Source organism: Neoarius graeffei, chromosome 20 (assembly GCF_027579695.1).
Source record: "Neoarius graeffei isolate fNeoGra1 chromosome 20, fNeoGra1.pri, whole genome shotgun sequence".
NCBI lineage: Eukaryota > Metazoa > Chordata > Actinopteri > Siluriformes > Ariidae > Neoarius > Neoarius graeffei.
Window position 1 is genome coordinate 62,035,391 of NC_083588.1, and position 144,179 is coordinate 62,179,569.

Below are 144,179 nucleotides of genomic sequence, written 5' to 3' on the forward strand. Positions count from 1 at the left end.
CACAACATGATGTGCGCTCATCAGCGCTATCCTCCGTAGCCGCCTTGCCCTTTGTCGTCGTCGTTGATAAATTACTTGTACAACAGCATAGTAATCGCACAATTGTGAAAACAGTAAAAACTGGAAAAAACATATAGCTTTGATGACATTAAAAAGAATAACAGCACGGAAAGCCTCCATGACTACTTTTGAACTTAACGCTTTGTGCGCGTGTCGTCTCTGACCAATAGCTGAACGACCTCAGGGCGCGTGGCTTTGTTGACAGATTTTGGTCCGCTTACTAAAACGTACAGTGTGAAAGCGAACCGCACCAAAATGAAAAAATATAAAAAACATTTGGTTCGGACCAAAGCAAGTGAACTATCGAACTATCCTGGTCTGAATACACCCTTAGACACCCACCTTTGTTCAGTGGTGGTCGTTCCAGGTTGACAAAAATGAACGATCCTCTCTGGTTAAGATGTCTGCCAGTTTTCTGGAAGTCCTCTCATAGGGAACTCATCCCAAAGTGCGTAGAAACATATCTGTGACGAATCTCAGTCATCCAGGTACATAGACTGAGATTCGTCACAGATATGTTTCTACGCACTTTGGGATGAGTTCTCTTCGACTGGTGCGGGAGTATGAGAGGACTTCCAGAAAACTGGCAGACATCTTAGCCCATGTTTACATTAGACCGTATCAGCGGATCATCAGATTAACGTTTTTAAAACGATTAGCGTGCACACAGCAACGCCAATACACAATTCGCGTGCACACAGCAACGCCAATACATGGATACGCTCGGCTCCGCAGGCATCCTGCGCTCCAAATCACTTCGCCCTGAACAGCGAGTGCCCTCTGGAGGGTGCGCACTCCGGCCCTGCGCAGCTCACAGAGCGCGCGAGTGAAGCGCACAAGCCACGATTCGGGACTGAGCCGCTGTGTGTGTGATCCCAGCGCATATCACTTACTACTTGCAAGTGGAAGGATGGCAAGCCTAAAGACAATCATAACTACACAATGGGCAGTATTTGCATCAGTATTTGCAGTATTTTCATACTTTTATACTCTTTAATGAAAGGTGATACAAGGCGGAAGTCCGCGCCGTTTTTCAGCAGTCGCGTCACATGACCAACGCCAGCGAATCAGGAAGGTGGATGTCACAGTGATGTTGTCCAACGAGACGCCAGCTAGAGCTCAGCACAGCGTATCTGCGTATTCTGAATGTTTACACAGCACCGGAGCTGACACGATCTGGATTGAATACGTGGACGCTGGCGGATTCCCGTTTCCAGGCGTTTTAATGTAAACGGACAGTGCATCCGCGAAGAAAACGAGACAGATACGGTCTAATGTAAACGTAGCCTTAGCCAGAGAGGATCGTTCATTTTTGTCAACCTGGAACGACCATCATTGAACAGAGGTGGGTGTCTATGACCTCTTTTATCAGCCACCTACAATGCAGCCATCAGCATTCTGATTCGGATTCTATGATGATCCATGAGAGGACAAATACCTGATACTCCCTATTAGTCAGACAGAACTGAGGAAGCCTTTAGGATGAGAGGCGAAACGTTTTCAAGAATCTTCAAGCAAGTCCAGTTGCTCTCTTCAACCAACCACAGATTACTGTGTACCTGGACGACTGAGATTCTTCACAGATGATATGGTTTTACTGATTTCTTTAGCAAATAACAAACTGTTCAAGACAGGATACGGTTCTGAAATAATAACAGGAATATTAGTTCTTAAACACCTGATTCAAAATATTAACAATCAGTGAAAGTTTGTATTTTTTATATTTTTATTATTTATATTTTTATCACCAGCTTGGTGAGCAGTTAGCGCTGCTGGTCCCTGAAAGTGGTGTTGATGTGGTTGAGCTGGAGGATGAAGGCGTGTGTGTTCGCTTTAACCCTCTAATGACTGCTGCAGGTGAGAGTTCTCTCTCTCTCACTCTCTCTCTCTCACACACACACACACACACACAGTGTCTGAGTATCCATTTATAAATACATTCAGTGTTATAGAATGTATGCATATGACATAACTCTGTGTGTGTGTACAGCTTTAGGCACACAGCAGGCAGATGTAGCTGCCTTGGCGGAAAAGTTAGCAGAGATGGTCCCTATTTTGAGCTCCACACTGCGTTTGAGACACAGTTTCCGAGAGGAAGTTCTTCAATGCCCAGCGCTGACGTACATTGAGGATTTGAGCTGGGCCGGACTCGGAGCTGTGAGGTCAGAGAGCACAGAGAGTTCATACCACAACCAACACCGGGGTGTCCCAAATACTACAGCTAATGTCAATCATTTTCTAGAACGGCAGCCATTTTAAGAAAACACTCATGGCGGGACTTAGATATGACATCTTTATACAACCCTAATTCCAAAAAAGTTGGGACGCTGTGTAAATTGCAAATAAAAACAGAATGTGGTGATTTGCAAATCATGGAAGCCCTATATTTCATTGAAAATAGTACAAAGACAACATATCGGATGTTGAAACTGAGGAGATTTTATTGTTTTTTGAAAAATATATGCTCATTTTGAATTTGATGTCAGCAACATGTTTAAAAGAAGTTGGGACGGGGCAACAAAAGACTGAAAAAGTTGTATAATGCTAAAAAACAAACAAACAAAACCCTAATTTGGTTAATTGGCAACGGGTCAGTAACACTACGTTCAGACTGCAACCTGAAACGACCCATATACGATTTGTTGTGAAATCCGATTTTTTGTTAGGCCGTTCACATTACCAATTATATGAGACTCCAATATGAACGGAAAACGACCCAAAAGTGTCCCACATGCGCAAATTGACATGTAATAAGCACATCTACGTAATACGTAAACAAAAAAAAAGCGCACTCTTCAAGTTTAATGATTTTTTTTGTTTGTTTGTTTAATTATCTGGTTAGTGTTAAAGTGTGAGGTCTCGTGTGTGTTTTTGTTTCTGAACTGAAATGAAAACGTGTAGCCTGGTAACGAGGGTTGACTCCTAAATGTCTCTCTAATTTCTATATAAGTGCACTACGTGTTACTAGGAAGTAATGGATTTTTAAACTCTATATAGTGCACTCGAGCTTCAGTAGGCAGTCATTTGGGATACGGCCGCTGTATTACCAAACTCTTAATTCAGGCTTAATAATTTGCACATATTTATTTCGTCATATTAATAAACTTTTTCTACATTTTTATAAATATTTATTTAGATTGTTTATAGCCAGCTGAATTCTGCAACTTCTCTCAGCGCTGGCTCAAGGTGCAGAAACACCAGTGCAGTTTGCGATGGAGATGAGGCGAGACCTGGCGATGTGGTTTTTGTGGCGGCGGCGGAACTCACACAATAATCTGATTAATGTGGGCAACGGACTAATGAGACCGAAGGTGTCAAATTACTGGAAATTTCCAGAACAATCTTATAATCTTGTAATACAGGATGGTTTAAGTTATAAATCAGTTATAGAAACTGTTTTATTTAATCAGGCTAACAGATCAACATCCAGGTCCCTACCAAATCCACCATTAGCTTGATCAATTCTATAAAAGTCTATTTAAATTCTGAAAACTGTACAAATGTTGTTGTTTTCCACCAGAGAGGCGGGATTAGCCAACGCAGAATAGTGACGTTCGTCTCTTGTTGATGACGTGTAGGTCGCATGAATGCGACCTGTCCGGTCAGACTGCAGTCGCATGTGAAAATAACGGATATGCATCGGAATTAGGACCACATATCCAAGCGGCCTGGGTCGCATGTGAAAAAAATCGGATCTGTGTCGTTCAGATTGTCAATAACAAATCGGATACAGGTCGCATATGGGCAAAAAAATCGGATATGGGTCGTTTCAGGGTGCAGTCTGAACGTAGTCTCAGATGATTGGGTATAAAAAGAGCATCCCAGAGAGGCGGAGTCTCTCAGAAGTAAAGATGGGGATGGGTTCAGCGCTCTGTGAAAGACTGTGTGGGCAAACAGTGCAACAATTTAAGAATAACGGAATTCATATTTATTCCAGAAAGGATTTTTCAGATCTGCGCGCACACACACACACACACACACACACACACAATACACAATACACAAGAATACAGCTTGTTAGCACTTCAGTGCAATTTCAGATCAGAAAAGAAACCGTGTGGTGTGCCGCCGCAGGTACGAGCCGAAGAGGACGGATGTGGATGAAGCGAAGCGACAGGTGGAAGTGGAGAAGGTCAATGTTGAGCTGCTGAAGAAACTGAAGGACCTCGATACAGAGCTGGAGTTCTCAGCAGGTCAGTAAATCAATCAATCAGTAAATAAAGTTTTATTCATTTTTATTCTCATACCAGAGCTATAGTTCATGAACACAGTGACTTGTGCAGTTGATCTGCGTAATTTAAGGCCACTAATAAACAGATTTAAAGTGTTCAGTGAAGATTAGTATGCTGAAGTATTCTGTAGAATTTTATTAATAGAAGGAGGAGCCGGTGTAGCTGCTATCCTTGACTTGCAAGTGACGTCAAAGCAAAACAGAAACCCCGATGTCGGCCATGTTGGTGGAGATGCACATGCGGGGTCAAGTGACATTCCATACAAAACACAGTCCCGCGTGCGCAACTCTCTTTGTTTTTCCACTGCTTTAAGCGTTCTTTTAGCTCTGCCATCTCTGTGCTGTATATGGTTGTGGTCACAACAGTACTCGTGACCGTGGCACGTTCCGATTTTTTAGAATTCCGTGCGTGATTCGGAAAGAGGGCGAGGAAACTCTGAGGCTTAGTACGGAGAGGAGACGAAAGGATCAGGACACTTCTTCAAATGACCATTTCATCCAAAGCCTTTTTCATACACACTATCAATTATTTTATATTTCTGGTGTTCGCGAACGAAGCCCCCATGAGGGCGCTGCACTGCGCCTAAAGATTTAACACGATCCAGCCGGCTTTAAAAATTAATAAGTCGGCCAGGGGAGCTCACAGCGAAGCCAAATTTTACAGGCACCTCCCCTTTTGAAAGAGCACGGTATCGGGTCGGTAGGACCGCGCCTCGGCCCGGGATTCGCGAACGAAGCCCCCGCGAGAGCGCTGCTCCGTGCCTGAAGATTTAATATGATCCAGCTGGAAATATAGACATGTAATGACAAGGGACTTAAACTCATCCCAGGGCCAGCAAGTGGCACAGGCCGACATGGTTCAGTGTCGAAGCGCGCGTTCTATGGCACTCATTTGCTTTACAAAAATGTTTTGCTTCAGTCAAATTCCACTGAGAATTCCTCCCTTTTTTTTTTTTTGTTTGAACAAACAGATACGTCTCATCTCATCTCATTATCTCTAGCCGCTTTATCCTTCTACAGGGTCGCAGGCAAGCTGGAGCCTATCCCAGCTGACTACAGGCGAAAGGCGGGGTTCACCCTGGACAAGTCGCCAGGTCATCACAGGGCTGACACATAGACACAGACAACCATTCACACTCACATTCACACCTACGCTCAATTTAGAGTCACCAGTTAACCTAACCTGCATGTGTTTGGACTGTGGGGGAAACCGGAGCACCCGGAGGAAACCCACGCGGACACGGGGAGAACATGCAAACTCCACACAGAAAGGCCCTCGCCGGCCACGGGGCTCGAACCCAGGACCTTCTTGCTGTGAGGCGACAGCGCTAACCACTACACCACCGTGCCGCCCCAAACAGATACGTGAAATATAAAATAATTGATAGTGCATATGAAAAAGGCTTTGGATGAAATGTCTTAACTATTGGACAAAATGACCTGTATTCGAACTCGATGGTCAGTAGAAGTGTCTTATCTTCAGAAGAGTCTTTTTTTTTTAATAATATGGATCAAAACCACACGTGTATCTTTTCTTTGTATCAAATCTTCACTCGATCGTTCAAATCGTGGTAATACTGAGAAAATTCAGCATTGTTTACAGGCACACTTTCAGCGGCTGCCGTCCGAGTTGCTTTGTTTATCCACCATCATGGCGGCCGCTCATGACGTACAACATTTTGATCACGTGGTTGCAAGTCATCTGCAATGTAAGCGATAACGGGGACTAATTCTTTTCACGGTCGTTCCTGAACATCAAATGTAAATATAAATGGATAAAAAGTATAACTTTAAAAAAAATAATAAGTACAATAATGTCAGTTGTTTAAATTAGTGTTGAAAAAAGGAATAAAACAGTTTAGTGGTAACAGCAACTCTGCTTCATTACATAAAGCTGTCATTGATTGATTATTTTAAAATTTAAAAAATTTTATAAAAATTATCGCCGTTAAAATTGAGTCAAGTTAACGCGTTAATAACGCGACATTTTTGACAGCACTATTATTATTATTATTATTATTATTATTATATGTACATTTTTTTTCCTGATTTATGATGATTTACTTCATATTTAATATGACTGATCCGCCTCGATTAGCATGGCTACTTGTGGATCAGTCTAATATTGTAAAAAAATAATAATAATAACAAAATCCGTAATAAAAAGTCTGAAGTCTATCCATTTAGTCCAAACACAGGCTCCAGTAAATGCAGTTAAAGTTAAATTATTTTATTACTTTTGGTGGCTTTGTTAATTTCTGTTCATATTTTTTTTTTTATGTTTTTTTTTTAATACCGGTATATATATTTTGGTTGTTTCAACATCATGTAATGTGACGTGGAACATTGCCTTCTAGACTTAGAATTAATTTTAATCTTTAAAAACAAAGGAAAAATTTAAATGTTTTTATTTTATTCAGATGTGAGTTGTTTTCTAGTTTTTCTTTGAGTTTTAATTTTTCATTTTAATTGTAGTAGAATTTTTAAATATATTTTAACTCTCAACTGCATGAATTATTAACTAGACATTAAAACAATGTATTTTTCTTGCTTATTTTGGCTAAAATAAGGGTAAATTTAAAAAAAAAAAACAGGAAATTTTAAAAGCGTAGTAGTTGGTAAATTGTTGCCGTCTGGCAACAATGCGCAATATTGGAAAGTGTATCAAGCGTCTGCTGAAACAGGAAATGCTACTAGCACTTCCTGGTCATGTAACCTGACAATTATGTCTCATCTCATTATCTGTAGCCGCTTTATCCTGTTCTACAGGGTCGCAGGCAAGCTGGAGCCTATCCCAGCTGACTACGGGCGAAAGGCGGGGTACACCCTGGACAAGTCGCCAGGTCATCACAGGGCTGACACATAGACACAGACAACCATTCACACTCACATTCACACCTACGCTCAATTTAGAGTCACCAGTTAACCTAACCTGCATGTCTTTGGACTGTGGGGGAAACCGGAGCACCCGGAGGAAACCCACGCGGACACGGGGAGAACATGCAAACTCCGCACAGAAAGGCCCTCGCCGGCCACGGGGCTCGAACCCAGGACCTTCTTGCTGTGAGGCGACAGCGCTAACCACTACACCACCGTGCTGCCCTGACAATTATGTTTCATAGCAAATCAAAGTTCTCTCTTTTCACAAATAAATAGTAAAACACAGGTTTTGTTGAGCTGCCTGTGAGAGAAATTAATTGTTGCTGTATGGCAACACCATGCAGTAGGTAGTTCTTCGGCAACAGAATTACATTCACAGCAAAATGTGGTAACTTTTTTTAATTAATGTATTTAAGTTGCAGTACTCAAGATAATGGTATCAAATAAAAATCTCACACTGTATGGAGTATCTTTTGACCCTGAAAAAGCCTAGAAAAATTGACTGTTTTTGCATTCAGAGTTAAAAACACAAGCTTTTATGAGGAAAGAAAAATCAGTAACGGAATCACGTCAGGAAAAAAACCCTGCACTTTCATTTCATAAAATTCAAACCAAGATGACGCGACGCTGCTGTAATTCGGGTTGTGGTGATTTTTAAAGATGGTTTTCAGTCCATTTAACCTTGGAGTCCGTACTTTAGCAAGATCACTGCGCTGACTAGTTAAAGCCATCTTAATCATTTCATAATTTTGGCCTCTCTGCTGAAGAACTGCCCAAGATTTCATGTACGTCTGTGATTAGAGCGCCGGTCTCGATGAGTAGTGCGGTGTTCCATATTTACAGGAACGCCTGTAGTTCAGTGTGTCACAGGTCACTAGTGTGACTGTTTACTGTGAGAAAATGTGTCCCAGTTTATTATTGACATGCTGTACTGCACCAGACCAGGTACAGTGTCATAAAGAATCTGCTACGTGCTAAATGTTTTAAAAAGTGATATTTCTAAATTGTACTGATAAACTGCTGAATGTCGGCGTAATTCCTCTGAACAAATCCCAGCATTCGAACGGTTTCTCTTTTGTTGAAGTCGTCAGTTCAGTAACGGGTTAATACAGTGTTTAATTCCATCCTCATGGAAAACAGGAAGCTATAGAGATCTTGCAGTCACGTGACCGGAAAGTACACAGCCGCCATCTTGTCGGTAAAAAACACCGCTGAATACTGCTGCACTCGTGTACAGAATGGATCAATTTCAACCGACGGACTACACGGCTCATTTTTCTAATGAACGGATAACTAGATATATGTCTAAAATAAACGACCTACGGATTAGTGACCCTTATGGCTTACCGGACGGAGTTTTCACGACTGTGTCAGTGGATGTTGAACTGCCAGAGGTGGAATACCCAGACGTGTATAATTAACTTTCCCTCGCTGTTCAGTGGTGAAGCACTGCGTGCTTATAAATCTCTGGACAGTTATCTTTACAGAAATTCAGGATTTGTCAGCGACTCAGATGTGGCATCTTGTAAACAAGAAAATAATCCTCATTGGAGGGTAAGTCACTTAAGTATTGAGTATAGCACTGACCAGCCGGTTATAGAATAGAATAAGGTAATTCCAGCTGTAATTCCAAATCGTCCGTCTTGTTTACCATGGATCTGGCGTTGGAGAGGTAGAGGCTTAGCAGTGGAGATTTGAGTGGCTGTTTTCTGAGCTTAGTCAACAGGCCGGCTCTGCTTGCAGCCTCGCTTTTGCTTCCGCTCCCGGCGCCGCCTCCTTCGCTTTGCTTCCGATAACAATCCACGGAGACCCCGCTGGTCTCACTATCTCGTCCGGAATGTTGTGCATGCGATGGAAATCGCTACAAACCGTCATTTTCTGCTGGAAACCAATGTCCAGTAAGTCCATATGGTTGTAGTGGATATTGAAGTCCGATACAGACGAACAACACGCAAAAATACACACAAAAAACATAAACATGCACAGGTAGGGAGAGCTTGTAGCTGCAGCCGTTGTAGTAGAATTGTATATAGTAGGGTTTTCCAGAAGAAAAGGTAGAACCAGAAGTAGAAGGCGGAAATATGGCGTTTGACCGACAAGATGGCGTCTGTCACAATCTGGATCGGCTGTGACGTCACATGCAAGTGCTCCATAGATAGTTTTCACTGACGTCACGGCATTCCGGGGAACGCCCCCCAGCCGCCATCTTGGGGGGCAAACAAAACGGACCATCGCCACTACCGGCTACGTTATCTCGGACGAATTTATGAAGTTATATAGTCAGTTTTCTAAAATAAAGATCAATGTCGGCAAAATCAAGCAAACAGAAGTATATAGATACATTAGACGACATCTCACGACAACGGTATGCAGCCAAACTGGCATTGATTGGGGGAATTGACCCCTACGAAGTGGACAAAGATGCATTTTCAAGTGACTATGCAGGGCTGCCAAAGCCTGAAACTGCCAAAGCCTGCTCCAAAGCCTGAAACTGACTTCATCAAACTTTAATAAAGGCTGTGTGATATATACAACTTTATATATTCACAGCGCGCCTTTTGGCGAATGCCGCCTGAATCGCGCAGATCCGATTTTTTTTTTTTAGGGGGGGCGTTGGAGTGTCTGATTATAATTTCAAAGTAAATTCTGTATTAAAATTACTAAATAAGCAAATCCGTTACAGTCCATGAAACAGGAAGTATAAGGATGAGAAAAAAACAGTTTAAATCGGAAAGCTGCGCACATATGCGCAGTCCTGCACACCGCTCGGGCTGCGCAAATGTGCGCAGCTTTCCGATTTAAACTGTTTTTTTTCTCATCCTTGTACTTCCTGTTTCATGGACTGTAACGGATTTGCTTATTTAGTAATTTTAATACAGAATTTACTTTGAAATTATAATCAGACACTCCAACGCCCCCCCTAAAAAAAAATCGGATCTGCGCGATTCAGCCATGAAAAAGGCGGCATCCGCCAAAAGGCGCGCTGTTTGCATCCCTGGTTGATTAAACACAAATCAAATCATACAGAATAGACCTAAAATGTTTTTCAAAAATGACCCTTGCGTGAGTGAAGTGACAAGTGTCAAATAGAAACGTGACAAACGAGCGATATTAAGCGTACATTACAATGTAAACGTACACTCAGCGGTTCCAGTTAGGCATTCTCCAGAGATTGTTCACATGATGTTTTGGTTTCCAAAAACAAACTTAAGCACAATTGATTGTTTATTTAAACAACTTACCACTTATAAAATGATCGGAGCAGACTTTGCTGTGTTTGGAAGGCTGATAATCCTTGCGGTTGATTCTCGCAAGCCATAGATTTCTCCTTTGTATGCTGAGTTTCTTTGTTTGCTCGCCTTCGTGCTCCCGTACAGTGGGAATTCCATAAAAGCTCCGCTTGACGTCATCATCTGACCTATTACGACAGCCGTGAATACAACAGGTGTGCACCATTGCTAGCTTTAAATAGCCTGCTTGGGTTCTTTTGAAGACTTTGTACTCGCGCGTTACAATGTGTGCTCAGTCACCCGTACGGTAAGCTGGACCCCCAAGATGGCCGCCACTAGGGAATCCCCGACTCTGTGACGTCATGTGAAAACTATCTATAAGGAGACACTGGGATGTACTGAAGACGTGTGTGTGCGCACACATCGCTTATGCTATACGAGTACAAATACTAAGATTTCCTCGTCTTGCGTTCAGGGCCTGAATTCGGTGAAGAGAAGAACTGTGTATTTATCGGGATGGTGTCCGAAGACCTGGATGTTTCAGTGTTGGTTGAAACCATCGCATCTACAGGGAGAGAGATCGAGGAGAGCGGGAAGGTATCAACTTCACACTCCACAGTGAAGATTAAAACAAAAAAAAAACCCAGAATTGATTGCTTAATTCTTTAGATCTAAATATTTAGATCTACTTTAGTGATTGTCTTGTTTTTGGATTATGTTCATTATGGGCTGATGGTTTTACTCTTCTTCTGCTCCTCTATAGCTGTTGGAAAACATGACGGAGGTGGTGAGGAAAGGGATCCTGGAGGCCGAGCTGCAGCTTCAGAAAGCTGCTGAGGAGAAACTCTTGGAGGAGGTGTGTGTGTCTCTCTCTCTCTCTCTCTCTGTCTGTGTCTGTCTCTCTCTGTGTCTGTCTCTCTGTGTGTTTGTGTGTGTCTCTCTCTCTCTCTGTGTGTGTCTCTCTCTCTGTGTGTGTGTCTCTCTCTCTCTCTCTGTGTGTCTCTCTCTCTCTCTCTCTCTCTCTCTCTCTCTCTCTCTGTGTGTGTCTCTCTCTCTCTCTCTCTCTCTCTGTGTGTGTCTCTCTCTCTCTCTGTCTCTCTCTCTCTCTGTGTCTCTCTCTCTGTGTCTCTCTCTCTCTCTCTCTCTGTGTGTGTCTCTCTCTCTCTCTCTCTCTCTCTGTGTGTGTCTCTCTCTCTCTCTGTGTGTGTCTCTCTCTCTCTCTGTGTGTGTCTCTCTCTCTCTCTCTCTCTCTCTCTCTCTCTCTCTGTGTGTCTCTCTCTGTGTGTCTCTCTCTGTGTGTCTCTCTCTCTCCCTGTCTGTGTCTCTCTCCCTGTCTGTCTGTATCTGTCTGTGTGTGTTGCTGTTCTAATTTTCTGTATAAAATGGATGCAGTATCTGAGGAGCTGCGTTAGATTTACAGAGTGGGGACACGTTAAACACGAGGACACGTGTTCAGACACTTTGAACATCTGCAGAACACCTGGATGACTGAAACCCCGAATAAACCGTTTGCCTCGTTTCTGCTCTTCTGTCCTGTAGGGGGTGCTGCGGCAGATTCCTCTGGTTGGCTCGGTGCTCAACTGGATCTCTCCGATTCAGAGCTCGGTGAAAGGCAGAATGTTTGATCTGGCAGCAGGTAAACTTCACCAAACTGAGTCACTGTAAATGTTTTTATGTATTTTGAAAATAGAATTCTAGTTTGATACAGATTACATCATTACACAGATTTCCGATGGCCGTCAGTAGTGTTTTGAATTTTGTGTACATTTTATTTAAAAAAAAAAAAACATATATACTGCTGAAACGTCATCCATCTAGTGTCATGAAATTATTTCTTTTCTCTTTTTTATGTCCTGCAGGTAGCTTGGACAGCACTGAGCCCATTTATTCCATGAAGGCTCAGACAAATAAAGAGGCTTCGCCTGAAACACCCACATCTCTGACCAAACAGCTTGCAGGTACATTTTCCACAATGACACTATAAATCTTTATTACACGCAAAAGCATTCGGAGTTTTTCTAAAAACTCGACTACACTCTCTTGGATAAAACGGGTCCATTCGTAATCGCATCTCGTCTAATCACGTGACAAATTTGAAATGTTTCATCGACAGGACAAAAGCTGTTCCGACGCTCCACTGTCGGTTCAGAGTCGTGCAGCGAGACCAGCTCCGTCTGCCACCTCGACGAGTCTCTAAAGGACGCAGAAGTTCCTCACCCTCTCTCGGCCAAGTCAGACACGCCTCTGGAGCTCACGCAGGAAGCGGAGACGTCAGATCAGCGCGTTCCCGAGGACCAGGAGGAGTCCGACTCGATCAGATAGAACCATCGAATCCATCAGCGACGCCAAATCGGCTGTACACTGTGAAGTGCACAACCTCGATGCCTTGACCAAGTCAGACCAGGGCTGCGTTCCAGTACTGTCCGTAACACTTGCTCGTCCTCCCCCCTTCTTACTCTGCCCTGAGCTCGCTTCCTTTATTATATGGAATGAAGTGGGTTAAATGATAAACGTCAAGGAGCACAAGTTACCCAGAATGCATTGTGGTGCGTGTGGAGGATAAAGCGTAAACAGGAGCAATAAAAATCTATCACGATGGTAGTTTCAGCTGCATCGTAGTCATTTTAGATACCTGAAAGAAATCTAGCCCCATACATACACACTCCTCCAACAGGGAAGTTGAAGAGTAGGTGTTAGAACAGTACTGGAACGCAGGACAGGAAGTGAAGGTTTGTTCTAGAAGTGTAACCAATGGAACAACTGGAAAATTTCATCAGTGCGCATCATATCACACATACACTTACTTTACTCTCCGTTCTGTTATTAACTGTCTGTTGGTGAATAATCAACATTCTGTGTGTGTGTGTGTGTACACTGGCATCCAGAATCCTTTTTTTTTTTTTTAATTCGTTAGAGATTTTGTTTACATTACATTGTTGTTTTTCACTGTAGATGGTGGGTTTAGTTTTTAGTTTCTGTATATTTGTTTTCAGCTACCTTTTTTTTTTTAATTTGTATCATTTAAATAAGCATTTCTGTAAAGTTTGGTGTACTTAATATCCCTCGTAACAAACCCCACCCCCATATTTAAGGAAACATTTATGGAAGGAGTCTCCAGCGTCAGAGCTGAGGTTAGTTTTTTTTTTTTTGCAGTTTCTTGGTAACAGGACAAGTTGCCTTTTTTTCTCTTATTAACTTGGAGAGAGGGGAATAAAGAGAGGCTGGTGAGGGAATATAATGTTTATTTGTAGCTGCTATAACGTAACAGAAGTGAGAACAGGAAGTGAAAAGTTGTCTTGACTTTCCAAAATATTAAATGCAACTCTAAACGGTTTAAAAAGCATGTTTATGAATAAATTATGATTTGTAATCGTAGGCAAATTGAATTACTGTGGTATAAAACACTTTGATTAGAGATGGGGTCTAATGGACATTTTGAACGTTTAATTTTTCTCTGAACTACTACTTTAAAGGCTTGTTAGTTTGGTGTTTCTTTGCCAAAAGGCAGGGGGCGCTTGGTTTTGTTTGTTTGTTGGTTGGTTTGTTTATTGGCTTGTTTATTGGTGTAGCCTGACGCTCACAATTACTAAAAGTGAAGTTGAATATAATGCTATTAATCAGCGTAAAGCCTTATTGCACATTTTTGTACAGGTTGTCATAGTGTAATCAGAATAAGCTTTATTTATTCGACACTGATTGAAATCTGGATTAATAACTCCAAATCGGAATATGTAATGTCCAATCCTTTGCAAGGTTCGAGTATCTGCAGTCATTCTTTTCCACTCGTTGTAAAGGAAGAACTCATAGATTTTTTTTTAAAAATGTGTTAATGTTTACTGTAAAATGGCCCAACTGTTTGTGTTATTTACACTGGTGAAATTTTATTTTACTTTTTTTTCGTGCCATCACCACAAAGCCACTGATGAAGTTGTTCCCTTGGCGTTGAGCCTTTAAATATGGTATGAAGTTCACACGAATCTCCTTTCACCAATAGATAGATAAATGATCTACTCTAGATGATGATGATGATCACACCTGTCAATTTTTCACGTAAAACACATTTACACGTTCATTTGTTGATTTAATGTAAATTAGTGTAGTGATTTCTTGAAGGCTAATGTAAATTAAGACTGGATGATCTTTCAAAGCAGCTACACGGTCTTAATTTGGTGCAATAAATACACTGGTAGTTGTTTCTTCCTTCCTTCCTTTCTTTCTTTCTTGTGGCAGAACAAATTCAGTGATGCGAGCAGAGTAGGTTAGTTTTTATAATCACAGAAGCTTTTCCAAAAGGCAAGTCTGTATATTATAATAAAGATTATGATACCAAGCTAAACTTCTCAACTCATTATTTTCCTTTGTCTCAGTATTTGCACTGAACCGAGTATGTGTAAATGGTTTTGGAAAATTTTAGAGAAATTGTGTCTAAAATCCACAGTCAGACAGTTTGTGTACAAACAGAGGAAATTCAAGACCATTATTACCCTCTCCAGGAGCGGTTGACCAACAAAGATCGCTCCAAGGGCAAGGCGTGTAATCGTACACAAAGGGTAACTGGGCAACTAAACAGAACAACAATGGCGTGCATGGCAGAGCTACATTACGTTACATTACAGGCATTTAGCAGACGCTCTTATCCACAGCGACACGCAAGGTACCCAGAGCAGCCTGGAGAGCAGCTTGATGCTTTGCTCAAGGGCACTTCAGCTATTCCTGCTGGTCATGGGAATGGAACCGACAATCTTTTGGTCCCAAAGCTGCTTCTCTAACCATGGCTTCCCCAGTGTTGCAAAGAAAAAGCCACTGCTCTCCAAAAAAGAACATCTACAGTTTCCTAAAGATCAAGTAGACAAACCAGAAGGCTCTTGGAAAAATGTTCTATGGATGGATGAGACCGAAATAGAACTTTTTAGTTTAAATGATGTGTTTTGTTTGGAGAAATGAAAACACTGCATTCCAGCATAAAAACCTTATCCCAACTGTGAAACATGGTGGTGGTAGTATCATGGTTTGGGCCTGTTTTGCTGCATCTGGACCAGGACGGCTTGCCATCATTGATGGAACAATGAATTGTTCTGAATTATACCGGTGAATTTTAAAAGACAACATCTGTCCCTGAACTGAATCTTAAGTGAAAGTTTAGTCGCAGTTATTGCTGCACAAGAGCGTTACAACAGATGCTGAAAGCAAAGGTTTGACTTTTGGAACTTACAGATATGCAGCATTGGATCATTTTCCTCAATAAATAAAGGACCAAGTATAACATTTGTCTCATTCGTTTTAGGTCATACTTATTCAGAAATATAGAAAATTCTAAAGGGTTCGCAAACTTTCAAGCACTGCTCTCTCTCTCTCTGTAGATTTTTTAAAAAGGCCCACTGTGTAATGCCTGTATAACACTATAATTTTGGGGTTGGCATTTGATGCTAAGTGTAATTAGTTCATGCTAAGGGTAACTCGATGCTAAGTTGCTAATTATAGTCATATGCAGTCTTGTTTTCATTATTTACCAACATATCTGAGGAAAATGTTAACATTCCTGACATGTCTGTCTCATTTGTACATTAATTGTGCTTTCACATTGTACTTAGTTTTATAATTAATGGCTACCTAAATTGTTAGCCTCAGGTGTTAGCTAGCTTGTTTTTGATGTGTGTGTTTCCCAGTTGCCTAGTAACAGTGCTCTCAGAACATGAACCACTTTATCACTGAGTACACCACAAGTTCATTAACAACTTAGTTTAAAAAGTACCTCACTTTAACATTAGGATAAATTACATCACTTTGTATGAAGTTTGTGGCTGTTTAATAAACTTCTGTTGTGTTTTGTGGCTATATTATTAACTGTTCATGAAATTAAACCGGGCGGCACGGTGGCGTAGTGGTTAGCGCTGTTGCCTCACAGCAAGAAGGTCCTGGGTTCGAGCCCCGTGGCCGGCGAGGGCCTTTCTGTGCGGAGTTTGCATGTTCTCCCCGTGTCCGCGTGGGTTTCCTCCGGGTGCTCCGGTTTCCCCCACAGTCCAAAGACATGCAGGTTAGGTTAACTGGTGACTCTAAATTGAGCGTAGGTGTGAATGTGAGTGTGAATGGTTGTCTGTGTCTATGTGTCAGCCCTGTGATGACCTGGCGACTTGTCCAGGGTGTACCCCGCCTTTCGCCCGTAGTCAGCTGGGATAGGCTCCAGCTTGCCTGCGACCCTGTAGGACAGGATAAAGCGGCTAGAGATAATGAGATGAGATGAGCACCAGATCACATTGTTTCGAGTGTGTACACACACACACACGGGTGCGCAAATGGTGAACCTCCTTGAAATTGTTACCCATTTGATGAGAATGTGAGTTAAAAGTATTTCCTAAACACTTGACCACTGGAGAATGAAATTTGGATCTTTATTTCCATAAGATAGATGGGTTTTTATCCAGTGCTTCTTTTTAATCTCATTATCTCTAGCCACTTATCCTGTCCTACAGGGTTGCAGGCAAGCTGGAGCCTATCCCAGCTGACTATGGGTCATCACAGGGCTGACACAACCATTCACGCTCACACCTACAGTCAATTTAGAGCCTAACCTGCATGTCTTTGGACTGTGGGGGAAACCGGAGCACCCAGAGGAAACCCACGCGGACACGGGGAGAACATGCAAACTCTGCACAGAAAGGCCCTCGCCGGCCACTGGGTTCAAACCCAGGACCTTCTTGCTGTGAGGCGACAGCGCTAACCACTACACCACCGTGCCGCCTCCTTGTAAATATTTTGCTCATAAATTCATCAGGAACTCTGCTTTTAGGCCGGGACTAAATATCTGTACTATCTGCTGTTTCCAGCCTGTTAATTGTTATGCCTCTGTCCTGTGTTGTATCCCATGGTCCTCTCTAAATTGTCATAACCACATTTTTTAATTGACCAGAAGTGGACAGAGTACCCAACTTCATTACTTACGGTAAGTCAAAGTACAGATCCCACTGGTCAAATGTTACTCCGATACAAGTGAAAGTTGTCCAGTCAAATTTTTTTACTTAAGTTAAAGTACTGAAGTACTTGCTTTTAAAAATACTTAAATATTAAAAGTGCATTTTCTGTCAACACGTTGTATTATTGCAACAACGCTTACAAAACCTAATGCCTCTGAAGCAACCTACTGGATTATTTTGTGAAATCACAAAATGAATGCATGCTGTGCCATCATGGTGGTTTAACTTTAAGCTAGCTCGTCAGTGAAGCTCCACCTGACATGCTAACAAACTCTTTTCAAACTCGAAATCATATTGGGTAGCTAACGCTACTAGAAAAGAAAGATTTCTACATTGTTTAATTGGCAAGATTACGCTAAAACATTTCTGAAAGGACTTCAGATAAGTTAATGTTATTCATGTTAGCGTAACTCTGTTTTTACATGCTAACTAACGGTGCGCATGTTAATTAGCTATGTGTAAACATTAGCCGTGGACAAGGCAATGGCAACTTGGCGAGCAAATCCATAGAAAGTCATTTGACTAATCAGACTGCATAGCTATTACAACGTTATCGCTAGCTCTAAAAGCACAGACAACTTCATTGCAAGCTTTCTCTTGGAATAAAATGTTTACATCCCTCAATATGCTCCCGCAGGTTGGACGGTGAACCGTGATGTGGTTCGTTTTCAGCAAACATTTAAAGCTAAACGAATCATTAATCTTTTCAGAAAACTGAAACATGGGTTCTAGGTATGGCCATGGATGTGTGCATTCTCCAGAAGAACCGCCTCCTTCCATTCTGCCATCAACTGATCATGTTAAATAATGCTACTGAGAAATCATTGAACTTGATTTTATCCAGTCGATAGATGTGACGTGACCCTAGTGATTACCGATAGGACGTCTCAGTGTCATCTGCGAATAAACCAATCACGTTTTAGAAAAGAAAAGAAAAAACATCCACTTTCAAAGCTGCTTCATAGTAACGAGGACCTTGACAGAAATATAGTGGAGTGAAAAGTACGATATTTGTCTTTCAAATGCAGTGAAGTTAAAGTCATAAGTTTCCAAAAAAAAAAAAAACTCAAGTACAGATACTCAGAAAGTGTACTTAAGTACAGTACTCAAGTAAATGTACTTTGTTACTGTCCACCTCTGGAATTGATAAAAGATAGGTTGAATATTGCTCAAATATTTGTAATACACTTATGTCAACTGTATATCTGCAAATCTGTTAATTGATGCAAATTTGTTAATTTCTTATCTCTAAATTTGTAGTTTATTTCTTTTATATATATCCTTTTTTGTATACTTAGTACTTTTGCTCTACTCCTTCACTCCCTTATCTTTTTCTCTTTATATATTTTGCTGCTGTAACAATGTAAATTTCTCCTTGTGGGTTAATAAAAGGCCATCTTATCTTATCTTATCTTATCTTATCACACTCTCAGGTCGCCGACCCCCCACAGGGGACTTTTAGGACTGTTATGCCGCTTTTCCACTACAAACGCGGCTGAGCCGTGCCGTGCCGAGTCGAGCTGAGTCGGGCTGAGCGGGGCTGTTGGAGTTGCATTTCGACTACAACCGCGCTGAACCGTGCTGGCTGGAAGTGGGTGGACACATTGGGTGGAGTTAGCGAAAGTGGGTGGACGTCATGTGATGTCATTAAGCAGCGCAAACAGTGACATCAGTGACAGTGGCGGAACAAGTCAGAGCCGGGCCCTTTATTAAAGCTTATCATAACATCATTTTAGGCTACAAAATGTCCGCAACTGCGGTGTTTACCAATTTCAACACTACCGGGTGCAACTATGTTATTTAGAACATCAAGTCCTTCAAACGAACATGTAACTCAGAAACAAAAAACATTAGGATACTGTACATGGCTCATAATAAAACATCAATAGCCTATACTGCGCACATTATTTGAAGGGCATACGAATGAGCGCTCAGAGTGGTGACAGGAAGAGTCAGAAATAAAAGGAGGGCGGTGCAAACCTCACTGAATGCACTGTGTTTACCAATTTCAACACTACGGGGTGCAACTATGTTATTTTGTACATTAAGTCCTTCAAACGAACATGTAACTCAGAAACAAAAAAACATTAGGCGACATACTGTACATGGCTCATAATAAAACATCAATAGCCTACTGCGCGCATTATTTGAAGGGCATACGGCGAGCCTTGCGCTCCGTGAACTCGTCCACGATGCTCTGACTGATTCAGTGATCTTTTAAGCGGTAGTCTCACGACCCGGATAGTAAACAATAAACATGGAGGACATGGAGTCGTTAGTGTTGCTGGTCTTGGTGCTGTGGCTTGTTGTCACCGACAACGCGGACAGATACTGGCAAGAGCGTATAGATGAGGCGAGGCGCATAAGGCTTCAGAAATTCTCGTAATTCGTAATTATTCTCCTTCCGGGTTTGCGGTGTTTACAGATCCCAGCGCGCTCGCGGGGCGTGTGTGGGCATGTGAGGACACGCCTCCTCACCAATCAGTGCACAGGGGAGTGTCTGCTCACGCCCCCAACCTCAGTCAGCACGGTTTGGCTCGCTTCAGCCCCACTCCAAAACGGTGCGAGTTTTAGGGGCTAAGCAGGGCTGAAACGAGCTGAGTCGTGCCGGTTTTTGGTAGTCGAAACGCGAGCCGTGTCGGGCTGAAGTGAGCTGAAGCGAGCTGAAGTGAGCTGAAAAAGGGTAGTGGAAAAGGGCCATTAGTAAACACACATCTAAAGCTCCGTGAGTTTTTGTGCTAGAAACATTCAAGTAACACCACTAGAAAACCTTGAATCTTCTAATCTGTGGTTGGTAGAAGAGAGCAACTGGACTTGCTTGAAAAGTCTTGAAGACGTTTCGCCTCTCGTCCGAAAGGCATCATCAGTTCTGTCTGTCTAATAGGGAGTATCAAGTATTTATCCTCTCATGGATCATAATAGAATCCAAATCAGAATGCTGATGGCTGCATTGAAGGTGGCTGATAGATGTCATAGACACCCACCTCTGTTCAGTGATGGTCGTTCCAGGCTGACAAAATTGAACGATCCTCTCTGGCTAAGATGTCTGCCAGTTTTCTGGAAGTCCTCTCATACTCCCGCACTAGTCGAAGGGAACTCATCCCAAAGTGTGTAGAAACATATCTGTGAAGATACTCAGTCGTCCAGGTACATAGTAATCTGTGGTTGGTAGAAGAGAGCAACTGGACTTGCTTGAAAAGTCTTGAAGATGTTCATTTTTGTCAACCTGGAACGACCATCACTGAACAGAGGTGGGTGTCTATGACATCTATCAGCCACCTTCAATGCAGCCATCAGCATTCTGATTTGGATTCTATTATGATCCATGAGAGGATAAATACTTGATACTCCCTATTAGACAGACAGAACTGATGATGCCTTTCGGACGAGAGGCGAAACGTCTTCAAGACTTTTCAAGCAAGTCCAGTTGCTCTCTTCTACCAACCACAGATTACTATGTACCTGGACGACTGAGTATCTTCACAGATATCTTGAATCTTCTAGTTTTCAAATATGTATCTTTAAAACAAACTTTATCTTTAGCACTTTGTAAAGAGAATAAAAACAAATCTTACGAATTTCAGTACTTCAGCCATCAGCAGCCTCTTAACGACACACCCTTCAGCTGTTCACATGCTAAGCGCATGGAACATCAGTGTCGTCATTCGCTCATTGTGTAGCAAGGGGAGGTGAGAACACGCCCCATTTCACCAGTAGAAACAAGTGCACATGTTCACTTGTTTCCATACCAACTGAGAAACTTTGAGGAATGGCCAATGCAAGGAAGATGTCACATGCCGAAGCTTCACTGCTGATCCAGGATCAACTCGCCCTGGAGAGTGAGTCAGATGATGCGATGTCAGATGTATCCAGTGAGGACAGCGATGATGAACGAATGCATTTTGAACTTCGTCTTGATCCCGCAGAGGATATTTTTGATGAGTAAGTAGGCTAATATCTGTCTCACTAGTGGTTATTGTCATGCTTTTTCGGTTAGCGAATAGGGAGAACTACATTACATTACATTTAGCAGACGCTTTTATCCAAAGCGACTTAGAGTTGAGAAAAACAATCAAGCTACAGTAAAACATAGGAAATCATAGAGTAAGAAGAAGAGAGTGCATGTTAGATGGTTAGTGGGTTGTTAGGATAGGAGGTGCTCTTTGAAGAGAAAGAACTAATTGATCGAAACGTGCTGTGCTATTTTCGTCAAGTTTTGAAAACTTTTTTCTGTTGCCAAACTATGTTTCACTGATTTACTGATTACTGATTTACAGTAATTAGTTACCTAAGTCAACATGCCCTGCATAGTCATAGTTTATCTTCATTGCAAACTTTAGATTTATTATAGTCCGTGCATAAGTCTATGCATAAGATTGTGAAATGTAGCTTTGGCTTTTATGGCTTCTTTTCTTTGCAGTAACTTTCCAAGCAGAGAGGTGTGGAGGGGATGCAGGGAGGTACAGCGGCCAGGGCCAGGGTCTTTGTCTTTGACAAATGGACTATTGACAGTGACAGGGGGGAGGGGGGATTACAGGTGAATTACACCTACCTCATCAATATTCATTTGAAAGGGCAACTGGCTTTGGAGAAAACAAAGGTAGTCTGAAGTTTCTACAATTAGTATTGAAACTACAGAACATTTCTGAATGCCGTTCTTACTTTTATGTAGCCAACACCTATGTTTACAAGGTTCAGACTTCAAAAGTCTTGTGCAGATATATTTATAGTGTGTTTATCTTTAGCACTTTGTAAAGAGAATAAAAACCAATCTTATAAATTTCAGTACTTCAGCCAGCAGCAGCCTCTTAACTACACACCCCTCACGTTAAGCGCATGGAACATCAGTGCCATTTTTTTTTAAACAAGGTTTGAAGACTCATCTCATCTCATTATCTCTAGCCGCTTTATCCTGTTCTACAGGGTCGCAGGCAAGCTGGAGCCTATCCCAGCTGACTACGGGCGAAAGGCCGGGTACACCCTGGACAAGTCGCCAGGTCATCACAGGGCTGACACTCAGGTGGGGTTTACATTAGACCGTATCAGCGGATCATCAGATTAGGGTTTTTAAAACGATTAGCGTGCACACAGCAACACCAATACACGATTCGCGTGCACACACCAATGCCAATACACGGATACGCTCGGCTCCGCAGGCATCCTGCGCTCCAAATCACTCCGCCCTGAACAGCGAGTGCCCTCTGGAGGGTGCGCACTCCGGCCCTGCGCAGCTCACAGAGCGCGCGAGTGAAGTGCACAAGCTGTGATTCGGGACTGAGCCGCTGTGTGTGTGATCCCAGCGCATATCACTTACCACTTGCAAGTGGAAGGATGGCAAGCCTAAAGACAATCATAACTACACAATGGGCAGTATTTGCATCAGTATTTGCAGTATTTTCATACTTTTATACTCTTTAATGAAAGGTGATACAAGGCGGAAGTCCGCGCCGTTTTTCAGCAGTCGCGTCACATGACCAACGCCAGCGAATCAGGAAGGTGGATGTCACAGTGACGTTGTCCAATGACGACGCCAGCTAGAGCTCAGCACAGCGTATCCGTGTATTCTCAATGTTTACACAGCACCGGACCAGACATGATCTAGATTGAATACGTGGACCCTGGCGGATTCCCGTTTCCCGGCGTTTCCAGGCGTTTTAATGTAAACGGACAGTGCATCCGCGAAGAAAACGAGACAGATACAGTCTAATGTAAACTTGGCCATAGACACAGACAACCATTCACACTCACATTCACACCTACGGTCAATTTAGGGTCATCAGTTAACCTAACCTGCATGTCTTTGGACTGTGGGGGAAACCGGAGCACCCAGAGGAAACCCACGCGGACACGGGGAGAACATGCAAACTCCGCACAGAAAGGCCCTCGCCGGCCACGGGGCTCGAACCCGAACCTTCTTGATGTGAGGCGACAGCGCTAACCACCCGTTTGAAGACTCTGAAAATTTTTTTTGTAAGGTTGTGTTTGCACTTAATTTAAATAAAAACAAATTTCATTACGGGCGGCACGGTGGTGTAGTGGTTAGCACTGTCGCCTCACAGTAAGAAGGTCCAGGTTCGAGCCCCGGGGCCGGCGAGGGCCTTTCTGTGCGGAGTTTGCATGTTCTCCCCGTGTCCGCGTGGGTTTCCTCCGGGTGCTCTGGTTTCCCCCACAGTCCAAAGACATGCAGGTTAGGTTAACTGGTGACTCTAAATTGAGCGTAGATGTGAATGTGAGTGTGAATGGTTGTCTGTGTCTATGTGTCGGCCCTGTGATGACCTGGCGACTTGTCCAGGGTGTACCCCGCCTTTCGCCCGTAGTCAGCTGGGATAGGCTCCAGCTTGCCTACGACCCTGTAGAACAGGATAAAACGGCTAGAGATAATGTGATGTGTGTCACTTTTGCATGGATGTTTTTTAGTTAGATGAAATACTTAAAAATGTCAAGGTTTATCAGACTGCCAGCCACAGAGTGTCTTCGATAACCCAGGTGCAACTCTGGCTTTTGGTATGAAAGAAGCAGATACTCCTTTAAGAAGCTGTTCATATTCATAGCTTCTGGAGCAGCGTTCGAACGAGTTCTCGGCTCGAAATCGGGAAATGTAGTTTTTGTACGCATTCACAGCTACGTATTGGTGGAACCAAACGGACTCGATTTCCCAGAATGCTCTTGCACGTCGGATACGAATGTCGTCACGACACATACACACACGAGGACACGTTCGGAGCGAGTGCTGAGTCGAGTCTCCCTTTTTTCCCTCTCGCGCGTGAAGCGAGACCGGTTTTAGTTCGGAATAACGGGGAGGGGGTGTTTAATCAGGACAAGTTTTAAACCCTGTCGGTTTACTTTATTAACGGAGATTTGAGCCGAACTAAAATACAGCGTCATAAGTATATAAATATCTATAATAAATATATATTTGCGTTAAAGACAAGCAGTTTCAACCCCCCCTCCCCGCGCGCGCGCCGCAATGGAGCCAGCGCGAGACGCTGCCCCGGATTCGTGGGAGCAGGAGGATGAGGGCAGCGAGGCCCCGGTCAGCGTTCACACCGGCCTCAGCGACTCTTTCAGCGGCCTCAACGTCAACGCCAAGCCCTTCATCCCGAACGTCAACGCGGCCGAGTTTGTCCCCGGATATCTCCAGAAAGCGCCCACGGAAACCATCGCTCCTGTAGCCGGTAAACTTTTCCCCACCGGTCCCGGCTAGCTAGCTAGCTAGCTAAGCTACTTGTAACATTTTTTTTTTGTCCCGCCTGTTAGCTCTCTAAGCTAAGCTAAGCTAACATACGCTAAGCTAAGCGGAAGGAGATAACACTTTAAAGTTCTCTCACCTTGTAAGAAGCTAAGCTAATAACCCACTGTTCTTAGCACCAGTGCTAACTATATTTATTTACGTATATTTTTTTTAAACACAGAAACAACACTTGGCTTTATTTTGTTTTTTATTTTATTAAAAGAAACCTCCACAACTGCAACCACACGTGTTGAAGTCGGCTAACTAGCTAACGGTACTTTTACTTCACACACCAGGAAAGATTCTTACAAAAATTCACCATGAGCCAGAATGACAAAATGTTCAGTAATAATAATAATAATAATAATGACACCCGCTACCACCACGACATCTGGTGTGTTGTGTACCTGTCTGGGCAGGTAGTATAATAATTAGTGGTGGTGTTGAGTTAATGAGCCGCTGGTTTATAAAGGTTTATAAAGTAAATGGCTCCCTGTTGGACAGAACAGGCACTACAGAAGACGTGGGTGCCATTACTTTTGCCTCCAGGTATGTGTTGGGTTTAAATCCGGATTAGAGAGCAAGCCGGGGTTGGTTGATTAATCAGTTAATTAATTAGATAATGCTGGGCACGTGATTGATATCTGTAGACTGGTGGTATAGTAAATACAGCAGGTTGTAGGAAAGTCTTAAAGTGGCATTCCACCATTGGATGTATTTTTTTGGCATAAAATACAATATGTTTTGTGACATGACTAGACAGAGAAATCTTTTAGCTTCAAAATGATATATCAAACATAATTTTTTGACAACAAGTATATTAATTTTGCGACCAAAGTCACCTACCCTTTTAATTTCCGTGTGGTAGTGAAACGTGATGTCATCGGCAGGTTCCCCTTCTTGTGTACCACGTCACGTGTGACGTGGCACGGATTATCAGCAATGGCGGATAGAACGCGATTGTCAGCTTCGGAAAAGAAGCGAAGGAAAATAGCAAGTGATGCCCAAAGGAGACGGTCGATGGTGAATATCGGCACAGCAATCGACAAGTGGAAATCGCGTTCTATCCGGCATTGCTGATAATCTGTGCCACGTCACACGTGACGTGGTACACAAGAAGGGGACCCTGCCGATGACATCACGTTTCACTACCGCGCGGAAATTAAAAGGGTAGGTGACTTTGGTCGCAAAATTAATATACTTGTCGTTGTCAAAAAATTATGTTTGATATATCATTTTGAAGCTAAAAGATTTCTCTGTCTAGTCATGTTGTCATAAAATATATTGTATTTTATGCCAAAGAATACATCCAATGGTGGAATGCCACTTTAAGCTCTTTCTCTTCCTTGCTCTGTGTGTGTGTTGGCAGTGTGTTGGTTTTTCTCCACCTTGCTTAACGGTTTTAAAGATACAGTCTGTAAAACTGTCTTTCTCTATTTTCTTTTGGCACTGGATCTCCAAGCTCAACCGAAAATCTTTTCCTTCACCTGGAAGTAGAGGTCTGCGCGGGACAGAATTTTCAGTCGCGCCCGCATTGTGCAGTCCTGCTCCCGCAAAGAATTATGATTTTCAGTCCCGCTCCCGCCTGCCATATTTTGTCCCGCTCCCGCCCACAAATCCCGCATGATGCAGACGTTCGTGTTATTTCTCACGAAAGTTCTTGTCATTGGCTTGGGGAATTAAACATGCTGAGCTTAGCTGAGCTCTCCACTGACCGATCCTTCACCTAGCGCACGTAGCGAGGGTGCGCGTTGCCAGGCGGCATGCGCAGCTGAGGCTTTACAGAGATACCCAACACACCTACCAAAATCTACAGTGGATATTAAGAATATTGTACATTGCACATAGCTTATATGTCACTCCTCACATTTACATTCTAGGAAATACAAGTAGACCTATAAGAAATTAATATAATTTAAAGACACAGCGTGATGGTGCCCCGCCCCCTACTTTGAGTGGATTTGAGCATAAATATCTACAGCTCACGTTCAGGGGTGCGTCGTACACGAGTGAGAACGACTTCCAAATGTCTGATTTCAGGACTCTTGACTTTTTAATGGTAAATGTACCTCTTTTTAAAGCAGCACTTACTTCTGAAGCACTGTGAGCTTCACGAGAGGAGCTCTGCTCTTCTGCCATGATCGGAGATCTCAAACACGGAAGAGCGGAAAGGAAACGTACGCGAGATTAGACCACATCCGCAAATTTAGGCATCTTAAAATGTTTTTATTAATGCCAAATAAAATATCCAGCACAAATTATATATGAGGCGGCACGGTGGTGTAGTGGTTAGCGCTGTCGCCTCACAGCAGGAAGGTCCTGGATTCGAGTCCCATGGCCGGCGAGGGCCTTTCTGTGTGGAGTTTGCATGTTCTCCCCGTGTCCACGTGGGTTTCCTCCGGGTGCTCCGGTTTCCCCCACAGTCCAAAGACATGCAGGTTAGGTTAACTGGTGACTCTAAATTGAGCGTAGGTGTGAATGTGAGTGTGAATGGTTGTCTGTGTGTCAGCCCTGTGATGACCTGGCGACTTGTCCAGGGTGTACCCCGCCTTTCGCCCGTAGTCAGCTGGGATAGGCTCCAGCTTGCCTGCGACCCTGTAGAAGGATAAAGCGGCTAGAGATAATGAGATGAGAAATTATATATGATAGACATAAATTAATAATTTATAAATTTTATTTTAAACATGTTTTTAGTTTGCGGGACTGCAGCTTATCACTTCTCCCACCCGCTCCCGCGTTGTGCACTCCCCCTCCCGCCCGCGCCCGCAATGAGCTTTCAAAATTTGTCCCGCGCCGCACTGCTTTGCGTCAGGTCCCATGGGAGTGCAGGGCTCTACCTGGAAGTTTTTTTTAATGTACTTTTTAAAGTCCTGCCCCTTAATTAATTAATTGATTGACGTAAGCCCTATTCAGATTGGATTAATTTATCAGAAGGATGTCGATGCATCCGGAGAGTAAAGAGTTTTTTTTTTTTTTTTTTTTCCTTACACACCTGGATGCTTGTGTGTGATTTATTAAAGAACAGAGCAGTTTGTACCAGTGATGTCACAAGTTCGGAGCAACTGTTGGTTCGCTTCAGTGTTTGTATTTGTGGTGTGAATACAAACAGAGGAGAAAAAAAAAAGCTCTTGAAGGTGTGTAGGTCTTGGACAGGTAGTAAGAGTTAAATGTGGTTTTGTCCAAGAGGTGGATGTATGCATCAGGATTAATTTTATCAGACGGGTTGAAGTCGGCTAACTCGCTAAAGGTACTTTACTTTTACTTCACGCACCAGGAGAGAGTCTTAAAAAAATTCACCACGAGCCAGAATGATAAAATGTTCAGTAGTAATAATAATAATAATGACACCCGCTACCACGACCACCACCACATCTGGTGTGTTGTGTACCTGTCTGGGCAGGTAGTATAATTAGTGGTGGTGTTGAGTTAATGAGCCACTGGTTGATAAAGGTTTATAAAGTAAATGGCTCCCTGTTGGACAGAACAGGCACTACAGAAGACCAGTGATGTCACGAGTTCAGAGCAACTGTTGGTTCGCTTCAGTGCTTGTATTTGTGGTGCAAATACAAACAGAGGGGGGAAAAAAAAGCTCTTGAAGGTGTGTAGTTCTTGGACAGGTAGTAAGAGTTAAATGTGGTTTTGTCCAAGAGGTGGATGTATGCATCAGGATTAATTAATGGTGAAAAAACACTTTTCTTAGAGGATGATGACAAAAAAACACCAATATGAGCGATCTGGATGGAAATAGAATCACAAAGAAGCCTCTGTAAAATAGTAAAATGGGAAATGTCTGTGATGTAAATATAATCACCTCCAAATAGGGCTCGAGGCTACGTACACTTTACAAGCTTTGTTTGTTTTGTGCCCGTATCTTGAGGGTTAGGAACGTGAGCCTTATTTGTCTTTAATTTTAAAGCGTATTTTCTCATAAATGCTCCACATCAGATTCTTTTCTTCAGTACTCGGTTTCTTCTTGATTTGCTCAAATCTCCGTCCGTCCACTGAATATAGTCACTGCTGTCGCGGTCATCCATTTTTCATCCTGAAAAATCAGATTTGTGTCAGTTGAGGCTCGTCATAAGACTGAAGTTACTGTATCACAAACTATAATCTATAGATAGGCTATTACATGGTGGCGTGAAGATATGAAGTTTATTTTGGAGTGGTGAAGGTATAGATCACGAGTGAGTGAAGCGAATGAGTGAAAATATTTTCAACACGAGAAGATAAACTTCATATCTTTTGTGCCACCATGTAATGTTCTTTATATTATATGGACACATTCTCACACACAAAAAAAATGCAAGTTAATCAAATGAATTTTAATTTTGAACCGGTTCGTCATGTTGACGTGTCCAGTCAACGGGAAAATACTGAGTGACGTCATCGGAGTGAAATATCAGGAATTATACATACATACATACATACAGGACACTTTTTCGATGGAATAAAACATGTGTTCTGTTCCCTTCTAGCGGGTTTCATTCATTTGGTTTGATAGCATGCGATATTGTTAGCATATCGCTTATCCTACATGTATTACATCACTCTACCCAGTGGAGAATGAGCGTTGAATATGGTTTACAAGATTGCACGGTTGTCAAGACATGATGACGTTACACGTCAGAGACACAAAACTTCCGCACTAGCGAGAGACTGTGATGATTTGTAAACAAACATGGCCGCCAGGTTTGCTTTGTTAAGTATGGAAGATTTTGAGAGAATTTGGAAAGAGAAAGACGCGTTGAACACCTGAAAGGAATGTGTATGAAAATAATAATATTGGCTAGCTTTTTTTCGTGGTCTATCCGATATATTCCATTCACCTACTCGTCTTCGACTCATTCAGTATCATGCTAGCTAAATGGAATATATCTGATATACCATGAAAAGCGCCAAAAAATATTATTTAAATGCGTCACTCAGATCCGCAATGTATTTCGTATGAAAAATACAAGCTTTTCAACATGAAGATAAACTTCATATCTTCAAGCTGACGTGTGAAATTAATTTTTTTTTTTTTCCACTTTAATTTTTATTGAAAATTTTCTTTACAAAGGAGGAACAACTCAATAATAAATTACAACAAGTAAGAACACGTTCAGAAATATAACAAATGGGAGTCTCTTTACGTATAATCTGTCCATATTCTTTTTTCTGTGAAATTAATTTTTTTAATCTTGACACATTCACAAACAAAAAGTCCCCAAATTTATCAAAACAATTCATCGATTTCCGCATGAGTAACGTGTAGAGATTTATGTCACGGTTTTGGTTCTCCCAGATGGAACTCGTATGAAAAATGAGTGGAGTATTTCCCAGTAAAACGCTCGTTTCCATATTATATTACAAATAAAAGCACTGACATCTCAGTATCAGTTCAGAATCTGTTGTGAAACTCTAGCTTGTGAAATTTGTCGAAAGTAGCCTTGTATTACGGCATTGAGCCACGTGATGAGCTTTACTTCATGTTTTAGCGATGACTGGAAGAGGCATTGTTTCCTAAACCACATCAGCATGCGTATGTGTGTGACGTCACTGGCATGCACAGGACACACAGGCTACTACATGTCTGAACTTTAACCTTTCCAACATTTCTGACGTTCTGGTTGGGTGAGACAAAATGAACCTGAAGCCCGCTTTCTTTTTCTATGGTCAAAGTTCTTTCGTTTTGGAATTGTAGAGATCACAATCAAAAAGTGTTTTTGAAAAGCTGTTATTTCTCATCCGTGAGATGCTTTTGCTGTTGGATGGAAAATGGGAAGTGGTGGCTTGGCGGTTCAGGCTTTGTGAGTTGGGATTTCAACACTGCCAGGCTGCCACCTTCAAACAAGACCTTTAATCCTGTCTCAGTCGTGAATTGCTTTGAGATAAGGGTCAGTCCATGAAACGATGTTACTTTTCATTGGTCCGGGTTTACATAATCATTTCATCTTTAATTTCCATGATTTAAAGAAATATTTAGCAGATTATCCATAAATATTGTTTGAAGAAATAAAATAAATAAAAAAATGAAGTTTTCTTTTGAAATAAAGAAATGTGAAACATTTTCTTCCCCTGTGACTGGACACGGATGACACGTTTTTTGTGACATGGAATATTTGCTGACTTTGAGCTTAAATAAACCTTCATTACTTTCTGAGAATTTCAATAAAATTAGTTTCATGGTAGGGTTGGGCGGTATCCAAATTTTGATACCTTTAAACTGTCTCTGTGTTTTCCCGGGGTATACGGTATTACCGAGAAAAAAAATATTTTGTTTCGGCCTACTGTGTAACGTGCGCCTATGCCTCAAATGTACTATTTAAAAGCAGCATAGCGAATTGTGTGCATTGTGGTATGGATTAAGCAGCAAAGCGAATTTTGTGCATTGATGAATGGATTAAGAGATATTTCAAAGCATCACGCAACTCTTCCTTCATCTTGAAAATAGCATTCAACTGTCGTTTACACATGTCTGCGTTGAAACGCCATTTGCAGCACTATTTCACCTGCTCCATCAAAAAAAAGTACACGATGAGCAGGATCATACCCTTTCAAGCATGGGAAATAAAAAAAAGAAAAAGAATCAACCAACACCCAAGTCCGTTTAGACTGCGCGATAAACCATATTCTTCAGCGCAAATGAGGCGAACCTAATTCAAATGCGTGATAGCTGCACAAGGCAAAATCATATGGGCCCACGTCATGCCATGGCGGGGAAATTAATAATCAAATGGCCTTACCTTGCTTAAAACGTTGTCTTGATCACATAACTCCTTACAATTATTCCACTTAAATCCATACGGTTTAACACACCCAACAAAGATAGCAAGCGCATTGCTAATTCCCACCAGAAACCGAACAGTTTACGCTACGATGTTTTCTTCCGTTTCTTCAGTAGATGACATTTCAAACGTTTATTACCCACATCCCAAATGTCATACGTTATATTATTTTACCTTGTTGTTACTCATGTAACCTACTCAAAACACAACTCATTGGAGAGATCTCGTGGAAGTGGAGTACCCCAGGCTATGGTGTGCCTTAGGGGACATATTAGATTTTTCGTTTGGTTTGAAACCAAAATACTGCCACACTGCCGATGTTGTATTTTTTTTTTTTGCCACTAACTCGTTATCTTGACTTGCCATCTTTCAACCGCGGTCTCAGTCTCTTTTTTTTTTTTAGATAGGACAGTATAGAGAGACAGGAAATGAGCGGGGGAGAGAGAAACGGGATTGGGAAATAACCTCGGGTCGGAATCGAACCCGGGTCCCCGGATTTATGGTACGGTGCCTTAGCCATCTGAGCCATGACACCCCCAGTCTCAGTCTTTTGCGAAGCTTTCTGTCAGACTCCAAATGTCACGCAGGGTTGCCATGGTAACGACATAAACAACCCTGCACGCGATGAGAACTTCTTTAGGAAATTGATAGAATTAGTGAAAATACGATCACACAGTTATTCGGGATGATCTTCAATTTATTATTTTATATTATGACCTCATGTACTCCATATTTATTTAGATATTATATATTTTTTTAAAATGACGGTAATGAGACCGATACCGTTGGTACTTTTGGATACCTCGGGATACCTTCTTACCGTAATACCGCCCAACCCTATTTCATGGTACTTGCAATTTAGTTTTACACTCGCATAATAAAGTTAAGAAGGTTCTATAAACTATTTAGCTTCGAATTCATCCACTAAAAATAGGTTGTGAACGTAACATTGTGGTGTCCTACCATGTTACGTTAGAAACCAGGCTTATAAAAAATGATAAAACGAGTTGAAATCATGATTGATGTTTTTAATATAAAGAAGAATATACTATAAAACGATGTAGGTAGAAAGAAATTTAAACAAACGGCAATACAAGAAATTATCGATGTTTTTTCTCACATCCTAACTTGGCGTCCACTCACTTCCTGGTTCGTTCACAACCTGCGAGACCTATTTACTCAATCTAGGTCAGCTGAACTGACGCGAGAGAACTTCTCGCGGGATCTCACACACCACAACACGTGCTCTAGAGAAGTGCAGATATAAGTGTGACTAAGTAAAGTAATGAATTCAATAATCTCATTTACCCCATATAGGATGAAACTGTTTCCTGTTAATGACTGTTGTTATTGTCCAAATCTTAGAGATTTTATGAAGTTTGTGAAATACTGGTATTTCATATTTTCAGTGTTTGATGTTGAACTAATATTTCTAATGAATTCTTATTCAGTGTTAATGTTTAAAGTAAGCAAATAAAAGCAAAAAATTGATTTTATCAATATTTTTCCTTTATTTTTAAAAGCTTGTTCGTGTCCTTGTTACATTAGCAACCGGGTAAATATTTATGGATTTTATCATACATTGTAGAGCAGGAGTTATCTTAACAACTAATGTTATATTTTCTTATATGGTCAATGCTTCATGGAAATAAAAGTTGTTTTCAGTTGTAAATTGTTTTAAGTGACTTCCTCTATGTCACATTTTGGTAACCCCATTTCATGGACTGACCCATAAACTAATCAGCCAAATTGGGGCACATTTAAATGGAGATGTGTGTGTTGTAACATGGAGCCTTCGTAGACGGTGAATAGCGTTTGCTCTGTTGGGGCATGTAAAGCTTATAAAAAGCTACTTTATCCCCACTTTTACAGTTACCGGCAGAGTGGCTGCTGGTTCTGATCTATTGTAGTGAACTCCAAGGAGTCCTGCAACATCGTGGACTGAAATTGCAGCACAGCAGCAACAGCGGATAAGAGCGAATAGCCGAGCAGCAAGATAACCAGCTAACGCTCGTTGAATGATAACTCTGATGTTGTTGATTACCTTCTCAAAACGGAGAGTAGTATGGTCTGTGTTATAGATTTAACTATATATTAACTGATCTAAAGCCAAACTAATTTAAAAGTAGAGAAGGAGAACTTGACCTTGGTGGCAATTACAAGATACAACCCTCGTCTCTAGTTCAGCAATTCAAGGCTTTTCATGTGGCGATGGAGAACATCAGGCTTCCACGAATAATACAAAGTAACTGAAGGTTTTTACTCGCCGTATCGTGCACACAGCAGCTGGACGAACTTTTAGCTATGCTTCTGATTTGATCGTTACGAATAATGCGTTCCGACACGGATTATTCCAAGATGGATGACTTTGATGATGGAAGTTTTCATACGCTACATATTTAAATTATTCCACAAAATCGAGGTTGCACACCTCATTGGCTATCAGCTCATGTACGATGAGATTGAGTGGAATAACTGTTTTATTCCATCCACCGTCACTGGATTTTGAGAAACGGCGTGCTGATTTACCTCTGTCCGTCCATCCGTCCGTAACACCCTTTTTCTCAGCAACCACAAATCATAGCCACTTGGTACCAAACTTCAGCTTGGGGTTCTATACCGTGTGTACCGTTTTCAGGTCCGTCGCACATCGACTTCCTGTTTACCAACAATGTATTTACGAAATACACAGCATGGATTACAAAATTTTTATAACGCTTTTCTCAGCGACTACAAATCACAACTGCTTGATGTTTGGTAGCGAGCTTCAGCTTGGGGTTCTATACCGTGTGTACCGTTTTCAGGTCCGTCGCACATCGACTTCCTGTTTACCAACAATGTATTTACGAAATACACAGCATGGATTACAAAATTTTCATAACGCTTTTCTCAGCGACTACAAATCACAACTGCTTGATGTTTGGTACCGAGCTTCAGCTTGGGGTTCTATACCGTGTATACCGTTTTCAGGTCCGTCGCACATCGACTTCCTGTTTACTGACTGAATGTATTTACGAAACACACAGCGTGGATTTTGACACAATTTCAAGAAGCGAAATGCTGTTTCAGAGTGACAGTTTAGCAGGATGCTGTTCGAAATCCCTGGGGAGAGACGCTGCTCTTTACTTACTCGTTTCAGGGTTCTTTGTTTGCTGAAGTCAACATTCATAATAAGTGTCCTGTTCCTTTGATTGCTTGCGTTCTGATATAAAGCCTAGGTCACAACTGGCCGTACGTGCTCCTACGGCCGGTCTACGTGCAAGAAACGCACAGAGGGCGTGCATGTGACGTGCTGATTTTCGAGCCGTAAACCGGCCGCAGAGGTTCTTTGTCATGTCAAACAAACTCTACGGGCGCTTACGTTTTTTTCAGGTTGCAAGATAAGCTTACGGCCAACGTGCGTCTTTCTCCACAAACAAAAAAAACGCAGCGATTTGGGAAAGGCCAAAAATCGCACGGCCAAAAAAATCGTACGTCCGGTTGTGACCTCGGCTTAAGCGAGAGCGTGAGGATACAGACGTGAGCAGTAGCTCATAGTTGATCTTGTTTTTTGTATGTTTTGTGGTTTTGTTTTCGAGTAGAATTTTTTTAATTTCGTCCTCGGTTGGTTCAGTAACGCCGCCATTTTGTTTTTCTCTACTCATGGTATATGAGGTGATATGCTAGTAGTAGTCAATCAGAGCGCATGATTGCTCCATATCCAGTGAATGTGGATAGAATCAATCAGGATATACTGTAGACTGGATGAGCTTGGAAGCTTGTACAGTTTTATTTTTTGATTAAACCTCATCGATATCATCTCCACGTTAAATATCACTAGCCTGGGCCCGCCCATCCTAAGCGTGACGCAACACGAGGGCCTGTTGCGAGCTTAGTCTGGCCAGGCAAGCTATCTACAGCTCTTCCAAGCTCCCGAAAAATCGGGGACCAATCAACTTTGAGCATCTCTAACGGCCCTGGGTAGAGGCGTGTTCAAGGCACTGATGTAGTAGAACTGCGACCGGAAGCCATAGATTGTTTACAGAATCTATGCCGGAAGCGCTTCATTCACACTTCCGCATCTATTACGCACAGATGCTGTATTGAAAGTAGGGGTCGACCGATAATCGGCCTGGCCGATATATCGGGCCGATATTCTGCATTTTTAGGGTTATCGGTATCGGCCATAATTTCCACCGATATGCCGATAACATGCCTTTTTGCAGCCATTTCGTTCCTAACGCGACTGTCACTGCACGTCCTTTCCTGCACTCGCCTCTCTGAGTTCAAGAACACGGTCCCGCCCACCACAACATCTGATTTGTTTGGCACAAGAGATATATAGCCAATCGACACGCGCAGCTAAACACTCTGAACTGTTTCAAGGCGCCCGTATCAAGGTAAGGACACGCTGCTTTTCCCGCAATAAGTCACAAACACACAAGTTGCAAAAGCACAACATCATTATATGTTTACATTCTTCATCTACTACTCGTTAAAATTGTCCATTTGCATCTGTGTAGCCAGGCAAACTTAGCTTACGGAGGAAGCACTTGAATTAACCTACAACCAACTAGTCTCGCTGAAACTACATGTAATGTTGTCCATAGTAAGCAGTCCCCAGCATAACGTAGGCTGCAGTCATTTTTAAATCCCCGTCTGGAAACGTTGTGAATGTGTCAGTAGTTCTACTCGAACAGTAGAATGACAGCCATACAGAGAGGTGGTCAAGGGAAGACGAAATAAAACGTAGTGTTTGTGTTCTGTAGGCTAGCGCAAGCCTACTGGCTATTTGTTATGGTGGTGAGTAAACTTCATGACGTGACTCGTGCTCAGAAAGCGCATTGCATTTGTATGTTAGGTAACTTTATAAAGCGCTATTTGAACATTTAAACAAGCCAGGTGTGACTAGTATTTATAATTCTTGCGCAAGTGATTCTCCTCGCTAGTGCTTCTGATTCGGGAAGCGATATACTCTTAAAGGAGCAGCCGCTCATAATAGGGAGTGATAGCCTACTTTACTGTATGTTTGATTTTACTTTTTAAAAAATGCTGCAGGCAGCTCCCTACACTTGATTTGTTATTTAAAAACTACTTGAAGTCGGTAAGTCTTACTTAGTTCTTAGTGTAAAAGAATCCAGAGTGTATTTTCATTTATTTTCCACTGAAAATGGTGAGCTGTAATATAGTAGGGAGTGATTTATTTTTTTATTGGTGAATATTTTATTATTATTTTATTCTAACTAATGTTTGACTTTATTGTACAAATGCTGCTGGCATCTCCCTGCACAAAATTTCATGTTCAATTTCACAATTAAACATACATTTCATGGATATGAAGGTCTGTGTCAGTATGTGCTATGTTTAATTTCATGTGAATTATAATGTTTACATTTATCGGTTGCACATATCGGTTATCAGCATCCCAATTCCATAATAATCGGTATCGGTATCGGCCCTGAAAAAAAACATATCGGTCGATCCCTAATTGAAAGCATTCAACGGGAAGTTCTCATTGAAAACGGAGCAAAGAGCAGCCCTGGAGGTATTTATTGAAAGGAAGGACGTTTTCGCCTTGCTCCCGACCGGCTTCGGTAAGAGTTTAATCTACCAGTTAGCCCCGTCGCGTCGCATACGTCAGAGGAAAGAGTGATGTGATTGGTTTAAGCTTCGTCACAGCCTTTTCTGGCTTCGACCAGTAGCAAACTGAGGCATTTCAGGGAGGCGGGTCAACCACGGGCTCTGGGAAACGGTTGGGCTTAATATCTTGGCCAGACCAATAGCTCGTAGAGCTTTGTCGCGTTAGCCAGACTAAAATATCTCAGCCTTTAGAGTCACCAATCCACTTACCTGCTTAACGGGGTCGAGAAAACCAGTGTGTGTGTTCAGATTTAAACGTTATAATAATTTTATTCTTGATGAATGTGCGTTTCTTTTTCTCCTCGCAGTTCCGGAGACAGATGGCCGTATTGAGGTCTCGGAACCGGCCGGTAAGTGGATTTTAGTTCATCTCCTGTCTTTTTAAGTAAAGCTTGAGTGAGTTGAAATAATCATTGGTGTGCTTGGCGAATACGGATAATAAAATGACCCGTTCCTTTCGGTTTATGGACAATTCCAGTTATAACGAGTGTTGAAACGTCTCCTCGCAGCTTCTCGTTTTCCGACTGGATCGTGACGTTGATGGTCATGTAACCTTAGATTTCAGCTGGTAAAACTTGTCAGAATTTTCGAGGACTAGAGCCTGATCCTGTACCTCGCCTGTCATGATGTGAGCAGTGTAACTATTCCTGTTTAATCACTGTACACGATGTTTTCAGACGCACGTTGTTCTTAGGAGAGACTGCAAACGACTTCCCCTTGGAGTGCGAACCCACATGGATGTAACGAGTGTCGGATGTGTTGAGCGTGTAAACAGTAAAGTGTGTGTGTGTGTGTGTAGAGCTGACATATGTGGCGTGTGTTTGTTGTGGCAGCAGCTCCACCCATGGAGAACGGCTCTGGAGACGGAGAGACGGCAGTCGAGGAAGAGAGCTGGGAGCAGAAAGGAGGAGAGGAAGACTCGCTCCAGGAGGAGGGAATGGAAGAGGACGAAGAAGCGCCAAAACCAAAGGTGACTCCCACTCAGCCCAACGCGCCCAAGAAGGAGCACGTCAATGTTGTTTTCATCGGCCACGTGGGTGAGTATACCGTGTATACGGGGTGTGCGCGTGTGTGGTTACCATGTTTCCTTGGTTAGAAGAGGCATTCGTGTCTACAAGCTGTCTAATTATTAAGTTATCTTTAAAAATTCACAGTAAGATATTTCTACAATACACCTTCCCCTGATTCCAGAGCAGAAGGAATTAAACTTAACAGGACAGGACGCGCGATTGTAGGAAAATAATCAGCGGCCTGTTGCGTTTTATTCCTTTTATACCACAGCAGTTGACCTTTATTTTTAAAGGCATCACCGAACGGCACAGTTTTGGCCCTTTTCCACTACCCTTTTTCAGCTCACTTCAGCCCGACACGGCTCGCGTTTCGACTACCTTAGAGCAGCACGACTCGGCTCGCTTCAGCCCTGCTCAGCACCCAAAACTCACACGGTTTTGGAGTGGGGCTGAAGCGAGCCAAACCGAGCCGAGTGAGGCTGGGGGCGTGAGCAGACACTCCCCTGTGCACTGATTGGTGAGAAGGAGTGTCCTCACATGCCCACACACGCCCCGCGAGCACGCTGGGATCTGTAAACACCGTAAACCCGGAAGAAGAAGAATTACGAATTACGAGAATTTCTGATGCCTTATGCGCCTCGCCTCATCTATACGCTCTTGCCAGTATCTGTTGGCGTTGTCGGTGACAACAAGCCACAGCACCAAGACCAGCAACACTAACGACTCCATGTCCTCCATGTTTATTGTTTACTATCCGGGTCGTGAGACTACCGCTTAAAAGGTCACTGATGTCACTGTTTGCGCCGCCTAACGACATCACGTGACGTCCACCCACTTTCGCTAACTCCACCCAATGTGTCCACCCACTTCCATCCAGCACGGTTCAGCGCGGTTGTAGTCGAAATGCAGCTCCAACAGCCCCGCTCAGCTCGACTCAGCACGGCTCAGCCGCGTTGGTAGTGGAAAAGCGGCATTTGACACTTTTTAAGGGTTTATGATTAAACTTAACATTGTGGAGTGTTTGGGAGACAAATTACTCCATCCTGAGTTTGTTATTGCAAACAAATCAACACCACCTGACCAAAAGGAATCTAGAGCTCAACAGCGCTGAAGAAAGGAGGAGACGTCAAAAACGAGTAAAAAAAAAAAACATCAAAGCTATATCCAATCAACTGCAATTTCCAACGATCGGGGTGTAATTATGTAATATCAAAGATGTCAGGGTACCTACAGTATTGTTGGACAGTGTATCGTGACATGATTTATCATGATATCAATCTTTTATCATATCGATCACTCCTAAAGACTAAAGTTCTGCCTTTTTTCCAGCAAGTGGTTTTTAATAGTTAATTTTGCTATGTATGAATTAAAAAAAAAAAAGTTAGTGGATTGGAGTGTATTAAAGGTTAACGATGTGTTTCTCACAGGCTTTTAGAAAGAGTTTAATGTGGGACACTTTTAGCGAAAGAAATTAAGGCTGTGGAAGGAGGCGAGTGAGAGAGATTGAGTGTAAAATGAGAATTTTCTGCACTGTTCTTGTGTTGTGGGATTTTTTTGGGGGGGGGGTGAATAATTAGGCATGAGACAGATTTTCATTGTCTTTCGGTCTGAATGTGGCTTAAAACCCACGCCTGTGTGCTGTGTTTGATGCAAGTCACATTCGTGTCCAGACACGATTCAGAAGTTTGTCGTGGGTTGTGCTGGCAGTGGCGTGACCAGAAATAAATTATGGAGGGAAGAGGAAATGTAATACAGTAAGCCCTCAGTATTCGCGGGGGTTAGGGACCGAGCATGGCCGCGAATAAGCCAAAATCGTGAATACTTGTTACCCCCCCCCAATAAAACTGCTCACAAATGCTTATTTTGATGTCTAAAACACTCCCTATACCCTAGGCTATACTGCCGCAAAACTCTTCCCTTCCTTTAGCATATCGAGAAGTCCTACCTTCTCCTGCAGCGTCATTACCTTCTTCTGGCGCTTAGGTTCCTTGGCAGGAGCCTTACAAGATGCAGAGCGTTTAGGAGCCATTGTAGGGCGTAAAAATTATTCAAAAATACCAAGAACGCACAACACGTGAACAAGTCTGAACTACGGGAACCGCGAGACTGTACTGTACAATGCGCTCATTCGTATCGGCCAATGAGCAGCAGCCCGCCATTCAAACTTCAGCCAATAGTGAGCAAGGATTTTGGCTCCAAGAATGTAGCAGTGCGTAAACGTTCGCAGTGCGTAAACATTCGATATGTTCGCCGCGAATCGCTGAGATTTCCGTGAATGTATAGGAGATATGTCCTATATAAAATCCCGCGAATATGTGAATTCGCGAATACTGAACCGCGAATAGGCGGGGGTCTACTGTATATTAAATAAAATCATGATAGTTTTCCTGATCTCTACAGTTAAGTAGGTGCGACCACACTCGTGCATTTTTTTTTAATCGTTTAATGCACAATTTACCATCGAACAATCTTTCCATATTAATAATGTTGCAATGAAACAAGTTTGATACTGGGGGGAAAAAACATTAATTACGGGAGGAAATTTACATCTTGTATAAATCAGTGTTTTCCCCTACCATTATATTTCTCCCTCCCCCCCTTTGCTTTTTAAGGTTCCAAAAAAAAAAAAAATGCAGGCACTAGGACCATGTGGAAAGAGAACCTGCTCAATAACAGGAGGGTGCAGGCACTAGGACCATGCAGACGCATCCCCTGCACAAGCTTTGCTCTCCTCAAAAATGATTTGATTCAAACAATAGTTAGCAATATCAGGGCCCCCCCCCCAAAAAAAGCTGCAAACGATGGACGTACGACTCTCTTAAAAAAAAAAAAAAAAAGTCATATGTCCATCATTTACTGCTTTTTTTTTTTTTTTTTTTTTTTTTTTTTTTTAGTCGTATGTCCATTGTTTGCTGCCTTTTTTTTTTTTTTTTAAAGTGAGGTCTTCAGACACACACTATTAAGTTAGCTAACGTTATGTTCTGAATATTCATAGTAAGACCATGTTGGAATATGATCACTTTGTAAACATCTTGAAGTTAGCTAGCCATAGAAAATTACTTTTTTTTTTAACGTTATTTCAAACAAGCGGTCAGTCTACTACTGTACTTCACTCAACACACAAATCGGAGGTAGTGACAAGCAGTGGAGAGGTGAGTGAAAACAAATTACAGAAAGAAGAAATAAGCTCTCCGACTTTCTAATTGGAATTATAAGTCGGTTAGAACTAAAAACGGTTCATTTGCCATTTTAATCTCCAAATCACTACAGTATACCACTTTCATTCATGAAAGTATTTTTATTTGGAGATAATTTCCTGTCTAAAGGCCTCTGCATGCTCTTGCGACAAGGCTTTCGCAGACAGTTGTAATTTATTGTTGAGCGGGGAGTAATAGGCGTGCGCGATGTTATTCACCGCTACAACGCAAGGCAGCGCGAAATCGCTAGGAGTAGTTGGTGGGTGTGGTTAGTGGAGTGTTTATCCTCTGGTTACTTATAATGACTAGAACTGGAGTCGTATAGATGTACGCACTTCCTCGATCAACCGCTCTTCGTGCTGCTCCATCTTCGCTCGTGTTTTTAAAAATGGCGGTCGTGAAAACAAACCAAACCGGGAAAGCAGGGAAGCGGAAGTGCATGTACAGCGGATGTAGAGTGGACCGATCAGAGCCCTCTTGTCTGCGACGCTGTCTGCGAGGCTTCTGCGGTGGTCACAATTTTTGGGAGGTGCGCGCAGAGCGTCTGCGAAGGTGGGGGGGCTACGCAGACGCTATCTGCGAGACCGTCTGCGAGGACTGTGTTGTCAGCATAAATTGGCCTTAACTCGGCAGAGACAGCTGCCCACGGGTTGGGGGGGGGAGAGATGGGGACAGCATGTAGAAAGTGGCGAGGTGGTGAATTACAAATTACAGAATCGAGCAGGCAGGTATGAGGGGCTGTGGTACAGATGAGTGACGAAACCAGAATGAAGCGTCTTCATCGTGAGGCCACCAGAATCTCTTCAGTGCTCCTTGCCAAGTCTGTGGAACTGTATTGGAGGGATGAGCTTCCCTCCACGATATTCCCTCATTTATATACAACCTTTTATTTAATCAGGTAATTTAATTGAGATCAAGGTTTCTTTTGCACGAGAGACCAGAGTACAGCAGATAGACCTCAGGGAGGTCTCACCACAGGATCAGTGGCTTTCATCCAACGTGGATTAAATAAAAAGGAGTTCTGTTGTAAAAATTATTTGCATTATTGTTCTAAAATAAATGTGAAGATTTAAATATGACTCCTTTAACTGTTTGTTCAGGTCCAAATGCTCTGTAGAAGGAGCTGTGGGGAGGGGGACGGGTCCTGCAGGTGACCTTCCTCGTCCAGCACCTCCAAGCAAGTAAACTTAGGGGAAACACTGTTTTGATATTGAGGTGGTTTGATTCATGTTTAACGTGACGTAACAGTTTGTTTATTGAACTGTGTGAAGGTCTTAAAGGTTTTTAAATGTCTTTTTGTTGTGCAAGCAGCAGTGAGTTTAATGTTGTTGGACCTTCTCTGAAGACTCGGAACAAATTGTAAATGAAAGGATTGTACGTGGAAATTTGTTGTTGGAGTTGGGATTTTAGGAAAACCTTCTGTGCGAGTGACTTGGAGAGAAAATAAAAATAAAATACAGCCTTGGACGCAGATAAGAGGGCGAACATCAGTGCTAAATGAATGCCAGTCGTGTCAGGTTTGTGAGAAAATGCCTGCTTGTGCTGTGCACATTTGGTAAGCGTTGGTTTTATCAGTCACAGATTCGTTTATGTCCGTGCGTGATGTTTGGAGGTCGCGCTCCACCTGCGTGTTTGCGAAACATTGGGAAAGGAGTTCAGATTGGCAGTGTTTTTTTTTTGAGGCCCAGAGTGAGGTGGTTGGAGTTTGTGCTTGCTGTGGAGTGTCTCATAATAAGGGCTGGGCGATGACCAACGAGAGGAAACGTCTCTCTTTGGTGCTTTATGGAAGGAAGGTAGCACAAGAGGACAGTGAGACAGAATGAAGACTTCATTATTGAAATGGAAATATTTGCTGAACCAAACAGTCGAAAGCTGTGACGGAGATCGATGAGTGAGATGGTTAAGATGAAGTAGGTGGATGGATCAGCAAAACAGGAGGAGGGACAGGTGGGCAGCATACAGACCAGACAGGTAAAAAGGCACGATGCAGACAAGTGAGGAAAAATAAGATTTATTTTTTTCACGGTCCCGTTTCCATCAAATCCTGCGCTCTGATTGGCTGGCGAGTGGGTCTGTATCCTACGGTATGGATCCCGGATACGGACCTCTGGTGACCCGCTCGTTCACAACAACAAACGTAGCAATTTTTGTCGACATTTATTTTCGCATTTCTCAGGAGAATAGCATTAATTTTACAGCATGGATAGCGATAACGACAGTGTTCACTGCGAAAGTGAGGTTTACTACCCTGAGGAAGAAGAAATAAAAGAAAACATTTCAGGAGAAAGCTAAAAACCTGTAACTATTGCTAACGCTGAGCAAAAACATGGCTGAATCCTGAATGACTCAATTTTGTATAAATAGGGGACTACATAGGTGGCAAAATGTAGTTTTTTTCCTGCCATGGAAGTGCACTTGTATACCGAGGAGGAAGCCATTTGCATTACAGCCGTGAATGAGGATTCAAAATGGCGGCTCGGCTCAGTTTTCCCTTTCGGGCGCTCTCGTTTTCTGTTAGAATTTGGTAAAGAAAAAACAATTATTTACCAGCTTAAGGTCGGTCCGTATGGTGAAATACCGTGACCGAGGTCTTGAAAGTACTGAGCGAGGCCCTCTGGGCCGAGGTCAGTATTCAAGGCCGAGGTCACGGTATTTCACCATACGGACCGACCTTAAGCTGGTAAATAACATATCATATATATATATATATATATATATATATATATATATATATATATATATATATATATATATACACACACACACACACACACACTGAGAACTGTGCAGAGTTCCTTTAAATATGTAAATTGTAATTATTACAAAGAAATACACTCTCTAGCAATATACTCCAGCGTATCAGAAAACGATACAGTTTTCTGAAATACCTTGATGACTTTATTGATTAAAATAAAAAAAAAATTCAAACTGATTAGAATGAGCTGGTGTTTAAATGTTTTTAAATTTGACTTTTAATCTCAGAAATATTCATAAATACTTAAAGGGATAGTTCGGGATTTTTGACATGAATCTGTATGGCATCCCCATCAATAGTGTCGTGCAAACACGCTGACTTACCCCTGACAGCATCCTGTGAGTCCAGTTTTGGTCCAGGCGAAAGTAGTCCGGCAAGTTTGTTGGGGTCACGAAAGTAAAACGTTTTTCGTCTCAAAATAGTATGTGTTCAAAAGAGTGATATATTTGCATCACAAAACCGTTGTCAAATAAAAAGTCAGACCTCGAAATCGCTTGGCACTATTTTCTCTCCCTCGGTATCGCTGCGCGCTGCCGCCAGGTGACAGCCACGGCTGTTTCATTCATTGTTTACTAGTGATGGGAATTTCGGCTCTTTTTCGGGAGCCGGCTCTTTTGGCTCTTCTTACTATAAGGAGCCGGCTCTTTCGGCTCCTGAGATTTTATTTTTGATTTAAAGGAGTACGCCACCCCCAGATGAAATTGAGTCAGTCCCTGCAGTCCCTAGAGTTGGATGAGTGAGCCAAAGCGTTTTGTAGCCGACCCAGCCATTGTCCTGATCTATAAACGCCCCGGTTAGCTTAGCTTAGTCGCTGTAATCCGGCGTGTCCAGCTAGCATTGTCGTTACAAAAGTGAATTAAATAACTCAAGATTGTTTATAATTATTTCTCATGACTTGTACATTCACATCGAGTACACATATCAATGCAAATTAACACGAAGGGATTTACTAGACCAATTTATATCTGGAACTATTTTCAGCCACAGCACAGGCAAAGCACCGCTGCAGGCGCAAAGACACCGCGCAGCGCCTGAAAACGGGTGCGCAGCGCCTGAAAACCCGTTTTCAGGCGCTGCGCGGTGTCTTTGCGCCTTCCTTTTCCTACCTATTCCTTTAATTGCTGCAATTAACTAGTTAATTCTGATTCTATTTCTCCTCTCAGTTATAATCTGTCCTGCTTTTGAAAAGATCCTCTCTGGGGGGACAGATGCTGCCACTATACACATCCTCCGTGCCATCACGTGTGTAAGCCGTGGATAGAGTGCAGCCTTGGTCTCCCACCAGCTTAGTGAGTCTGTGTTTCGCTGTCACCTGGCGGCAGCGCGCAGTGATAAGAAGGGAGAGAAAATAGTGCCAAGCGATTTCGAGGTCTGACTTTTTATTTGGCAACGGTTTTGTGATGCAAATATATCACTCTTTTGAACACGTACTGTTTTGAGACGAAAAACGTTTTACTTTCGTGACCCCAACAAACTTGCCGGACTACTTTCGTCTGGACCAAAACTGGACAAGAACTGGACTCACAGGATGCTGTCAGGGGTAAGTCAGTGTGTTTGCACGACACTATTGATGGGGATGCCATACAGATTCATGTCAAAAATCCCGAACTATCCCTTTAAAGAAATACTAGTGCAGGTCATCGTTGTATTATTATTATTAGTACCTGTCCATGATATTTTCTAACAAATTTTACTACTTGGTTCGATATCCACACCTCTAGTCTTACTCAGCTGCCCTGTGAACCTTTCTAGCACGCAAAAATAAAAGAACCCTTATCAGTTCTCCTGCGCATGTTTGTATTTATAATGTGTTATAAACGTGTATTCGCCTTCAGTTATATCCCTAATACCTGCGGATGACGTGTCGCAGCTTTACAGCTGTTACAGACCGTGTCGGTGTCTCCATGCTGGTCGTGAGGGTTTTTATTATCGTGTACACACACAAACTCATCAAGGTCTGCAGACATCCTAACAGTCATTAATGTATGATTTGAACAAGCAGCATTAGTGTAATGAGTCATTGTTTTCATCAGTCGTACACGGTTATGGCTTTATCCTCTTCTCACCTTGTTTCTCAATTCCTTTACTTCTAGACGCTGGCAAATCAACCATCGGCGGACAGATCATGTGAGTAGCTGCACGGTTTCTCATGTTGTAGCAACTACTTTTGTTTATTTTGCACCTTTTTTTTGTGTTGTCGTGCCATTTGTGTGGCTGTAGCTTCAGACTTGTTACTAAATAAATTAGAAGGAAGAGAAAATCTCACGCTCCATCCTTCCCTCACTCGTGAACAAGATCCCGAGATACTTAAACTCCTCCACTTGAGGCAGAACTTCTCCACCAACCTGGAGAGGGCAAGCCACCCTTTTCCGGTCGAGAACCATGGCCTCGGACTTGGAGGTGCTGATTCTCATCCCAGCCGCTTCACACTCGACTGCAAACCGCCCCAGTGCATGCTGAAGGTCCTGGTTTGAAGAAGCCAACAGGACAACATCATCCGCAAAAAGCAGAGATGAAATCCTGTGGTTCCCAAACAGGATTCCTTCTGGCCCCTGGCTGCGCCTAGAAATTCTGTCCATAAAAATTATGAACAGAACCGGTGACAAAGGGCAGCCCTGCCGGAGTCCAACATGCACTGGGAACAGGTCTGACTTACTGCCGGCAATGCGAACCAGACTCCTGCTCCGTTCGTACAGGGACCGGACAGCCCTTAGCAAAGAGCCCCGAACCCCATACTCCCGAAGCACCCCCCACAGAATACTACGGGGGACACGGTCGAATGCCTTCTCCAGATCCACAAAGCACATGTGGACTGGTTGGGCAAACTCCCATGAACCCTCGAGCACCCTATGAAGGGTATAGAGCTGGTCCAGTGTTCCGCGACCAGGACGAAAACCGCATTGTTCCTCCTGGATCCGAGGTTCGACTATTGGTCGAATTCTCCTCTCCAGTACCCTGGAGTAAACCTTCCCTGGGAGGCTGAGAAGTGTGATTCCCCTATAATTGGGGCACACTCTCCGGTCCCCTTTCTTAAAAAGAGGGACCACCACCCCAGTCTGCCACTCCAGAGGCACTGTCCCTGACCGCCACGCGATGTTGCAGAGGCGTGTCAACCAAGACAGCCCCACAACATCCAGAGACTTGAGATACTCAGGGCGGATCTCATCCACCCCCGGTGCCTTGCCACCGAGGAGCTTGCAAACCACCTCAGTGACTTCAGCTTGGGTAATGGACGAGTCCACCTCTGAGTCATCAGCCTCAGTCTCCTCAGTGGAAGACATGACGGTGGGATTGAGGAGATCCTCAAAGTATTCCTTCCACCGCCCGACAATGTCCCCAGTCGAGGTCAACAGCTCCCCACCCGCACTGTAAACAGTGTTGGCAGAGTACTGCTTCCCCCTCCTGAGGCGCCGGACGGTTTGCCAGAATTTCTTCGAGGCCGACCGATAGTCCTTCTCCATGGCCTCCCCGAACTCCTCCCAGTTCCGAGTTTTTGCTTCCGCAACTGCCCGAGCTGCAGCACGCCTGGCCTGCCGATACCCGTCAGCTGCCTCGGGAGTCCTGGAGGTTAACATGGCCCGATAGGACTCCTTCTTCAGCTTGACGGCATCCCTTACTTCTGGTGTCCACCATCGGGTTCGGGGATTGCCGCCACGACAGGCACCGGAGACCTTGCGGCCACAGCTCCGAACAGCTGCGTCCACAATGGAGGTAGAGAACATGGTCCACTCAGACTCAATGTCCCCCGCCTCCCTCGGAAGCTGGGAAAAGCTCTCCCGGAGGTGGGAGTTAAAGACCTCCCCGACAGAGTGCTCGGCCAGACGTTCCCAGCAGACCCTCACCATACGTTTGGGCCTGCCAGGTCTGTCCAGCTTCCTCCTCCGCCAGCGGATCCAACTCACCACCAGGTGGTGATCAGTTGACAGCTCAGCCCCTCTCTTCACCCGAGTGTCCAAGACATAGGGCCGGAGATCAGATGAAACGACTACAAAGTCTATCATTGACCTCCGACCTAAGGTGTCCTGGTGCCACGTGCACTTATGGACACCCCTATGCTCGAACATGGTGTTCGTTATGGACAAACCGTGACTAGCACAGAAGTCCAATAACAAAACACCACTCGGGTTCAGATCGGGGAGGCCGTTCCTCCCAACCACGCCCCTCCAGGTGTCACTGTCATCTCCCACGTGAGCATTGAAGTCCCCCAGTAACACAATGGAGTCCCCAGTCTGAGCACTCCTCAGTACCTCTCCCAGGGACTCCAAGAAGGCCGGATACTCTATACTGCTATTTGGGCCATAGGCACAAACAACAGCAAGAGCCCTCTCCCCAATCCGAAGGCGCAGCGAGGCGACCCTCTCGTTCACTGGGGTAAACTCCAACACATGGCGGCTGAGCTGGGGAGCTATAAGCAAGCCCACACCAGCCCGCTGCCGCTCACCACGGGCGACTCCAGAGAAGTGGAGAGTCCAGCCCCTCTCGAGGAGCTGGGTTCCAGAGCCCAAGCTGTGCGTGGAGGTGAGCCCGACTATCTCTAGCCGGTACCTCTCAACCTCCCGCACAAGCTCAGGCTCTTTCCCCCCCAGCGAAGTGACATTCCATGTCCCAACAGCCAGCCGCTGTGTCCGGGGATCAGGTCGTCGAGGCCCCTGCCTTCGACTGCCACCCAATCCACATTGCACCAGTCCCCTACTGCTACCTCTGTGGGTGGTGAACCCACAGGAGGTCGGGCCCACGTCACCTCTTCGGGCTGAGCCCGGCCGGGCCCCATGGGCAAAGGCCCGGCCACCAAGCGCTCGCATACGAGCCCCAACCCCGGGCCTGGCTCCAGGGTGGGGCCCCGGCTGCGTCATCCCGGGCGACGTCACGGTCCTCGGATTTCTCTCCATAGGGGGTTTTGGTGAACTGCTCTTAGTCTGGCCTGTCACCTAGGACCTGTCTGCCTTGGGAAACCCTTACAGGGGCATAATGCCCCCGACAACATAGCTCCTAGGATCATTCAAGCACACAAACCCCTCCACCACAATAAGGTGGCAGTTCAAGGAGGGGATGCGGATCGGTGCAGCCTCCGCAGTGATGCGGTCGCTTTACCGGTCCGTTGTGGTGAAGAAGGAGCTGAGCCAAAAGGCGAAGCTCTCAATTTACCGGTCGATCTACGTTCCGACTCTCACCTATGGTCATGAGCTTTGGGTAATGACCGAAAGGACAAGATCGCGGATACAAGCGGCCGAAATGAGTTTCCTTCGCAGGGTGGCTGGGCGCTCCCTTAGAGATAGGGTGAGAAGCACAGTCACTCGGGAGGAGCTCGGAGTAGAGCCGCTGCTGCTCCACATCGAGAGGAATCAGCTGAGGTGGCTCGGGCATCTTTTTCGGATGCCTCCTGGACGCCTCCCTGGGGAGGTGTTCCAGGCATGTCCCCCCGGGAGGAGGCCCCGGGGAAGACCCAGGACACGCTGGAGGGACTATGTCTCTCGGCTGGCCTGGGAACGCCTCGGTGTTCTTCCCGAGGAGCTGGCCGAGGTGTCTGGGGAAAGGGAAGTTTGGGCTTCCCTGCTTAGACTGCTGCCTCCGCGACCCGGTCCCGGATAAAGCGGAAGAAGACGAGACGAGACGAGAAAATGTGAGATGCGAAGGTCGACCTCACAGAAAATTTTCCAAGTTGTTTAAAACGGTTCTCTCCCTTTTTTTTTTTTTTGATATTAAGATTAATGTTTTTATTCTATGAAACTTGCACCCGACCAGTCAGCAAATTTCAGTGTCACTAGCCTCAGCCATAATAATTCCTGGTCTGCAGAAACGTACTCTAAATATAGATGAAAGCCTTCCGGATTTACCCGGAAATCCGGATATTTGACAAAACTCTTGAAAATCTCCGGTTTTCCGAATGGAGAAATTTATTTTTCTGATTTTTCACGTTCCTAGACGCGGCGTAATACTTCGCATCGTCCTTGCATGGGCGCAGTCCTTAAATAGCCCAAACATAGCTCATTGATTAAAGACAGGTGTTCTTTGTTAACGGTGCACATGCCGGAGCTCGTTAGGCGCACGCGCCTTCAGGTGCACGAGCTAAGGCACGCAGGACTGACACCGTTCTGCGCAAGCGCAACACGATCGCACTAGAAAGCATGTTCAAGCTGCCAGTGTAGCTGCAGTCTCTAGTTGCGAATTACAAGTATTTCCTCGTGTTAATAATTCGCCATGTCAAAACAAGCAAAACTTTCCTCCTCCTTTCGACGTGAAGAGAGGTGAGCAATTTATTATGTTTTTTTTTCCATCAAAGTTGCATTTTGTGGCTTCGAAGCCAAGTTTTAGTGCCGTTTCTAGAACACAACATTAAGAAAGCGTGGAAGAAACCGCAATAATGGAAGCGCTGGTTTCTAAGCTGCCTAAAACCTAGCAGTGGGAATTATTTTTTGTTACATAATGCACTCAGGCTGCCAGTCACAGGGGTGATAGCGTTCCGGCGCGCCGCGCTGGATTTCCGGCGCGCCGTGGCTGGGGGAAAAAAAAAAAAATCTAGTTCGCCCATTGTCCTGTGTCATTCTGAGATGCGCAGATAGACAGTAAAGGGAATTCTCCCTTTACTGTCTATCTGCGCATCTCAGAATGAGACAGGACAATGGGCGAACTAGATTTTTATTTTTTTTTTCCCCCAGCCACAGCACGCCGGAACGCTATCACCCCTGCAGTCAGTGTGTGACCCCCCCGAAAAATCCTCGCTACGCCCTGATTTACATGAGAAATTTGGTATTCATTGGCGTGTTTAAATTTAAGGGTGATTCTCATGAAGACCTTCACATTAACATAGTTTTCACCTCATTTCAGTATTTTCTCAAGTTGAGAGCTTAAAATAGAGTGTGAACTTTACTATGTTGATCTTTTTTTAATGGAAAAATATTTTAATGGAATTTTATTCTTATTTGAGGCTTACATGATCCAGAATAATTCTCATCACCGTTACAGTAAATGATGAAGCTAGATAATGAGTTAAAACATTTTTTGACAATTAATTTCATATTTCCACAAAATATCCCATTAAATGAACAGCACAGTCCATGACAATTACTTTTTTATTTTTTATATATATATATATATATATATATATATATATATATATATATATATAAATAAAACATTTTTATATATATATATATATATATATATATATATATATATATATATAAACAATTTTTTTATTTATTTATATTATATATATATATATATATATATATATATATATATATATATATATATATAAAACATTTATTTATTGCCCTCACAGTGCACGGTAATGAGAATATTGAGTAACGGTAATGAGATACTCTTGGCTAATTTCACAAATAACCTGAAATGCTAGCAACCTATAACTTTGCCACATGTTAAAGCCTTATATTGTGATGATAATCATAAAATATATTTTTTGATTTTTAAAAGTAATGAGTATTAAACCATAACGGTAATGATGAGACAGTGTAACTGAGGACAGATTTAGCAACATGAACACAAATATCACAAAGTAAGAGAAGAGTGAGCAACTGACCTTGTCTCCATTTTGAATCTTGTATCTGAAGTGATGCATCATGGGATAGCTGATCAATTTAAAGGCACGGTGTACTTTTTTATAGGGGGGTGAAATCATGAAACGGTAATGAGAAACATTTGGTGCGGACACAGTTATTTTGTTTAAAATCAAGTACCTTTTTTTGTTCAACACAAAAAATATTAATATTATGCATAAATATAGATGTTTTAAAATAACTTTACACTGTATTTTTTTAAATATAATTAGGAATTTTTATATGATTTAAAGTAAACATTAAAAAAAGGGATGCGGACACATAACGGTAATGAGAATTTCCATAGATTTTTTTTGTTTAATTGATATAAAAATTAGTTTATATGATGATGAAAACCATTTGTCCATACAGCGCTCCCTATTTTCTTTACACAAAATATCAAAGTTTATGTGAATTAAGTATTGATTTTGGAAAATGCGTCCTGGACATGTTCACTGCAGCTTCATGAGAATCACCCTTACAGACAATATGAACTCATGTAAACAATTGGCTCCAACTCGCATAAATATGAATTGGAAATGTTTAGTTCACTTTAGCTTCTGCAAACGCACAGCTCGACTACAAGATTGATAAACGAGGCTCAATGTCCCCAACACTGAAACCTGAAAGCTTTAGAAACTCTAGCAGACCTTTCCTTTTTAACAGGACTGTTTTGGGATTTTGCTGAGTTTACCTTCAACTGTCTGATATTTTTCAAAGTAATGAACTGTGTAGCAGGAAAATCACCACGTTTTCTAAACGCACTCCTGAAAATTACTCATTAACTAGGGGAATTAAATTCGATATTTTTGACATGTTAATCATTAATGTACATGAAAGACAAAGGCTTAAAAGTTATAACTTGTTTTAGTGAAAATAAGTACTAAAACGCACTAGAATGCAGGGTTTTGCATGTTATGTTATTGAAATTTTTTAATCTTAGTTTGACTTTCAAAAGTTCAGGATGTTTTTCTTTGCTCCACTTTCATCTTTATCTAAATCGGCGTCCATCATCTCCAGGTTGAAGTTTTTCCCCACTTCAAACCCACCTGATCCGGCTCACAAGCCTCCTGTTTGTTGGATCAGGTTTGTTCAGAGCAGGGAAACCTTACAGCAAAGCAAGAACTATTGCTTTGGTTCCTGAAAAGGTTCCTGCAATGGAAAATGCTTTGTTTTTTGTTCTAGATGCTCTGTTACCCCTTTTCCACCAAATCAGTTCCAGGGCTGGTTCGGGGCCAGTGCTGCTGCTGGTTCACAACTTGTTCAACTTGCGAGCCAGCTGAGAACCAGTTTGCTTTTCCATAGCTCGCGGTGCTAAGGGAAGCCACATCAGTTACATCGCTGTATACGTCAGTTACGTCACTACGTTTGCATAAACCTTGGTGCGAATATCGAAGCAAAAACAACATGGAAGAAGCAGCAGCAGCAACAACAATAATAATAATAATGGATGACTTCGCGTTTGTACAGCTGCTGCTTCTCGTCGCTTAAAAATGGCGATCTTTCGCGTTCTTGTTATTGTTGTTGGTCTTAACAACTCCCCCCCCCCCCCCCCCCCCCCCCCGCTGACATAAGCGGTTCTTTCCTCTGGCCCAGCAGAGAGTTGGTGCTAGCCTGGAACCGGTTTTTCTGTCCCCGGAGCCAGTTCTTTGTCAGTGGAAACAGGAAACCCGGTTCCAAACTAAGCACTGGCCCCGAACCAGCCCTGGAACTGCTTTGGTGGAAAAGGGGCATGTATGGTGGTTTGATTTTTAGTGGTCAGTAGATGGCATTGTTTGACTGGATGAATTTCATACAGGAGGAGGTTAAGTGGTTAATCTTTAGGGTGGTTTGTGTTTTCATGGCTCCTGTGAGGGACATCAGAAGATCTCAAGCTCTTTTGCTCTTGCTCTGTTTCATTGTCACCTTACAGGTATTTAACAGGCATGGTGGAGAAACGAACTCTGGAGAAATACGAAAGGGAGGCCAAGGAGAAGAACAGGGAAACTTGGTAATTAAAATTATACTTTTGTAACACTCTGGGGTGTCTGGTTATAGGAAAATAATCAACGTCGTGGTGGGTTCATTGAACGTGATGTGAAGCAGAGCCTGCTGTGACCACCATGAAGCTAATTATTTTCTGATATCCTCATGTCATGAAGTATTTTATTCCACTTGTACCACAGCATTTATTTATTAAAGTGTGACAATTCGGGAGTTGTTTCTCCTTCATCCCCCTTTTTTTTTTTTTTTTCCTTGACAGTAATCGGACGGGAAAAAAAAAAACGCAGCTTGTCATGGTACAGAGAAACCAGAAGACGCACTCTGTCCTAAACATGTCGGAAAGCTTAGAGCTTTACCTCTGACTCTTGGAAAGCACGGACACTGGAGACGACTCCTGGAAACGCAAAATAAATGCTAGGTTTTAAAAAACAAAGCCCAGTAGAAGTCAGATTGTGTGGACCATGTTCAATAATGAGTCCCTGTGAATGAGCTGTTACTTTAGAAACCGTAACGTTTTACAGCAAGCACATTCATGTGTAAAATTAACCTCGATCTGACCAATCGGAGACGAGGATTGAACAGTGCTGAGGTGTAACCAGCTTTTGTCGTAGAATTCTATATCTCAAAAGTAGCCAAAAAATATACTTGCACAAAAGACGTTGCCCTAAAACACTTTTATTGCACAGAGCTGATAGAAGTGTGAGTGAGTCCTGGAAAAACCGTGACTTCTGACCTTTTAACAATGTTTAAATTGCATCTCTCTTTGGGAGACCCACCCTAGGACCACCCCAAAACAAAATGTCGGCTCCTATTAACCATTTGATGCACAAGCTAAGCAAACCCAGCTTAAATAAAAACTCAGCCGGGTCACTTTTGACCCAGGTTGTGCATCAAAGGGTTAAAATCATCGTGAAAGGACTGACTTTGTTTGAGAAACAGACTTCTGATCGGTTGCCCAGCATGGGGCTTCTCATTGGCTGAAACATGTTTCCTGCCATTTTTCAAAAAGGTAACCAGTCGTGCTTATTTCTTACCATATGGCATTCTAAGGGTTTTACTACTTCATGACAAGTCTGTGTTTGTCATGCGAAATACCTTTACAGTGGTGAAGAACACAAGATGATCACATACGCATGTGGTCCTCTATACATCAGGGATGAGTTTTCCGCTTTTCGGCGGATTTCCGCTTTTTCTGAGCAAAAATCGATATTATGCCAAATCCGTTGAGATGTTTTTTTCATTGAGGGGGGTTGGGGTATGTTCCTTCGTGATACTCAAGCGTACGACGATGTTACATGTTTAAATTTTCGCCATCTTTTGTCTCGCTAAGTCTCGCGGTAGAATACGTGTTATCTACAATGTAATTGGCCAAAACATCGCTGGCAAGAGCATGATAGCCAATCATAACAGTTCTTACAAGAGTGTGGGAGAGAACAAAAGCCAATCATAACAGTTCTTACAAAAGTACCCGCATCTGTTCTATTTTATCGAAACTTGCACATGTTCATCGTCGCTGCGCTTCAAAAATACGTTTCTCTTTCGTATCGGCTTTTTTACTCAAAATGCCGAATACAATTGACAAGCGAGACGAAGCGAAGGTGCGTGAAATCGATGCTGGTATAAAAAACAGAGAGACAAGCTGACAAGCTTTTGTCTTTGGCCAAAAGGCTGAAGAAGAAGTCGAAATGATTAAATGAAAATGAGAAGTGACTGTGAACTATAAATAATTGTATAAAGTGTACATAGACATTATCCCATAAACTTAGCATTTGTTTGATTTAAGACATTGAGCATGTATATGATGGTCAGTAAATCTGAATTAATGCTGACAGTTTTGAAAACTTAAATATTTCAAAAGACTTTTTGAAATCATATGCAACTAATGAGGACATAGGGTGACTGACCTTTTCTCCCTAAGAAATTTTATTTAATATATGAACATTTTGATAATTAATAAAACTTGCATTTAATGTGAATTTAGTTTGTCATTTTTGTTGATCATAAATTATAACCATAGCCTTGAATGTAGAATGTGATTTTATTTTGAATTCAAACAATACTCCTATTGATTTGAAACATATTTTCATGTAAATGTATAAAAAAGACAACAGATTTTTTATCTACTACAGCTCAGATTGCAGGAAAAGTGGTTTGTAAGGCCTTATTTTTCAAAATCTTCCTGGGGGGGGTTATCCCTCCCAGACCCCTGGCTTCAGGCGCCATCTCGTTTTCTGCTTTTTTGGTGACCACCCACTCTCGTCCCTGAAACATTTAAACTCCGTGTACTTGGGCTCAGCTTAAAGGAGCCTGATGTTAAAATACCTCCCAAGTACAGCAATCAGAAATTCATGCTAAATACAGTAGTTTCATCATGATGTCAAAATTAATTGTAGCAAGCTGAAACAGTTGTGTGGGTGTGTGAGGTCCATAAAACATTGAAATGAGAGCAATCTTGGAGGCTTCACACCTCGACCTAAAAAGATAACCGTGGAAAACCTAACACCTTCTGATGCCCCGGAGATTATGGGAGTTGTAACATATTCTGAAGCTCTAAACAGCAAGCTAGAGTCAAAATTCTCTCGCACTTTCTACAACCGGTGTTTTATATTTTAGTATTTTCCTCTCGCTGTGACATGACTAAAACCGCCGTCTTGGTCTTGAAATGAATAATTTTTGTGTTTTTCCTCAGGTACCTCTCTTGGGCTCTTGACACAAATCAGGAGGAGAGAGATAAGGGTAAAACAGTGGAGGTAGGCCGTGCGTATTTTGAGACGGAAAAGAAGCACTTCACCATCCTGGACGCGCCGGGACACAAGAGCTTTGTCCCGAACATGATCGGTGGCGCATCGCAAGCTGATTTAGCAGTGCTGGTGGGTCGTTAAGGTCATTTAAGTGATGCACAGGGTTGCGATAGGAATAGATTTCAAAGGAAATGTTTTGTGAAAAATCATTATTTTTAAATTTTATTTTTTAAGGCAAGAATATGATGATGTAAGATGTTGAATATATGTTAAATCTGTACCTAATGTTTTTTTTTTCCCCTTCTCCCCTCCTTCAGCTGTCACATAAAGACCCCATAACATTCGAGCCAGCTTCTGGCACACTAACAATTCATTTAATATGCAATTTGAACAGAAAATTGTCCCATGAGATCCTGAGCACTTGTTTTTGATCGTCTTGGACATTTGAGTGAAGTCTCTGAAATGTCCCGCAGGTGATTTCAGCACGTAAAGGCGAGTTTGAGACGGGGTTTGAAAAAGGAGGCCAGACGCGAGAGCACGCCATGCTGGCCAAAACGGCGGGAGTCAAACACCTGATCGTCCTCGTGAACAAAATGGACGACCCCACTGTGAGCTGGAGCTTGGAGAGGTCCGGGATCTGCTTTCCTGTACCATAGCTGGGAAATGCGATCTTTATCCTCGATCTTTTTCTCAACGTCGTGAACGTTTCTCCACAGATACGAGGAGTGTAAGGAGAAACTGGTGCCATTTTTGAAGAAGGTGGGCTTCAACCCCAGAAAAGACATTCATTTCATGCCATGTTCAGGACTGACGGGGGCCAACCTGAAAGAACCAGCGGAGCACTGCTCCTGGTACACGTAAGTGGAGAATATAACCTGTTGTACATCCCAGAACAGCGTGGATGAATTCTCAAATCTGGTGGTTGATTTAGTTTCCGATGACAGCAGCTCTGACAGTAGTGCAGCTGCAACTCAAAGGTTTATATTCATTCATATGTAATATAAAAATAAATGTTTTGTTCTTTACCTAAGCTACAGATACTAATTATGACAATTTAACTGCTTTGTGTAACTAACGGAGTCCCTGTGTGTTTACAGAGGATTACCGTTCATTCCACACCTGGACAGTTTGCCAAATTTCAGCAGATCCAGCGACGGACCAGTCAGGTTACCGATTGTAGATAAATACAAGGTGATTTTTTTTTTTTTTAATCTGTGTTTAAAAAAAGAAAAAACATTTTCCTCCTATTGCTGTGTTTCTCCTCACCAAAACAAGCATGATTTATTCTTATTCTCATAGCTTGTATCTAAACAAATGTGTTGATGGGTGATGTCACGTAGACAAGTCCTGGCAGATAGTGAGAGAGGTTCTCGCACATGTATGTAGCCTTTGTATGTAACAATAATAATAAAAAAGGGTTATCGCGTTTAGGAACCAATACACAGAACCAAACTTAAGGTACATGGAGGTGAGTTTCGGTTCCTGTCAAGGTGTGTGGGAGAGAGAGAGAGAGAAATTGTAGATCTGGAAAGTTGTATTCTAATGGTTTTGATCTTCTCTAGGACATGGGCACTGTGGTTTTGGGCAAGTTGGAGTCCGGATCTATTAGCAAAGCCCAGCAACTTGTAATGATGCCCAACAGGGTAAGATCTTCACAACGAAGCATCTCACATAGCCAGGGATGAGAGTTTTCCGCTTTTCGGCGGATTTCCGCTTTTTCTAAGCAAAAATCGATATTATGCCAAATCCGTTGAGATGTTTTTTTTCATTGAGGGGGGGTTGGGGTATGTTCCTTCGTGATACTCAAGTGTACGACGATGTTACATGTTTACATTTTCGCCATCTTTAGTCTCGCTAAGTCTCGCGGTAGAATACGTGTTATCTACAATGTAATTGGCCAAAACATCGCTGGCGAGAGCATGATAGCCAATCATAACAGTTCTTACAAGAGTGTGGGAGAGAACAAAAGCCAATCATAGCAGTTCTTACAAGAGTGTGGGAGAGAACAAAAGCCAATCATAACAGTTCTTACAAGAGTGTGGGAGAGAACAAAAGCCAATCATAACAGTTCTTACAAGAGTGTGAGAGAAAAAAAGCCAATCATAACAGTTCTTACAAGAGTGTGAGAGAGAACAAAAGCCAATCATAACAGTTCTTACAAGAGTGTGGGAGAGAAAAAAAGCCAATCATAACAGTTCTTACAAGAGTGTGGGAGAGAACAAAAGCCAATCATAACAGTTCTTACAAGAGTGTGGGAGAGAAAAAAAGCCAATCATAACAGTTCTTACAAGAGTGTGAGAGAGAACAAAAGCCAATCATAGCAGTTCTTACAAAAGTACCCGCATCTGTTCTATTTTATCGAAACTTGCACATGTTCATCGTCGCTGCGCTTCAAAAATACGTTTCTCTTTCGTATCGGCTTTTTTACTCAAAATGCCGAATACAATTGACAAGCGAGACGAAGCGAAGGTGCGTGAAATCGATGCTGGTATAAAAAACAGAGACAAGCTGACAAGCTTTTGTCTTTGGCCAGAAGGCTGAAGAAGTCGTCGAAATGATGAAATGAAAATGAGAAGTGACTGTGAACTATAAATAATTGTATAAAGTGTAGGGCTGTCCCCGACCAAGGATTTTCTTGGTCGACCAGTGGTCATGCATTCACTCCGACTAATTCCCCCCCCCCCCCCCCCCCCAAAAAAAAAAAAAAAAACCTGCCCATTTTTACCGGGATACACATCTGTGAGGCTTTACCTGTAATGCCGGGCTGCCGTATCTATGCGCATTTACCACTAACGGCGGGGGTAACCTTCATGCAATTTTCAGCCATGCAGGCATTTTAAAATGGTTATGTTGTCTGATTGCCTGAAATAGGGGACGTACAGGGATGTGTAACTAACAAAATGTTTGAATGTGTCACAAAAATAATCAGAAAGACTGACGGACTCTGAACATTCTGATGAATATTTATTTAAAACACGTGCCACACACACAATAAAGTGGATGCGCCTGTAGAGAGATTGTAAAACAGTGAGCTGGATAATTTAGCTTTACCAGTAGCCAGTAACCAGTAGGCCTACGTATTGCAATCAAACTTCAGGTTGCAAGGGGTAGGCTAGTAGGCTACTTACATGGTTGAGGTGGTAAAGCGTGTTCGTCGTGGAAGAATGAAAGGCGAATGTTTTTTTGCAAATTCTGCACGTAACCCTCTTTGGGTCATCTTTGTTCTTTTCGAAATGATCCCATATTTTAGAGCTCCTTCCAGACATGCTGTCTGCCCGTGTTAAAAAAATCACCAACAGTAAATTAGTGTCACGACTTCCTTTATCATGCCCGTCAAATTAAAAGCCCTTCAGCCCTTTGACAAGACGCGGCTTTTTTCCCTGCGACCAATCGACCAATGGAATTTTGGTCGGCTAATAATTTTTTGGTCGACCAACGATTAATCGATTGTTTGCCGTCAGGCCTAATAAAGTGTACATAGACATTATCCCATAAACTTAGCATTCGTTTGATTTAAGACATTGAGCATGTATATGATGGTCAGTAAATCTGAATTAATGCTGACAGTTTTGAAAACTTAAATATTTCAAAAGACTTTTTGAAATCATATGCAACTAATGAGGACATAGGGTGACCGACCTTTTCTCCCTAAGAAATTTTATTTAATATATGAACATTTTGATAATTAATAAAACTTACATTTAATGTGAATTTAGTTTGTCATTTATAACCATACCCTTGAATGTAGAATGTGATTTTTGTTTTGAATTCAAACAATACTCCTATTGATTTGAAACACATTTTCATGTAAATATATAAACGAGACAACAGATTTTTTATCTACTACAGCTCAGATTGCAGGAAAAGTGGTTTGTAAGGCTTTATTTTTCAAAATTTTCCTGGGGGGGTATCCCTCCCAGACCCCCGGCTTCGGGCGCCATCTTGTTTTCTGCTTTTTTTTGGTGACCACCCACTCTCATCCCTGCACATAGCGTGTGGTGCAAGTGTGAGCACCAGTATATTACATATCTAGTACAAAAGTATTTAATAAATAAAGTTCAGTATTATGAAATGTTAATGCAGTTCTTCTGTCGTGCTTGTGTGTGTGTGTGTGTGTGTAGCACACCGTGGAAGTGCTGAGCCTGCTTTCGGATGACGTCGAGACGGACGACGCAGGACCCGGAGAGAACCTGAAGCTTCGACTTAAAGGCATTGAGGAAGAAGAGATCCTGCCCGGCTTCATCCTGTGCACTCCGGAGAACCTCTGTCACTCGGGACGGACCTTCGACGCTCAGGTACAAACAAGTCTGTCCAATTAATTTGCTAATTATCTTTAAAGGCGTGTCATCAGGTATGGTCTACGTCTCAATCAAGCAGAACATATATTACACCGCCCGTTTAAACGACACAAAATGTCCACCCTAGACCTTTAACTATTAATTTGCGTTGTAGCCCCACCCCTTTACACAACACATGGTGCAGTCCATTGCACTCGGAAAGTTCCAATTTGATCCCCCCCTGTGCTTTGGCTCTGAAAAACACGGATTCCCAGAGCGAGGTCAGGATGAGAGAGAACGTATCCTAAGAGATACGAGAGGTCAGGTGTCTCGTTCGTCTTTGCTCCTGAGAATAATCCGTCACGATAGTCTGTTTGTGGTGTTAAACTTTGGGATGAAATCAACAGATTTATGTTATAAATCTAAACTTGAACAAAAACCATTAAAACACCATCTCAGAACAGAAACGATGACAAGTTTTATTGAAGGGAAATTAGTCTGCCGTTAAATGTGTGCTGCTGTGTTATAATGTGAAGGAACTCGGGCAAAACGCATGATGTGCGAGTTGGAATTCTGAGTTAAATTCCATGTCGGGGGGGGGGTTGACTTCCAAGTGCAAATGATTGCCGAAGGAGAGTAAACCGTGACTGCCGGGCACAAAAAAGTTTCGGGTTGCCCTTCTCAGAAGCTTCTGAGTAGCGAGTTGCCATTTTTGATGCTGTTGATGCTGTGAAAAATCTGCGGATTCGATTGCAAAAATACCATTTTTGTAAATTGTGTAATTTTGCAAAAAAAAAAAATGTAGGGGGTACTCTGCTAATGGTTGGGGACTGTAATCATTGACGAGTACATTGTTGACTGGGGGGATCTAACGCCAGGTGTCTGTGTTTTACAACATCGTACTAGTTATATACACGACATCGTAGACCGTTTTATGACACAGCGCCATTTCTTTCTTACCGTTTTCAGGTTACGCTTTTCAAACACGTGTTGACAATATAGCTTGCGATTAAGTGATAAAAGGTTTGTGTTTTTTTTTTTTTTTGGTGTGGCTGTGTCGCGGAGAGACATTGTACAGACGGAGGATGACTGTAATGACAACGTGAAAAAAGTCGACAAGGAAAACGTTATCAAGAATCCGGTGGAATTGGCGGTAGCTGGAATTTAAAATCGGAAACGAATGTCTTCATGAACACATCCGAAAGATCAAGGAACCAGGCATCAGGCCATCAGGATGTAAAATACAGATCAGGAGGACGAACACGCTCGGTCGATCATGTGCAGGGAAAGAAATGCGCAGAACTGGTGAAATTAAAGCTGTCAAATTACAGATTACCAGGTGTTTATAGCTTTTCCTATTTGTCTGTTGATCATGCGTGATACTTTTTAGTAAATGTTTTAGTGTTATTTTTAATTTGCCACGTTGATCATGTAAATGCATTTAGCATGATGGCCTTGGCATGATCTCTCTCTCACACACACACACACACACACACACACACACACACACACACAGATATATAGACCCCTTTCACTGACGTCACCCGAAACCGGAAGTAAACAGACCCTGCGCCATTTTGGAAGACCAACAAACTCGTGATTAGGGGGAAATAACGGCAGCGGTATGTGAACCCACGAGAATAAAGTGGAGTGGCAAACGACTTAAACAAACAAATCTGAGCTGTTTTATTTATGATTTATTGGCCCAACAGTAGACTTGAAAGAAACCTGTGAGAGACTTGGCAAAAAACTGTGGATATAATGGATAAGTCTGTGCATGATCTGCGGACACTTTGAGGTAAGCAAACGCAAGAAATTCAGATTTAAAACATGCTAAATTGGCCCCAAGTTGATAACTGTATGAGGAGCAAGCCTCCCAGACTTCTACAATTTAATAATAATAATAATAATAATAATAATTTAGGATGGTTTGGGGCTTGCTCGCTGCTGCCAGGTTGGTTGTTGAGTAGCCTGACTTTTTTTTTTTTTCTTGCGTGTGGTATCATTGTTGACGCGAGGTTGTTTTTTGAACATGCCAATGTGGACACGATTTCCCCTGATGAGTTATGACTTCAGACGCGATGCGTGTGGAGGTGTGGAGTCCGTGTGATATGTGCGTAAGATAGGCTTCTCATGTGTTTGGAGATCCGCGCTCTGAGACAAGCGCAAGGCTTCTCATGTGTTTGGAGATCCGCGCTCCGAGACAAGCGCAAGCGCCCCCCCAAGGGAAAAAAAAGGGACCCCCCGAAAATATCGGCATAGTTCGAACACTGAGTGTAGGCACTGGGTGTAAACAACAAATAGTTTACAATGTCTGGGTAGCAAACAGATGGCAAAATTGGTGTCCGGTCCTCCTTATGTTTCCATTCTACCTTGCCGCGAGTCTTATCATATGGGTCAAACCCATCAATCACAGCCAGTTTCTCCACATACCGTGCCCTTTCTGCAGCTGGTGATGTACTCACATAACCAGAATTATCATCCATCGTGTCACTTCACTCTCGCTTGTACTTTGTTTTATATTGTGAGTGCATGTACTTGGTCTTCCAATATGGCGCCTAACAAAATCTCGCGGCGCGGTGACATCATGTGAAAGGGGTCTATAGTGTAAGTTGTCCTCGGATTTTACTTTTTCCATTTCACGGCCCTGATTCTGTCAGAGGCCACGACGGAAAGAGAATCTCAGGTGTGTTGTGTTGAAAATGACCCCTCTCTCTCTCTCTTAGCAAACAGTTTTCTTGTTAAAGGTGACATGATGGAAAAACTCAATTTTTTTTATTTCTTGTGCACATATTTGGGGATCTGAGGTGAAACTCTGAAACAAGACACCCAGTCAGTTCCTTTTGTTCTGCCCGTTTCAGAAAATGTGTCCTTTAACAAGTTGCCCAGTTTTGGCTCCACCTTTCTACGTCATAAGGGGCGTATACTAGAATTATCCCGCCTGCTCATCTGAATATCTCCACTCGTCACTTGAGAACTGCCTTTACAAATGAATATTCATGGTGAAAGTGCTACCTGATTGGCTCGTGGAAGAGGGGGGTGGGGTAAGGTGAAGTGAGCAGTGGCTCGTTATGACTTAAAGGAACAGTGACTCAAATCAGCCATTTTGAAACAGGGCTGTTTAAAGGAGAACTGAAGGCAAATTTTTTTATCATCAAAATTCTGTTTATCTCATTTTATTAAATATCGGAATGCATTTTTGAGAGCTATTTTGTCACTGCTGTAGCGAGTTATGAGTGTTTGATATATTACAGAGCATATTTCAGTCCATATGTCAAAGCAATGTCCGTAAACGAGATTCGTTGAGACCTGTGCGAGACATTGTAGGACGGAAGTAAAACCGTAAAGTAAAGTCACCAACATCTGCCAACGTTGTGAAAAGATGCGTGCGCCCTCTTTCGAATGCTGATGTAATCGAGCCGAAAGATGTCCGTGTCTGAAATCGCTCCCTACTCACTATATAGTGTGGACGCCATTTTGTAGTGCTGTCCGAAACCTTAGTGAGGATTATGTTGGAAATACGCTCAGTATAATATGTATTTATTATTTTGAAAACCCACCAGCCGCCTGATCTGGCACGTTTTAATTGTGTGCCAGTAATGACGTAAACACCAGCGCGACGGACTCGTCCTTATCCCGTCGTCTTTCCAACTCTTCTCTATTCCACATTGGTTTGAAGTCGTATGGAATAATCTCCATCACTGATGAAGCTGGCAAATCTCGAAATTAATCTAAATTGGAATGATATGGCGATCTGGCCGCTGTGTAAACAGTTTTCAAAATGGCGGCGCCGACACTAAACATTTGAAGTCTTGAACAAGTTTTGTGAAGATCGCGCAGATAAGCGACGCCTGCTGTGGACCAAACGAGCTACATTCAACATGGCTAAAAACCGAACAGGCAGATAAGTGTAATATAATATGCCGATACGAGTCACGATATACGGTTAATAAAACCGAAAACGTAATTGAATAACACGTTAATTAAGAAATAAAGCAAGTTTAAAAATGACTTCAGTTCCTCTTTTAGACAGAGTGATGAGGGAGCTGTGAGGCTTTATCCTTGTGGTATTTTGACCAAAGCATGCCGCAGACATTTCGTTGACACCTCAGGGAATTGTGTTAACTTCGGGGGAGGGGTATCATACGTCACCTTTATGGCTCGGTGCTCAGCTAGGTGAGCGCACAAGATGAGAGCTAGCGGAGCAGCAGTCACGTAAACAAAAACAGTGAAATTGGACTGTGGGAATGGTGAGCTGGCATCGTAATTTGGGTTTTATCAAAGTAAGTGCATTATGTAAAGTCCGTATCCTGTGTCCTTTCATTTATTTTTGTATGTGCATGTTTTAAAGCTTTTTTTTTTTTTCCCTCCTTTTTCTTTTCAGATTGTCATCATTGAACACAAGTCCATCATCTGCCCGGGCTACAACGCAGTCCTGCACATTCACACCTGCATTGAGGAAGTTCAGATCACGGTAAAAAAAAAAAAAAGCAGTACAGGTTCTCAAATGAAGTTAAGTACAGGCAGAATTTCAGTTAGGGCTGTGCGATGTCCCCTTAATTGGCATCGACGATGTTTACAGTGCAAACATCGTGATGGAAGATCATATCGTGGGCGGAGGGGGATTTTAATACCACATTATTAAATATTATTATTATTAAAAGTATTAGATAGTCATCCGAGGCTTTGGCACGTAAAGAAAAAAAAGCGCTAGGTGATGTGGAATATTTGGCCTTGATAATGTGGTCCAGCTGCAACATGATGCCCTATATGTCAGCTACCGTACATTATGTGGACCGAGAGTGGGCAATGCAGTCCAAATGCCTGCAAACGAGTTCCATGCCAGAGACACATTCAGCGGACAATTTAGAAGACGCATTGCGCGAGACACTTGCGGAATGGAAAATAGAGGAGAAAAAGATCGCCTGTATAACAACGGGGCGAATATTGTCACAGCCATCAGGCAATTGAAATGGCCGTGGTTAAGTTGTTTTGGGCACAATTTGAACCTGGCCATAACCAACTCGCTTGCGCAACAGAGGGCCAGTACAGACCGAGCGTTTGGAGTTTGCCGAGCAGTCAACACTGTGTTTGCGCACAGCTGGCTTCGGAGAAATGAGCTGCGCAAAGCGCAGGTGGAAATGAACCTCCCCGAGCACTCACTGATCACGGCAAGATATTAATCTGCTCTAACAATGAAAGACTAGTATTCAAACTATGAGAAGAAACTACACTTAAGCTATTACTCACTGTTTATTTACACCATATCAATTGAAGATGCGTTTCGGCCTTTAGTGCGCACTTGAACGCGCTAATTTTTCCAGTTTATTAGTGTTTGGATTATTGCACCAGCTTTTAAAATCATGATTTAATATTGTTTTTATTTTTTACTGTCTTTACATTTGTCAGAATCACCTTCATTCTTCCATTTGGTTTGACATTATGGCTTAGAGTGGACCATTCTGTGTCTGAAAGTAGGCTTGTTTACCAGATTAAAGTTATTTGACTTCTGCCGAAGTCTGCGCTTCACTGCCGTTTGATAAGGTGCAATATTTCCCGACTGAAGTCGTTAATAGTGGCTATTTGTTTGAACAACATGACAAATTTTACATTAAAAGTATAGTGTAGGCTAAAAAATGAAGTCAAAATTTATTATTAGTAGCATACTGTATTTGTGTAACCACATGTTATGTTCACTAGCACGTCCCTGCACCATAGCCTACGTGAACAAGCGGTAATAGGATATTACTTTATAATGATTTATATAATTATGTATTTATATATAATTATATGTTATATAGTATATTTATATATTAAACAAAACTAACTAACTAAACTAACAAAAAACTAACTTTTTAGGTTAAATAGGCCCAGATGATACCGTATATGCATGTTTATGACAGGAGGGGGCGTGGTATCACGATGGTGGCTCTCCATCGTGATGGATGACCACCATCGTCGATGGACGATGTCATCGTCTATCGGCACAGCCCTAATTTCAGTGCTTGTGTTTTGTGCAGGCCTTAATTTGTTTGGTGGACAAAAAGACGGGTGAGAAGAGCAAGACGCGACCTCGCTTCGTCAAACAGGACCAAGTGTGCATCGCTCGCCTCCGAACCGCCGGGACCATCTGCCTCGAGACATTCAAAGACTTCCCTCAGATGGGCCGATTCACCCTGAGGGACGAAGGTTGGTACTGCGTGTGTGTAGCGTATACACGGTACACTCGCCAGCCACTTTATCAGGAACACTTGCGCGACTATCCAATCATCAGTGCAGTGTGAGATGATTACGCAGGTACAGGTCAAGAGCTTCAGCTTGACGCTCGCATCAAAGATCATAATGAGGAGAAATTTGATCTCTGTGGTATTTTCACTCAAAACACAAAACATGAGTTTTATAGAAACGAAGCTAAAATACTTGCGCCATTAAATTTGGAGGCGGAGTCTGCGCAATATGGACTTTCTGCTGCTGTCATAGAGATGAGTTAGTCAGGTACGCCTGGTCCTTTTGACAGGCCCCGCCCCATTCTCCTAATGTAAAGTGGTAGAAGGGAGCAAACCAATATGGGCTCATTCTCTTTACATCCATTCAGAGAGCTTAAATCACTTCAGCTGGAGATATTTCATTAATACAGATGCGTCTCGGAAGAACGTGTATCGCATGAACTGGAAATTCACTGACGTTCCTGTGATTGTTACCCGTTCATCATTTGGGACAAGTGGCTATTCCGGGCTCACTGTAAACTAACTAGCCGACTTAAATCCTTGATATCCTAACGTTATTGGATGTATTCGGGTACATGTTCACTGATGAACAAATGGCTTTTGCACAAATTTCAATAGTTTTCTGGCCGGATGTCGTTAATACCGATGTATTGTTGTCAAGGTCGCTATATGGCTGGGTAGCTAGCGTAATTAAACTAGCCTTGTTTAAAACGAAGCCCCTTGTATAGGTGACTTGCAACCACGTGATCAAAATGTGCTACGTCATGAGCGTCCGCCACGATGGTGGATAAACAAAGCAACTCGGATGGCAGCCGCTGAAAGCGTGTCTGTAAACAATAATAAGTTAAATTTATATAGCGCCTTTTTTTTTTTTTTTTTTTTGGGCTTTTTCACCTTTATTGGATAGGATAGTGTAGAGACAGGAAACGAGCGGGAGAGAGAGACGGGGAGGGATCAGGAAATGACCTCGGGTTGGAATCGAACCCGGGTCCCCGGATCCACGGCATGGCGCCCCATCCACCCGAGCCACGGCGCCCCCTATATAGCGCCTTTCAAGAAACCCAAGGACGCTTTACAATTATAGACAAGGAAAAAAAAATTAAAAAAAAGTCCACCAAGTAGGGGTCAGGATGTAATTCCCGTGGTGTAGCAGCCACAGCCCCACCAAAAGGCGCACGAAAACGAGTCCCACATCTCCAGCACCACCGCCGTGACGCTGTCAACAACATCGCTCGAACACCACGCCATGGATCCACAAAGCGAGCAGAGAAGCTCCGCCACGCAGAGCGCTGGTGTGTCCCAAACCGCCTGCACAGCCGCCACGACACCACCGAGCAACATCGCTCGGAACATCATGTCAAACACTAAAGTGCAGAGCGCTGGACAACCACGATGTAAAATGAGCAACAGGCTCACTGCAGTCCACAGCTGGGAGCGCAGGCATCACCCACGGCGAACCAAGGCCTGGAGGGAACCGACGCCCAAAACTGGGTCCAGAGCTACACCACAACCGGCGGACAAAACACTCAAACATCATCAAACTACACAAACACACAGAAAAAATGAATAAATAAATAAAATGAAAATAGAAAAATAAAATAAAAAAAAAGCTCTGGTGAGAAGCGGCAGCCAGAACGCTGAACAATGCTGAATTTTCTCAGTATTGCCAAGATTTGAACGCTTGAGTGAAGATTTGATACAAAGAGAAGATGGATATGTGTGGGTTTTGACCCATATGATTTAAAAAAAAGTCAGACTTTTCTGAAGATGATTTGCTTCTACCAACCATCGAGTACCCAGATATCGCGTTCTATCTGGTTTGGCTGCCGAAGAATCAAGTCTGACCTTGGATGAAGCATAGCCCGTTTTCTGAGTGGGTGCCCAGTCTGGATTGTTTCTATCGTATAATTTTGCTAACACTCCTAGAAGCGAAATGGTAATACACGTGTTAAAATTATACCAACGACTGAGTGAACCACGACAAGAGAGAACGAGGGTTATGTATATAACCGCGGTTCTATGAGTTTCGGATGACCGCCAGAGGCGGTGCTTTCAGCACATGGATATCCATCACACGAACGTGCAGGTCGAGTAATAGTAACAACAAAGTCACGTGTGACCTGGGTGACGTCACCCCGTGACCCCGGCATAAAAGACCGGTAAACCCAGGAAGTGACCTCTTGGCAAATCTTCTCGTGTACACTCCGAGTGACTGCCAAGCTCTGGCGGTCATCCGAAACTCATAGAACCGCGGTTATATACATAACCCTCGTTCTATTTCGTTTCTACTGACCGCCAGAGGCGGTGCTTTCAGCACATGGATGACTAATACCAACCAGGTCATGAGGAGTGCCTACCCGTACCCAGTGCTGCTGCGACGGGCCTGGAATGACAGCCGTCGCCACAGGATTATGTGGGACGACATTAAGACGGTAAAACCTGGTGAAGGTGCAGCTGGAAGCCCAGGAGGCTGCGCTGCATATGTCTGAAAGGGGCACGCCCTTCAGTGATGCCCATGAGGCTACCACGCCCCGTGCAGAGTGCGCCCTGGCAGCCGGAGGAATCGGGAAGCCACTGTGCCTGTAGGCATGTAACATGGCCTCGACTATCCACTTGGATAGCCTCTGCTTAGAGAGCGCCAGACCCCTCGACGGTCCTGTGTGGCACAGAACAGGGCGTCACTCCTACGGAAGCCCTCTGTACGCGACACGTACACCCTGAGGGCGCGAACTGGGCACAAAAGTTCCGACCTCTCACCATGGCCCGCCTCGAACGCCGCAAGGCTAAGGGGCTGGTTGACGAAGGTAGCAGAGAGGGTCTTTGGGAGGAAAGAGGGGTTAGGCCACAGGGTGACCCCACTGTCGCCGGAGTGCCACTGCAGGCACTCCCCACTGACTGACAGCGCGTGTAGTTCCCCGACGCGCCTCATCGATGTAATGGCCAGAAGAAAAGCAGTCTTCAGGAAGAGCCATGAAATGTCTGCCGTGAGCAGGGGCTCAGAACGGTGCGTCGCAGAGAGCCTGCAGCACCAATGAAGGTCCCATGTGGGTACCCGGCTCCGTCGGGGGGGTCTCAACCGGAGAGCACCCTTCAAGAAACGTGCCACCAAGGCGTGGGACCCCACGGTCCTTCCCCCAACTCTGGCATGCTGAGCAGAGATGGCAGCTGCATAGACCTTGATGGTGGCAGGGATAAGACCCTTATCAAAGCAGAGACTGGCGGAACAGTCAAATGGTCGGCAGGGGGCAGCATGTAGGCTCCTCCCCCCGAGTTAAGCACCAGTTGGAGAAAAGCCTCCATCTGTTGGCATAGAGGGCATTGGTGGGGGGTGCCCGAGAGCTTGCAATGGTATTGACCACTGCCGGCTCACAAGGACCTCGCAGGGGGTCCGGCCCTTCAGCGGCCATACCCAGAGCTGCAGACGGGCTGGATCCGGGTGCCAGATCTGCCCTCCCAGCTGTGATAGCAGGTCAGTCCCCACTGGCAGGCACCAGGGGTCGCCGTTCAGAAGTTGCAGCAACTTGGGAACCACACTCTGCCCGGCCACCGGGGGGGGCGACAAGCAGCAGCCCGTGGTGGTCCATCGCAACCCTGTGTAGGGTTGGCACGATCAGCAGCAGAGGGGGGGAGGCATACAGCAGTTGCCTCGGCCAAGCATGCGCCAGCGCATCCTGGCCCAGGGGACTGGGGCCATGGAGGCTGAACCACAGAGGGCAGTATGTCGACTCCTGGCAGGCAAAGAGGTCCACCTCTGCCCTGCCAAAACGTTCCCAGATGGCGAGAACCACCGCTGGGTTGAATCTCTATTCCCCGGGATCGGGGTCCTGGCGGGACAGCAGATCTGCTGCCCTGTTGGCAGTGCCTGGCAAGTACATGGCACACAGGCTCAAGAGATGTCGATGGGCCCATCGCAGAAGTTGGCCAACCACTTCCAAGCACTGGAGGGACTTTGTGCCTCCCTGGTGGTTGATGTGGTACACTACCGTAGCGTTGTCCGTCCGCACCAGAACGTGTCTGCCGGTCAGGCCTAAGAGGAAGTGCTGTAGGCCGAGGAACACAGCCCGTAGCTCCAGCACGTTGATGTGCTGCGCCCGTGCAGCACCGGGTGGAGGTGGAGACCGTTGAACCACCTCTGAAGCGGCATAAGTCCAGAAGTCCCAGCGGGACCAGAGAGGAGGCTGCCGTAAGCATGCCCAGCAGGCGCTGAAAGGTCTTCAGGGCGAGTGACCTACCCCGTCCGAAGCGGCCAAGCAGTAGGCGGATGTTGTGGATCCTGGTCTGGGAGGGAGTTACCATCAACGACCTCGAATCCAGGTGCATGCCCGAGAAAGTCGTCTCCCGGCTGGGCACCAGCGAGCTCTTCTTGTAACTCACCCTGAGCCCCAGCTCTACGACATGCGAGAGCACAGTCGCGATGTTGGTGCGGGCCTGAGCTGCTGACCGTGAACAGACAAGCCAGTCGTCCAGGTAGGGCAGGACACGCAAACCCCTTGCCTGAAGTAGTGCCGATGCCGCTGCCGCACATCCGGTGAACACACGGGGTGCCAGCGGTATCCCAAAGGGCAGAACATTGAACTCGAAAGCCTGGCCCTCGAAGGCAAACCGCAGGAACTGCCTGTGGTGTGGCACAATGGGAGCATGGAAGTAGGCGTCTTTCAGGTCGAAGGTGACAAACCAGTCGCCCGCCTGGATGTGGTGTAAGACATCCACTGTACGCAGCATGCGGAACCTCATGGTCCTCAAGTGGGAATTGAGGGACCTCAGGTTGAGGATCGGGCGGATACCGCCATCCTTCGGAACCAGAAAATACCTGGAGTAGAACCCACCTTGCTGTCTCTGCCTGTCGACGGGAGAGACTGCTCCTTTCTCCAGGAGGGTGGCAATTCCCTGCCGGGGGACGAGGGACTTCCCCGGATGGCTCACGGTGGTGTTTGACCCCATGAAACGTGGTGGACGGCGGCAGAAATGGATGCGGTAACCCTCGGTGAGGGTCACCAGCACCCAGGGGTCAACGCTCTCCAGCTTTGGAGCTGTTCGCTGGAAAAGTGGCCGACCGCCGGCGCGCTGATATCAGCGCCGTCCAGAGCGCCCCCGTCGGTCACCATGGGGGCGACGAGGAGTGGACTGGGTGTAGGGGGCGGCACCGCGGGTCCGGGAGGTGGTGGGGTGGCGAAAGTCATCAACCCGTCTGGTCTCCTGGCGGGTGCGTGGCCGAGACAGAGTCGGTGTGGGCCCCCTGAAGGACTGGGCAGCATTGCCATGGTGGTGGGCCTGGCGGGGGCCAGCGAACTGCTGTTACGCCTAGATGACCTGGGCACTCCGATCCAGGGCTTGCTGAGTGGCTTCGCCAAACAGCTCCCCGGGGACAACAGGGAGAGAGTGCAGCACACGCCGGTCGGGCTCGGCCAGAGGGGACTGTGCCCGCCATATCTGCTGGCGGCCGAGGGTGAGATACGACATCAGCCGGCCCAGTTCCCGCGACGAGTAGGCAAAGGCCTGGAGCCGCGTCACACAGCTCCCGTGATGCCGCGCTCGTCCCCTCCAGCGTCTGGGGGTCCATGACCCCTGGCTGGCAGAAGGGAACTTAAATAGGGCGAGAACGCTCCAAGTAAGTAGCCCAAAATAAACTATCAGGCGGAAATAAAAAATAAACGACCGGGCGAACACACCCGTGGTCGGGAATATTAACAAGGATGGCGCCGTGCGCTACAGAACTGATAAACAGCGGCGAGAAACACCGCTTTAATTTAAATGAATGAAGACCGCTTACCTGAGCGATAACAAACCGGCCTCCAGCAGCGAGGACACGCCTCGGAGGGCTAGTCAGCTAACTCCACCGAGCGAGAGCACTCAGCTTAACGGAGTAACAAACAATACGAATATAACACACAAGACAGCCGGCCCGTGAGCAGGCCGGACCATAGGTAGGGGTGTCCTGCATTGCCGCCAGGGCCCTGCAGCGGGAACACTGCCCCCTGTGGCGGAGGCTGAAGATTCGCCAGCAGGGCCTTCATCTCCTCCAGCTCGGTGGACATCACCTCCACCTTCTGAGCCAAATCGCCCGAGCGCTTCTTTTTCACCTTAAAAGCGAAGACGTGTGGGGGAACCCACGGCGCTTGCTGGGCCCCGCTGCTGCAGCCGACACCGTGTCCTGTCCCCCCGAGGCCCGGGGGATGTCAGACGGAGAATCCAGCCGAGCCAGCCCGGCGGTCCGCGCAGCCACGCCCAGGCACATGCAGTCTGCGCAGGCCATGTCCGTCAGCCCCTGCCGCAGGTGATCAATACCCAGGCATGAGGGGCACTCGCGGTGGCCGTCCTCCGGTTCGAGGGGGACCGGCAGTTGGCGCAGCGAGAGAGAGGTCCATGACGCCTGGCTGGCAGAAGGGAACTTAAAAAATAGGGCGAGAACACCCCAAGTAAGCAGCCCAAAATAAACAATCAGGCGGTAATGAAAAACGACCGGGCGAACACACCCGTGGTCGGGAATATTAACAAGGATAGGCGCCGTGCGCCACAGCACTGATAAGCAGCGGTGAGAAACACCGTTTAATTTAGATGAATGAAAACCGCTTACCTGGGCGACAACAAGCCAGCCTCCAGCGGCGAGGACACCGCCCCGGAGGGCTAGTCAGCTAACTCCACCGAGCGAGAGCGCTCAGCTTAACGGAGTAATCAATACGAATACAACACACAAGGCCGCCGGCCTGTGAGCAGGCCGGAGACAAGGCTACACAAATAAGGCGGTTAATAATATTAACAAAGATAGGCGCAGTGCGCCACAGAACTGATAAACAGCGGCGAGGAACACCGCTTTAAATTAAATAAATGAAAACCGCTTACCTGAATGAGGACAAGCCGGCCTCCAGCGGTGAGGACACCGCCCCGGAGGACTAATCAGCTAACTCCACCGAGCGAGAGCGCTCAGCTTAACGGAGTAACAAACAATACAACACAAGACCGCCGGCCTGTGAGCAGGCCGGAGACAAGGCTACACAAAATAAGGCGGTTAATAATATTAACAAAGATAGGCGCAGTGCGCCACAGAACTGATAAACAGCGGCGAGGAACACCGCTTTAAATTAAATAAATGAAAACCGCTTACCTGAATGAGGACAAGCCGGCCTCCAGCGGTGAGGACACCGCCCCGGAGGACTAATCAGCTAACTCCACCGAGCGAGAGCGCTCAGCTTAACGGAGTAACAAACAATACAACACAAGACCGCCGGCCTGTGAGCAGGCCGGAGACAAGGCTATACAAAATAAGGCGGTTAATAATATTAACAAAGATAGGCGCAGTGCGCCACAGAACTGATAAACAGCGGCGAGGAACACCGCTTTAAATTAAATAAATGAAAACCGCTTACCTGAACGAGGACAAGCCGGCCTCCAGCGGTGAGGACACCGCCCCGGAGGACTAATCAGCTAACTCCACCGAGCGAGAGCGCTCAGCTTAACGGAGTAACAAACAATACAACACAAGACCGCCGGCCTGTGAGCAGGCCGGAGACAAGGCTACACAAAATAAGGCGGTTAATAATATTAACAAAGATAGGCGCAGTGCGCCACAGAACTGATAAACAGCGGCGAGAACCACCGCTTTAAATTAAATGAATGAAAACCGCTTACCTGAATGAAGACAAGCCGGCCTCCAGCGGTGAGGACACCGCCCCGGAGGACTAATCAGCTAACTCCACCGAGCGAGAGCGCTCAGCTTAACGGAGTAATAAATCAATACGAATATAACACACAAGACAGCCGGCCTGTGAACAGGCCGGTGGCGAGGCTACACAAAACAAGGTGGTTAATAATATTAACAAGGATAGGCGCCGAGCGCCGCAGAACTGATAAACAGCGGCGAGAGGAACGCCGCTTTAATTTAAATAATGAAACCCGCTTACCTGAAGCGAAAACAAGCCGGCCTCCAGCGGTGAGGACACCGCCCCGGAGGGCTAATCAGGTAACTCCACCGAGCGAGAGCGCTCAGCTTACGGAGTAATAAATCAATACGAATATAACGACAAGAGTTGGTGGACTTAGCGCAGTTTCTTGGAGGGTGCATAAGCACAGCCCCAACCCTACGGGTAACGAAACTACCTCAGCGCTTTGTCCAAATTTCAACCCAACTCGCAACCTGCAAACGCGAGAAGATGTAAGAGGTCACTTCCTGGGTTTACCGGTCTTTTATGCCGGGGTCACGGGGTGACGTCACCCAGGTCACACGTGACTTTGTTGTTACTATTACTCGACCTGCACGTTCGTGTGATGGATATCCATGTGCTGAAAGCACCGCCTCTGGCGGTCAGTAGAAACGAAATAGAACGCTCATTTTATAGCAAAATTCTAACAACACGAAATAAAATTCTTCCATGATATTATCGAGAGAGCTTTTGAATCTCACCTGAGATAAAATGATCACTGCAAACACGAGCTGTTTTGGTTTTAGTCTCTGTTAGATCAGCCCTGTGGATGTTCAGCCGCGCTCTTCTCCTCTCCGTACTACGTCTCAGAGTTTCCTCACGCTCTTTCCGAATCACGGACGGAATTCTAAAAAATCGGAATGTGTCACGGTCACGAGTCCTGTTGTGACCATGACCATATACAGCACAAAAAGAGATGGCAGAGCTAAAAGAACGCTTAAAGCAGTGGAAAAACAGAGAGAGTTGTGCATGCGGGACTGTTTTGTATGAAATGTTGCTTGACCTCGCGTTTGTATATCCACCAACATGGCCGACATCCGGGTTTCTATTTTGCTTTGACGTCACTCGCAAGTAAGTAAGTTTAATTTGCATAGCACATTTAAACACAGCATACACTGACCAAAGTGCTGTACGGGGTCAGTATTAAAAGACAAATGATCAAAAAGAAAAATAAAAAAATAAAATAAAACTATAATAATAACAATAAGCTGATGGTTAGGGAAAGGCCAAGGAGTAGAGATGGGTTTTTACTAGGACTGTAACGATACACCCAACTCACGATTCGATTCGTATCGCGATTTTTGACCCATGATTCGATACACCCACGATTTTTTAAAAAAATGTTTTTTTAAAGTAGTAAATTTGACTTATTAATATTTACTTACTTACTTACATTAACTATTTAATAACAAATAATTCAGACCACTGCAGAGAATGAGTAATATGTATGCAAAAATGAACAAATGTATATCCAAAGATTGTTTTATTTCTCAAAATAATACTGTTGAGCCGGAAGCGCTGTTTTTTTCGGTTCTGAAAAAGTCATTTTTCCAAATCGTGTAAATCCGTTAAGATTTTTTTTTGGGGGGGGGGGGGGGGTATAGGGGTGGCTCTCTCACTGTCTCACTCTCATAGGGCCAATGATTTTCTGTGATCGCGGAAAACAGATGGAAATTACGGAATTTTTATGGTGAAACATTGCTCGCGTGTCAAAATGTAACTGCCGCAGAAGGCTTCCGCCCAAGCAGACATGCCTTCAGTGTTGCCAGATACTGCTAACGTTTTCCACCCCAAAATATGTTCAAAACCAGCCAAAAGGCGTCTAAAACCGCCCAATCTGGCAACACTGCATGCCTTTCTGGTCAAGTGATTGTGATTGGTTTGTGGCACACCTAGCCAGCCAATGAGCTGCTTGTTTACAGATTCGCTCCCCGCGTCGCAACCAGAATGGCGACTGCTTAAAAGAAATGAATGCTCTGCCAGTGGCGAGTGTGGACGTTGCATGACTCGCAGAAGATTGTCGCAGGTCGGCGAAAAAACGACTTACTAATAGATATAAAAAATAAAAGTAATTTAAGTAAGTTTAAAATGTAATTTAAATAAAAAGTAAAGTATTCATAAATTGAAGTTTGGAAGCACCTCTGTTTTTGGGCTGAGGAGAAGTTTGAAAGGGTGTACCGTGATTCTGCCTTCTTGTATCGCGACACGGATCGTGGCTCTGCATATCGCGATTTCGATACGCATATTGTTACAGCCCTAGTTTTTAGCCTAGATTTAAAGGCAGAGATGGAGGGAGCAGATCTGATGTCCGGTGGGAGCTGATTCCAGAGGCGTGGAGCAGCAACAGAAAAAGCTCTGTCACCTCTCTGCTTCAGCTGCGAGCGAGGTACATGAAGAAGCCCTGTGTTAGAGGATCTTAGAGACCTTTGGACTGAGTGGGGCTGTAAAAGGTCATTAATGTAGGCTGGGGCCAGCCCACCGAGTGCTTTAAAAACAAATAAGACTTTAAATTGTATTCTGAAAAAGACTGGGAGCCAGTGCAAGGAGGCCAGAATGGGAGTGATGTGCTCACGTCTCCTGGTGCCAGTTAACAGACGTGCAGCTGCGTTTTGGACCAGCTGTAAACGTCTAAGTGAGGTTTGAGGGAGGCCAAGATCAAGAGAATTGCAGTAATCCAGTCGTGATGTGATATAAAAGCATGGATGACTATTTCAAGATCGTTATGAGATAGGAAGGATTTGAGATGGGAAATCACTGAGTTGGTAAAAACTATTTTTGACCACAGTGCTAATCTGTTTGTCAAGACAGAGATCGGAATCAAGGAAGACACCCAGGTTTCTAGCAGAGGGTGTGACATGAGGAGTGAGGTGACCTAAATCGTTCACTGTAGTGCATCTTGCCTTGGAGGGACCAGAAATAATGACTTCAGTCTTGTCACCATTTAGCTGGAGAAAGTTGTTAGCCATCCAATTTCTGATGTCTTCGAGACAGACAAGGAGAGATTGGATGGAGTCCCTAGATTTTAAGGGCAAATACAATTGAGAATCATCTGCATAAAGGTGAAAGGAAATGTGCTTTCTAATAATGTCACCAAGTGGGAGCATGTCGAGACTGAAAAGCATGGGACCCAAGATGGACCCCTGGGGGACCCCATAGGAGACAGAGGCAGTTGATGAAGAGAAATGGCCAATGGAAGCATTGTTTAAGGTAGGACCTGAACCAGAGACGAGCAGTGTCCCTGATGCCCACCTGCTGGTCTAGACGGCTGAGAAGGATGTTGTGGTCAACAGTGTCAAACGCAGCGCTAAGGTCGAGTAAAACCAAAATGGCATTATCACCAGAATCTAAAGTGAGGAGCAGATCATTAGTTACTTTAAGCAGGGCTGTTTCAGTGCTGTGAAGGGATCTGAATCCTGACTGAAAAGGTTCAAGTATGTTACGGGTGGACAGAAAAGGAATCAGCTGTAACAGTATAGCTTTTTCTAAAACTTTTGAAAAAAAAAAGGGAGCTTGGAGATGGGGCGATAATTAATTTTGCAAACATTGGGCATCGAGGTTTCCATCGAAGTCAAGGATATGTGACGAACAGACATGGTGCTATGCACGTGCTGTGTATCCATGTTGCCTTACGATGTAGTATAATAATTAGGGCTGTCAATCGATTAAAAAAAATTAACTAATTAATCGCACAAATTTCTGTAATTAATCGCGATTAATCTATCAATAAATCAATTGCATTTTTCTACTTAAGACTGAATATCTATGTAAAATCATCAAATTAATGTAGAGTAAACGCAGAGAAAGTATATGTAAATTCAGAAACCATTTTAATGGCTTAAGGTGCACATGCGCACAGTGCAAATACAAAAAAGAATGAGCAAAGATATTGTTGCAAGTTCAGAACATTGAACATTTTTCACTCCATAGACATAATTTAGTCCTTCTTTACGCTCAGCCAGTTACTGAGGCAGACCAGTTCGTTTACGTTACGTCGCTCCTCGGTTTTACTCACAGTAAGTGCAAACGACTGCAGAGTCCAGTCTTGATCAATGAAATGCGCTGTGACGCCCAAATAATTATCGTTGTTGATAGACGTCCAATGGTCACCCGTGAGGGCGATGTGCTTTGCTTGCGCAAGCATGTTCACCCGCTGTGCCCTCTCATCCTCATACAAAGGTGCTGTTTACACATACCCGGGTATTTTTAAAAACGCATATTTTCTAAACTCCATTTTCCAAAATAACTTCGTGCACACAGCTGCGTTTTTTTTTTTTTTAATTACATTTATATTGATCCGCATAAATACACTGTCAAGAGCTGTTAAACTACGCCAAGACTGTCGGTGGCAATGACAGTTCCACACAAGCCAATCAGAAGCCTCATCGAGAACTGCCAACACGAACGTCTTCCTGTTCCTTTCAAAGAAGAAATTCTCCCACCAGACAGCAGTCCGTCCAGGTCGAACCCAAAATCGCCGACGCTGGCGGTGGTACGGTCGGGCTCTTTTGGTCACCAGAAGCTCCGCAATTGCTGCCCTCCGAGCCCTAATGCGTCTCTCCTGGTCAATCAAATCAAATCAAGTTTATTTGTACAGCGCTTTTAACAATAAACATTGTCGCAAAGCAGCTTTACAGAATTTTAATGACTTTAAACATGAGCTAATTTTATCCCTAATCTATCCCCAATGAGCAAGCCTGCAGCGACGGTGGCGAGGAAAAACTCCCTCAGACGACATGAGGAAGAAACCTCGAGAGGAACCAGATTCAAAAGGGAACCCATCCTCATTTGGGCAACAACAGACAGCATGACTATAACATTAACAGTTTTAACAGGTATAACCCTCAACTGTCCTCATGGGGCCGTCCTTCACAGGAGCGGTGCGATAAAACTCCGACCAGACACAGGGCACCAGGATGGATCAAGCAGGTCCGAGGGGCAGAAGAGGCCAGCATCTCAATCCCAGGATCAACATGTAACTCAGACGGACAGATTGGGGGGGGGAGAGAGAGAAAGAAAACACAGGTTGTTAGGTATGCCCTAAAAATGACAAGTATTAAATCTGTGTGGTAGGCTCACAGAGACGAGAGTCTTTACATCAGGCATAACACACAACAATGGCATGTTAATATGGTAAAAAATATCATGGCCTGCTCTGGCTGGATGCTTGATTGGGTGATGGGAGCACACTCCTCAGCAATGATGGGATGCAGATGGGACCCTTAGGGCTGGCCAAGACAATTCAGTTATATTTCACCGGGTCTGGGACATGCGACAGAATGTCTGATGGCCGATTCCCTGCAGGCTACGATAGCCAGTCGAGGTCTCCACCCTCTCCACCAAAAGATTTCCTGTTGACTCCATGGAACTCAGAGGGACAGATTTGGGGTGGGGGGGGGAGGGAAAGAAAACGCAGGTGGTTAGGTATGCCCAATGTCACCTGAATAAGTAGGAACAGTATACATATTGCACCGAGTACAAGCAGGGACTCCGGCAACTAACTATGACAGCATAACTAAAAGGAGAGAGCCAGAAGGTAACACAGGCATGAGGGAGCCCCGGGACATAAAGCAGCAGCCACTACACCGTCAACAAACTCGAGTGAGCAAGCGAGTGGGGACTGACAGCATCCATACATCCCAGTTTACCAAAACACTCTGTCTGAGGACCCTCCAGATCTACACCTTTACCTCAGAAACACCATTAACAAAAGGCTTGACTAAACAGATATGTTTTCAGCTGAGACTTAAACGCTGAGACTGTGTCTGATTCCCGAACATTACTTGGAAGGCTGTTCCATAACAGTGGGGCTTTGTAAGAAAAGGCTCCGCCCCCTGATGCAGACTTCACTATACGACAGACCTGGGCATTTTACGGCCCGCGGGCCGTAAAATGCCCAGGTCTGTCGTATATTTTGGTAAACTGGGATGTATGGATGCTGTCAGTCCCCACTCGCTTGCTCACTCGAGTTTGTTGACGGTGTAGTGGCTGCTGCTTTATGTCCCGGGGCCCCTCATGCCTGTGTTACCTTCTGGCTCTCCCCTTTTAGTTAAGCTGTCATAGTTAATTGCGTTAAATTTTTTTAATGCATTAAATGTTTAAAATTAATCGCCAAAATTAACGTGTTAACTTTGACAGCACTAATAATAATGTTTTGAAACCTAACTTCTGTGGGGGAAATTAAAAATGTGCAGATATCGACATGGAGAAAACTAACGATGTTTAGGCAAGAAAATTGATTGGGAGAGGAGCTATTTTGTCATTGAAACACATTGGGATGGGCAGGGATAGAAATTATACTGGAGCTAGACCTGTAGTGGCTTCATTTTTGAGACTATACTCTGCCCATGTGAACGTTTTCTACAGCTGTTGATCATGACAGTCTTGAGTTTACAAAGAATGATGCGGAGAACAAAAGAACATCCAGTGAGCGTCGGTTTTCTTTGTTGATGAGGGAAGTTCGAAGTCACAGAGGTTCAAGCTGACAGGAAGGCTTCAGGAAGTTGAATAAGCACTCTTTACAGCCGCGGTGAGCAGAAAAGCATCTCGGAACGCGCTGCATGTCAAAGCTGAAGGCAGATGAGCTCGAGCAGGAGCCAAGAACAGGAATCTGAAGCGACAGTGGAGAGGCGTGGTGAAGATGGACAGAGATGCCTACTAGTACGGATTGGCCATATTTTGTAGGGAAAAGTTATGTAAATACGATGTTGCGGCAAACAGTGTTATTCTGTACGGAATTATTATAAAGTCTTAAATTCCAGTGAGTTGTTTTTAAATGTCCAAGCGACTTTTTCAATCCATGCGCGATTCACGGCTAGCCTATTTATTTATTTATTTATTTTTTTAAAGATATTTTTTTGGGCTTTTTGCACCTTTATTGGATAGGACAGTGTAGAGACAGGAAATGAGCGGGAGAGAGAGAGACGGGAAGGGATCGGGAAATGACCTCGGGCCGGAATCGAACCCGGGTCGCCCGCATTCATGGTATGGCGCCTTAACCACCTGAGCCACGACGCCCCGCAGCCTATTTATTTTTACGACAACCACACATGCTGTGTGTGACATGCGCAGATTCCGCACATGCTGTGTGTGACGTGCAGATTCCGCACATTTGTTCGTGCTATTTTCGATACGGTAGAATGGCCGTGCATTACACCCAGTCAAAAGAGCAATGGATACGCGCACTGCAAACTGTGTAGAACTGACATTAACATCACTCATGGTGGTCGCGATGACTGCACGCGGCATGTCAACTACAAAAAACATATGGAGTATGCTGAAATGGCGAGTCAGGCGGAAAGTAAATCTGGGGCTATCCTAGCCTGGCAAGCCAGACTAAATGTGAATATTTAGTCTGGCCTCGATCCGTAGACGTTTCCAACGGGGGTAGGAGGAACAAACTGCTGTCTTTCAAACTGTCTCTGTGCGTATAGGCCAACGCTCTGACCAATCAGCGCAACAGTGACTGTGACGTAGTCAGAGCGACAGAAAGCAGTGGGGGAGGCCTTGAAATAAATAATTTTTCAAAATGCGTATTAATTAATAAACAGGTTCTAGATATTAAGAAGTTTGGAGATAATGACCACAAGTTTGGAGTCTGTACCACATACTTAACATACACTTATTTTTTTCAAGTGTTTTTCAAGGGTTTGCTTAAACTGTTTTTGAGAGTTTTTATTTAGTGGTGTTTGGTGAAATAATTTCCCTTAAATTTAAAATAACGGGAAAATAAGAAACAATCAAAAAGTAATGTTTCAAAGCTGTTTTTTAATTCTTCGTACTGCACAAACTAGCCCCATCCTTTTGGCTACGAGCGGAGCCAGCTGGTAGATCAGACTTTTGCCATAGCCGGTCGGCAAAACAGCGAAAACGTCCTTCTTGAAAAGGAATGAGCGGAGAGCCTCTTCCTGCTCATGTTTCAACGAAAACTCCAAGTCTAATTCTTCTAAAACTGATTCCAAAGCGGAGTCAAACGCGCGCTGTTCACTAGCTGTAGCCATCTTTCCTGTTGCGCTTTCTCCAGCGTCGCGCAGCTTTGTCGTCACTCCTGCAAAAGCCCGGCCAAAGAATCCAAACAAAAACCTTGCGTTGTGATTGGCGGGCACGATTTGATGCCCGGGGTGTTTTTATGGTGCGAGGCTAGACCCACTCGCAGGCAAAAATAGTTTTGGCCGCTAGTTGGGTGGGTCTAGTTTACTAGGCTAGGGGTATCCAGCAGTTTTTTACGAAATCTGTGGATGAAAAGACACGGAACGTGACCCGTGCTGAAGCGGTGATGGTTGACCTGTGCTTGGAGTTGAACTTGCCAATTAGTGCCATGAAATGTGAGTTAAACTTATTCAGTTTCTTTTTACATGTCTGATTTTTATTCACTGAAATATCAAACACTGGCTGTACTTCTTTAATTCAAAGTCTTTTCAGTGTTGCAAGTGCAAATGTACATGTAGTCTGATCAAAAACAGAATTTTATGATTAGTGCTGTTGGGATTGTGGCAAAAAATTGATCATTCCACTGTTTTAAATACAATTATAAATGTCATTTTATTCAATGTCTCTTCTGAAGCATTATGCTGAAGTATTTATATATTGGGACGTTAAGATAATGTCGGACTCTCTTTGGCATGAAATAAGAAATTTTTTTTTAATTTTATTAGAATCCGTTAACAGGTAGAACATTTTGCCAGGCAATATAATATAATACTTTTGAGGAGTTACATTCAATACCAATGATTGGTAGTCAACCGTAATGTCTGCAAACAGGGAACACTATTGTATTTATAAAAATGTGATATATTGTATGCTCTAGAAACTTGTTGAGTGGAAATTCAGTTGAGATGGCTGCTCGCGTTTTGTTTATTCAATTCACACAAAACAGTTCTTTTTAATAATTTAAATGTTAAACGTATTGGTATATACACCTCTTTATAATGGAAATGCGCATAAATTAATGTTACTGAAAGTCATTCCAAAATACTGAAAAATGTTTTCAAGAATACTGAAATTCAAAATTTGGGGTAGGCATCTCTGGATGGAGTAAATGTGACCTGGTTTTCCGAATCTTCAGTTGTCCAATTGCGAATCTGATGTTCGTTTGATGTGGGTGGGGTCCCCCCCGCGCACCACTTGGCTGGTGAACTAGCTAACAAAGCTAGCTTCTCTGCCCCTGAACTTATATATAGTAGTAGTGTGTACGTTTATTCAAAGCGATTTTTGTCTTGCTTGAGATGGAAACTTTCTGGAATTTTCCTTTCTTTTTCCGTCTCTCTCGCAGGAAAGACCATTGCCATTGGGAAAGTGTTGAAGCTTGTTGCCGAGAAAGACTGAAAAGCCGTGTGCGCGAGTGTGTGTGCGTCGTGGAGAAGCCGAACACGGAAGAGAGGTGTGTGTTGCAGCAGGAGCAACACGTTTCCCAGCCTTCCCGCCCTCCCGAAGAACCAGCTCAAAAAAAGAAATTGGTTTTTAAGCAAAGGAAAAAAAAAAAAGAAAAGAAATCGGGTCCACATGTTTCTCATATTGAGAGCTCAGCAGTGCCATTTTGTGTTTTTCAGTCTCCTTTCATCAGACGTACAGAAGATGGTTGTGTTTTATTGTCTTCTTTTTTTTTTTTCTTTCATTCTTTTTCTTTCTTTCCCACCAGAGGAATACAGTGTGCAGTGAAGATGCCATTATAATAAAGATGTGGACCAGAGTTTGCTTGTGTAACAGTAACGTTGATTGAAATGATTAAGTAGTCAAAGCCGGAAAAATTATTAAACGTCAGTATCTCGGTCGTATCGTCTCCCTTCGCTTATACACACACACAAACACACACTTTGGTTTCTCTTCTCATAGAGTTCTTGCAGAGCGCACGAGCGTGCTCACATGTTATTAAAGCAAACTTCTATGACAATAAAAATATTAAATTGGAGAAATTCTAAGATTTACTGTTTCATGGACTGAGTTTCTTTGATTCAGTGTGTGTCTGATGAGGAATGCTCTCGTATCAAATTATAGCGTAGTATTTTTATCAGTGGGTGTCACTGCCATGCGATGAAAAGGCTTGTGTGTCAGGATGACTATACTCTCCAAACTTTTCTCTTTGCTGCTGTGTGTAGCGCTTGTTCTTGTAGCCCCTTTTCCACCAACTCGGTCCTGTTCTCTAATCTAGAACCAGTTTATGCTTAACTTGGGGGGGGGAGACTAGTACTGGTGCCACAAGGTTGCTGGTCCTAAAACTGGAACCGCTGACAACAATGGTTATGGGAGGGGCTACCGCAAGGAAATTCACCACCTTTTTGATAAAACTTGAATGAAATCAGAAATACTACACACAGGCAACCTTCAAATCCAAGGTGTAATGATTTTAAAACTAAATTCATAAAAAGCAAGCCAAGTAAAAGGTCTATCCACCATGATCCCCCCCCCAAGCAAACATCACCCTGGTACCATTTCAACAGAAATAACACCAACGTCTGATATAAAATGTTCAGTTTTCAGACCTGTTGAAACGCAGCCTGGTTCTCAAAAGGCACCAAGGCAGGAACCGGCTCTGCACCCGAACCAACTTGGTGGAAAGGTGCTATTGTATTTTAGATTTTTCATTTTAGTTCATTACCATGACTATGGTGTTAATGCACCATGAAGACCAGCCGTGATGTGCGGTTTGGAGACGGTGGCACTGACAAAAAGGCAGGAACCTGAACTGGAGGTAGTAGACTTGGAAGATACTGAGATTTTCATTGGGAGTGACAAAGTTGGACAGGATAAGAAACGAGTAGGTATATTAGACGGACAGCTTGGAGAGAGGTGAGATTGAGATGGTTTGGACATGTACAGAGGAGAGATCCAGGGTATAATGGGGAAAAGAATGTTGGACATGGAGTTTCCAGGCAGAAGGAAATGAACAAGGAACACCAAAGATGAGATTGATGGATGTGGTGGAGGACATGAGGAGGACGGCTGGTGCTACAGAAGATCTAGAGGAGATGGAGGGACCTTATAACAGGAGCAGCCAAAACAAGACGACAACTGTGGTGTTAATGCACAATTAACATTTTATATACTTTATAGAGCTGCAGGTTTGTAAACACTTGGCCATCCTATTCCAGATTCATGTCCTCTTTGCTCTTATATCCTCTACTCTTCTGTGAAGGCTTTCCACTAGATTTTATAGTGTGACTGTGGGGACTTGTTTGTTCATCCACAAGGTCAGGTCAAGTAGATCTTTTATTCTCACCACTGCAATGTACAGTGAAATGAAATCATATTTCTCCTGGACCAGAGGTGCGAGATACATCAACTGTGTTCTAGTTCATCCCAAAGGTCTTCAGTGGGGTTGTGGTTAGAGCTCAGTATAGGACACTCAAGTTCTTTCACTCTAACCTTCTCAAACCATGTCTTCATGGAGCCTGCTTTAGGCGTAGTCACATTGTCATGCAGGAACAGGTTTGGACCTGCACATAAAGACGTTCTATACATTTGTGTGCTTGCAAAAAGGTTAACATAGTTGTGATGGTCAGGTGTCCACATACATTTAGCCATATTGTGAAAGAAAGCACAACTTTATTCATCACACACTTGTGAAATTTCCTCTCTGCATTTAACCCATCTGAAGCAGTGAACACACACCCAGAGCAGTGGGCAGCCACACCAGAGCGCCCGGGGAGCAGTCAGGGGTGGCTCGGTACCTCTCTCAAGGGCACTTCAGCCCAAGGCCGCCCCATGTTAACCTAACTGCATGTCTTTGGACTGTGGGGGAAACCGGAGCACCCAGAGGAAACCCATGCGGACACAGGGAGAACATGCAAACTCCGCACAGAAAGGCCCTCACCGGCTGCTGGGTTTGAACCCGGAACCTTCTTGCTGTGAAGCGACAGCGCTAACCACTACACCACATGCACGCACACGTGAGCAATGAGCACACACACATACCCAGAGCAGTGGGCAGCCATGCTAACAGCACCCGGGGAGCAGTTAGGAGTTAGGTGCCTCGCTCAAGGGCAACTCAGCCCACGGCCGTCCCATATTAACCTAACCTGCATGTCTTTGGACTGTGGGGGAAACCGGAGCACCCGGAGGAAACCCACGCAGACGCGAGGAGAACATGCAAACTCCACACAGAAAGGCCCTCGCCGGCCGCTGGGTTCGAACCCAGAACCTTCTTGCTGTGAGGTGACCGTGCTAACCACTACACCACCTGTGCCGTGTGTACTTCATTTATGGCATTGTTGCTGTTTCCCCATTTTATACAGCTTTAGAAAGGCTTCAGCAGGGTTGATATGATTTTGCATACACAAAAACTGCAAACCTGCCTTACTGAACACGGCCATGTAGATCTATTTAAATACCAAGGCCTTTTTTTTTAATCAAAAGAGTCAATTAATGCATTTCCATGAATGAAAATTCAGTCTGAGCAAGTAAAATGTTAGAGGTTTGAAATATGAAGTATCTATTAATCATATTCACACTTAGAAACACCAACTATTTTGAAAGGAATTTTTTTTTTTAAATAGAAAGAATCGACTCCTTAATTCGGATCTTTGAGTCGGTTCTTTTAGATGAACGTCGAGAGTGACTCCTGTTTGTTTTCTTTCTTTTTTGGATGTGTGTAGGTAAGTGTAAGACTTCATTAAATCATTTCACCCATTGATAGGAAAAGAAGAACAATCACTGTCCATAATGTCCCAAATTTTGTCTTGTTTATGAAAAAACAACAACAATGAATTGGCTCGAAGTCAAAAGAGTCGACTCTGCTCGATCAGCTGAACCGAATGTTCTGACTCACTAAAATGATCCGGAATTTCCATCACTCGCAGCAAGGCCTTCTGGGTAATTCTGACGTCAACCTCGAGGAAGTCTGCAACGTGAAAAGTCTACAAATAAACATGCCCAAGAGTTTTGAAGTATAATTAATGAAAGTCAAAATGAATCTCATGTGGGTGACTCTCTTTTGCCTGTTATATTGCATAAATATATCTGACATTTCACATTGCTACCTTTTGGAAAAATCTGCTGTGTTTTGAATCTTTGCAATTTTGTCAATGTTATGCTTCAGGAAAATAATTTAAAACAGGCTTAAAGAGTTTAATATCAACTGAGTGCTGAATTTTTCAACAGAAGCATCATATAATCAGAGCATTTTGAAAATGAAAATGATAAACTATAAAGAAATAAATTATTATTAGGCTATCTGTCTGTCTTTATCTATCTGAAAAATAAAGAAAAAAATCTTCATCTGAAAAAATATAGTAATTTTCACTCAGGTTTGCAGACAATTACCCTGTTATAAACAATTCATTACTAAATTAAACAAATTGTGTTATAATAATTTCTACATTTCTAAATGCTCGTACTGAGTTGATATGTAAGTTAACGTTGGCTAAAACAGAAAAGTGTCAGCATTAACTTTTTCAGCAGTTTGTGCTACAGTAGCTCTTCTGTGGGATTGGACCATATGGGCTCGCCTTTGACACCCATGACCCTGTCGCCGGTTCACCAGTTGTTCTTCCTTGGACCACTTTTGGTAGGTACTAACCACTGCATACCAGGAACATCCCACAAGATGTGCCATTTTGGACATGTTCAGACCAAATGCCTTCATAATTTGGCACTTGTCAGTCATTCAGATCCTTACACTTGTCCATTTTCTCTGCTTCTAACACGTCAAGATAATCAATGTTATTGACAATCTTGACTGTATTAACTTGTTGTTTTTATCTTTTAATTCTAGTATTTGCTTATGTGTATTAAAGGATTTGTATAGTTAAATTCTATTGCTGTTTACATTCTTGTATTGGTATATTGTGTATTTGTATTTTGTATAAGATGGAGTAATTCCATCCATCCATCCATAATCACTGATCCTGTGCAGAGTAGCAGGCAAGCTGGAGCCTATCCCAGCTGACTACGGGTGAAAGGCGGGGTACACCCTGAACAAGTCGCCAGGTCATTACAGGGCTGACACATAGACACAGACAACCATTCACACTCACATTCACACCTACGCTCAATTTAGAGCCACCAATTATCCTAACCTGCATGTCTTTGGACTGTGGAGGAAACCGGAGCACGCGGAGGAAACCCACGCAGACACGGGGAGAACATGCAAACTCCGCACAGAAAGGCCCTCATCGGCCACTGGGCTTGAACCCAGAACCTTCTTGCTGTGAGGCGACAGTGCTGACCACTACACCACCGTGATGCCCGGATAGAGTAATTGCACTGGTATATCTCTACATTGTGTCACTTTTTGCACTACTGTCATGGTACGCATTCTATTCTACCACAGCATCCTACTGCACCACTTCCACCATGCATACTGTCTTCTGTGAGTTTTTTTTTTTTTTTGCCTTTGTATGTGTGTCATAAGCTCCTTCAGGATGAATAAAGTATCTCTCTCTCTCCCCCATATATATATATATATATATATATATAATCTCATCTCATTATCTCTAGCCGCTTTATCCTTCTACAGGGTCGCAGGCAAGCTGGATCCTATCCCAGCTGACTACGGGCAAGGGCGGGGTACACCCTGGACAGGTCGCCAGGTCATCACAGGGCTGACACATAGACACACACAACCATTCACACTCACATTCACACCTACGCTCAATTTAGAGTCACCAGTTAACCTAACCTGCATGTCTTTGGACTGTGGGGGAAACCGGAGCACCCGGAGGAAACCCACGCGGACGCGGGGAGAACATGCAAGCTTCACACAGAGGGGCCCTCGCCGGCCACGGGGCTCGAGCCCAGGACCTTCTTGCTGTGAGGCGACAGCGCTAACCACTACACCACCGTGCCGCCCCCATATATATATATATATATATATATATATATATATGAAGCTGTTTATTCTATATTATATTCTAGTGAGATAAATAATTGATAAAAAAAAATTATAAAAAAAAATACTACACAGTATTTGATCACAGACACCAACAGCGTTGTCGCTGATCATTCGACCAATCAAATCTCTCCCCTGAGTGACACAATATTACGAATGGTCCAATGACAATAGTCCTTGACGTCAATCAGGAAGTGCACAACCATTGGCCGATCTCCAAGCCATAGTGTTCTATTGACGCTTTTCGCTTATGACATGAAGATTGCCGGATCACAAGGCGTTATTCAGTTTTTCAACGAAAGAGTATCAGAATCTGGAGAAGAATTGATCCGAAGAGGATTTTCCCCTTTTCTATTGTTTAAACGTGTCCGTTTTTTATATACTGTATATATTTTTTTACTCATTATCACCCAAACAGGATTAGAATTTAAATCTGGATAGGAGTATAAAACTAGAAAAGGTTTCCGTTATTTGATTTGGTTTGGGCGTTAAAGCAGAAGTCGGTAAAGTTTTGGTAAGTCTCGAGCGTTTTTTATTTTAGCATCGACGGCTAACACTTTTACCTCAGCGGTTTGACTGGAATTTTTTTTAATTTTATTTAACTTTAATACAATTAAACACCATTGTAACAAAAAAATGGTGAAATATGACAACGTATAACGTCTTCTTAAAGTACACTTAACATAAAAAATAGTTTTTAGCCTTGAGAGAGTTAACTTCAAATCTGAATATTTTTATTTAGAAACTTCCAAGTCACTTAACAGTACTAAATATAAAAAAATAAACATAAAGTGACTAAAGATATGTGTCATGACGTATTAGAAAGAAAATCTAAATTGCAAGAGTTATAAAATCGTCCAATTGGTGACTTAGTGTATGAGTAGTAATGCTGTATTGCATCTTTCATTACCTATTTTTTTAACGATTTACATTAAAAAGGTCCTAATTAAAAGTTTTTTTGTATATTTTAAATATGTTTATCTTTTAAACTTGTTTAATTTGCTCCTCATTATCTGTACTGATTCAGTTTAGTAGTGTGAAAACAGACCTGGTTGAAATGTCAGACTGGAGTTTAACTAACAGGAATTTAATAATATAGACTTTAGAGTAAATTAACAAAATGTCAACTTGCATTCAAATATCAATTTCACACATTGTACATGGCTTAAGTTAAAGTGAATACATAGATACTTCATCAAATTTTAAGCTTTTTTGTTTGTTTTTAATAGAACGATTAATGAATTTAAGGCCACGTGGCCCTAAATTCTCCGCTATTTTTTCCTGCTTCACCATGACCCAATTTACTGCGTCATGCATCACGTGGTGGGCTTTCCCTGTTTGTGCAAGGCATTGTGGGATGCAAATTTGAAACAGGAGAGAAAAATGGAGGACGTGAGTGTGCAAATGAAATGTGAAAGACTGACTACAGTAACAGAAAGAAAGCGAGAAGAAAAGACGTTATATACGAAGGAAAGGAAATGCAGGACCAAACTAAGGTGGTGTTTACATTAGACCATATCAGCGGATCATCAGATTAACGTTTTTAAAACGATTCGCGTGCACACAGCAACGCCAATACACGGATACGCTCGGCTCCACAGGCATCCTGCGCTCCAAATCACTCCGCCCTGAACAGCGAGTGTCCTCTGGAGGGTGCGCACTCCGGCCCTGCGCAGCTCACAGAGCGCACGAGCAGTGATTCGGGACAAATAGCAGGAAGTGAAAGTCCGCGCTGTTTTTCAGCAGTCGCGTCACATGACCAACATGGCATGACCAACGCCAGCGAATCAGGAAGGTGGATGTCACAGTGACGTTGTCCAATGACGACGTCAGCTAGAGCTCAGCACTGCGTTTCCTCGTATCTCAATGTTTACACAGCACCGGATCAGATACGTAATGGATTGAATACGTGGACCCTGGCGGATTCAAGTTGTTCCGCCTGTGGAGTCGTTTCCCGGCGTTTTAATGTGAACGGGCAGTGCATCCGCGACGAAAACGAGACCGATACGGTCTAATGTAAACACCACCTAATAAATAAATATCAGCGAGCACCTCGGTGTGATCAGCTGTTCGTTTAGTGACAGAATGATGGAACTGTCAGCGCACGCTCAAAGGTAAACCTGCTCATGCGCACACACACGGACTTCCTCTGTCTGCTTGACTGCGCGAAGCGAGCGATTTCATGCACGTTATTTGCTTTAATCCCCTCAAATTAAATAACTTCCCAGCCACAGAACGGCCTGATATTTTGTGAGATATTACAGAAATAAATATATATCACAGTGACCACATTTCAGAGAGAACTAAATTTCACTGATTTTATGAAATTGAAAGGGCGTCTAGCTTTAAGTAAAAGCAATCACAGATTTCAAAAATGAAACTTTCATTTTCGGAGACTAAATAGTGTTTGAGAAAAACGAACTTCCTTTAAAATGCCCAATGGGCTTCTTGCGGTGGTGATGTATGCGATGATGTCAGGTAGCGGTCACTTGGAGCACCTCAACTGTTTTTATATTCTCTGTTTACGTTGTAGTTTTGCTAGTTTTACAAGTATTTTTACCGAATTTATCAGGTTTTTAAACAAGTATGCCTCATTGTGTAGCATATAAATGCCACAATGATGCTATAAAGAAAGCACAAGCTGGAACTAGACTGCATTTCCGCAGAGAAAATGCCAAGTGTGCTTGATCAGCTGGAACAGAGGGTCACCGACAGAAACTGGATCAGACATGAGACCTTGTGCTGTAAAATCCCCCCCATGATCTACAGAAAGTGTGTGGTGTGTAAATGTCTGACGTTAGATAGAAAACACTTTAAAGCTGACAACCTGGCATTTTTAGGCGTCGAGGATTATTTCAGGTTGCCAGTGCCCTCAGTCTATTTTTAGTAAAACTCGTTATGAAAAATATCTGTTCAAAAAATATAAATAGCACTAATAAAGGTAATAAAGATTGTTATTGTAAAATTAGTGCACCAAACTGTTGCGTTAATGTGCCTCTGAAATCAGAATGGGTGTTTCAGAGTTTTATCATACTAGGTTTATTTTTGATCGTATACCTTAAAGAAAAAATGACCAGGAAAATAGTTAGCAATACTTCAGTTTTTAATTTTATAGTTCTTTGTCACTTATTGGAAAATCCTTATTATTTTTCGATGACTGACTCATGCTGTACTTATCTTGCGTTCGTCCAATTAAACGCTCTCTATAATGTCTGTCTTGTCCCCTGTGGGTGTGTCTTGTTTGAGTCGCAGTTCTTTGGCAGCAAACATGGTTTGTGGTTCGATGTGGACGGTACACGATCTCTGTCCTCTTCAAAAACGAATAAATTCCAATCAAAGAATGTTTGGAATTTATTCATTTCGAAGAGGGTGGATTTTGTGCGAGTTGGTGGTCATGTGACTTTCTTTCCTGCCTTTTGGGGCTGTTCATTGGCGTAATATCACTTCCTGTGAATGATCGAAAACACGATTACGTCTTTATACACTCTCAAATTGTCCATCACTCAGTCTTGTCATATAATTTAATTTATGACGTGACCCTGTAGTTCTACAACTTTGGCACAAACGTTTTATGTCGTAACTCCAGAAATGTATAGCATCTTGTTGTCTAGGATACCATCCCGGTTAAAGTGGGTGAAGTTAAAAAAGAGAGAGAGAGAGAGAGCCTTCATGGTTCTTGTTAAACATTTTGCTGGTTCGCTCAACTCAAAACAGGGGTGTGGCATGACTTCTCTCAAACTGATTGACTGATTTACACAACAGGCAAACGCTATAACGCACAGCCACTCTTGTGACTTCCTGTTTCAAACAGAAAACGCGTCAACGTACAGAAGCAAAGCACAGCTCTCAAGCCATTTCATGGAGACTTGAAATGATTTGTATGTTACTTCATTTGTCTAGAATTAATGTTGGTTCTGTCTTGTCCAGAAGAACCTGATTTGATCATCCTGGGCAGCAATGAGTGACTCGGAACCGACAACGTTTTCGTCCATCCAAGAAGAGAGGGATTACTGGAAGGAGAGAGCAGCTCAGCACCAGCAGAGGTTCTGCAGGAAAACGTTTCTCAGATTTACTGCAGATGTTTTTCCAAAAGATGAATATTTTGCTATTGATATCAGTACAGCGTTTCAATTGAGTTTGTCAAACATCTCAGTTGGATATTTAACATTAGCTAGCCTGTCAGCTCTTTTTGTGTTAATTTGATCATGAGAATTGAATTAATTTGATTGAATACCGTGCTACATTTTTATTCAGTCTGAGCATTTTTTTAGTTATTGAAAATTGTGTGATTTTCAGGGCTGACGAGGCTCGAGACGAGCTTCAGGAGTTCCAGCAGATGAGTCGAGATTATGAAGCCGAACTGGAGACTGAGCTGAAGCAGTGCGAAGCACGAAACCGCGAGCTCCTGTCGACCAACAACCGTCTGCGCACGGAACTGGAAAGCTTCAAGGTATGATGGGTCGGATGATATGTCACCGTTTATCGGTGTTCTAGAAATCCAGATGTGCTCCCAGATCTACAGTTTAGCCACAATATTTTTTTTTTTAACTTGTTGCTGTGGTAATAAAGGAGACCATAGTGTTCAGACCAAACTGCAATAAAATTCCCAAAGCTGAAACGTCATCTCGTTGAAGAGAATAGACCTAAAAGACTTTCATTTGCTTCTGGTAGCAGCTGCTTCTGCTTTCACACTTGCTTTTTAAAAAAAAAAAAGTCAGTTTCGACTTGTGAATCCATGTGAGCCAATAGAAAACAAGTGGGTGGAACTTTTTGTGCTTTATGGAAATTTAAATCGGTTATATTGTATTATTAACGTGACACTGTAGCAGAGCGGCTTGACGTTTGCCTCGTAAATGATAAATAAATCTCTCCTTGTTTCACAATCTCTTTGATTACACCCTTCAAAAACTGTGTATGAATGAATATGTAATATAGAAGCAGAGGCCGCTTTATTGTGTATTAGTTTGCTCAGTGTAGTTCACAGCGAAATGGATCCCTTTGTTTTGTTTCCTGTTTAGATTGATGTGGTTCCACGCCACACACATTTAAACAGGACTCGAAAACATCATCAACAGAGACATTTGCTTAGGTGTGTGTGTGGCTGGGTGGAGGACATGGATGAAAATGTCCTTAAAAGAAAGTCTTTTTTTTTTTTTTTCCTTTGGTCACTTCCTCTTCTTTGCATTCTCACTCTTAAGTGAAGTGCACTTGAGGTCTGGGATTGTCTCAGACTGGGGGCGGGGCTTAGACTGACATTTTTGTCACAGGTTATCTGCAATACTTTGTACTTGTTCAGACAGATCTGTGTGGAGGTTTTTTTTTTTTAATAGTTGCTGTTTTCTGCCACTGGGAAATATTAAATGTATTTTAGAAATAATTCCCCTTGAGTTTAACGTGTACGTGCCTCTGTGGCCGCTCACGTGAAATAAAATGTCTGTTTTGCTTGTCATCTGTCAGCACTGAGCATTTTTTCTGCAGAGACTAAAAATACTTTACTTCCCAAAAACACACGTGGTGAGAGTTCTCAGTAGTGCTTTGGTATTTTTCATGCCGAAAGCATAATTTTCTAAGTGTCTGTTTCTCTCACACACACACACTGCTCAGATATATTTAAATCAGCGGTGAAGTTCATCATGAACCCCCTCTGGGCGACTGCCCCTTTCCGCCCACACGTTTAGACTCTGCTTTGGGGTTCTGATGGATGCAGACTAAGACAGTGTATCTGTCTTTATTGCTTAGTGTCTCTCTTTCTCTTTGTGTCTCTCTGTCTGCTTCTCTGTGTCTGTCTGTCTGTGTCTCTCTCTCTGTGTGTCTGTGTGTGTGTCTGTCTCTCTCTCTCTCTCTCTCTCTCTCTCTCTCTCTGTGTGTGTGTGTGTGTGTGTGTGTGTGTGTGTGTGTGTGTGTGTGTGTGTGTGCACTGAGGAGTGAAACACAGCTGAACACTGTGTTAAAGTATCCTGAGAGTTTTGGCAGCTGGAGCCATGTGATTGGTTATGTCGAATAAATAAAATTGGAAACCCGATGCGTCAGTTTAAAGTGCCTTGAATACAGATTTAGATAAAAAGGGACTATTGTTTGATGTTTGCTCTCTGATTGTCCTGTTGTCCTTTCGGAAGATGCGTCCTCACGCCTTTGTGTGTAGCCTCTGAATTTATTTGTGCTTATAGCACAGAATTACCTTCAGTTATGAGGAGTTATATTAACTCACGTGTGAAGATTTTGGTGTTGTGAATATCAATACTTCACCTGGTATTGGTATGAACGTTTTGATATTACGACAGCCCCAGTAGTAAAACTGGTAGACCTCAAATGTGTGTGCTTTAATGATGTGGGTGTTTAACGAGAGGGACACACACAGTCACAGGAAAACAACAGGGCTGATTGAGAGCCTGAGAAGCAGCTGATGACTGTGTGTCTGTCTGGAAGGTTTTTTTTTTTCCCCCTCTCTTCTCTGTAGGGGAAAAAACCCAACAATATCCGATTATCAGTTTAATCAGGGATCTTAAATGCACTAGATACATTTACAGGGATATATTTATGGTCATCACATATCATAATTCTCAGTAAAATATCATTAAATGACAAAGTGGAAATATTCAGCTATTTCTGATGAACTTAATGGAACTTATGACTTTGCTTGCTCTCCATCGTTCTCAGGGGTAACTACTCCTGTGTATGTCTATTTTATTTTTTTATTTCCTTGACTATTGGATTGTTTAGCATTAAATTTAATTTTAGATGTTGGAAAAAAACTCCCCTTTTTAAGATGTGCACAAGAGACATCTGCTGGTCAGTGTTGGTCACAAAACCCACGTCTGGGTCGTGTTTAAGAGCTCGAGCACAAATCTGATCCTGAGCAATTTAAAAAAAAAAACCTGGGGTTACTTACTGAACTCTGCGACAAGCAGACAGTCCCGAGTTTCTAAATAGGAATTCCAAGTTGAAGTTGAATTACAGTGTTTTCTAATTGGAGGTTGGAAATTCAATAGTTCATGTAACCACTGTTCTCTCTGCTAAAGAGGCTAACAGTATTTATTTATTTAAGATTCTTAATCAGGACATGTTTGGGGGTATTTATTTATTTGGCGGGGGGTCTCCTATCTCTTTAGGAAAAGTATGAGGCACAACATTCAGAGACCTACAGACGGATTTCTGCCCTGGAGGGGGAGTTAGCCGAGACCACCGCCATCAAGGACCAGTTACAGAAATACATCAGAGAGTTGGAGCAGGCCAACGATGACCTGGAGAGAGCCAAAAGGTGCACAAAGAACAGGAAATGCTCATTTGCATTGATTTGTTACACTGTGTTATAGAGAGCTTTTGATCGTCTGTGACGTCGTTACTTGGTGATGATGGGAGATGATGATGATTTGGAAATGAGACATTATATTCAGTAAAAAAGATTTGTGTTTACACTGTGGTGTACACTACCGTTCAAAAGTTTGGGGTCACCCAGACAATTTTGTGTTTTCCATGAAAAGTCACACTTTTATTTACCACCATAAGTTGTAAAATGAATAGAAAATATAGTCAAGACATTTTCTGGCCATTTTGAGCATTTAATCGACCCCACAAATGTGATGCTCCAGAAACTCCGGCTACATCCACACGACAACGGCAACGAGATTTTATTTAAAAAAATATCGCATCCACATGGGCAACAGATCAGTAAAATATCAGGTACATATGGCAACGCAACGCTTGCTGAAAACGATGCAATACACATGCCACACCTCTACGTGCGTTGTAAGACGGTCCCATCGGAGACACCAGAACAATAGAAGTAGGACGCATGCACATAAACCCCTTCCTCTTCCCGGCGTGAAGCACGCACAAGAACAAACACACAACAACAAGAAGAAGATGGCTGCGACTGCGCGAGGAAATCGTGCCTTCTGTGTGTACAAATTAGTTTTATTAGTGTGCATAGTTTTATATAACTTAATTTTCTTATTGTGTGTGAACATTTTGAAAAGCATTTTTATATAATTTATATAACTTTTTATATTGTGTGTGAACATTTTGAAAAGCAGTCTTATCCGATAAAAAAAGAAATTCAAGAAATGGTTCAGTTACTTGTTTATTTAAAAGAAAAGCTGTATACAAAAGTGAATGCAATGCAGTGGTTCATGCAAAACAGCGAGAGTGCTGCTTGTTCTAGTCATGTGGTTGTGACGTCATCGTAAACAAATCCGTTCTACTCATCCAGACGACTTCGCAACGGCGCCGTTGCCAGATTTTTCCACTCTGGAACCCGTTCTCAAAAAATATCGTTTTGGGGCACCCAAAACGCCGGTGCCGTGTAGACGCCAGGCCAAAACGATAAACAGTTTTATCAGATTCACCTGAATCCGTTGCCGTGTGGACAGCCTCTCAGTCTGCTCAAAGGAAGGTCAGTTTTATAGCTTCTCTAAAGAGCTCAACTGTTTTCAGCTGTGCTGACATGATTGTACAAGGGTTTTCTAATCATCCATTAGCCTTCTGAGGCAATGAGCAAACACATTGTACCATTAGAACACTGGAGTGAGAGTTGCTGGAAATGGGCCTCTATACACCTATGGAGATATTGCACCAAAAACCAGACATTTGCAGCTAGAATAGTCATTTAGCACATTAGCAATGTATAGAGTGGATTTCTGATTAGTTTAAAGTGATCTTCATTGAAAAGAACAGTGCTTTTCTTTCAAAAATAAGGACATTTCAAAGTGACCCCAAACGTTTGAACGGTAGTGTACCTGAACATCAGAAACTGTTTGTGGTTCTTTCTTTGAACTACTGGGAGTTTTTTTTTTTTTTTTTTCTTCTTCTCTTTCCCCTTACCTCTCTCTCTCTCTCAGGGCCACCATCATGTCCCTGGAGGACTTTGAGCAGAGGATGAACCATGTCATTGAGAGGAACGCTTTCCTGGAGAGCGAGCTGGATGAGAAGGAGAACCTACTGGAGTCGGTACAGAGATTGAAGGATGAAGCTCGAGGTGAGCTCCTAACGCTGCTCTTACACAGGTTCATGGGTACATCAGCAAACCCATGATGCTCCTTTGTGGAGAGGAACACTCTGCACGTGGAATTTGTAGGTGTTTAGGGTTGGACAACTTTTTAAATAGTCTAGTTTGTGTTACAGGATGTGGAAGATGTATTATGGGAGGTTTTTTTTTTTTGAGGTGTGGGTGTCTGTTAAAATTCACGTTTGCGTAGGCTGCATATTTTAATTAGATCTTGCACTGACTACCCAGGATCCATTGGTGGGGGGAGAAAAAGAGGTGGTTCAGATATCAGAGGAGGAAAAGAACACATTAAATCTGGTCATACGACAAGTGGAAATGATCGGAATTGGACAAGAATCTGTTGGAACTGAATGTGTGTGAATTTTTTTTAAATAGAATTTATTTTATTATATTTCTTACATTTGCTACGTGAGTGAAAGAGTTTGCAAAAAACATCAAGAATTGTCATTTTGAACTTGGTAGTTTTTAAAAAGAGAAAATTTCATGTTGTTATTGATATCAGTTTCAATATTAGCATCCATAATTTTGTATCGGTTAGTTTCACTTTTAGGAAGTAATTTCAATTAGTATAAATATGCAGGTGGTTCGAGAAAATTTGTGTGCGTTGATTGGTCGAGAGATTTGGACTGTTTTTCTTGATAATCGCTTCGAACGACTTGGCAGAATGGCGGCCGATCGCTTAGTCACCGTAAGTGAAGAAGAATTACAAATGATGAAAGGATATGTTCCTAAAAGCACTAAAGATGCTATGAAGTTTTTTTTTTTTTTTAAAGATATTTTTTTGGGGCTTTTTTTCACCTTTATTGGATAGGACAGTGTAGAGACAGGAAATGAGCGGGAGAGAGAGACGGGGAGGGATCGGGAAATGACCTCGGGTCGGAATCGAACCCGGGTCCCCGGATTTATGGTATGGCGCCTTAGCCAGCTGAGCTATGACGCCCCCAAGATGCTATGAAGTTTGGTCTAAAACTATTCAAAGGTAAGGTGGAATTGTGAAATTTTATTTATTTTTTAAAAATGTGTTTCAACACAAAGTATTTTATGTGACTCGGTGTAGATAAATAGCACAAGTCTGCGTCACACTGCTATTACAGTCGCATGCTGCTTTTGAAGTTTGAAATAATTTTTTTTTAAAATAATAATCACCTTTGTATTTATGAGAGAACAGTTATCTGCCTCAGGCTCAGTGAATATCGGTGAATAATAACCTCAACTTCGTCGCTGTTATTATTCACTGATCTTTACTTCACCTTTGGTGAATAATTGTTAATTAGCGTGTTTTTTGTTTTCAATCACGTGGTGAATTTTTCATTCCCCTAAGGAGTTGAATATTATTTGTTCGCCACTGATTATGCTTTTGCACATGTTCTTTCATTAGTTTTTGCCTTGTTTTGTGTCTAGATCTGAGGCAGGAGCTGGCTGTGAAACAGAAGCAGGACCGTAGGCCGTCCCGCAGCCTTTCAGTGGACGGAGAGAAGGTGGAGTCGACGCCGTCACACGCTCCATCCACTCATCCCTCACTCCTCACTACACCGCCCCGAACAGCAGTGACCCCCGGGAGCATGTTTCACACACCGCCGTCATCCTACAGCAGAAGTGAGACCTCACACAGGCATATTGAATCATTGAACTTGTATTTAATGAGAGCAGAATTGAAGCTGTCATTTATTTAGAGCAAAAACTGTGGTTTTGATAAGCAATTACGAGTTATCACTGTGTGTGTGTGTGTGATCCAGTTGAAGGTCTTACTGGGACGCCGTTGACGACGTCAGCACGGATTTCTGCTCTCAACATCGTAGGAGAGCTGCTGAGGAAAGTTGGAGTAAGTCGCCTAGCATAATAATAATAATAATTTATTAAATGATGAAACAGTTCTACTGTCTTTGGGCTGTACTTGTTTTTGTGTGTTGTCCAATATACTCACATCTAAGTTATTATTTTCACACTATTTCTTAAAGTTTCTATTGTCAATAAAAATTGCTATAAATTTTATTATTTTTATCCACATTACTTAGTTTTATTTATTCTATTCGTTATTATACGTTTGCCGTTAATTAGCTCATCTGGCCGACAGTTTATGCCATCATGTGTTGTCTGTCCGGCGTCATCCAAATTTCACGAGAAATCATTCTTCTCTCTCAATTCTTTACCCCCTTTTTATTATTATTATTACAACCCCGATTCCAAAAAAGTTGGGACAAAGTACAAATTGTAAATAAAAACGGAATGCAATAATTTACAAATCTCAAAAACTGATGTTGTATTCACAATAGAACATAGACAACATATCAAATGTCGAAAGTGAGACATTTTGAAATTTCATGCCAAATATTGGCTCATTTGAAATTTCATGACAGCAACACATCTCAAAGTTGTGACAGGGGCAATAAGAGGCTGGAAAAGTTAAAGGTACAAAAAAGGAACAGCTGGAGGACCAAATTGCAACTCATTAGGTCAATTGGCAATAGGTCATTAACATGACTGGGTATAAAAAGAGCATCTTGGAGTGGCAGCGGCTCTCAGAAGTAAAGATGGGAAGAGGATCACCAATCCCCCTAATTCTGCGCCGACAAATAGTGGAGCAATATCAGAAAGGAGTTCGACAGTGTAAAATTGCAAAGAGTTTGAACATATCATCATCTACAGTGCATAATATCATCAAAAGATTCAGAGAATCTGGAAGAATCTCTGTGCGTAAGGGTCAAGGCCGGAAAACCATACTGGGTGCCCGTGATCTTCGGGCCCTTAGACGGCACTGCATCACATACAGGCATGCTTCTGTATTGGAAATCACAAAATGGGCTCAGGAATATTTCCAGAGAACATTATCTGTGAACACAATTCACCGTGCCATCCGCCGTTGCCAGCTAAAACTCTATAGTTCAAAGAAGAAGCCGTATCTAAACATGATCCAGAAGCGCAGACGTCTTCTCTGGGCCAAGGCTCATTTAAAATGGACTGTGGCAAAGTGGAAAACTGTTCTGTGGTCAGACGAATCAAAATTTGAAGTTCTTTATGGAAATCAGGGACGCCGTGTCATTCGGACTAAAGAGGAGAAGGACGACCCAAGTTGTTATCGGCGCTCAGTTCAGAAGCCTGCATCTCTGATGGTATGGGGTTGCATTAGTGTGTGTGGCATGGGCAGCTTACACATCTGGAAAGACACCATCAATGCTGAAAGGTATATCCAGGTTCTAGAGCAACATATGCTCCCATCCAGACGACGTCTCTTTCAGGGAAGACCTTGCATTTTCCAACATGACAATGCCAAACCACATACTGCATCAATTACAGCATCATGGTTGCGTAGAAGAAGGGTCCGGGTACTGAACTGGCCAGCCTGCAGTCCAGATCTTTCACCCATAGAAACCATTTGGCGCATCATAAAATGGAAGATACGACAAAAAAGACCTAAGACAGTTGAGCAACTAGAATCCTACATTAGACAAGAACGGGTTAACATTCCTATCCCTAAACTTGAGCAACTTGTCTCCTCAGTCCCCAGACGTTTACAGACTGTTGTAAAGAGAAAAGGGGATGTCTCACAGTGGGAAACATGGCCTTGTCCCAACTTTTTTGAGATGTGTTGTTGTCATGAAATTTAAAATCACCTAATTTTTCTCTTTAAATGATACATTTTCTCAGTTTAAACATTTGATATGTTATCTATGTTCTATTCTGAATAAAATATGGAATTTTGAAACTTCCACATCATTGCATTCCGTTTTTATTTACAATTTGTACTTTGTTCCAACTTTTTTGGAATTGGGGTTTTTATTATTATTATTATTATTATTATTTTAATCCTTTTTGGCAGGAAGGTAGGTCTGCCTGAGGTGTATATAGCTTCTACCCAAATTAGCATAATTGCAATTAATAGTGACGATATGGAGTCATATCTTTTCCATGCTGTAGTCGAATCTGTCTTGCTCTGTGGTTCCTCAACCTGGACCCTCACAAAAAAATTGGAGAACACACTAAATGGCAATTGTACTCGGATGCTCAGAGCCATTCTCAATATCTCATGGCAGGAACATCCTACAAAAACCCAACTTTATGGCAATCTTGCCCCCATCTCAGAAGTTATACGAGAAAGAAGACTCAGATTTGCTGGGCATAGTTTCCGAAGTAAAGATGAGCTGATCAGTGTCCTAATTCTCTGGAATCCATCTCATGGTCCTAGAAGTGCTGGAAGGCCTTCAAAGACTTACATCGACCAACTCATCTGTGATTCTGGACTCGACCTTGATGAATTACCTACTGTGATGATGGACAGAAATGCTTGGCGCGATATTGTCAAAAGAATCCGAGCAAGCTCAATGCGATGATGATGATATGGAGTCGTTGATCAATCCGTAATGAGCAGTTTCCACACAAATCTCTTCTTCTCCCTCAAGTCTTCACCGATTTTGATTTTTTTTCTGGCATGAAGGTAGGGGTACCTAGGGTGCAAATAATTTCTACCCAGATTTGCTTAATTACAATTATTAATGAAGTTATGGACTAATTAAGCCTTAAAGTGCATATCCTGGACCAATTTCATGTTTTTTTTTTTTTTTTTAAATATATGAAAGTATGTCCCTTTACACACTCTTCCAGAAGGGTAATTTTGCACAAGGCCATCTGTCTACAGCAGAAAAAAATAAAATAACAAAACGCGTCTGGAAAAATCCCAAGGGAGTCTGGAGCCAGATTCGTGACGTTACCTGCGGAAGCGCCAGCAGGCTGCGCGAGCTTTGCACGGTTTCAGTGCACAGCCTGTGTAGACCAAGCGCTCCCATTTCTCTCTCATTGTCCGGTCTTTTGGGAAACGATGAGTACTAATCCCATCAAGATTGGTGTTGCTACACCCTCCTACGATACATCTGTTAACCATTTTAATAATTACGTGATAACGTTGAAGAAATTTGCAGAAAACCACCAGGTCGTTTTCTCATAAACAAACCAGCGCTGACGTAGGATTCAGAAGGAGGCGTCCCGCACGCGACATCACGAAAATCAATGTTTGGCGGGAAATCCAAATGCCAAGTCTTTTCAGAGGCGGACCAATTCGCCTCAAATGGCTCGATTTCAACTGAATTTTTCTGGTATTGCGCAAGGTAAAAAAAATTGCACAAAATGCAAAATGTGAGAGATATTTGACCAAAGTTAAAATAAGAGAATTACATTGATCTTGCTCCTGAATTTACCCGTGATGTGCACTTTAATGAGCAGTTCAACAAAAATCGCTTCTTCTTGGTCAATTCCTCACCGCTTTGGATTCTTTCTGGTAAATAGGTCGTTATTCCTAGGGTGGATATCACTTGTCTATAGCTTGCAACGTTCATTGCGCACTTTCTGTGCTCACTCTAGGACCCAAATTGTTTTAGCAAAAAGTGCTAAAGACTCAAATTTTTCTTTAGCAATTTACAATTTCGCTTAGCAAGAAATGCTAAAAGGACAATTTTCTTTTTAGCAAAGTAATTTTTTTTAGCAAGATATGTTATACTTCTAAATATTTCTTGCACTGGCATAATATTGAAAAATGAATTATTGTAGTTTGTTGGTGTTTCAATAGTGTTTGCAAGCTTGTTTCCTGCCTTTGTCTTTCCATGTTCTTGATTTATGTTCATAGCATGCTTATTTATTCTTGAATCCTCTTATTTTGATCATTTCATCACCTGTATATATGTAATGAAATTGTGTGTTTAATTTAACCCGCTTAATCTGGTTTACGGAGTTCATATTTTTCATTATAATTATATCTAACATCTGGTGTGATGTGCTTTGCATTCTTTGCTATCTATGCACCTTTTAGCCCTTAGTCACCCTCTGTAGTGTGCTGTCTGGCTGTGTAACATAACTGCATGGTGAGTGGCTTCCAACTCTATCAGGGATTTATCACACCTATGGGTGTGATAAATCTTTGATTTCATACATTGGTGTCGGGGTTGATATGTAGAAAATACGTCTTTAGAATGGTTATATCGTGTTTTTATCCCTAAGTGAGAAAGCTAACAGAATATTCTAATATGTTATCTCACTTTTTAGATAAGTCTTTGTCATACATAAAGTCGGATAATTTATTTTAAACAAACCTTGCTATAATCTTGTTCACTAATGAGCGAGGATTGCCGACGTTATCAGCGCAACTCGGAAATTGATCCTTTTATATGTAAGGTCCGATGCTATTGGAAGATGTAATTTGCGATCAACCAATAAGAAGCTTCGAAACTCGGGGGCGTTGGTTATAAATCAAAACATCGAAGATGGACACGAAAGGTACTGTTTATCTTGAGAAATCGCAATTGTTTGATGGATTTTGCTTAAACTTTAAATGACGTATTCGCAATTTATGTGAAAACAGATGATTTTCTTTTCACAAATTGGAATAAAACTTCGCAATTTGCGGCCGTGTGAGCAGCTAGCGTGAGCCCAGACTTTAGATCGTTCCTTCTGGACTAGACGGGGCCGGAGTGAGCTACGCCGTCATTGACAGTCTCGTTTATATTTGTTATGCACAGTTTTCATGTAAATAAGTGTCAGCTTTTGAAACCCTGTGCCTAATGAAGTTTTGTTATTAATTGTGCTGATTGTACTGTGTGAATGTTGTGCTGAGGTTTTACGTGAAGGAGCTGAATGAATGTAATGATTAACCGCACAGCCTGCGTGTCCTCGTTGTTTGTGTGTGTGTTGCAGAATTTGGAGTCGAAGCTGGCGTCGTGCAGAGAGCTGCAGGTCCAGGAGCGAACACCGAGCCACTCGGCGATGGCTCAGAGCTCGCTGAGCACGCCGAGAGAAGTGCTAGAGAACCAGTCGAGCCCTAACGGTCTGTTTGAGGGGTGAGTAAGACGAGTTAAATGTGAACTTGTGTAAGCTGAAGGTATTTGTTGGAAAATTTCCACCAAAGCAAGTTTGCACCAAGTATTAGCCTGTTGGTGGAGACCTTGGGTGGCTCTCGGAATCTCTCTCTCCCTCCCTAATACTTTTCTTCTTGTGATTTTTGCAGCATGGTGAAGCGACTGGATTTTGGACCCAAAATGGTGGTGTGACTGATGCTCATTTTTTCTCTCTCTCTCTCTCTCTCTCTCTCTCTCTCTCTCTCTCTCTCTCTCTCTCTCTGTGTGTTTGTCATGTGTGTGATTGTTTTGGATTGTTTTATGCATGCCTCCTGCTGATTAAGGGTGTAACACTCTTGCACTTGGCATGTGTGAGCTCGTCTCTGCTTTAATACTACTGTTAATCCCTCTCTTTCTGTCTGTCTTTGTTTTTTGTCAATATTTACAGCCTGATATATATATATTTTTTTTCCCCACTGTTTTTATAATGAAAATGTCCGAAATGGATATTAGCACTGCACAGTTTAGGAGGTTTTCTGCCGCAGTATGTCTTGGTTTACGTCTTTATCGGATTATGATCTGTTTCGTAACATATGAGGGAAAACTGGTTGATGGTGGAAGTAAGAAATGAAATTGTTTGTTCTAACACAGCAGATTCAGTACACTTTTAAGAAATATAAACAGAATTTCTCCCTTAGTCCGAATGTCATCTCTGATCTGAGACATGTTTGGTGTCTGGAGTTTCTTTAGAGTCTTTAAATCCGTGCTAGAGATAGAAGGCGAATCTATCTGATCAGGAAGGGAGGAGATATTGGAAATTTATTACAGTCGACTTATAATCTGAATCGATATTTTTATTGAGTCCTGACCGAGGAAGAAAATAATTTGACTCCGAGATGGAGTTCTGATTAGTTTCACTGAAAATGGAGAAAACAAACAGCTCCTCCTTAGAAAGCTGTACACTTCTTTTAGCACAAATCTTCATCTGAATGTGTGTGAGAGAGAGAGAGAGAGCAGGAAACACTAAACTGTGCAGTGCAGCTCAAACTTAAGGACTGCAATAGTGCCATATGGGTCTGTGTGCAAAATGCCTTCTAACAAACTGTTAGAGGTTTGGTACAAACAAACCGTTCTCGCTTTAACAGGGTAGGAATCATCATGTTTTGAAATGTTGCCACGCCTGCCCTTTTTGGGGGCAGTCGTAGCCGAGCCTCGTTACTGTCCGTTCACGGTGATGTCAAGATGTTTTAATTTTTTCGTAACTGGATAACAGATTGGGAAAAAGACGTTTCCCGTTATGAATGGCAGGTCAAGGAATCAAATTATTTTGTACTAATTTCTTTTTAGACAATTTATTTTAAAACTGTAGATCTAAATGAGATGAGGTGGGGGAAACATTTTTGTTGTTACTGCAGTGATGTTAGTGTTCTGAAGGCACTATGGAGACTCAGGATGCGCTTAAAGTGTAGACGTATTTAGTTTTATAAATTTATAATCACATTGCACACGTCTACAAAGGACTGATCATTAGGTTCTCGCTTAAGAGGATCAGGGTTCCACATAGAACCATTAGGGATGAGATATCAAAGCCTTTACATGTTGGGTTTGTTTGTTTGTTTGTTTGTTTGTTTGTTTGTTTGTTTGTTTTTGTTTGTTTTTTCTTAAGCATGCACTGTAGAGCTGTAGCTTTCATCTGACTGATGTGACACTAATTTTCAATTTCGAAGAGCTTTTGCTGATGTGGAACTTGGACGTGTTTGAAAGTCTTTGCTGCAATTTCACAAACCTGTGCTTTAGACTTAGTGTCAGGTCGCGTTCTCTGGGGAAATATTGAGACGTGGAACAGATGCTGCGTTACAGAGACGAGTCGCTAGAAAAGTGTTTAGGGCACAGAACTAATCTGAGGGGAAACTGAATAAATATAAGGTCTAGATAAGGAATGAAACATTTGTCGGTGCACTGTTGGGCTTGAAGTGTTTTATTCCTCCTGGACCACAGCAATTTGCCAACAATGACTTCTTTTTTTATTTATTTATTAAAGCATAACGTGCCGTTTAATGTTATGAAATGTCAAGATATTTCCTCTCTTTTGGAGTTAATGATATTTAAAAAAAAAAATCCAAGCAGCTTTTTGTAACTTTTCTGTCCTGAAGATGTCAAACTTGCGTACTCGAGACTCCTTCCATAAATGTTGAAGAAATCGTCCCCTCGTCAGCGATTACATATGATTTTTAACTGCGTCACGTGCAACACCAGAGTCCACTGAATGAGCTGTTGCTGTAGAAACGATAGCGAGAGACGCCGTCATGGAAAATTATCCACCTTCGAACCAATCAGAATTCAGTCGTGCTGTAGGACAGCGCAGCCATTTCTCAGTTTTAAAGTTGGCACAATGATGACGAGAAACCGTCTTAGAGCTCTTGTATTTGTAGGACGTTTCTTTACAAAATGGCCGACGTTTTAGTAAACGCGTCCAGAGCCTTCCTCTGTGTTTATTTATTTTTTTCTCCCCTTCAGAGACACAGATTTTAAGAAACCGACCAAAATCTAAACATATCTCTGTAAGTGTAGTTAAGATGAATTCAAGTTAAATACTTCAGTGAAGGCTACAAGTGTTTTATGTTAAAATTAGAAATGTAAAGAGGAGCTCGTACGTGCTGTTTTCTCTACTAATATAGGCGTGAGGATGGATGAATAGAAAGGTCAAGGGTGTAGTTACATATTTACAACGATCATCAGTCACTGAAGACTTGTGACAGTTGTTTGTCTTTTTGGTGTTGATCAGGTGATTAAATCGAACAGTGAGAGATGAGTTCAGTTTTGGGTTAAACAGCAGATTCTCATGTTCATGTCAAACACATGTTCCATCAGCAAATGTGCAGAATAAATGTTTTACTAAACCAAAATGACTCCATTCTCCTTCCTGCACAAGTGAAAACACTGGTGTGTGTGTGCGCGCGCGCACATCACAGTTCGATCCTGACCTCAGATTACTCTCAGTGTGGAGTTCTGCGTTCTCCAGGGTTCCTCTACCTTATCAAAAACATACCATTAGGTGAACTAGTGCCTCTATTGCCTCTAGTTACTGGTGGATTAGTGTATAAGTGTTCCAGCAGCTTTGAGCTCATGACAGACCTGTGCCTCGGTGCTTCCTCGGTTTTTCCTGACCATCCAAAGCAGTTTCCTCTCAATTCCCTTCAACTTTATTCACACACAATATATGAGAGAGAACATTTGCTAAAAAGTTTAATACAATTTTATATAGTATCTCATCTCATTATCTGTAGCCGCTTTATCCTGTTCTACAGGGTCGCAGGCGAGCTGGAGCCTATCCCAGCTGACTACGGGCGAAAGGCGGGGTACACCCTGGACAAGTCGCCAGGTCATCACAGGGCTGACACATAGACACAGACAACCATTCACACTCACATTCACACCTACGGTCAATTTAGAGTCACCAGTTAACCTAACCTGCATGTCTTTGGACTGTGGGGGAAACCGGAGCACCCGGAGGAAACCCACGCGGACACGGGGAGAACATGCAAACTCCACACAGAAAGGCCGCCTTTATATAGTATATAAAAAGAATTTGCAAACAATAGTGCTTATTGATGTGTGTGTGTGTGTGTGGGGGGGGGGGCAGTTGAAATAGTATAAACTTCCATGTCAACAGCCACCCTTGTTGTTTATCTTGTTAGAGCAAGAGAACTATACAAATATGCACTAGATACTCTCTCACCTGAGGCTCTTCTTCCAGCAAAGTGGCTTCACCTCCCAGTAACCTGTGATTCATGTACGTGTTTGAACTGATGAGCTTAGAATATTTACACTCGTGTAAAATCAGCAGACCTGATAAATGTTTGATGTCCAGAAGTCTGGTAATGGATAGACATATAAATAAATAAATACTGTATTTTGGTAATTTAAAAAAAAAAAAAAATCTGGAACTGTTAAACGTTTGTGAGAAATTTAGATGAATCAGAATTACTTTATTAATCCTTGCAGGGAAATTCAAATTTGCTACCAAGCTACTGAATCAAAGCAGTAGTAAACATGTCTAAAAACGGAAGATAAAATCGTCTGAAAAAAGAATAAATAAATAAAATAAATTTAAATAAGTACAAATAACTTAATAGTGGGGCGGTTTAGCTCGAATATTCAAAAGGATTGTGCATTTTGTGATACAAGCATCAAATTTGGCACAAATGTACATTGATATATGGCGAACATTTTCAGATATCGAGCCACTCGGAATTCTCCCTTCATGTCCGCCATATTGGAATTCAAAATGGCCGCCATTTGAAATCTACATTTTCGATTATCTTTGGATCTAATGCTGCTATTGACTCGATTCTGGTGTCTAAATGTATGTTTTGGGGGGCAAGGAATCCAATGGTAACAATCTGCATCGCATGTTTTGTACCAATGAGCCGCCATATTGGATTTCAAAATGGCCGTTGTTTGAAATCTACATTTTCGATTATCTTTGGGTCTAATGCTGCTATTGACTCGATTCTGGTGTCCAAATGTATGTTTTGGGAGGAAAGGAATCCGATGGTTACAATCTGCATTGTGTATCTTTATAAATTAGCCAACATATTGGATTTCAAAATGGCCACCACTTGAATTCTACATGTGCGATTACCTCTGGGTCAAATATTTTTATAGTACATGACAATATTTTGCTGGTATCCATTTTTCAAAATGACATACTTTATTACAGTACTCCACTTAATTCATGAGAGATGAATATTCATCATGTATTTTTGACAAGACAACATTTTACTCAAAGTCTGTGAAGTAAAAATTGTTTTGACAAGTTTGAGTTAGGGCGGCACGGTGGTGTAGTGGTTAGCGCTGTCGCCTCACAGCAAGAAGGTCCGGGTTCGAGCCCCGGGGCCGACGAGGGCCTTTCTGTGTGGAGTTTGCATGTTCTCCTCATGTCTACATGGGTTTCCTCCGGGTGCTCCGGTTTCCCCCACAGTCCAAAGACATGCAGGTTAGGTTAACTGGTGACTCTGAATTGACCGTAGGTGTGAATGTGAGTGTGAATGGTTGTCTGTGTCTGTGTCAGCCCTGTGATGACCTGGCGACTTGTCCAGGGTGTACCCCGCCTTTCGCCCGTAGTCAGCTGGGATAGGCTCCAGCTTGCCTGTGACCCTGTTGGAGAGGATAAGTGGCTACAGATAATGGATGGATGGAAGGGTGAAGGTGACTGCATTGTCAAGCAGGAGAAGGTGTGTGTTCCTGAAAGTTTAACTGGAACAACTAGATAATGCTGATGAACAAGAATGAGCATCTATTCCGTCCTCTGCCTCTTGGTTACTTACTCAGTCACTGACTTTTGGTGGATGACTTCCTCATGATTGTACCAAATTCTTTCCTTTTTTTAAAATGATGGATTTAATATTGCTCTGTGGGTGCTCCAAGTTTAGGATATTTTTTTTAATAACCAAACCCTAATTGACACTTTTTCAGAACCTTGTCCTGCACGTGTTTTCATAGGTTATTGGTTTTCATGATGCTGTTTGCTTAAGTATGCTCTCTAATTAACCCTGGAGCTTTCTACAATCAAATCACTGTCTTTAGAATGGAAATCACCTCATAGTTTCTGGAAACTTTCAGCTGATTTAACCATAACTAATTTCGGGGTTTTACACCAATGGAGGGTGAATAGTTGACAAATTAATTTTTTTATTTGTAAATAATTTTGCAAACTAATACTGATCAATCCATTTCTCAATAATATGGGCTATTTTGTGTAGAGACATGATATACAACTCTGGGAAAAAAAAAAAAAGAAATAAGAGACCACTTAAATCTTTTCTTAAATCAGCATCTCTGTGTACGGCAGCCATTTCATTCCAGTGTCTGTGCTGGGATTCCAACACATCTCATTTTACTTAATGAGGTATTGATTAGGTCATCAACTGCACCAAATATTATTTAATGAGGAAAAGTATAAAATCCACTGATGTGGTCATCACTATCCTCTTGCAATAGGACCAGTCTGGATGGCAAACACAGTGCTAGTATTACCTTAAATTTAATTGGAATATAAAAATATCTATTCTTCATGTAACAGTCCACAGAATGGAAACAACAGGGAAGTGAAGTTTAGGTCAGATGAGCGCAAATGTAGATTTCAAACGGCGGCCATTTTGAATTCCAATATGGCGGACATGAAGAGAGAATTCCGAGTGGCTCAATATCTGAAAATGTTCGCCATGTGTCAATGTACATTTGTGCCAAATTTGGTGCTTGTATCACAAAATGCACAATAGGTTAGCTATGCTGCCCCACTATAAGTAAAAGCAAAATGAAGTGATTTTATATACAATGATTCCTATATACATATATTGCACTTGAGTTAAGGATACAGGAGGATTGTTCATATATGAATGAAGCTCAGGAGCAGATTGATCAGTTTTATAAGAATAGTGTTGATCAAAGTGAAACGAACGCCACGCTGTTGGCATGTTAGGTTAAAAAAAAGGGGGGGGGGGGGGGGTTGAAAAACAAAATCCCCATCAACCCAGTCTTCAGTGATACTTGGGTGGATGACACTTCCCTCCCACAGCAGTTTATGAGGTGAAGACCTCAGCATCCAAAACAGAAATTGTCCCCGGATACAAAATGAATGTTTGTTTCTCAAACCACGGATTACTTCACTCCAGGACAAGCTTCATCATGTGCTAATTCACATAAATCAAATTAAAATTTTGTCACATACACAATCATACGTAGTAGGACATGCAGTGAAATGCTTAGTGTGATGCTGCCTAAGTAGTAAAGATGGTTTTAAAAGAAAAGGAGTGAAATGGAATTAAAAATAAAATGATAGAATAAATACTTTGCAGAATATATAAATACTACTTATCTAATTGTGTGGGTGCCAATAATTTTGCAACCAGCCTACAGTGTTCTAGCTTGTTCTCTGTTTACGGATAAAATGCCATCCACTGCATGCCTCTGTCTCATCCTCGTTATTAATGTTCCTTGTTTTCAGGAAGGGTGTGAATAATTTGTGAATAATTTGTGTAAAACTGTTGTACAAGTGAATGAAGTTAAAGCTGCTGAAGTGGCAGCACATGTCCACTAGATGGCAGTGTTTACTGATCATCAGTGTACTGCGAGTCTCAGCTCTCTCTCTCTCTCTCTCTCTCACACACACACAGAGGTGCCAACATGCAAAGCTGTTTTGAGGGAAATGTAAATCATAAATCACAGACCATATCTGGACATAAATCTGATAAAGATCATGCAATATACTTTCACACTGCTACATAAAATGTACTTAATTACTGTGTGCATTTTTTATTATTATTATTATTATTATTATTATTATTATTCACTCTTAAAGATGAGTGAAACAAGTCATAAGTTTAATTACGACTAATTTGCCAATACATTCTGAAAAGAATAAGAATTAACCAGATTAATTTGTTGGGTTTTTTTTCAATCAGAATAAGAAAATGATAGTATTAATAACTCTTAATAATTAATTATAAAGAGCTAATGTATGTTATTTATATCTTAAATTCTGAAAAACAAGAATTAATCAAATAAATACATTTCTCATTCACCTTTAATAATTAAATCGTCAAAATAACTTACACATTGTGTGTGTTTATTCAAAATAAAGTTTTAAAAAATTAACAAATAGTTCTTGTTTCCACACTCAAATGAAAAAAAGTTAATTATTTTATATATATAATCTTAAATTGTTAAGAAGTTCTAAAAAATAAGTGATTAAATAATAATAATAATAATAAATATTATACTAAATAATTAAGTCACAACAACTATTATAATTGTTTATATCTAACTAAGCTTAAATTCTGAATAAAATCTATGAAAAAAAAATCAGTTTCAATTTTTATTTTCAAACTAACTCAATTAAATCACTAACATTTATACTTTTTATATTTTAAACAAATTCTGAAAAAAAAGAAAAAAATAGTTTCAATTACATTATTCTTAATAGTAATAATAATAGATTGAATTTTTTCAAACTATCTCAATAATTAAATCACATTTATAATCGTTTATATTTTTTAACCAAGTAATAAATTCTGAAAAAATAATGATAAAAAATTAGAGTTTCAATTATATTATTACCCTTACAATTATTATTGTTGTTGTTGTTGTTGTTGTTACTTCATCACGTGAGCGCGAGCTCAGGGTTAGGGTTAGGTTCCTGCAACTTGACCAAAAAAAACAACCTTCGGGATCACAACCACAGCGCTGAACGCAGAAGAAGAAAAAGACCAATCACAACAGAGATTACTCGGGGGAGGGCGTGGCTTTATTCGTAAAACAGTTGGGGGAAAAAAAACCCGGCTGCTTCAGTGCGCCCGTTTTGCGTAAACCCGTAATCGCTGAAGTGATGAACCTGGAGCCGCGGAGGCGCGCGCACACAGCTCCCGGACATGCACCGCTTCTGTAGCTCCGACTCGTCCGGCTCTCTGTGGGTGAGTCCGTGGGTAAACTCCCGGGGAAACCGGGGAACGGTTCGCGGTGAAACTGCTCGCTTTCAATCCGGAGAATGCCGGTTAAGTCATGCTAATGCTAATGCTAACCAACTGACACTTGCGGCTTCTTTGTAAATAAGCCGCGTGGAAAATGGCCCTGCTGCGTTTCACAGCGCGTGACCGAGTTTAATTACTTATTAAGCTTTTATTTATTTTTATTTTTTTAATTGAAACTTTAAACACATCTAAAACGTAAATGCGTAACAATTAACTTCCTAACTTTCTTCTTGTTAATTAGCTAGTTAGCATAACATACTGAGACTAAACTAAATCTATTATTATTATTATTATTCATAATTTATTTTAATAATGAGACTAATGAGTGTCACGTGTGATTTTAAATATAAGCTTGAATTTAGTCTTAGTGTTTCCCGTAATGCATTAATATTCGCCTGACAGAGGAGAGGGACAAGGGCAGGAGGACCGAGGAGAGGGACATGGGCAGGAGGACTGAGGAGAGGGACGCGGAAAGGGACATGGGCAGGAGGACCGAGGAGAGGGACATGGGCAGGAGGACCGAGGAGAGGGACATGGGCAGGAGGACCGAGGAGAGGGACATGGGCAGGAGGACTGAGGAGAGGGACGCGGAAAGGGACAAGGGCAGGAGGACCGAGGAGAGGGACAAGGGCAGGAGGACCGAGGAGAGGGACAAGGGCAGGAGGACCGAGGGACAAGGGCAGGAGGACCGAGGAGAGGGACATGGGCAGGAGGACTGAGGAGAGGGACGCGGAAAGGGACAAGGGCAGGAGGACCGAGGAGAGGGACAAGGGCAGGAGGACCGAGGAGAGGGACAAGGGCAGGAGGACCGAGGAGAGGGACAAGGGCAGGAGGACCGAGCAGAGGGACAAGGGCAGGAGGACCGAGCAGAGGGACAAGGGCAGGAGGACCGAGGAGAGGGACAAGGGCAGGAGGACCGAGGAGAGGGACATGGGCAGGAGGACCGAGGAGAGGGACATGGGCAGGAGGACTGAGGAGAGGGACATGGGCAGGAGGACCGAGGAGAGGGACAAGGGCAGGAGGACCGAGGGACAAGGGCAGGAGGACCGAGGGACAAGGGCAGGAGGACCGAGGAGAGGGACATGGGCAGGAGGACTGAGGAGAGGGACGCGGAAAGGGACAAGGGCAGGAGGACCGAGGAGAGGGACAAGGGCAGGAGGACCGAGGAGAGGGACAAGGGCAGGAGGACCGAGGAGAGGGACAAGGGCAGGAGGACCGAGCAGAGGGACAAGGGCAGGAGGACCGAGCAGAGGGACAAGGGCAGGAGGACCGAGGAGAGGGACAAGGGCAGGAGGACCGAGGAGAGGGACATGGGCAGGAGGACCGAGGAGAGGGACATGGGCAGGAGGACTGAGGAGAGGGACGCGGAAAGGGACATGGGCAGGAGGACCGAGGAGAGGGACATGGGCAGGAGGACCGAGAAGAGGGACGCGGAAAGGGACAAGGGCAGGAGGACCGAGGAGAGGGACAAGGGCAGGAGGACCGAGGAGAGGGACATGGGCAGGAGGACTGAGGAGAGGGACGCGGAAAGGGACAAGGGCAGGAGGACCGAGGAGAGGGACAAGGGCAGGAGGACCGAGGAGAGGGACAAGGGCAGGAGGACCGAGGAGAGGGACAAGGGCAGGAGGACCGAGGAGAGGGACAAGGGCAGGAGGACCGAGGAGAGGGACACGGGCAGGAGGACCGAGGAGAGGGACAAAGGGGGCAGTGGCAGAGGGACGGGGCAGACGAACATGGAGAGAGAAAAGTAGAGGGACAGGGCAGAAGAACAATGAGGAGAGGGACGTGAAGAGGGACAAGGGCAGGAGGAGAGGGACAGAAGGACAAAGAGGGACAGTGGCAGAGGGATGGGGCAGACGAACATGAAGAGTGAGAAAAGTATAGGGACGGGCAGAAGGATGATGGGGTAGTAGGACAAAGAGGAGAGGGACATGAAGAGGGACGGGGCAGCAGGATGAAGAGGAGAGGGACGGGGCAGAAGGACGAAGAGGAGAGGGACATGAAGAGGGACAGGGGCAGAAGGACAAAGGGGGACATGAAGAGGGATGGAGGCAGAAGGACAAAGACATACAAGAGCAGAGAGTCACAGATGGGACAGCGAGACCCAGACTGAGATGGACAGCAGGGGAGCAACTCGGATGGAGACAGAAATGGGTGTATGGAGACGGATGGGGCAGAGAGAGACACAGACTAACATCAAGGTGGATGAACAAAGAGACAGAGATGGAGCAGAGAGACACACAGGGCCAAAGAAACTCTGAGAGAGATGGACATGTGAAAAGGACAAATGGGTTTATTTTTACAAACCTTGCATGACCAGCAGGTGTATGACGATGTTGTGTGTTCTTTTAAAACCTGCATCTCTGTGAAATTCGTTTAGAATGTTTGAGTTTGATTTAAACCTCATTGTTTGTATCTACAGCTATTATTATTATTATTATTATTATTATTAAATAAGCTTTAGTTTACAAGTTTGACCAAATAAGTAATGGTCTTTTTTGTGAATTTGTAGGACTGGAACCGCACATGGCACTCTCAAAACCCAGATGTGATGCCGTGTTTTCAGAACACGATCCTCATCTGGATCCCGTGTTTCTACCTCTGGCTGTTCGCACCTTTTTACTTTCTGTACCTCAAAAGGCACAATCGCGGCTACATCTGTATGAGCCGCCTGAATAAAGCCAAAACCGTGAGTAAAGATATGTGACAAAATGACCAACTGCGTGTACGTCAAAGTTAATTATCCAGGTTATGTTTATTTTCATCAGTGAAGTGACTGTTACCCATCATGCACTGCATATGAGCTTGTTGTGGTTACAAAGCTGAGAAGTGTGTGTGAGAGAGAGAATGCGAATGCTTTACTAAAGTTGCATCTTCACAAAACCATCAATCAGACATAAACTACCAAGCATAATCGCAGCTATTTCATTCAGCCACGCCCACAAAACTCCATAAAAGCAGGGCTCGGAATTCGCGGTGGTCCGGTCGCCCGAGGCGACTTAATTTGTCATTTGGCGGGTAATTCCTGTCACTAGGCAGCCCGGCTGGCTAGTTGAAAAAAAAAAATATATATATATATATATGAAGCGAAGATTCAGACTAGGGCTGTGTGATGTATCGAATATACTCGATATATTTCCGAAAATTCTGTGTGAGATACATATAATTATTATATCGTAACTATTGAGTATTTTATGGTCATCTGCTGACTTGCGTTTGTTTCATGTTTGTTTTGTTTGTTTAAAACCTTTTCCGGTGGTTTTCTCCCTGTCCCTCAGGCAGTAACGTGAGAGGCTGCCTAAGGGTAAAAGAAAAACAATAACGTCACGCACTCGCCAACCAATCCCGGGCGACATCTCGGTGCTGAAAGGAACTTGTGGGAAGGTTTCCTAGTTTCGGTTTACAGCGCTGACTCAGTTCATGCAATCGCTGGTGTTGCATAGGCTACCGTGTAAGCTCTGTCAATTTCAGCGACAAATTAAAAATGGAAGTGGATGAATTGGTTCCTAAAAGAACTAGTAAGGGGTCAGTCATCTGGCGTTTTTTTGGATATCGCGAGCAGGACGTGGAACAGCAAATGCCAGTTTGTAAAGTGTGCCAAAAAAAAAACCAGTATCAAAATACTCGGGTCTTGAAACAAATGCACATTAGTCATGAACAATGGTAACGACTCTCTTTTGTGTTATTTTTGACAGAAGTAAAATTCATACATGAACAAATTTTGGCGAGTTGATTTTCTTTTTGGCGAGTTACTTTGGAAGGGAACTAGTCCGGCTGGCTGGTGAAAAAATGTATGAATTGCCATGTTCCCGTAATGTTGCTAACGAAGAAACCCGACCGAAAACAATACCTCGCCCCCTGGTGGACTCCGTCCCGGGCGAGGTGGTAACTGCTGATACAGCTAAACTTAACCCCTAGTTAAAGCGTACCGGTGGTGTTTTTATACCCCCTGTGGCGTGATATAAATGGCATCATCAGTGATTTTATTTTATTTTTTTAAACACATGAATGAACTAAATGGTGAAGATTTGGAAAACACAGCGAGTCGGTGGGTGGATCTTGACGACAATGGAGCACTTGCATGTGACGTCACAGCCGATCCAGATTGTGACAGACGCCATCGTGTCGGTCAAATGCCGTATTCCGCCTTCTACTTCTGGTTCTACTTCTGCTTTTACTTCTACCTTTTCTTCTGGAAAACCCTACTATATACAATTCTACTACAACGGCTGCGGCTACAAGCTCTCCCTACCTGTGCACGGTTTTTATGTTTTTTGTGTGTATTTTTGCGTGTTGTTCGTCTGTACCGGACTTCAATATCCACTGCAACCGTATGGACTTACTGGACATTGGTTTCCAGCAGAAAATGACGGTTTGTAGCGATTTCCATCGCATGCACAACATTCCGGACGAGAAAAAAATAATAATAACGTTCCGGACGAGACAGCGAGGTCTCCGTGGATTGTTATTGGAAGCAAATTGAAGGAGGCGGCACCGGGAGCAGAAGCAAAAGCGAGGCTACAGGCAGAGCCGGCCTGTTGACTAAGCTCGGAAAACAGCTACTCAAACCTCCACTGCTAAGCCTCTACCTCTCCAACGCCAGATCCATGTAAACAAGATGGAAGATTTGGAATTACCTTATTCTATTCTATAATCGGCTGGTCAGTGCTATACTCAATACTTAAGTGACTTACCCATCCAATGAGGATTATTTTCTTGTTTACAAGATGCCACATCTGAGTCGCTGACAAATCCTGAATTTCTGTAAAGATAACTGTCCAGAGATTTCTAAGCACGCAGTGCTTCACCACTGAACAGCGAGAGAAAGTTGATGAGGTAATCATACACGTCCAGGTATTCCACTGGCAGTTCAAAATCCGGTCGTGAAAACTCCGTCCGGAAAGCCAAAAGGGTCACAAATCTGTAGATCGTTTATTTTAGACGTATATCTAGTTATCTGTTCATTAGAAAAATGAGCCGTGTAGTCCGTCGGTTGAAATTGATCCATTCTGTACACGAGTGCAGCAGTATTCAGCGGTGTTTTTTACCGACAAGATGGGGGTTGTGTACTTTCCGGTCACGTGACTGCAAGATCTCTATACACCAGTAACCGCCATCATTTCCATAACACACGAAGAAATCATCACCTCTGTTCGTGATTCTTTAACTCGGTCAATAAACTGTGACTCAGAAGGAGAAGTTAGCGATGAGGAGAATGTGCCTAAAATTCGCATATAATCTGAGTATTTGCTGTGATAACAGGTCCGTTTCGGTATTATGGTAGAACTTTTCTGTATTTGTGTGCCACCCAAGGAGTGTGTTATAGTGGGGTGGCAGTGTATAAGAAAACATAAAGCTTGAAATAATCAAAGCATCTAAAAACAAGTGGAATAGTTTTATATTTGATTTAATCTCATGCTAAGAAATATTAGCTACAGTACACTTGCTCATATTTAAAAAAAATTTTTTTTGCAACAGCTACCACAGATGCATCATCTGTTCATAGGGTGCCATTACTTTCACTCTTGATTAAATGGTCTGTATTATTCATCTTAAACCACGGAGTTGCTTTGGAATCGCTTTCCTTTTGGTTATTAATAAGGATAAGAATACGTGTAGGAGAAATGGATGCGATTTAGACTTGAACAGAGAAACTCGTGGCTAAAATCAGTTACGGTTAGTTATACGGTTCGAACGTAAATTTGCAAACTCGGGAGCCAAATATTTATCGGCTGGCCAGTATACTGTATACGTGTGTGTATAATCATGCGCCACTGAACAGGTGTGTGTGTGTGTGTGAGTGTGAGAGAGAGAGAGAAAGGACTAGCCCGTGTTCTTGTCTGTATCTGTTTGTTTAAGACTTTCCTTATCTTTTTTTTTTTTTTTTCCCCCTCTTTTCCCTGTCATTGAAGGTCACTGGGATACTGCTGTGGATTATCTGCTGGTCAGATGTTTTTTACTCATTCTGGGAAAGAGGTCACGGGGTTGCCGTTGCACCTGTTTACCTAGTCAGTCCCACCCTGCTCGGCATCACCATGGTGAGAAATCCAAGATTTTTATAGAAACCAAAAACCGGCACAACCCATAACACACACCACCTAGAACTGCACAACATATCTCCTTCGTCATGTACTGTATACAACATAAGCTCACTGGTCCGTGTACTTTTTCGTTCATTCGTTATTCTATTTTGGAATGAAAGATGAAATTTAAAAAAGGGTGCAGCTTGATGTTTTATTTAAAACAATTGAGGTTCTTCACCTGACGTCACAGGGTCACGTGACGCCCCGGTGTCCGCCATTTTGAACGTCAAGCTAGCTAATGTCAACATAGTAGCTAGTATGTTACTGTAGCAACGTTTATGTTCAGTCATTTGGATGACTGTTAAAACCTTTCAGTCTCAAGTTTTTCCTTTACTGTATTTACTAGTTTACTGAGCTAACGCACTCCTGCTAGCTCTGGAGCGCGCTAGCTAGCGCCAGCCTGCCCCGGAGCGCGCTAGCTCAGTAAACTAGTAAATACAGTAAAGCAGTGCTCGGAAATTAACTTTTTTTTCTTTGTGTCCCCCAGTGGTCCCGAATTCTGTGTTGTATTGTCCCGAATGGAAGCAATAGTGTCCCCATTTTTTTCCTCTCTGAAATAACCAGTGGTTAATATTATCATATGAAGTTACTATTATATTTGTAACTATGCGATTTTGAACCCTTTATATCATTTTTTCAATAAGTCACAAGACACAAGCGAAACATGTCCTATACATCATCTACTTCAAAATTACAGTTATTGCATTTTCAGTTTATTAAACTTTGGCGATCTCACTGTATGAATAGATACCCGTTTATTTAAAGGGGCCAACTAGCTCATTCAGAAAATGTTTCAACTCCCTACATCTGCAGTACACTTTAGTTGAAAATAAGACCCCTTTTATGTTCATTTCATCTACTGATACCTTGAATATCTGTTGGCACTTATAAGGCCAACTTATAATTTTCACCATTACCGTTATCCATTTTTATGAACTTTCCGTTATCCATTTTTATGAACTTTCGCTGCCGAAACGTGGGTGCAAATGTTAGCAACATCAGCATAGTGGCAGGTCCGAGCCTAGTTGTGCTGCTGACTGACTAAACTTTCTGAACTAGAAAGACACCAAGAAAACTCACTTATTCTGTTGAACGGTATCTTCCGTCAATATCATCCACATCATTCCTGTTGTATTTTATAACGTGTCTAACAGTGTTCATTAAGTTCATTCAGTTGCTAGCGTTGCCTGCAGACCAGGCGATGACACTTTGGATCCTGAAGGTCCCGGAGACGTTATGTCTGGGCTTTCAGTTTCTTCCCCGCGGTCGGTCCGCTTCAACCACTTCAGCATTTTTGTTCTGGCAAGAGTCGGCGCAGCGTGTGCGGTAGCAATTCCATTCCAAGTCCATATAATGCGGACTCCGGCCGAAGATTCTAGAACAGAATGCGCTGCTCTGTAGCCTACGGATGCAGGCGCATCGAAAGTGTAGCTACTATGCATTTTTCGCTGTTAACGTTTTAAAATTAAAATTGACAAATTAGGTGAATGTCTACGTATGTGTTACGGCTTTGTAAATAATATTAATGTAGAACTTTTTTTCTAGATCTATTTTTTTCCATTGTCCCGGGATTGTCCCAGATATGATAATTTTGTGTCCCGATGACATTTTTTATGGTCCCCGGGACGTCGGGACACCGTTAGTTTCGAGCGCTGCAGTAAAGGAAAAAAACTTATAACGGGCCATGTCTCAACAGACTAAGAAGTTATTTCAATGACATTTAATAACATTTTGTTTATCCTGAGGACTGAAAGTAAATGAAAATGTGAACAAACCTTAGCTGTCAGTGAACAGTCCTGGTGGAAGCAGGTAAACGTCGTTCTCTAAGCCTGCTAACCTCAATTTTTGCAAATCCCTCTCTCTCTGCTCGCCCTGTAAATGCCCTACGTCGCTGGATAGTGAAGGTGTTTTCTGCATCTCGCTCCTTCTTCTTTTATGTTTTCCTTTTGTCGCCTTCCTCGCATTCAAACCGATTCGAGCCGTGACGTCCAAAATGGCAGCCTCACATGACTTGGTCACGTGGGTGAAAAACCTCAATACAAGCAGAAATGGCTCTATTTTGTTTTATAATTTGTATTGCTATCATCAAATAGTAGTATTAGAAAAGTGGACAACATTTCTGATCTTTTTATTTTGTAATATTAATTTATTCCTTTATTGAATTTCATTTGACTGATCCTATATTTCACCCGGAAATAAATTACACCGCCTGGCTCGCGCTCACTCATGTCTCACTTGCAACACACGACGACGACGATAGATCGACCTCCAGCGAGTTCATGGATCATGGATGCTATGCAGTACATGCTCTTCAAAGGCCCTGTCCTGCGCCAGTGTCTTTGAGGTGCTGTGAAATATCTGCATGCGTAGCACGCCTTCGCAACATTTCGCAAATTAAGTCGGAATATGCCTCCAAAGACGCCGTGTCATGCGGATGAGAATAAACAAACCATAACGCTCCCGACCCGCCCACAAGCTTAGGCTTCCAGGTCACCCAAAACCTAAGTTCTAAATAAACTAAAACGCAATTCAGAACGGCATTTTTCAAAATTGCTTTTTCCCTTTTTCTGCTGTTCAATGACTCATTTTCAATAACTAAAAATACATCAAAACATGGCTCTGGATTCCATTTCACAAGTCATACACAAGTGTGAAAATTCATAAACGAGTCCTTTTTCACTCGACTTTTTCACTTTGCAGTCGAGTGAAAAAGGACTCGTTTATGAATTTTCACACTTGTGTATGACTTGTGAAATGGAATCCAGAGCCATGTTTTGATGTATTTTTAGTTATTGAAAATGAGTCATTGAACAGCAGAAAAAGGGAAAAAGCAATTTTGCAGTTTTGCAGTCGAGTGTGAAGCGGCTGAGATGAGAATCAGCACCTCCAAGTCCGAGGCCATGGTTCTCGACCGGAAAAGGGTGGCTTGCCCTCTCCAGGTTGGTGGAGAAGTCCTGCCTCAAGTGGAGGAGTTTAAGTATCTCGGGATCTTGTTCACGAGTGAGGGAAGGATGGAGCGTGAGATCGACAGGCGGATCGGTGCAGCCTCCGCAGTGATGCAGTCGCTTTACCGGTCCGTCGTGGTGAAGAAGGAGCGGAGCCAAAAGGCGAAGCTCTCAATTTACCGGTCGATCTACATTCCGACTCTCACCTATGGTCATGAGCTTTGGGTAATGACAGAAAGAACAAGATCGCGGATACAAGCGGCTGAAATGAGTTTCCTTCGCAGGGTGGCTGGGTGCTCCCTTAGAGATAGGGTGAGAAGCACAGTCACTCGGGAGGAGCTCGGAGTAGAGCCGCTGCTCCTCCACATCGAGAGGAACCAGCTGAGGTGGCTCGGGCATCTTTTTCGGATGCCTCCTGGACGCCTCCCTGGGGAGGTGTTCCAGGCATGTCCCCCCGGGAGGAGGCCCCGGGGAAGACCCAGGACACGCTGGAGGGACTATGTCTCTCGGCTGGCCTGGGAACGCCTCGGTGTTCTTCCCGAGGAGCTGGCCGAGGTGTCTGGGGAAAGGGAAGTTTGGGCTTCCATGCTTAGACTGCTGCCTCCGCGACCCGGTTCCGGATAAAGCGGAAGAAGACGAGACGAGTCCTTTTTCATTTCTCATGTGACTTCCAAAATAGAATAATGAATGAACGAAAAAGTACACGGACCCTCACTTCCACCAATCCTCAAACCTGATTAGTCAGAAGGTATAAATTCTTTATTTTTTAATAATAGCAGCTCATTATCGTTTCTATAGCAACAGCTCATTCACTGGGACGCTACAGCAGACATGTCAGATGATCTTAAGTCTAATAAATTATTCCATAAAATCAAGTCATATATGAGCTGATGGCCGATGAGGCATATAGTTCTGAGCTGATGGCAATAAGCCGTGTATGACGAGATTTTGTGGAATACCTTTTATTCTGTCCACATTTACTGAATTTTGAGAAACAGAGCATTTTTATTTTTTGCAAATTCGATAAAAAAAACTTTTATACAAAACGTCCAACAAAATAATTTCTGCTGTCAGACTTCTTAAAAAACTATCGAACCTATTGGGGTGTTTCGCAGAAAGTGCTGTCGTGCCGAGGTATAGAATAGCTTTTAGACATATTTAATTCTTCCTTGGACATTTCAGTTCTGTAATTTTCAAACTTCTTTGAGTTTTTGAACCAGTCTAAAAAAAAAATTCAACTAATTTTAGTGCTTAAAGCTACACTGCCTTTCAGATTTTAAGTGTAGGTTATAAAAAGAATTTTCCCCGACACCCAATTATTTTTGTTTAGTGACAGAAAGCTACTGAATTCGAATCACAGACTTCGCATTTAATTAGGTTTTTAAAAAAAAAATTAATGCATTTATCTCCACGTGGCCCTAAATTCTTCGTTATTTTTTCCTGCTTCACCATGACCCAATTCAAGATACTGCGTCATGCATCACGTGGTGGGCTTTCCCCGTTCACGCAAGGCATTGTGGGATACAAATTTGAAACGGGAGAGAAAAACGGAGGACGTGAGTGTGCGAATGAAACGTGAAAGAGCGACTACAGTAACGAAAAGAAAGTGAGAAGAAAAGACGTTATGTTCTATACGAAGGAAAGGAAACGCAGGACCAAACTAATAAATATGGGCGCTCAGCGAGCACCTCGGTGTGATCAGCTGTTCGTTTAGCGACAGAATGATGGAACTGTCAGTGCACGCTCAAAGGGAAACCTGTAGATGGCAGTAATGCAACACTGTGGATGCCAGCTGCCGTAAAACCCAAAAGAAGAAGGTAAACCTGCGCATGCGCACACGGACTTCCTCTGTCTGCTTGACTGCGCGAAGCGAGTGACTTGGTGAAGTGAAAGTGAGTGGATTATTATTTTTTTTTTTCACCCTCAGTTGGTTCAGCAACACGTGCCGCCATTTTGTTTTTCTCTACTCGTGGTATATGAGCTGATATCCTAGTAGTAGTGCAGCCAGTCAGAGTATGCGATTGCTCATATCCAGTGAATGTTGATATAATAATAATAATAGATATTTGTTGCTAGTTAACAAGGAGAAATGTATAAAGTTTTCTATGAGGATGTTTTTTTCATGTTTGTGGAAGGAGTCTCCAGTTTCAGTGCTTTCAGTCAGACATGAGTAAAGCAGTAGTTTTAGGACAGAGGTGTTTACAGTTTGCGGTTTCCCTGTAGCATGACAAACTGCGTTTTATTTTTGTTTTATTAACTTCAAGAGGCTGGCGAGTGTAACAATAAATGGATAAAAAGTATGATGTGTAATACTTAGTATTGTGAAATTGCTGTGGTGTAAAAGGAGTAAAACACTTCAGGGAGAAATGCTGTTATTGGAAGATAATAAACTTCGAGGTGGTAACAGTACCTTAGTTTGATCATACCACCCTGTCGTTGATTATTTTCCCATAACCGCACACTCCTCCCAAGTGTTTTATTCCTTTCTTATCTTTTTGTTGTTGTTCACGCTTAAATTGCGTGTGTTTTTGTTTTTAACAGCTGATGGCTACGTTTTTCATCCAGTACGAGCGGATGAAGGGCGTCCAGTCCTCCGGGGTGATGCTGAACTTCTGGCTCATCGCTTTAGTTTGTGCTACAGTCACATTTCGCTCCAAAGTCCTGCAGGCACTTGATGAGGTGAGGATCACGATCCACAAGGTCACGTCCACTTACTTTCCGTGTTTATTTCTGCACCTGTACGATACTGTTGATTGTAATAAAATGTGCCCTGGACCATGGACACTGACAGTGGGCAGTAACTTTATAGCTACAAACAGTTTCTCCTTCACTTTGTTTGGAAATTAATAAAGAAATGTAGATGGTTAGAGAAACCAGAAAGCACAGTGCTCTCTGTCCTGTCAGAAAACGTAGTTACAAAGCACCGACACTGGAGACTCCCTTCCTTCCTTCCATGAATATTAAATAACGTTGCGTTATCTCCTCAAATAAGCATCTCCTGGTGGTTGCTAGGGTTCTCTTAAAGGAACAGTCCACCGTACTTCCATAATGAAATATGCTCTTCTCTGAATTGAGACGAGCTGCTCCGTACCTCTCCGAGCTTTGCGCGACCTCCCAGTCAGTCAGATGCGCTGTCACTCCTGTTAGCAATGTAGCTAGGCTCAGCATAGCCAATGGTATTTTTTGGGGCTGTAGTTAGATGCGACCAAACTCTTCCACGTTTTTCCTGTTTACATAGGTTTATATGACCAGTGATATGAAACAAGTTCAGTTACACAAATTGAAACGTGGCGATTTTCTATGCTATGGAAAGTCCGCACTATAATGACAGGCGTACTAACACCTTCTGCGCGCTTCGACAGCGCATTGATACCTTCACTCCTGAAAAACGTGGAAGAGTTTGGTCGCATCTAACTACAGCCCCAAAAAATACCATTGGCCATGCTGAGCCTAGCTACATTGCTAACAGGAGTGACGGCGCGTCTGACTGACTGGGAGGTCGCGCAAAGCTCGGAGAGGTACGGACAGGGCTCGAAATTAACTTTTTTCCTCTGTGTCCCCCAGTGGTCCCGAATTCTGTGTTGTATTGTCCCGAATGGAAGCAATAGTGTCCCCATTTTTTTTCTCCTCTCTGAAATAACCAGTGGTTAATATTATCATATGAAGCTACTATTATATTTGTAACTATGCGATTTTGAACCCTTTATATCATTTTTACAATAAGTCACAAAACACAAGTGACACATGTCCTATACATCATCTACTTCAAAATTACAGTTATTGCATTTTCAGTTTATTAAACTTTGGCGATCTCACTGTATGAATAGATACCCGTTTATTTAAAGGGGCCAACTAGCTCATTCAGAAAATGTTTCAACTCCCTACATCTGCAGTACACTTTAGCTGAAAATAAGACCCCTTTTATGTTCATTTCATCTACTTATACCTTGAATATCTGTTGGCATTTATAAGGCCAACTTATAATTTTCACCATTACCGTTATCCATTTTTATGAACTTTCCGTTATCCATTACCGTTATCCATTTTTATGAACTTTCCGTTATCCATTTTTATGAACTTTCCGTTATCCATTTTTATGAACTTTCGCTGCCGAAACGTGGGTGCAAATGTTAGCAACATCAGCATAGTGCCAGCAGGTCCGAGCCTAGTTGTGCTGCTGACTGACTAAACTTTCTGAACTAGAAAGACACCAAGAAAACTCACTTATTCTGTTGAACGGTATCTTTCGTCAATATCATCCACATCATTCCTGTTGTATTTTATAACGTGTCTAACAGTGTTTATTCAGTTGCTAGCGTTGCCTGCAGACCAGCCCTATCCACAGTAGTTCCTACCTAACCATAGCATCATAAGTCATAACCTAATAATCACAAATAACTTACCACATTGACAGGCGATGACACTTTGGATCCTGAAGGTCCCGGAGACGTTATGTCTGGGCTTTCAGTTTCTTCCCCGCGGTCGGGCCGCTTCAACCACTTAAGCATTTTTGTTCTGGCAAGAGTCGGCGCAGCGTGTGCGGTAGCAATTCCATTCCAAGTCCATATAATGCGGACACCGGCCGAAGATTCTAGAACAGAATGCGCTGCTCTGTAGCCTACGGATGCAGGTGCATCGAAAGTGTAGCTACGATGTATTTTTCGCTGTTAACGTTTTAAAATTAAAATTGACAAATTAGGTGAGTGTCTACGTATGTGTTACGGCTTTGTAAATAATATTAATGTAGAACTTTTTTTCTAGATCTATTTTTTTCCATTGTCCCGGGATTGTCCCAGATATGATAATTTTGTGTCCCGATGACATTTTTTATGGTCCCCGGGACGTCGGGACACCGTTAGTTTCGAGCGCTGGGTACGGATCAGCTCGTCCCAATTCAGAGAAGAAAATATTTCATTATGGAAGTACGGTGGACTGTTCCTTTAAGGGGCTGCTATGCTATTTCATATGGTTGCTATGGTCTTTGCTTGTTTTCTGTTGAATCCCAGGTGGTTGCTAGGGTACTGCTGTGTGTTTTGCTGTGGTGGTCCATGAGGTTGATTGGGTGATGCTACATGGTTAATATGGTTGCTATGGTATTTCAGGTGGTTGGTATGGTGGGTGGTTGCTATGGTATTTGAGATGGCTGTGGTTTCTAAGTAGTTGCTGTTGTATTCCAAGATGTTGCTATGTGGTTGTTAAGGTGTTAGTAGGTTGTTGTCGTTATGGTACTCCAGATGGTCGCTAGGAGGTTGCCCATTCCAAGATGTGGTGGTTTGTTTTTTTTTTTTAAATTCATTTATGTTTTGTGTCTGCCGAACATCAACACCTTCTGACCAATCAGTTTTTATGCCTCCGCCACCGTAAGGTGCAGGAGGCATTATGTTTTCGGGTTGTGCGTGCGTGCGTCCGTCCCGAAACCTTGTGAACTTGATATCTCCAAGGCTAATGAAAGGAATTTCACCAAACTTTCACCATTTGTGCGCTTTGGGACAAACATGAACTGATTAGATTTTGAGATCAAAAGGTCTAAGGTCAAGGTCACTGTGAGGTCAAATGTCTGTCCGAAAACCTTGTGAACACGATGTCTCCAAGGCAAATGAAAGGAATTTCACAACTTTTCACCATTTGTGCATTTGGGGACAAAGATAAACTGATTAGATTTTGAGATCAAATGGTCTAAGGTCACTGTGAGGTCAAGTGTCTGTCCGAAAACCTTGTGAACGCAATATCTCCAAGGCTGATACAGTAATCTTGACCTGGTGAAATTACTTGTGAGGTCAAATGTCCATCCCCAAATCACAACTTAATAAGGCGTGTAGTCTACCAGGTGGAGGGATCCCCATCGACGCCGTCGGCATCGAGTTCTATCTAGTCAGGATTCTACACCGCTGTGGTATAAAGGATTATAAATAATTAGTTATGTGGTTAGATGCTTTCCATTTTTGTCATGACGTGGTACTATGATCTGTGCATCACTCAGTTGGCTTAGGAGCAACACATTTATGCGAATTATTATACGCATTAAGCACAGGTGCAGAGACTCATTGTTTTGCAGGTCAAGGGGCCCACAGGGCCTCTTCTGGGAAAAAACAGGGGCCCATTTCTACAATGGGGGGCCCAGTGATCATCCTTCAGTTGAAGCGAACCTAGTGAGCGAAGTGAGCCCAATGAACAGCTGGGGCAGCCCAGGGGCTGGTTTTTTTCTTCTCAATTCTGTGTTTTTTTTTTTTGGTATTAGAAGCCATATGAAGCAATGTAGATGACAAAAATCAATGCTTCAACCAAATATATTGAGATATTGTTTAATCAGTGGCAATATTTTGAAATTCAACCACAGGCCACTAGTGGTGGTGGTGGTAGTGGTTGCTGTTGTAGTAGTTGTTGTAAATCTAGTATGACTAATTACCTTGGGTATCAGGGGTATCAGTTTTTTCAGGTGAATGTACTCTCTTTCTGCTGAAGAATGACAAAATAGATGTATTTTTCTTTTTTTTCCTTATCCATGTTTTCTTGTCTCTTTTGAATATTCGTACATGGACCGTAAGACGCCACCTAGCGAAAGACTTGGATCAGATTTTACTGGCTTGGGACGCTACAAACGGGGCGGCGTAAATACACGAACGGGTCCGACGTATATTCGATATGGCGGCGGTCAAAACAAATTCATCTGATGCTGAAATCTGTTGAATATCCAGATAATTATGTTGGAAGTTGCATATTTGTGCAAGATTTTCGATATTGAGACCATGAAGTCAAGTAATACGCCACGAAACATTCCAAATGGGTTATAAAATGCTCGCGCCCATATTGGCCCCTGCCCCTCTTGACAATGCGTTCATTATTCGAAATGGTGCGTCTTAGATGCGGGCGCGCCAACAATCGGAGTCTCTGCAGGTGTGTGTGTGTGTGTGTGAGAGAGAGAGTGAGGTGAGATAATTTGGAGTATTTTAATGGTTTATATTTCTGTCGTTTTCCCTCTTTAGCCTGCCTCTGTCAACATCTTCAGATACACCACATTCTACATTTACTACACTCTGTTACTGATCTCCCTCATCCTGTCCTGCATATCTGACCAGCCGCCGTTCTTCTCTCCCACTGTCAAAGACTCGGTGAGTAGTAATAATAATATGTTGATCTAGTTTTCATGAGAATCAGGTTTTTACCAGTTTGCTCTGTTCACAAATCAATCCCGACCAATAATCCCAACTCTTGGGTAATAGGATCTCACTGACTTTATGAATAGTTGTTTTCAATTTGGGTGGGAATAAAAAGAACACCTCCGAGTAGGCACCCACTGAGGCACTTCATCATGTTTCCTCACGTACAAGGGAATGTTATGGTGAAATGCCCTGTGCTGCTCCTCTCAAAAACTTTTTTTTTTTGGTTTCGTTTACTATTTCTGCATGAATCCACAATCGTTACAACTAGTGCTGTCAAAAATGTCGCGTTATTAACGCGTTAACTTGACTCAATTTTAACGGCGATAATTTTTTATCATGAGATTAACGCTCTGTGACATGATGTAGGTTTTTCATAAGCTTTTGAAACTGCCAGGAACTTGGAACAGAGACTTTGCTTAGAAAAACGATAGCAGTTAGACTGTAATGCCATGCCACGCACAGCCAGAGTCCTCTGCCCTCCCCCGAAGAGCCACGGTGCTCGGCTTAGGTTTCGTTTTCCCATCCGTGGCTCCAGCCCGACTTTGCAGTGGCTGTGACAAGACGTGTTATGCTCTGCAATAACAAAAACAAACAACATTGGTACAACCAGTGTTCGAACTATGCCGATATTTTCGGGGGGTCCCTTTTTTTTTTTCCCTTGGGGGGGGTGCTTGCGCTTGTCTCAGAGCGCGGATCTCCATCGCGCCATCGCGCGCTCACTTCGGATATGCAAATGCTTCCCGTTACACACGATTGCTATGTCAATAAACATCATTTTGCCAATATTTTAGAGACCCCCCAACATTTCCCAAATCATGTTTTCAAGGGATCTCATGTCTGTTTCAGGGGATCTCGGATCCCCCGAGTACCCCCGTAGTTCGAACGGTGAGCAAGCCCATTCACTTTTTTCTGCTGATAAGAGAATTACAATGGTTTTTCATGTGACAAAAATGTGCGATTAAATTGCGATTAATCGCGAGTTAACTATGACAGTCACGACATTAATCGCGATTAAATATTTTAATCACTTGACAGCACTAGTTACAACACATCACCAGACTTTGATGCACCTCACCTCTACCTTGCTAAGGGACTTTAAAACCTCAGGGATGACCAAGGTGTTCTTTGGACCTCATCGACCTCCACAAATGTTGGAAAGGCTGGAGGAAATGTCTCTCTTGAAAATAATCTGGGTGAACTTTACCGCCAGATAAATTTAGAGGGACCTCTGGAAGTGCCGAGTGCTTTGTTTTGCTGAGACATGGCTGGGATCGAAGACCTTGGACAGTGCAATTAGACTGAACCGGTTCTCTGTGCACCAGCTGGACTGCAGCATGGAGGCTACTGCTAAAGTTAAAGATGGAGTCTGCTTCTTCATCAGCAGTAAGTGGTGTGAACGGTTTCACTATAATGTGCACCCGAAAGTCACAAGTCCTTCCTGTGCCAGGACCTGGTCTTCCCAGGCAGTCCCCTGACCCGGTACTAACCAGACCCTTACGGCGCATTGGGCGACGCCGGTCTCCGCTTCTATAGGCCTCAGCCTCTCGCCTTTCTGGCTAGGGTTACAGTGGGGGAGGCTAGTCCTCTGGTAACCATGAGAGTTTGACTCCGCCCTCACATCTGTATTGCAGCGTGCCTTGCCAGACAGCAGTAGGAACCCCTTTTTTTTTTTTTTTTTTTTTTTTAAATGAGGGTCTTCGGTAGGACCCCACCACAAGTAGAACTCGCGATCTCCTGATCGAGAGGTGGACACACTAACCACTAGGCCAGCTCGTGGTATAATGTACACCAGCGTTGGAGAAACTCTGTTAAATGTTTTAGCCCCCCTGTGAGTTTTCGTCCCTTTATCTGTCCTGATCATCCTCTAAGGTTTCACAGGAATTAAATGGAGCTCCTACATTCATGCATTCAACATGGGAAGCGGTTGAAGCCTTGAACACTGTTATTGGGCAACCAGGAAATATGGATTTGTAAACTAGACAAATTGGAGCAGGATTTCCAGCTTGATGGACATGAGATTATTTGTTTGTTTTGGAGAATCAATTGTTGTGAAAGTAATGAACCTTGCTGTCCAGTTGGACAGCATGTGATTATCTTTTAACTCGATTTGGGAATGCAGCTTGTGACGCAGTTCAGAGATGGACAACTGTGCTAAAGTCATTAAGGATCTTTAAAATGTTATAAAATTGGTTTAAAATCATATGAATGTGATTACAAGAGCTTTGATTTGATTTGATTGATTGCAGAATCCATGTCCTGAAGCAGGAGCAAGCTTCCTGTCCAGAATCAGCTTCTGGTGGATCACAGGGTGAGAGGAAAAACTTGCAGCGTGTGTTTGTTTTATTTCATTACTTTCAGTACTATAGAAGTTTTGGGTTTTTTTTTTCCTTTATTTTTATCTTTATTACATTTAAAAGTAACCCTGATTTGTTTCTGAACAGTTCTCACACATACACGCTCTTCACCTTCCATGCAAATGTATCCAGAACTAAATAAAATGCCTGTCTGGGGGATTGGTATCATACATTTACAGTAAATTATTCTGAGATTATTGTAAATACTTTCACGAAATTATGTTGCAGCCGTTCATCAAACGTAGATCTTTATAAAGTCCTCATTTACAACCAGTGATGGGAATAACGGCGTTAAAATAAACGGCATTACTAACGACGTTACTTTTTTCAGTAACGGGTAATCTAACTAATTACTCTGTCACTATAACGCCGTTACCATTACTGACACCCCGTTACTGCACGTTACTGAAGCCGCTCAATAAAAGCTGTCACCCAACTTCGCGCATACAGACACAGGACTCAAGTGAGGGGAGGGTGAGATAACCGCCTAACCAATGATGATTGGCTAAGGTATAGTAAGATTACGTCTTCAGCCAGTCAGAGAAATTAGGTGGGCGGGTGTTTAGAGCGCAAAGTGGCGGGTGTTTACAGCGCATAGCAATTAGAGATGGCGAGTGAGGAGGACTCCAGAGGGAAGACGGCGTTTGCCAGATGGAAATACAGACGCTACTTTAACCTCGTTGAGGTCAAAGGTAAAAATGTACACGTCGAGTGTACATTATGTCCCCGAGCAAAGACTTTGTCCATGTCTTGTGTATGTCCATCCATTGTCTATAGTTTACGTTGAGTTGCAATAAATGCAAACCTCTGTGCAGTTACCCGTCTTTGCTGTTCTGCTCTATGCATCTGGCTTATGAAACGCGCTCTGAGAAGGGGGGGGGGTGCGGGGGCGAGTAACGCAATAGTTACTTTTACTGGTAACTAGTTACTTTTATAGTGGAGTAACTCAGTTAGTAACTCAGTTACTTTTTGGGAGAAGTAACTATAACTAATTACTTTTTCAAAGTAACGTGCCCAACACTACATTTAAAGTTCCGTTGAAATACCAGTTCATGTTTTTGTGTGACCAGTAATTGTAAAATTTCTTGCTGTTCGACAGATATAAAACGACAGGGTTTTTTGTTGTTTTTCTTTTTCCTTTTCCATTGGTTTGTCCACCTTTCGAAGTGTTAGATGGTTGTTGGGCTGTGTGATCGCTACCCCAAGCTCTGTATTGGTTTTTTTTGCACCTAGTGGCCAAAAATTGGAACTGCAACAAGTGCTAATGGAGACCCGATGGGGTAGGACTCGCGCTGCCCCATGTTCAGGAGAGGAGCAAAGAACAGGACAGTTAATGATGATCTTTTGTTTATAGCAAATCTGAACTGAATGTAATAGATTGGCAGCAAGTAAAGGGAAAGTGTAAGTGCAGACAGTGTGATGGGAGAGAAAAAGAAACCTATGGAGTTCAAAGAAAGTCATAAAGTAGAACGAAAGATCATTTTTGAGAATTGGAGAACGAATATGAACTGATTTTTACTGCTCTTTTTTTTTTTTTTTTTTGTTGCGTGACCTGAAATACTACAAGCATTTCATTCTCCGTGTCTCGGCATACAGTGCAGCCGAAATACAGCTCGCTACTGAGAGATCACTCGGCATGAAGACTGAAGTGTAGCTACCTCTGCGAGGGCCTTCCGTGGACAGGAATGAATAAAATGTTGTCATTGTTCTGTGACTGATGAACTACCTGATTAGTGTGCATTTTGAACAGGAAATTAACTGACGTGCAGGGAGATGTGTGAAGAGTTTTGGAAAAGTGAGTTTGGTTGTGAATTGCAGGTGGTGGGGGGGACTACTAGATAGAAACTGTGAATAAAGTCACCGTAATTTGCACTAGCTGTTACGAACTGGGACGTTTGGTCACCGTACCCTGTAGATCCGGAACGGTAAGAGATAGAGAATGATGCTTAGTGAGGGGAAAAAGTTGCGCCCTGCCACACTGAGGAAAAAAAAAAACTATTGGAAAAAAAAGATTACAATTGACAGGGTTCTAAGTGATTGAAAAAAATCCCATTTTTCATGGATCATTCCGGTTCGGTGATCCAGATCAGTACCAAAAGTCATAGCAGTGTAATTCAGCCCAGAGATATTCATGTGAAATTTGGTGATGATTGATGAAAACTGAGGGAGCAATAGCGTTCTAAAACGTTAGGATGATAATAAAGTAGAAAGAGCCTGAGAGGAACAATTTACGCTAGCACAAATTAATAAATGTGACACAGCAAAACTAAATTCCTGTTGTAACAAGTGTTGAGATGGAAAAAAAAAAAAGTGTGGTTTTTTTTTGTTTGTTTGCTTTTTTTTTTTAAACGTTGCCAAAACGGTTTTGAAAAACATGGTTGGTGTGGCATTTATACTAAGAATTATAAACAAGGTTATAATTGATGTGATTTAATTCAGAAGTGCACTATCGTCATAATTTTCCAGCAGGGTGTGGGATCAGAATTGAAGTATGAAATCAGTTGTGGGGGGAAAAAACCCCACTGATGAACAGGGAGAAGCACTGATGCGTTTTGATGAAATTTGAACGAAAAATATTTAAAACAATAAACCTGAACATGATTGTCAATATTTGTTTCATCACAGAAAGGTACATTTGTGGGTTTAAAATTTTTTTTTAAATTTATAAATATTTTAAAGTTCTCCATGTGAGTTAAATAATAAAATGAAAATTTATTTATTTTACAATATTAAACTATTGTACTTTTTGGTCTGAGAAGTTTAAATAAAAATTTAAGTTTTTTTTTTTCTATTTTAATAATAGAACAATGTTTAAACATTTTAAATATTTATTATTATTATTATTATTATTATTATTAAAATGTATTTATTACAGAATTTTTAAATGAGTGTATGTGATGTTTATCTGTCTCTGTCAGTCTAATCTGTTCGTCTTTATCTTTCTATCTGTCCTTCTGTCGTCTGCCTGCAGCTTGATGAGGTACGGCTATAAACAGCCCCTAGAAGAGAAAGATTTGTGGTCCCTAAATTCAGAGGACGAGTCTCAGACGGTCGTACCGCAGTTGGTACGCTGCTGGAACCACGAGTGCAACAAGGTCAAAAGGTCGGAGTTCAATCAAACCTTTTAGTCGTCATGATGCTAACAGTGTAGAAATGAGTCGAATTGGGTTTAGGAGGTTCTCAGGGTTAAAATGGATAATAAAAATACTACCCCAATTCCAAAAAAGCTGGGACGCTGTGTAAACTGTAAATAAAAACAGAATGCGATAATTTACAAATCATGGAAACCCTATATTTCATTGAAAATAGTACAAAGACAACATATCAAATGTTGAAGCTGAGAAATTTAAATTTTTTTTTTTTAATATGCTCATTTTGAATTTGATGCCAGTAACGCATTTAAGAAAAGTTGGGACGGGGCGTGTTTATCACCGTGTTGCATCACCTCTACTTTTAACAACACACTGTAACCGTTTGGGGACTGAGACCAACCGCTGTAGTTTTGAAAGAGAAATGTTGTTCCATTCTTGCCTGATACACAATTTCAGTTGCTCAACATTAAACCATTTGGGGTTTCCTTTGTCGTATTTTGCGCTTCATAATGCGGCAAATGTTTCAAGTGGGAGACAGGTCTGGGCTGCAGGCAGGCCAGTTTAGCACCTGGACTCTTTCGCTGCCCCAACTTTTCTGAAACGTGGTGCTGACATCAAATTCACAATGAGAATATATTTTTCAAAAAACAATTTCTCAGTTTCAACATTTTAATATGTTGTCTTTGTTCTATTTTTAATAAAATCTAGGGGTTCCATGAATTGCAAGTCTTAACATTTCTGTTTTTATTTACAGTTTACACAGCATCCCAACTTTTTGGGAATTGGGGACATTTATCTATTAATTTTCTTTATTCTTCATCATGTCTTTAAAAAAAAAATTCTGGTAAATTGTATCATCTAGCAGCGATGCATGAAATGAACTCTATCTGTTACAAAGCATGACAAACAGACGATGATTAAATAAATCTGTTTTAAGTCATAAAAATATCCGGAAGTTGTTCTCATGTTTGAGGATTTATTAAAAAAAAAGTCTTGCTTAAGTACACGGTTATGTTTGAGTCACATAAGGGTCAGTAAAGGCAGCTTCACAGTTCATTTGAAGCACAGCCAGACGCTCAGACATGTAGAAATGAGAACCGAATTTAATCAGTTGGTGGGGTCACAGTGACTCTACAAAGCGATGACTCAGCAGTGTTTGGGGTGCGGGGCGGTGTGTGTGTTAAATGTCATGTCATTACTGTAGATGACGTGCTGATATTTGACCTGTTTTTGCCTTAACTGTGGTTTGACACACGAGAAATGTAGACCAGACGAAAGACTTTGTGGTTTAATGAGCAGCAGATCTGCACGCACTTGTCTGAATCATCGGAAACAAAAATCTCACTTCTGTTTTCCATTATGGATTAACGCTGCGTGTGAGGAAGGCAAGCCGCTGAATATTCAGGGTTAACGGAAGATTTATAATCTAAAACGATAGAAAGAAATCTAAAGGTGTAGGTTTCTGATTTATTATTTAAAGGGGTTAATGCCTATATACCTTTTCAATTATTTTATATTATTCCCTATGTAAAGTTTGCAGGTTTTTTTAAATGTACAATAGGAACTTGTTGATTTTGTAAGATTCCTGTTCTTGGCTGCAGGAGTGGAAGCCCATGTGGTGTTCTGCTGTTGCATGCTGAGATGCTTTTCTGCTCACCATGGTTGTAAAAAGTGATTTTATTATATCCTTCCTGGCCAAAAAACACAAACTTTTTTTTTTTTTTTGCATTAAAAAAAAGCTCAAACCATGAATCTGTCCATTTTCCTCTGACCTCTCTTATCAACAAGGCGTTTGTTTCCACCCACAGGACTGTCGCTCGCTCACTCACTCGCTCAAGGTTGTTTGTTTTTTGCCCCATTCTGTGTACAGGGTTCCTACGCAGTATGGAAAAGTATGGAATTTGATTTTAGTATTTTCCAGGTCTGGAAAAGTATGGAAAATGGAAATTAGGGTATGGAGAAATATTTGTGTTTCCAGACCTTTGCCGCTACATAGTAAAATGAAGCTCAACATTCCGACATTCAGTTGAATTTTGCCAAAGAAATGTGTTGAAATGCGGAGGGAGGGAAACGGGTGTTCTGTTGTACTGGCATGCGCTCCGCCACACCCCCTGAACCTGCTTGCTTCTTGCAAGACTTTGGACAAGACGCAGGAAAACCCCCTGCTACAAAACGCCTCTTGAACACGTGTGAACACACATCATAGCTCCAGTCAGTGTAAAAATGCTTATGGCTTATTTGGCAGTGTTGCCAGAATTTGCTAGAAAAATAAGGCACATGGACCCTGAAAACAAGCGACCCAAGACAAAAAAAAACTGCCAACAAAAATATGAAGGCTGTGTACGCAAACATGCATATAAAAATGTATACACACTTTGAATCATTGTGAAGTAGCCGTTTATTAAAATTCATTTCATTTTCAAGGTGTAATAGAATTTACAGACATCACTTTGTTTTATCACTGCCTCTAACTGATGTTTATAGTCTACGCTATGAGACCTGCAGCAGTCACTGAAAGTGAATGTCCAAAAATACCCAGAGAATTGAATGTGATTTGCGTTGTCAGCAGTGACTGGACCAGAATGGATGTCAGTTTGAGAACAGGCGGTGACTAAATAATAAAATGTCTGTAAATTCTATTACTCTTTGAAAATTACATGGATTTTAATAAACACAGACAGTACTTTAGTGATTAAAAGCGTGTATACATTTTTTTTTTCGGGACATCCTGTATGTGCTTGACATCTTCACACACCTGTGTTTTAATGTCTTGAAGTGTGCATCAGATACGTGTGCGTCAGAGTGGCATCCTGTATTTTGTGTTATGTGTGTGTGTGTGTGTGTGTGTGTGTGTGTGTGTGTGTGTGTTTATTTATTTATTTATTTATTTATTTATGACAAAAACAGGGCACTGATACAAATTTTAGGCCAAGCTAAATATGGTATGCATTTTGGTGGTATGTCATAATGTGAGTACCTGTTTGATTTTCAAGTAATTCTTTTAAATATGAGTAGTTGTTTGTTCGCTGAAGTCTCCAAACCTGAGAATTTGAGTATGGAAAAAGTCTGGAATTTTAAATTTGAAAATGTGTAGGAACCCTGTGTGTAGACTGTTTGCTGATCTCCTGTGGTTTTCACATACAGTTTCTGAAATAATCAAAAAAAAAAAACCACACACCGGTCCATCTGGCTCAAACCAACACCCATGCCACAGTGAGAGAAAGGCTACGTTCACACTGCAGGCTGAAGTGACTCAAATCCGATCTTTTCGCCCATATGTGACCTGTATCCGATCTTTTATTGACAATATGAACGACACAGATCCGATTTTTTTCAAATCCGACCCAGGCCGTTTGGATATGTGGTGCTAATTCCGATTCCTATCCGCTCTTTTCATATGCGACTTCAGTCTAAACCGCCAGGTCGCAGTCATCCGACTTGCACGTCATCAACAAGCCACAAACGTCACTATTCTGCGCTGAAGTAGGCGGCGGGTCTCTCAAAAAAAGTTACAACAACATGGCGCATAATCACGGGCGCAGATAGAGGGTGGGACTCGTCCCACCCAGATTTAAATTCACCTCGCTCGGTCCCCCCCCACTTATAGGGAGGAAAAAACGTCTATGCTGTCTTTCTTTGCATAAGGCAAACCTCACGGAAAAATCAAAAGACTAATTACCATTCGGTTTATTGAGGTGCACAGCAGTGTATACATAGTTGCAACAACTCACATAAAACAAAGACTGATATTCGGTTGGTTGAGCTGCGCAGACTGCACAGGTTGCGAGCTCGAGCTTGGTTGCTATGGTAACCCACAACAAGTTTGACAGGCATATCGGGGTTTGGGGTTGGTTTGCTGGCAGCTTTGTCCCCCCCCAGTTTTTTGTCCCCCCCAGTTCAAAAAACGTATCTGCGCCCCTGCACATGACATCAATGCGAGGGACGCTTCGGGCTGTGAAGGTTCTGAATCTTCTCAATGGAAGGACGCAGAGGTTAGGGAGCTGATTTCCATTTGGGGGGATGCAGCTATTCAAGCTAGATTGGATGAGTCATACCGCAACCGGGCGGTTTTACTTCCGTAAACACTGGCCATGCTCACTGCGTGTGACGTCGTCGTATCCTGCAATGCGCATGCGGAACACTTTTAGGTCGCTTTTCGTTCATACTGAGGATCACATACAAGTCGCATATATTTGTTAATGTGAACGACCTCACAAAAAAATCGGATTTGCAGTGTGAACGTAGCGCAAGTCACACTTTGAGATCACAATTTTTCCCGTTCTGATGTTTGAATGTTAGTGAGGATTAGCTGAAGCTCTTGATTTGTATCTGTATGATTTGATGCATCGTGCTGCTGTGGATGTATGGGTGTTCCTAATAAAGTGGTGTGTGTAAATAGCTTGATCCTGTGAACAGTCGGAACCGGTGAGACATCTCATCTCATTATCTCTAGCCGCTTTATCCTTCTACAGGGTCGCAGGCGAGCTGGAGCCTATCCCAGCTGACTACGGGCGAAAGGCGGGGTACACCCTGGACAAGTCGCCAGGTCATCACAGGGCTGACACATAGACACAGACAACCATTCACACTCACATTCACACCTACGCTCAATTTAGAGTCACCAGTTAACCTAACCTGCATGTCTTTGGACTGTGGGGGAAACCGGAGCACCCGGAGGAAACCCACGCGGACACGGGGAGAACATGCAAACTCCACACAGAAAGGCCCTCGCCGGCCACGGGGCTCGAACCCAGGACCTTCTTGCTGTGAGGCGACAGCGCTAACCACTACACCCCGGGGAGACGTTTCATTTAAAATTCCTGCTTGACTTACAGCCAGACAAATGTTTTTGAACCTTTTCTTGATTCTCAGAGCAGCAGTGTGTATGAAGGTCGTGTGAAGGGCACTTTTTAAGCAAAGCCTCGTCACGTAGCACAAATTGCACAGCATGCTTTCTAGGACCGACATCCCAGCAACCACACAGGCTTAGAAACCCGAGTGCTGAAGTAAACATGACCGTGTGTGACGTCTGCGCGTACACAGGGGATGTAAACACTCAGTCTTCAGGAGATGGTGACAGGAGAATGTGTGTGTTATTAAAGACAAATTCAATAAAAACGGTGTTGCTGTTTTGCATAACTTATTGTCCCACTGCTAAGAGCTTGTCAAATAGCTTTGTCATGGGGTGTAAATACCTTTTTTGTATAGGATTTATTTTTCTCGCCATTTCCCCTAATCTTATCTGTTATGAGAGTTTTCAGACGTCGAAATCCCTGAACAAAGACCTTTTGTTGTATTAAAAACGCACCTCGAAGGTGCCATTTAAGAACTTTAAAGCCTGAGCCTTTTGAAATCTTAACAGAAATGAAACCAGGCCAGTCTGGCGAGGCTAAACCAGGTGGGAGGGATGCTTTTCACTTTTTCATTTTGCAGCAGCTCCAGTCGTCTGGAAAACAAAACCTATGTTTTTAAGAATTATAGTAGGAGTTCTGATTCTAAGAAGGGGGGCGTGTATTTATATTTGTGTGGCGGCCTGGGAAAACTTTTTTCACATGGTGAAACTTCTCCTCTTGTACAATATACACTCACTGGTCACTTTATTAGGAACACCTCTCCGTCCACCTGCTTCAGTTTGATGCGGTTCTCTAATCAGCCGGTCCCGCGGTGCATCAAATCCTGCAGATACTAATCAAGAGCTTCAGTTAATGTTCACTAAAATTCAAACATCAGAACGGGAAAAATCGCGTGTGACTTTCTTTCACTGTGGCGTGGGTGTTGGTTTGAGCCAGGTGAGTATGAGGTTTGAGTATTTTCAGAAACTGCTGATCTCTCTCTCTCTCCTCCTGGCGTTTTCTCACACAACAGTCTCTAGAGTTAAAACAGAATGGTGCGAAAACCAAAAAACATCGAGTGAGTGAGCGACAGTTCTGTGGGCGGAAACAAACTCTATTGGCCCTTTTCCACTACCCTTTTTCAGCTCACTTCAGCCCAACACGGCTCGCGTTTCGACTACCTCAGAACAGCATGACTCAGCTCGCTTCAGCCCTGCTTAGCACGGTTTTGGAGTGGGGCTGAAGCGAGCCAAACCGAGCTGAGTGAGGCTGGGGGCGTGAGGAGACACTCCCCTGTGCACTGATTGGTGAGGAGGAGTGTCCTCACATGCCCACACACACCCCGCGAGCACGCTGGGATCTGTAAACACCGCAAACCCAGAAGAAGAATAATTACGAATTACGAGAATTTCTGAAGCCTTATGCGCCTCGCCTCATCTGTACGCTCTTGCCAGTATCTGTTGGCGTTGTCGGTGACAACAAGCCACAGAACCAAGACCAGCAACACTAACGACTCCATGTCCTCCATGTTTATTTTTTACTATCCGGGTCGTGAGACTACCGCTTAAAAGATCACTGATGTCACTGTTTGCGCCGCCTAACGACATCACGTGGCGTCCACCCACTTTCGCTAACTCCGCCCAATGTGTCCACCCACTTCCAGCCAGCACGGTTCAGCGCGGTTGTAGTCGAAATGCAACTCCAACAGCCCCACTCAGCTCGACTCAGCACGGCACGGCTCAGCCCAACTCAGCTGCGTTGGTAGTGGAAAAGCAGCATATGTTGATAAAAGTCGTCAGATGTTAACTTTTTTGATACCTTTTAACCTGCAGGGCAAATGGCCTCAATTTTTGCCTTAAAATTTTGTGGTATTTCAGCAAGTTTAAGTACACGGTTCAAGGCAATACTGATGTTTGTTTCCTAGGGATATAATTGAGTTATTTAGACACAAGTACATGTTTTAAAAGAAATCATTTATTTTTAAAAACATTTATATCTGCAACAGAGGAACAAGACAAGTCCTGGAAACATGCAAGACTTGCGTTACGGTACAAGTACGTAATACATCTTTTTATATAGAGTTTAGAACACAAAACACTGTTTTTTGCCGATAACCGTGCCTAGCAGTATTGCAAAGATGAATTATAAAACTAAAAACATTATAACACGGGAGTCTGTACTGCAGTACTGTCTTGTCTTATTCAGTTTGCAGTTGGATTTCGGAGGAAACTGAACAACCTTTTATAGTGTGGCTTACTATTTGAGACACACAAGCATGTCTTTCCGTTCATTGACTGGACTTATCACTAGCTTTTTCCACATCTATATGTGGACATCCTGACGTCAACCCGGGAAAACGTAGAGGGCACCAGCGATTACTTGTAGTGATGAAAAGCACAAATGTGCACGTGTGCCTGAAGCGAGCCAATCAGAATCACGGTGATAAATCGGGAAGAAAAAAACAAAATGGCAATCACAGGGGAGGCAAGGATGCTGGTTAATACGGGTTGTCTTTTGTAATGTACTTGCTGGAAAATCATAATTGTGCTAAAATATTTCTGCCCGAGCGTCTTGGTCAGGCAACCTGGGCATTTGGGCAGCGCCTGGCATTGAGGCTCGTCAGAGGAAAATGGCCAGATTGAGCAGTTTAAGCTGCCAGGAAGAAACTCTAACGCTACGTTCACAGTGCAAGGCTTAATGCTCAATTCCGATTTTTTTGTGAAATCCGATTTTTTTTGTGAGGTCGTTCACATTAACAAATATATGCGACTTGTATGTGATCCTCAGTATGAACGAAAAGCGACCTAAAAGTGTTCCGCATGCACATTGCAGGATACGACGACGTCACACGCAGTGAGCATGGCCAGTGTTTACGGAAGTAAAACCGCCCGGTTGCGGTATGACTCATCCAATCTAGCTTGAATAGCTCAGCTGAATCAGCTGAGACCCGCCGCCTACTTCAGCGCAGAATAGTGACGTTTGTGGCTTGTTGATGGCGTGTAAGTCAGATGACTGCGACCTGGCGGTTTAGACTGAAGTCGCATATGAAAAGAGCGGATAGGAATCGGAATTAGGACCACATATCCAAACGGCCTGGGTCGGATTTGAAAAAATCGGATCTGTGTCGTTCATATTGTCAATAAAAGATCGGATACAGGTCACATATGGGCGAAAAGATCGGATTTGAGTCACTTCAGCCTGCAGTGTGAACGTAGCCTTGGTAACTCATATAATCACTCTCTACAACCATGGTGAGCAGAAAAGCATCTCAGCATGCAAACAGCAGAAAAACCCATTGGGTTCCACTCCTGCAGTCAAGAACAGGTTCCTATTAAAGTGGCCGGTGTGTGTAATTAGTTTTCCTGAACTGAAATGTTTGTATGCATCTCATTCTGAAGACTTGCAAAAGTGAAAAGGGTGAAAATCTCCTTTTAATATTTCACTGAAACATGTGCTGAAGACCTCCTCCATTCATCCTTGCGTTTACAGCGTTCCTGACAAATTATAAAGAATGAATGATTGATTTATCAGGGTTTATGATGTGACCGGAGTTTTATTCGTACTTTAATTATCAACATCATGGACTTCAATTAGGTCACATTAACAAGTTTTCAGACTTCTCATTAGAATCCTATCTCCTCTCGCAGTTCCCACCTGATTTCAGTTCTGATCGATGTTTTGGGTAGATCTTCCCCTGGGGAACAGAACTTTTGTCGTTTTGTTTGTTCTTTGTTGTAAAAAATTTGTTTACAACTCTTTATTTTCAGTTAAATTGTGTCTCCTCCCTCTCTGTTCTCAATGGATTTCAGTTCTGATTGTTTTATTTGAAAGAACTTGGCCTTCTGCACGACACTTGGTCATTGTATTGTCAATTTTTTGCAAACGGATTAGTCATTAGGTCAACTTCACACATTCTCTTCTGACTAGAATTGTATCTCCTCTCTCGTTTATCATGCAAATTCACTTCTGATCAATGTTTTGGGTCGATCTTCTCTTGGGGAACAAAATTCAGTCCTTTTATTGATGTTTGGTGTGGAGGTTGGTTCTCTCTCACATCGTCACGTTTCAGTTCTGTTTGGTGTTTTGATGGCAGGACAGATGAGCGAC

General features: G+C 42.8%; 4 protein-coding genes across 12 annotated transcripts in view; all 4 read left to right on the forward strand.

Annotated features, from left to right (window-relative positions):
* The window catches only part of pdxdc1 (pyridoxal-dependent decarboxylase domain containing 1), an 82,485-nt gene extending 67,754 nt beyond the window's left edge, over positions 1-14,731 (forward strand). For all 4 annotated transcript variants that reach the window (XM_060902143.1, XM_060902145.1, XM_060902144.1 and 1 more), the window contains 8 exons: positions 1,812-1,917; positions 2,051-2,222; positions 4,135-4,253; positions 10,877-10,998; positions 11,165-11,257; positions 11,941-12,037; positions 12,261-12,359; positions 12,515-14,731. In XM_060902143.1, coding sequence (XP_060758126.1) covers positions 1,812-1,917; positions 2,051-2,222; positions 4,135-4,253; positions 10,877-10,998; positions 11,165-11,257; positions 11,941-12,037; positions 12,261-12,359; positions 12,515-12,723 — 1,017 coding nt within the window. In that variant the 3' untranslated portion in view covers positions 12,724-14,731. The remainder of the gene's footprint in view (positions 1-1,811; positions 1,918-2,050; positions 2,223-4,134; positions 4,254-10,876; positions 10,999-11,164; positions 11,258-11,940; positions 12,038-12,260; positions 12,360-12,514) is intronic.
* A 9,339-nt stretch (positions 14,732-24,070) lies between these two features.
* gspt1l (G1 to S phase transition 1, like) lies at positions 24,071-84,348 on the forward strand. Of its 4 annotated transcripts, none has more exons than XM_060902147.1 (14): positions 24,071-24,547; positions 37,298-37,339; positions 37,823-38,026; positions 46,045-46,078; positions 53,420-53,497; positions 56,180-56,360; positions 56,705-56,859; positions 56,948-57,088; positions 57,329-57,422; positions 57,794-57,874; positions 60,353-60,526; positions 64,893-64,982; positions 66,529-66,697; positions 83,701-84,348. In XM_060902147.1, exons 1-14 carry the CDS (start codon positions 24,340-24,342, stop codon positions 83,751-83,753), a joined length of 1,704 nt encoding a protein of 567 aa, XP_060758130.1. In that variant the 5' UTR covers positions 24,071-24,339; the 3' UTR covers positions 83,754-84,348. The 4 variants fall into 4 exon arrangements, with proteins under 4 accessions (XP_060758130.1, XP_060758131.1, XP_060758132.1 ...); XM_060902148.1 differs by having other exon boundaries at positions 37,826-38,026; XM_060902149.1 differs by lacking the exon at positions 37,298-37,339.
* Positions 84,349-89,546: 5,198 nt separating this feature from the next.
* On the forward strand, positions 89,547-107,981 carry nde1 (nudE neurodevelopment protein 1). Of its 2 annotated transcripts, none has more exons than XM_060902151.1 (9): positions 89,547-89,767; positions 93,181-93,296; positions 93,550-93,703; positions 96,363-96,511; positions 98,091-98,227; positions 99,659-99,853; positions 99,994-100,079; positions 104,936-105,078; positions 105,246-107,981. In XM_060902151.1, exons 2-9 carry the CDS (start codon positions 93,211-93,213, stop codon positions 105,286-105,288), a joined length of 993 nt encoding a protein of 330 aa, XP_060758134.1. In that variant the 5' UTR covers positions 89,547-89,767; positions 93,181-93,210; the 3' UTR covers positions 105,289-107,981. The 2 variants fall into 2 exon arrangements, with proteins under 2 accessions (XP_060758134.1, XP_060758136.1); XM_060902153.1 differs by having other exon boundaries at positions 93,184-93,296.
* A 5,427-nt stretch (positions 107,982-113,408) lies between these two features.
* Positions 113,409-144,179, forward strand: part of abcc1 (ATP-binding cassette, sub-family C (CFTR/MRP), member 1) — an 81,361-nt gene continuing 50,590 nt past the window's right edge. For both annotated transcript variants that reach the window (XM_060902154.1, XM_060902155.1), the window contains exons 1-7: positions 113,409-113,549; positions 116,119-116,295; positions 119,519-119,644; positions 125,176-125,313; positions 129,618-129,743; positions 132,041-132,102; positions 135,120-135,251. In XM_060902154.1, coding sequence (XP_060758137.1) covers positions 113,508-113,549; positions 116,119-116,295; positions 119,519-119,644; positions 125,176-125,313; positions 129,618-129,743; positions 132,041-132,102; positions 135,120-135,251 — 803 coding nt within the window. In that variant the 5' untranslated portion in view covers positions 113,409-113,507. The remainder of the gene's footprint in view (positions 113,550-116,118; positions 116,296-119,518; positions 119,645-125,175; positions 125,314-129,617; positions 129,744-132,040; positions 132,103-135,119; positions 135,252-144,179) is intronic.

Bases quoted from the DNA above. Each gene is read 5' to 3' on its own strand.
- gspt1l (XM_060902147.1), top strand. From the start codon at position 24,340: ATGGAGCCAGCGCGAGACGCTGCCCCGGATTCGTGGGAGCAGGAGGAT. The intron at 56,361-56,704 runs GTGGGTCGTTAA...AATGTCCCGCAG, and splicing joins AAGCTGATTTAGCAGTGCTG to GTGATTTCAGCACGTAAAGG. The intron at 57,089-57,328 runs GTAAGTGGAGAA...GTGTGTTTACAG, and splicing joins GAGCACTGCTCCTGGTACAC to AGGATTACCGTTCATTCCAC.
- nde1 (XM_060902151.1), top strand. From the start codon at position 93,211: ATGAGTGACTCGGAACCGACAACGTTTTCGTCCATCCAAGAAGAGAGG. The intron at 98,228-99,658 runs GTGAGCTCCTAA...TTTTGTGTCTAG, and splicing joins ATTGAAGGATGAAGCTCGAG to ATCTGAGGCAGGAGCTGGCT. The intron at 99,854-99,993 runs GTGAGACCTCAC...TGTGTGATCCAG, and splicing joins GCCGTCATCCTACAGCAGAA to TTGAAGGTCTTACTGGGACG.